This window comes from Ictalurus furcatus, chromosome 5 (assembly GCF_023375685.1).
Source record: "Ictalurus furcatus strain D&B chromosome 5, Billie_1.0, whole genome shotgun sequence".
Classification (NCBI taxonomy): Eukaryota; Metazoa; Chordata; class Actinopteri; order Siluriformes; family Ictaluridae; genus Ictalurus; species Ictalurus furcatus.
The window spans coordinates 14,037,054-14,181,232 of record NC_071259.1 but is presented as its reverse complement, the minus strand read 5'-3'; the positions used below and the strand labels follow the sequence as shown (position 1 = coordinate 14,181,232).

General features: G+C 39.8%; 1 protein-coding gene and 1 long non-coding RNA gene across 6 annotated transcripts; both read right to left on the bottom strand.

Moving 5' to 3' along the window:
* Positions 1–34,798: 34,798 nt before the first annotated feature.
* On the bottom strand, positions 34,799–140,720 carry ikbkb (inhibitor of nuclear factor kappa B kinase subunit beta). Of its 5 annotated transcripts, none has more exons than XM_053624818.1 (24): positions 131,672–131,690; positions 108,995–109,048; positions 108,826–108,879; positions 108,560–108,742; positions 86,108–86,202; positions 81,880–81,997; positions 81,729–81,798; positions 74,747–74,835; positions 74,478–74,567; positions 73,653–73,777; positions 71,443–71,550; positions 69,369–69,579; positions 69,063–69,257; positions 68,834–68,948; positions 68,582–68,705; positions 57,691–57,842; positions 56,919–56,980; positions 56,720–56,823; positions 51,191–51,240; positions 50,095–50,194; positions 49,832–49,979; positions 46,419–46,540; positions 35,474–35,573; positions 34,799–35,387 (listed from the first exon to the last, which is right to left on the bottom strand). In XM_053624818.1, the coding sequence occupies exons 4-24, from the start codon at positions 108,578–108,580 to the stop codon at positions 35,340–35,342; spliced, it is 2,247 nt and encodes a 748-aa protein (XP_053480793.1). In that variant the 5' UTR covers positions 108,581–108,742; positions 108,826–108,879; positions 108,995–109,048; positions 131,672–131,690; the 3' UTR covers positions 34,799–35,339. The 5 variants fall into 5 exon arrangements, with proteins under 5 accessions (XP_053480793.1, XP_053480792.1, XP_053480790.1 ...); XM_053624817.1 differs by lacking the exon at positions 131,672–131,690 and adding an exon at positions 109,162–116,485; XM_053624815.1 differs by lacking the exons at positions 108,560–108,742; positions 108,826–108,879; positions 108,995–109,048 and adding an exon at positions 140,555–140,720 and having other exon boundaries at positions 131,672–131,788.
* Positions 118,960–128,545, bottom strand: LOC128607712 (uncharacterized). The gene is made up of 2 exons (XR_008385954.1): positions 123,860–128,545; positions 118,960–121,283 (listed from the first exon to the last, which is right to left on the bottom strand). It is a non-coding gene; the product is annotated as an uncharacterized LOC128607712 (long non-coding RNA).
* Positions 140,721–144,179: the final 3,459 nt, after the last annotated feature.

Genomic DNA, 144,179 nt, shown 5'->3' with positions numbered 1-144,179 from the left:
ATAGTGAAAGAGCTGATAAAATTCTGTTCTACTTTTGGGTTGCCAAGAATTATTCGAACGGATCAAGGTTCCAATTTCACATCCAGACAGTTCTTGCAAGTTCTGCGTGAGTTAGCAATTAAGCACCAATTACCAAGCGCTTATCATCCTGAGTCACAAGGTGTGCTAGAATGTTTCCACCAAACACTCAAATCTATGCTACGTGTATTCTCTGTGGAAACGGTCAAAGACTGGTTTGCCGATGTTAATGTTTGCTGCTCACGAGACTCACTGGGGAATCACTGGGATTTAGTCTGGCTGAATTCGTTTTTGGTCACACAGTACGGGGACCCTTAAGACTGTTACGGGAACAATTATTGAATGAAACCTCTGCACCGGTGTCAGTGCTTGAATATGTGAGTAGAATACATGAACACTTGCATAAAGTGTGTGTAATGGCAAAAACAAATTTGACAAGAAAACAAAAGCGAATGAAGCAACGATTTGACAGACGAAGTGTTACTCGGAATTTCCAAGTAGGAGACTCAGTTTTGGTGCTGCTTCCCATTCCTGGTTCAACATTGCAGGCAAGGTTTTCTGGACCCTACAAGATATAACAGAAGTTGAGTAGTACAGACTATGTTCTTGGTACCTGTTGTGGATAAAAATGACATGAAATAAACATGAGGGAGACCTAGTATGAGTGATATGTAATTTTATTGATAATTCACAGGACTGGTGGGTGCGTAATCTTGAGGAGAGCGGTAGGGGGAAGAAAATGGGGTGCGTCCTGGGGACATGGGATAGTCAGCACAGGTGAAGTGAGAAGACCACTGAGAGTGGGGCGGACTGACAGGTGAGAAGAGGGAAGAATGGTCAGAGCCCAGATCAGAGAAGGTGACATCTTCCTCAGACTGAAAGCTGGAGGGGGATTCTGGCTATGTAGAGGCGTCAATACACACATTCACGGGGTAGATTCTGTATCGGGGGGGAACCCCGCATTTCCATTTCCAGAGGGGGTGCTGCGAAGAAAGTTAAGTAGCACCATGATATCAGCAGTGAGATGTGCAAGCTGATAGTGAGTGTCCAGATCCAGATCCAGTAAAGGGGAGAAGAAGAAATGACGACGGGCACCTAGACACACAGAAGCGGTATTAGGCGGATATTGACGAATTGGATTCACACTTTAAAGATCTTTTAAGAGTAATACACTATGGTTTATTAGTCAAAAAGTCAAAAAGAAGTATAAGAGCTGAGGAATGCTAACACACACACACACACACTCGTACAGTCAAGGGCGGGCATGTAGACATAACACACACACACCCTCTCTCTGTCTCTCTCTCTCACACACACACATAATATTATAACTTTATAAGAATAATAGAAAGGGGTATTAAGATATTATAAGGGTAATATCTTATAATAATAAAATATATACTCTTTATAAAAATAAAGAGTAGTAGGATATGTAGGATAGTAGAAGGGTAATATAATGATATTATGAAGTAGGAAGTACAGTAAACCATTTTGCAAGCAGTATAACTATATATAAAATAGAGATATAGAGCAAATATGAAAATAAATTATAAACTAGAAATACAGAAAAATGTAACTTACTCATAATTCAGACGGTGAAGATTCTTGTCTCGCAAGGAAGGCCTTAATTTTAAGAGAAAACCATGAGGAGCCATTTATAAGGGTAGCTGAGTCAAGCTGCCCCCCCGCGAGATAATAGTGAGACCAAGGTCTCTCTAAATTGTTTTGTCTCTCCACTTTTGAACCTAATGGTAACTTGGAAAGTCCTTTTTCAAAACATAATGGTAATGTAGATGAGCTCTTTTTTTAACCCTATTGGTATTGATATCATAGTCTTTCTGAAATATATTGGTTATCTACTGTGTAAATACAGTATAAATACTGGAGCTTGAGCTCCGAGTGTCAGATCACTTCTGAGAATTCTCATCGGTGTGGATCTCGTGTGGTGGAACGGAACCAATAAATCTGGACCCTTGCTTCTTCTCACTCACGGCTGGTGTCTTTTTTTCCTATCTCCAACTGGGTTCGGAGATGTGAGTATTTGCTTCTATGTTGAATTTTAAGTGTTTTTGGGTAATAGGCTAAATTTGAGCCAGCATACCCCAGACCGTCGAAAGAAAACCCGTGTGTGTCACATCAATATGCTTAAGAAGTATGTGAAGAGAGTGGATAGTGCCAAAGCAGAGTCTCTGCCCGTTGCCATTGTAGCGCAACAGCCTGCTGCTGTGGACAGTGAGGATAACGAGTGGGTTGGGAGTCATAGTGAGACTGGACTACCCAATCTCTCTAACTCAGAAATAAATAAATAAAATTGATAAAACCATTTCCATTCTCTCTTCTCAGATAATCCCACTCGGACTAATGTTCTGTTTCATGAGGTTTTGGACTCACCCCCCATCAAACAGCATCCATATCGGGTTAACCCTGCTAAGAGGTAGGAAATGAGCATAGAGGTAAATTACCTATTGAAAAATGGTCTTGCCGTGCCCAGCTCAAGTCCGTGGAGCTCGCCTTGTATTCTTGTGCCAAAGTCAGATGGTTCCCTCAGATTTTGTACAGACTACAGGAAGTAAACCCGATTCTTTCCCCTTACCTATGATGTAGGATTGTATAGACAGAGTAGGCACTTCATCTTATGTGACAAAATTAGACTAGACAAATTTTATGTGACAAAATTAGACTAGTTATGTATTAGGTTATTGGCAGGTGCCTTTAACCGTTCGTGCCTCAGATGCTTCTGCTTTTGTTATGCCGGATAATTTCCTTCAGTATATGGTTATGGCTTTCGGGATGCGAAATGCCCCAGCTACTTTCCAGTGGCTAATGCAGAGGGTTTTGTCTGGGGTAGTGAATTGTGAGGTATACTTGGATGATGTAGTGATTTATTCCAATTCATGGCGTAATACCCTGTGTGACGTGTTTCTCCTGTTAGCAAGAGCCAATTTAACTGTGAATTTAGCCAAGTGTGAATTTGGGAAGGCAGTAGTCACATACCTTGGTAAACAAGTGGGTCAAGGCCAGGTGAGCCCTGTTAGTGCCAAAGTGGAAGCAATTGTGAACTTTCCTGCTCCCAAAACCAAAAGGCAATTATACCAATTCTTGGGGATGGTGGGATACTATAGAGCCTTTTGCAAGAATTTTTCTTCAGTGGTGTGTCCTCTGACTGACTTGTTAAGTGCATCTAGAATTGACTTGGAGTCCTGAGTGTGATCTAGCTTTCAAGTCAGCTAAAGATTTCCTTTGTAGTGTGCCTTTGGTCTCTGCACTTGATTTTACCCGCCCATTCAAACTCGAGGTGGATGCCAATGCAATAGGGGCCGGTGCAGTATTGCTGCAAGAAAAGGAGCCTGGGATCGACCACCCAGTATGTTACTTTTCTAAAAACTTCATAAAAGCTCATAAAAATTACAGCACTATGGAAACGGAAGCTTTAGCGCTACTTCTTGCTTTACAGCAGTTCGAGGTGTATGTACAATGCATCCCGAAAGTATTCACAGCGCTTCACTTTTTCCACATTTTGTTATGTTACAGCCTTATTCCAAAATGGATTCAATTCATTATTTTCCTCAAAATTATACAAACAATACCCCATAATGGCAACATGAAAGAAGTTTGTTTGAAATCTTTGCAAATTTATTAAAAATAAAAAACAAAAAAAGGACATGTACACAAGTATTCACAGCCTTTGCTCAATACTTTGTTGAATCATCTTTGGCACCAATTACAGCCTCAAATCTTTTTGAGTATGATGCTACAAGCTTGGCACACCTATTTTTGGGCAGTTTCTCCCATTCTTCTTTGCAGGACTTCTCAAGCTCCATCAGGTTCGATGGGGAGCGTCAGTGCACAGCCATTTTCAGATCTCTCCAGAGATGTTCAATTGGGTTCAAGTCTGGGCTCTGGCTGGGCCATTCAAGGACATTCACAGAGTTGTCCTGTAGCCACTCTTTTGTTATCTTGGCTGTGTGCTTAGGGTCGTTGTCCTGTTGGTAGATGAACATTCGCCCCAGTCTGAGGTCCAGAGCACTCTGGAGCAGGTTTTCATCAAGGATGTCTCTGTACATTGCTGCATTCAGCTTTCCCTCGATCCTGATTAGTCTCCCAGTTCCTGCCACTGAAAAACATCCCCACAGCATGATGCTTCCACCCCCATGCTTCACTGTAGGGATGGCATTGGCCAGGTGATGAGTGGTGCCTGGTTTCCTCCAGACATGACGCTTGCCATTCAGGCCAAAGAGTTCAATCTTTGTTTCATCATGGTCTGAGAGTCTTTCAGGTGCCTTTTGGTAAACTCCAGGTGAGTAGTCATGTGCCTTTTACTGAAGATTGGCTTCCGTCTGGCCACTCTACCATACAGGCCTGATTGGTGGAGTGCTGCAGAGATGGTTGTTCTTCTGGAAGGTTCTGGAAGGTCCTCTCTCCACAGAGACACGCTGGAGCTCTGTAAGAGTTTCCATCGGGTTTTTGGTCACCTCCCTGACTAAGGCCCTTCTACCCCGATCGCTCAGTTTGCCCGGGCGGCCAGCTCTAGGAAGAGTCCTGCTGGTTCCAAACTTCTTCCATTTACGGATGATAGAGGCCACTCTTCTCATTGGGACATTCAATGCTGCAGAAATGTTTCTGTACCCTTCCCCAGATCTGTGCCTCAATACAGTCCTGTCTCTGAGGTCTACAGACAATTCCTTGGACTTCATGGCTTGGTTTGTGCTCTGACATGCATTGTTAACTGTGGGACCTTAAATAGACAGGTGTGTGCCTTTCCAAATAATGTCCAATCAACTGAATTTACCACAGGTGGACTCCAATCAAGTTGTAGAAACATCTCCAGGATGATCAGTGGAAACAGGATGCACCTGAGCTCAATTTTGAGTGTCATGGCAAAGGCTGTGAATACTTATGTACATGTGCTTTTTTTGTTTTTTATTTTTAATAAATTTGCAAAGATTTCAAACAGACTTCTTTCACGTTGTCATTAGGGGGTATTGTTTGCAGAATTTTGAGGAAAATAATTAAATTAATCCATTTTGGAATAAGGCTGTAACATAACAAAATGTGGAAAAAGTGAAGCGCTGTGAATATTTTCCAGATGCATTGTAAGTAGTAGTACCTTACCTATAATAGTATATACTGACCATAACCTTGTCATAAGACTGTCTTCCTTATGCGTATGTCAAATTCTAATCAAAGGTTGATGCGATGCTCTCTGGTGGTCCAAGGATTCAACTTAGACATACGCCACAAAAAGGGTACAGAAAACATCTTAGCAGATGCCCTCTCACGAGCTTATGCTAAGTAGATGGTTAAAGTAGTCAAAATGAATTTGACTTTTATGGGTGGGGGTGTTAGGTCAGGAGACGTATTGTGTGGGTGTGTGTTCTCTCTCTCTCTCCCTCCCCTGTTTCACTCTCACAGGTCGCTCCGCCCTAATTGGACGTACTGCACGGGGATTGGAGAGGAGAAGATTGTGCGTCTTTTAAAAAGGAGGAAGACCGTTGTGTCGGCAGGAATGCGGACGTGTGGTGTGTCTGTTATTGCGTGCGTACGATTGAGTAGTGAATGTTTTTCCTGGTGTTTGGGTGAAATCGCTTGGTTGTTGTATTGTGTACGAGTGAAAGAAGTGAGTGGTAGGATATTGTGTTGTCCAATTCCCCTGTTTTGTCTTATGTTGTGGCTGAGTGTACGCCTGAATTGTATATATATATATATCTTTCATTGTAAATATTTCTTTTCTTACTGTCACGAAAGCTGTAGGGGTTGGGTGAAGTTTATTTTGGGGGGCCTACCTTTTGTTCACTGTTTTTGCCTCAATTAGAGAGTAAGGTTAGACTCTGTATTTTCTTTTGACATACCTTTTTTTTGTTAGGTTAGTTAAACTGATACAGAGCAAGATAGTGACTGTTTTGTTTATTATTTTGGCCTTGCCTAGCCCTGAAGAGTTGTGCTTTCGGGGTGATTCTGTTTGTTTTGGATTATTTTTCTGGCAATCATTAAATTTGTAAGATATTGCGAACTTGAAAGACGTGTGTTAACCTCATTATTTATGATTCTGATTTTCTTTTTGTTTATACTTTTTATATTACACCTAGACTGGGGTCATAACAGAAATAAATTTTATTAAATTATCTGAAATTATGCATTTATGACTATATACAAATAACAGTACAAGTAATTAACACCATTATTATTATTCATTGAGTGAACAATAAGGTTCATACACCAGCAGCTCCAGAAAGAAATATGGAAACAGTGACGGGATCATTGAATCAGTGAGTTGAAATTGAGAATCAAATCGGGTCTATTCCTGAATTAATCATTCAGATTGGTTTTATCAACGAGATTCTCCAATTCACTGAAATGAACCGACTCAAACAAACGATTCACTCACGAATCATTACAGCACTTTTCTCATAAACTCACTCAGGACAATAAAAGCAGATTTATATGATTACATTACATTTCGATTGATTCCTAGCAAAAGCTGTTGCAAGGCTTCGGAAGGCTTGAATGTGTACAACACTGGACTAGTTTTATTGTCGCTTGGTGCTTTTCCGTCCTTTTTGAAGCTCAATGCTCCATTACAATTGTTTGATTCTATGGAAAAACATACACTCTTGGAAATATTGTGGTCCAACTTCCACGGATAAACATTGGGGTGAGTAACTGATAGAATTTCTATTTTATGTTAATTATAACAGCCTCATATGGGTTAGCTTCAGAATCATAGCACAAAACAGGGAACATAAATCACCTTATTTTAAAAAAAGAAAAGAAAAAGAAAACAAACCTGGGTGACTAGCTGTCTTCCCTGTCTTGCTCTCCTCTTTTTCATGTTTTTCTTTCCTCTTTTGGTATCCCAATTTTGTCTGCGCCATCTCTTGCCATTTACCTGATGCATGTAACAACTCACAAATGTGAAGTGCCACATTTCGGAATAATCGGCGAATGAGTTAAAGGGACACACACATGCACTTGGCACAGGCTAAGGGCATTCATTACAATGTGCTTCTTAATAGATTATTGTGCAAATAGGCTATTTAAAAACCAAAATCATACAGCAAAGTATGGGGTTCTGCTGGGCACCCTTAGAATCATCCTAACCCCCCCTCCCACACACACACACACACACACACACACACAATTGTTTTGAGACAATTGTATGGTAGCCCCTTTCATTATTAATTTTTCTATGTTCTTATGATTGTTTTCAATAAAGAAATGAAGTCTTCGAAACACGTGCCTACTGCAATTTCTCCACAGTAGTAAAGGGTCACAACAATATCTCTGGGTAACATGAAGACATAACAACAAATCTATCGTCGGGCAAAATTATATGTTCCAATAGGACAATGAGCCAAAACACAAGGAAAAAACTACAAAGGAATAGATTGGAAAAAAAAGAAGGTTTGTGTTTTGGAATGGCCAAGTAAAAGCACAGAGTTAAATCAATTTAAAAATCTGTGGCCTGAGCTGAAAATCACTGTTGACCAACATTCTCCATCACATTTGGCAGTGAAACCGTCAAATCCTCAAAAGAGACAGAGAACCCATTTATACAAATGAGACAGGTAGTACGAAAATCTTTGCTTTTGGTATGTTGTGTGACCCCTTGTGCAGCAATAACTGCAACTAAACATTTCCGGTAAATGTTGATCAGTCCTGCACATCGGCTTGGAGGAATTTTAGCTCATTCCTCAGTACAGAACAGCTTCAACTCTGGGATATTGGTGGGTTTCATCACAAGAACTGCTTGCTGCTGATCCTTCCACAACATTTCTATTGGATTAATGTCAGGACATTGACTTGGCCATTCCAAAACATTAACTTTATTCTTCTTTAACCATTCTTTGGTAGAATGACTTGTGTGCTTATGGTCAGTGTCTTGATGCATGCTCCATTTTCTCTTGAGATTCGTTTCATGAACAGCTGTCCTGACATTTTCCTTTCAAATTCACTGGTATACGTCAGAATTCATTGTTCCATCAATGATGGCAAGCCCTCCCAGCCAAGATGCAGGAGAACAGGCCCAAACCATAATACCACCATGTTTCACACATGCTGGAATGCAGTGTTTTCCTTTTTTCCAAACATAACACTTCTCAAAAAAGTTCTATTTTGGTCTTATCCATCCTCAAAACATTTTTCCAATAGCTTTCTGGCTTGTCCACGTGATCGTTAGCAAGCTGCATGGGGACAGAAATTTTCTTTTTAGAGAGAAGTGGCTTTCTCCCTGCAACCCTGCCATGCACACCATTGTGGAAATTGTTCTCCTGATGGTGGACTCATGAACATTAACATTAGCCGATGTGAGAGAGGCCTTTAATTGCTTAGAAGTTACCCTGGGTCCCTTTGTCAACTATTACACGTCTAGCTTTTGGCATGCTCTTTGTTGATCAACCACTCCTGAGGAGGTTAACAATGGTCTTGAATTTTCCAGCCTGAAACTCAACAACACTTTTTCTGAGGTCCTCAAAAATCTCATTTGTTCATGCCATGATACACTTCCACAAACAAGACCAGACTTCTATCCCTATCCTTTAAAATAAATCATGGTGCTCATTCACACCTGATTGTCATCTCATTAATTGAGAACACCTGATATTAATTTCACCTTCAAATTAACTGCTAATCCTCGAGGTTCACTTACTTTTGCCACTCACATATATGAAATATTGAAACATATTCCTCAATAAAGAAAAATTAGCAAGTATAATATTTTGTCTCATTTGTTTAATAGGGGTCTCTTTGTCTACTTATAGGACTTGTGTGATGATGTTTTAGGTCATATTTATGCAGATATATAGAAAATTCTAAAGGGATCACAATATTTCATGCAACACTGTATCCATTAAACAGTTTTTACATTTTTTTTATTTTCAAATAATTCTGAGAACATATACAATCATGACATTTCTGTGTCTTTGTGTATTTTCTTTTTAAATAACTTTTAAAAATTCATTTTTTCAAGTGACATTTATCACTTTATTCTATAAAATCTATTTAGTTTGAATACATTTTCAGTACATTTAAATAATATATATTTTATGTTTTGGTATCTCAAACCCCCAAATTGTCAGGTGGCGCAACCTCTGCACAAATGAACAGACTAAGTAAACTATTAAAAATTGTGTTTTAATATATATTCAAAATTAAATACTGTGGCATGATTTTATGTTTTAAACCTTAAAATAATAGTTTAATGCTGTTGAGATAATTGAAAAACTTTTGTCTAGCAATTTGTAGGTTCTCAAATGTCAGGGTGGCACAACCGCACCCATGGGACTTTTATTATGAAGTGAAGTGGTAATGACAGTAAGCATGATATTGCATCATACAGAGGACCCCAAGTGATCTTTATGGCTGAGTGACAAGGTTTGTAGCTCTCACTGAAATACTGATAAAAATAGCTACTTTCAGCTCATAGTTAGGGTGGTGGTATGACTGGTGGCACAACCAATGTAAAGATAAGAAAAGGCTATTTTATCATAAAACACTTTATTACATTTTAAAATTATATGTATGTACTATCTAGCAAAGGCAAAAGCTAATACAGACGTCCAAGTAGAAGCCTGTTTAATTTAAAATTAGTTGCAAAAGTCAGGTGGCACTACCAGTAGGTCAGGAGGTGCAATTGCAATGAATGTCACTAGATGAAAAAAATATTACATTATTTAAAGCTCTAAAATTGTCTATTATTGTTCTAAAACAATAATGTGTGGCTTATACAACAACCGGCTCACAGTCCTATGCCACAATCTCTGCATCCCTTTGGCCTGATGAGAGAGCTAAGCGGGCACACTTGGAGCCACATGTGATTTAGAACTGCAGAATAAAAAGTTGTCTCTCACAACTTTACATGTGATAAGTGATGGTCCAGTCACTCAGTGCCATAATGAAAAGAATTTCTATTTGTTCAGCACCATCCCCTTCCTCTCAGGCTTCCAGCAGGTCACCTGATGATGTTGGTGGTGCAGTCAAGTGCATTGCTGACTGTGCTGTCCAAAGGGGTACAGATATCCGGACCCCAGAATACTTTTACAGCTTTTTACAGAAAATCTGACATCACATTATTTTGGGTGAGTGAGGAGGATATCAAAACATTTTATGAAGCGGCCCCTGAGGTTGTGCCCCTTGTAAAGGGAACTTTGCAAATGCACCAGGTCATCTCCATTTAACCAGGGGAAATTATGCAAAGATCTCTTGCTTCTGCAAGACCACATACCAGTCAATGCCACAATCCAACAATGGTCAGCTTGCAAACAGCCAGTACCCAGGCCAGTGTCAAAGATGACAATGATCTGAATGGGAAGTTCATCTTAGTGAAATATGAAGGTAATTGGTGATGAGACTGAGGTGAAGTTGGGAAGAAAAAATGTGCTCACTTGGCCTCATCCTGCTGGCATAATTTTTTACTTCACAACTGATGTGCTCAAAGTGATCTCAGAGCCAGAGCCTTTTAATTCTCGGCACACATAGCTAACTCATGCAGACTGGAACTGCTTTAGTGTGCATGCCTGAAGTGTGCACAATCCATTTTTGTTTAGTATGTAATTATATATTGTTGCATTCCAGTTGCTATGCATTTAATATTTCAAAATCTTGGAATAATTTTGATAAATGCATTTGGATATTTGAAATTAAAATGGACTTAAGCTGATGTTTCTTTTTAAGTGTATAAATACAGTGGGGGAAATAAGTATTGGACACGTCAAAAAATATTTCAGTAAATATATTTCCAATGAGGCTATTCACATGAAATTTTCACCACACTATAGTATTAGCTAAAGAAATCTGTAAATATAAAGAATTCACAACATTAAAGTCCATAAATAAAGTTATGTGTAATAAAGTGGAATGACACAGGAAAAAAGTATTGAACATGCTAACTGAAATTTATTTAATACTTAGTGGAGAAGCCTTTGTTTGTAACAACAGTTTCAAGACGCTTCCTGTATGAAGAAATTAATCGACAGCAGTATTCAGATGTGATTTTGGCCCATTCTCCTAAACATATTGTCTTTAAATCTTGTTCAATTGGATTCAAGTCAGGTGATGGAGCGGGCCATTCTAACGCCTTGATTTTTTTTCTCTGAAACCAATTGAGAGTTTCCTTTGCTGTATGCTTTGGATTGTTGTCCTGCTAGAAGGTCCACCCACCTCTCATCTTCATCATCCTGGTGGATAGCAGCTGATTCTTCTCAACAATCTACCAGTAAAGGGCTACATTCATCGATTCTTCAATTATATGAAGTCTACCAGTACCATGTGATGAAAAATAGCCCCACACCATGATGCTACCACCTCTAAACTTCACTGTCGGTATAGTGTTTTTAGGGTGATTTGCAATGCCATTTCTTCTCCAAACATGGTGTGTAGTATGACAGCCAAAAAGTTCAATTAAAAAAGACTACACTCTCCCAGTATTTAATAGGCTTGTCCAAATGAGTTTTAGCAAACTTTAAACAAGCTTCGACATGCCTTTTCTTTAGTAATGGAGTCTTGAGGGGTGAGCGTGAGCAGTGGAGTGGAGTCTATTGTTTTCTCTGTGGCAATGGCACCTGCTGCATCCAAGTGTTTCTGGAGCTCTTTCTTAGTAGTCCTTGGCTCTTGGGCTACTCTTCGGAGTATTCTTCTGACTCCCTGGTCAGAAATCTTGTGAGGAGTGATGTTGCTTCCACTTTCGGATTTTTCAATTCAATTTTATTTGTATAGCACTTTAACAATGGACATTGTCTCAAAGCAGCTTTACAGAAACATATAAACACAGAATACAGATTTTACGTGTGTGAGTTTATCTCTATTGTGCAAGCCGGTGGCGACGGTTTCAAGGAAAAACTCCCTAAGCTGAAATGACGAAGAAACCTTGAGAGAAACCAGACTCAGAAGGGAACCCATCCTCATCTGGGTAACAACGGATAGTGTGAAAGTAAAAGAAAGTTCATTATGGTTTTAACATGAAGTCTGTTTGTTGAACTAGTCCACTGTTCACCAGAGGAGACCTGAGTGCAAAATTGCACGTGGTAATTGCAGTCCCAAGGCCATAGTAGCAACCGTAGTCTCAGCAACCACAGCGAGAATGTCCATTTGGAATTGAGGTCCAAAACCGTTTCCATGGTATTTCAAGCGGTACCATCCTAAGCAATCTCCAGGCTGTAGTCTCCAGTTGATGAGAGCTCCATCCAGAGGTAGGGCATCAGGATGGATCAGGCACGTCTGGAGAGCAGAAAGGGTCAGGATCACTGGCATCTCCATAAAATCGTGTGGCTTGACAGAAGGAGAGAGGGTTCGGGAGGTAAAGAGGGTGAGAGATTATTAGGTATGCTTACTATCCCTTGATGAATAAGACTGTGTACTTTGTGTGAAGGAAAGTCTATTCATGGTAAGCTTGAGTAAACAAATATGTTTTCAGCCTAAACTTAAACAGGTCTTTACCTCCCTGTCCTGTGGGGCTCTCTTTGGGGCTTTGTAAGAAAAAGATCTTCCCCCTGTTGTAGCCTTCCCTGTTTGAGGTACCAACAAATAGCCCACACCTTTTGATCTAAGTAGGTGTGGTGGATCATAGAAGACCAAAAGTTCGCTTAGGTACTGTGGCGTGAGACCGTTTAGTGCTTTATAGGTCAGTAGTAGTATTTTATAATCAATGCGAAAATTTACTGGGAGCCAATGCAGTGTGGATAAGATTGGGGTGATGTGGTCATACTTTCTGGTTCTAGTAAGGACTCTTGCAGCTGCATTCTGGACTAACTGGAGTTTGTTTATGCACCTACTGGAACTTCCAGCCAGTAAGGCATTACAATAATCTAGCCTAGAGGTGATGAAAGCATGAACTAATATTTCTGCATCAGGTAGGTACATATTTCTTATCTTAGCAATATTTCTGAGATGGAAGAAGGCTATCCTTGTAATATTATCTACATGAGCATCAAATGATAGACTGGAGTCAATAATCACACCAAGGTCTTTTACTGCTGTACATGATGAAGCAGAAAGGCCATCCAGAGTTACTGTTTAATCAGAAAGCTTACTTCTAGCTACACGTGATCCTAGTAGAAGTACTTCTGCCTTGTCAGAATTAAGTAAAAGGAAGTTAATAAGCATCCAATATCTAATGTCCTTTACACATTCCTCAACTTTATGCAGCTGCTGTCTGTCATCTGGCTTTGCTGAAACATACAACTGTGTATCATCAGCATAACAGTGGAAGCTAATTCTATGCTTACGAATAATTTGACACAGAGGTAGCATATATAAATTAAAAGGCAGTGGAGTAAAACAGAACCTTGTGGAACATCAAATTTAACCTCAGTATGCTGATAACGTGCAACTGATAGCGATCGGTCAAATAAGATCTGAGCGAGGAGAGGGCTGTTCCTTTAATGCCAACAACATTTTCTAGTATATCAAAGAGAATAGTATGATCTATAGTATCAAAAGCTGCACTAAGGTCAAGTAACACAAGAAAGGAGACACAACCCTGATCAGAGGCCAGTAGTAGGTCGTTTACTACTTTAACCAGTGCTGTCTCTGTACTATGATGAGGCCTAAATCCTGACTGATACATTTCATGAATGTTATTCCTAGGTAGGTATGAGCATAGCTGCTGTGCTACAACCTTTTCTAAGATTTGGAGATAAAGGGGAGATTTGATATTGGCCTATAGCTGGACAGTTGACAGGGGTCGAGGTCAGGTTTTTTAATCAGGGGTTTGAAAACTGCTAGTTTAAATGATTTAGGTACATAGCCAGTGCTAAGGGAAGAACTGATTATTTTTAGGAGGGGTTCAGTTACTCCTGGAGAAATCTGTTTAAAGAAACATGTAGGTGAGGGATCTAGTATACAAATTGATGATTTTGCTGAAGAGATTAATGAAGCTAGTTCGGTCTCTCTAAGGGGAGTAAAACATTCTAATTGTTGATCTGATATTGCTATATTATTATCTACAGGGTTAGTTATAAAACTGTCAGGTTTTAAATTGATAGTCTGAATTTCATATCTAATATTTTCAACTTTACCAATGAAAAAATTCACGAAATCTTCGCTGCTATATAATAATTGTGATTGTGTGCCTGTTTCTGTGGTGGTTTTATTCCTCGTTAATTTTGCTACCGTGTTGAATAGAAATCTAGAATTGTTTTTGTTTTCTTCTATTAAGCTCGAGAGAGAGACTTTTCTAGCATCACTAAGAGATTTTCTATAGTTAATACTAACAATTATTTTGATGCCATTTACGTTCTAATTGATGAGTGGTCTGTTTTAAGGTACATGTTTGATCATTATACCAGGGTGCTAACTTTTTCTCTCTAATTAGTTTTCTTTTGAGTGGAGCTACCTTATCTAGTGTGTAGCAGAGCGTTGACAGAGCGTTGACGCAAGCATTCAGTCGCCTGATCAAGTTTTATGGGATGGGATCAGACAGTGATCCAAATATAATTGATGTCTCTGGGTGGTTGTTGATGAAACTCGTTGCAGTAGTTGATGTGAATGTACGTTTTACGTGGTAGCATGGCCAGGTGCAAATATTATTATCAATATGCAATTTAAACGAGATGAGATTATCCATCCATCCATCCATCTTCTATACCGCTTATCCTTCCTTCAGGGTCATGGGGAAACCTGGAGCCTATCCCAGGGAAGATTGGGCACAAGGCGGGGTACACCCTGGACAGAGTGCCAATGGGATGAGATAATGGTCTGAGACAACTTCAGACTGCGGAAGTATTACTATATTTTCTATATTTAATCCATATGTTAGTATCAAGTCAAGAGTGTGTCAGGTCAACACTATGAATGGGTCCTATTATGTTCTGATTGACCCCTAATGAATCTAAAATGGTGTCACGTAATGTAGGCACAGAACAGAAGCAAGTGCAGGTATGGCAGTTTAATCAAGCAAAGTCCAAAGGATCAGGCAGAAATCAAAGTACAAGGCAGGCTAGGGTCAAACTATCAGGCAAACAGGCAAAACTAGGCAGAGCAGAGAATCAAGGTCAACAGGGTAAACAAAGTCTATAACTAGAAAAGCAAACCCGAGATAAGGCTTGGAAATACGACAGAGACTAGGCAACTGAGTATAATACTTCGCAAAGTCATGGTGTTCAAAAGGACTCTTATATAGCATGGTTGTGAGTGCTGTGAATAGGATGCAGGTGTGCGTGATTAGAGTGAATGTGAGTGTTCTGGCAATTGCAGTCCATGGCGGCCATGTTTGTAGGCTGCCGTGCAGGATGGGAAATGTAGTAACTGGTTTGCTGTGATATGACAAATTGACACAACCGCTGCACTCAGAGGGTCTTTAGAGTTATCAAAATGAATATAAAATCACCAACGATTAATAGTTTATCTAGAGAAACAACCAGATTTTAGATAAAATCTGCAAATTCACTAAGGCTACATATGTTATACTGGTATAAAGAACTTCAAAAGAGTTAAATTTATGAGTAGGTTTTTGTGTGACGCCTAGATTATGACTATAGATAAGTGCAACACCTCCTCTTCTGCCAGTTAGACGGCAGTGCTATGTACTCATTAGGTTTAATCCAAGTTTCTGTTAAACACATTATATTAAATTCCTGATCAGTAATGATTTTGTTAACAATAAGTACCTTAGACATAAGAGATCTAATGTTTAATAGTCCTAAATTCAGATCGAAGGTGGTGGCAGTGCACACAGTATGATCTAATTTTATGTTAGTTAGGTTACTAAAACAAACTTTCTGATATTTTATATGTATTTGTTTAGCTCGGAGAACAGACACAGTCTCTATAGAATGTACTACAAGTGCTGAATTATTACTTGAACATTGATTATGATAAATGTTGTTGACCTGTCATTGTCATATCACAGCCAAACCGTGACTCAGTTCCCAGGAGGCACTGCAAACTACAAACACGGCTGCTGAGGACTACACTTCCCACACATGCATGCGCTCGTCTTCCCTGGAGTTCTAACTTCACACACCTGCACCTAATCACACACACTACTCACAGCATAAAAGGAACTTTGGGAACATTCAGACGGCACAAAGTAAACGTTTAGTAGACTTGTTCTCTGACCTTCTCAAAGCCTTTTCATAGTGTTTTTGACAAGTGAGTTTGACCATTGTTTCTGCTCTCGACCCCAGTTTCTGCCTTGCCTTGTTTTGTTTGTTTGCCTGATCGCCTGACCCCTGCCTGTTTTACGACCATGAACTTTGCCTTTCCCCTTTGGATTATATTGCTTTGATCTGCATACCTGCAACTGCTTCCGTCTCCGCCTACGAAGCGTGATAGTCATTACTAAATGTTAGGTGGCACAACTGATAATCATCAGGTGGTGCAATCATGTAAAATATTGATTTAATGATATAATGAAATATGATTTATATGATATAATATGATTAAATATGATTTAATGAAATATTGATGCAATTATATAAATCAGGGGTGTCCAAACTTTTTTCACTGAGGGCCACAAAAATATACAAAGGGCTGGGCCACTCACTAGAGGTGAAGTATTTCGCCTCACCTCTAGTGTATTAAAGTTAGCGATATCAATCAAATGTAGGTAAATTATGCTTGCTCATTGAATATGCTTAAAGAAAAGAAAAAACAGCCTACATCACAACTTTCCATTAATGGGTTTTCATATTTTTGTTACAAAAAGGGTTGGCAGTTCATTCTCAAAACAGCAACCTCAGATTGTTTCTTAGTCAGGATGGTGATCCTCCTAAAAGTGGGAAAAAATAAGGGGAAAGGGGATGGCTATTTTTAAGCTTATCATACAAATAATTTCTTGGGCTTGTTAACATCAACGTTTGTTAGAAAATGATTATGTTAGTAAACTTTAATTGACTGAATTTATTATATCATTAAGCTTATTAATGCATGAACACTGTAATATTTTTTTTTATTTCCCTATAGTGGGAACAGTGTTGCTGCAACAATGATCCCACTATAGGTGAGTTAAAATATATATATATATGTAGGTCCCTATATTCAGCATCAACATCAGATAGAAAAGCTTGAAATTCTCTGTGGTACAGCTTTCGTGCTCGAATTACGTTGACAGTTTTCACAACAGTGTTCAACATAATATCCTCAAGCTGGACTGTCTTGGCACAGAGGGCTTCTTAAATATAAGGGCATTAACAGCTAAATGCTAAAGGGCATTTTAACAGCCTCACCTCCACTTTCTTTCACCTTGGCACACACCAGAGAGGCCATTCCTTTGCGCTCGCCTGTCATAGCTGGAGACCCATCCGTTGTAACTCCACACAGCTTGTCCCATTTTAAGTTCCATCTTGTCAATTGCATTTGACACAGCTTCAAAAATGTCCTTACCTGTTGTTGTTACCCTTTAGACTCCTAAGATCAAGCAGCTCCCCCGTAATGCAAAAGTTATCATCAACTCCCCGCAAAAAAATTAACAGCTGTGCTATGTCTGTGGCATCTGTGTTCTCATCACATGCAATCGAGTAAAAATCAAAAGCACAAGCTTTATCTGACACTTGATGTTTTAAGTTAGCTGGCAAGTCTTTTCGATTCTCTGCACAAATGTGTTTCTGGATATGCTCACGTTGTTGAATTCCTGCATCTTTTCCGGGCACATTATTCCTGTGACTTTAATAATTTTATGAAGTCCCCAACTGAGAAACGTTTCCCATGTCCAGGCAATGAGTTGAGCTACCTCGTAGCTGGCTATTGTGGCATTTTCTTGCATTTTGTTAGCACGGGAAAAATCAAACAGACACACTTCCCCTTGACTTATGTGAAGAAATATTAATTTTTCCATCGTGTCTGGAATTTTCTGCACTCACTTGCAATCTTGCATTTCTTTGGTTCTGCCATTTTTGGTCGATCCTGGCAAAATTTTCTTTGATTATCCTTGTTTTGTGGATAAGCTACCTTGTTCAAGACAGTCGACCTGACGACCAATATGCTCTCAGCCCAACCCCTGAGCTGCATAACAAAGGCTTAATTTGCAGGTGGAGTTCAATTTGTTAGACAGGTGAGGTGGAGAGGCTTTTGTTACATACACGTGACAATTAATATGAATATGGGGATAAGGTCAGTCGGTTGTTGGCTCACCAACTGCGTAGCCGGGCGGCTTCGCGCTCTATTACTCAAATTATGCAATCCAGTGGTGCATTAACCTTGGATCCTGTAGAAATTAATTCAACTTTTAAAGTTTTTACTCGTCTTTATACACAGCTGGAGCTCCTGACAATTCAGGTAACATGAACCATTTTCTTAGAAATATTGATTTTCCCAGAGTTGACCCTCTATTGGCATCTGAACTTGACAGCCCCATCACCTTACATGAGATCATTAACTCAATCAATTCATTACAATCTAAGAAATCACCTGGCCCGGACAGGTTTCATTCCGAATTTTATAAGAAATTTCATGTTACATTGGCCCCATTACTTCTGGCTGTATTTGAGGAATCCTTAGAACTAGGTATGCTGCCAGAAACATTGAGACAAGCATCTATAACCCTATTGCTTAAAGATGGGAAAGACCCAACATTATGTAATTCGTACTGATCTATTAGCTTCCTCAATGTTGATGTCAAGATTTTAGCCAAACTTTTGGCCTCTCGTTTAGAGGGGATTCTCCCTAGCATTATTTCAGAGGAGCAAACCGGATTTATAAAAGGACGGCATTCCTTTTCTAATATTCATACTCTTCTTAGTATTTTATATTCAAAACAAAACAGCAACTCCTCTGAAGTGGTCATTTCTTTGGACGCCGAAAAGGCTTTTGATAGGATAGAATGGGAATATCTTTTTATGGTACTAAAGAGGTTCGGCTTTGGGGATGGACTCATATCATGGATCCGTCTATTATATGTGGAACCACAAGCTTCCATATATACCAACTATGCTAAATCTGACTATTTTACTTTGTCACGGGGTACGCACCAGGGATGTCCTCTGTCTCCCTTACTTTTTCCCATAGCAATTGAGCCTCTCTCGATGACTCTTAGAACTCTTCCTGTATTTCAGGGTATAATCTGCAAGGGAATTGAACATAAACTAGCCCTATATGCTGACGACTTACTACTTTATGTTACAGATCCAATTGCATCTATTCCAGAGATAATACGCGTATTAAATGACTTTGGAAAATTTTCCGGGTATAAACTGAACCTACAAAAGAGTGAATGCTTACCCATAAACCAATCTGGTCAAAAAATAAAACCAACTGAAATACCTTTTCATTTGGAGGATTCAAAATTCAAATATCTCGGAGTTAATGTCACCCGTTCCTATTCTGCATTAATGGCGGCGAATTAATAATGTGTTTGCAAACTTTTCTGAATTAGCCTCGTCATTCAGCCTGCCTCCGTCTCACCTATTCCGTTTCTTGGGAAGCCTGCATGGGAAGAGGTGTTCAAGCTGAATCCTCATAAGGGTGGCATTATTTCACGGATATATACAACGATCTGGTCACAGGACAATTCTTACAATATCAAAACCATTAGTGCTTGGGAAGAGGAATTGGGCCTGGAGCTTGAGGATGATTACTGGGGCAGAGTGTTAGATAATATACGTACCACTACGTCTCGTGCTAGACTTAGTTTCATCCAATTAAAGTGGTCCATAGAGCTCACCTCTCTAGGAGTAAACTATCTAAAATATATCCCAATGTTTCTGACGTGTGAAAAATGCAAACTTTCGCCCTGTAACCTCAGTCATATGTATGCACTCTGTCCCAAACTACAGAACTTTTGGAACTCTTTCTTCAAAACTATGTCCGACATTCTTAAAATCAAATTGGATGTCTGCCCTTTAATTGCCATCTTTGGTGTTCCATCACAGCATCAGCCTCTGAACCATAAACAAGCTAGTGTTGTGGCTTTTGCATTGTTACTTGCTCAGCGCAGAATATCACTGTCTTGGACCTCTCCACAACCCCCCTCTATATCAGTCTGGCTTACAGATTTAATGTTCTTTTTAAAACTTGAAAAAATCAAGTATAACATCAGAGGCAGGGGTGAATAATTTTTGGGAAAATGACAACAATTTATTACCTACTTCAATGATGTACGCACCCTTGAGGTGGATTGAGGGAAGGTAGACGGTAAATACTAATCGTCTTACCTTTTTTTATTTATTTATTTGTTTGTTGTTTGTTTGTTTCCCCCTTTCTTTTGGTTTTGGCTGTGATTATTTTGTTGGGGCTGGGTATGGTGGGGTTGTTGGTTGGAGTGTTATAATATGTAAAATGTGATTTTCCAATAAAAATTCTATGATAAAAAAAAGAATTAATACATATATATATACACACACAGACAAAAAATGTCAGGTGGTGCAACCAAATATTTGTATGTATATGTATTTTTTTAAATAAATATTTGGTTGTACCACCTGACATTTATTAAATGTCAGGTGGTACAAATAAATAAATAAATTAAAAGGTGTCAAAAATGATTTTAAACACTTTGAAATGTTATTTAACAAATGAGACTTGTTTAAACACAGTGTTCCAGACTCAAAAATATGCATTACAGGCATTTTGAAAAGATTTTTAAAAAAATACCTTTTTAAAGGCTTTATTTCTCACTGACCCTTCCCTAGAGAGTCACTTTAAAGGAGCAGAAAAACTCTCATTTTGATACGCTTAAATTTGATGTTGCAATGCAGCACAAAAGGTAAATAATCATTGCGGTGAATACTTTCTGGAGTCAATGTACATCTAATGCATTAGTACTTCCTGTTAATCATAGCATAGACTTGGGAAATACTTCCTGTGTACAGAGAAGACAGTTAAGCACAGAGACAGATGAGCACAGAACACACTATAAAAATGCATCATCTATAGAAGTAGTTAACATATTTTGAAATATGGAATACAGACTGATACTGTGTATTCAGCCACATGGGTTTTATTTGGTGTGTATAACAAATTATGTTACTTTTTACCCTTTTTACTATCAGAGATGATAGAGATGAGGACCATAGTGATGAGGGTAGAGGACAAACATAGAAAGAAGACAAAGAAAGAAGGGAGTATGATCACATTTCAGGGAAGATTATAGGGAGAGGGAGAGAATGAAGAACCCTGCAATGGATTGGCACCCCATCCAGGGTTTCCTCCACCTTGTGCCCCATGCCCCCAGGGATAGGCTCCAGGTTCCCTGTGACCCAGTAAGGATAAGTAGTACAGAAAATGGATGGATGGGAGAGAGTGAAGTGATTACACATTTCAATATACTGTCACTTTTATTTGTTTGATCTGTGTTATTTAAAAATATGGCTAAAGTAGTTGGACTGTAGGTGCGTGTGAGTGTATCTGCTTTTCTGCTGATACTGAATGGCATAGACCATTCAGCAGTATAGTGAAAATGTGGCCTAAAGGAATGCTCATTATTAAGTTGAGGAACATTAGTTGAATTATATAACTAAATGAATTAAATTGCAGAATTAAATATAGAACAGTGATTCACATTGTCACAGTTTCAATTGAAAGTTATACTTTGCTGCACAAAGGTATAGGATCTTAATTTGTTTAGTCTCAAATTGCCTGAAAATTGTGTGTTAAGCTGATGTAAATAAATAATTAATGGAACGGGAGAAAAAAAATCTCATCTACCCCCGCCCCCCCCCCTCCCCACCCTACAGAAGAGGTCTGGGCTAAGCCCCCAGTGTATTTAGACCAATGCTTAGCACCATTTAGCCATTCACAGGATGCCAAACCATAAGGATCTTCTAGAATAATACCATTTGGAAGTGTTGCTTTACCTGAATAGCACTGTCTCTCTTTCAGTGTTAGTCAAATTGTTTTTGTTTTCATACACAAAAGTGGGTCTGCTAAAAAGACTAGGTTTTCTGAAAATGACAATTCTGTCTGTATTCAATGCAAAACGGAGAGCAGAGAAGCTCCATGCCAGGAACAAAAGGAGCCAAATTGAGGTAGGAGAACTAGTTAATGTCTGCTAACAAATGCTTGTCTTCACCTGTGTACTAGCAAGATGGCTAGTAAGGCCACTAACAGAAAGGTAACGATCAAACGCGAACCTTAAAACAGACAACTCGACAATTAGAACGTAAATGGCATCAAACCAAACTGGTGGTATTTCAAACAGCATGGAAGGAGAGCCTACTGAAATATAGGAAATCTCTTGGCGATGCTAGAAAAATCTATTTCTCCGCCTTAATAGGAGACAACAAGAACAATTCTAGATTCCTTTTCAACACAGTAGCAAAATTAACTAGGAATAAAACCACTACAGAGAGAAACACTCAATCATTACATAGCAGTGAAGATTTCATGAAATTTTTCATCGATAAGGTTGAAAATATTAGACGTGAAATACAGGCCATTAAATTAAAACCGGACAGTACTGTAACAAACCCATTACATGACAATGTAGCAATATCAGATCAATGTTTAGAGTATTTTGCTTCACTTAGAGAGACCGAACTAGCTACATTAATCTCTTCAGCCAATTCATCAACTTGCATACTAGATCCCGTACCTACATGTTTGTTTAAACAGATTTGTCCAGGAGTAATTGAACCACTTCTAAATATAATCAATTCTTCCCTAAGCACTGGCTATGTACCTAAATCACTTAAATTAGCAGTTATTAAACCCTTGATTAAAAAACCTGATCTTGACCCTTCTCAATTGTCCAGCTATAGACCAATATCAAATCTCCCCTTCATCTCTAAGATTTTAGAAAAGGTTGTAGCAAAGCAGTTATGCTCGTACTTAGATAGGAATAACATTCATGAAATGTATCAGTCAGGGTTTAGACCTCATCATAGCACAGAGACAGCATTAGTTAAAGTAGTAAATGACCTTCTACTGACCTACGATCAGGGTTGTGTCTCTCTGCTTGTGTTACTCGACCTTAGTGCAGCTTTTGATACTATAGATCACACTATTCTCCTTGATAGATTAGAAAATGTTGTTGGTATTAAGGGAACAGTCCTCTCCTGGCTCAGGTCTTATCTGACCGATCGTTATCAGTTCGTAGATGTAAATGGTGAATTCTCCATGCGTACTGAGGTTACTTTTGGAGTTCCACAGGGTTCTGTTTTAGGCCCACTGCTCTTTACTTTATACATGCTACCCCTAGGTCAAATTATTCGTAAACATGGAATTAGCTTCCACTGTTATGCTGATGATACACAGTTGTATGTTTCAGCGAAGCCAGAGGACAGACAGAAGCTTAGTAAAGCTGAGGATTGTGTAAAGGACATTAGACATTGGATGTTAACTAACTTCCTTCTACTTAATTCTGATAAAACAGAAATACTTTTATTAGGCCCACGTGTAGCTAGAAGTAATCTTTCTGATCACATGGTTACTCTGGATGGTCTTTCTGTTTCATCATGTGCAGCAGTTAAAGACCTTGGAGTGATTATTGACTCCAGCCTATCATTTGATGCTCATGTAGATAATATTACTAGGATAGCCTTCTTTCATCTCAGAAATATTTCTAAAATAAGAAACATATTGTCACTACATGATGCGGAAATACTAGTTCATGCATTCGTCACCTCTAGATTAGATTACTGTAATGCCTTACTGTCTGGATGTTCCAGTAGGAATATAAATAAGCTCCAGTTAGTCCAGAATGCAGCTGCTAGAGTCCTAACTAGAACTAGAAGGTACGACCATATCACACCGATATTATCAATACTGCATTGGCTCCCAGTAAAATCTCGCATTAACTATAAAATACTTTTATTAACCTATAAAGCACTAAATGGTCTCGCGCCACAATATCTAAGCGACCTTTTGGTTTTATATAATCCGCCACGCCTACTTAGATCAAAAGATGCAGGCTATTTGACGGTACCTCGAATAGTGAAGGCTACAGCAGGGGGAAGAGCTTTCTCTTATAGAGCCCCACAGTTATGGAACAGTCTTCCTATTAGTGTTCGGGACTCAGACACAGTCTCAGTGTTTAAGTCTAGGCTTAAAACGTATTTGTTTACTCAAGCCTACCCTGACTAGATTCTGTTCTACTACTTCGCAGTCATAATAATCTTTTTTCTCCCTCTCTCCTTTCGCCGAGCCCCACATGAATTTATGGAGATACTAGAGATCCAGATCCTTTCTGCCTCTGGATGGAGCTGAAATCTTCTCTAATTCCAGACTGCTGGGACTACGGCTGCTCCTAAGGCCATACAGACTTCATATAAATCCATAATGAACTTTTTCACACTATCTGTTGTTACCCAGATGAGGATGGGTTCCCTTCTGAGTCGGGTTCCTCTCAAGGTTTCTTCCTCTTAAAACATCTTAGGGAGTTTTTCCTTGCCACCGTCGCCACTCAGTGGCTTGCTCAGTTGGGATAAATTTGCACCTTTAATATCTGTATACCATGTTGATATTTCTGTAAAGCTGCTTTGAGACAATGTCTATTGTAAAAAGCGCTATACAAATAAAATAAATAAATAATAAAATAAAAAAGGTAAGTAATCATGTAACATTGCTAGCTAACCATTTTTGTTGTTGCTAATCAGTTATTTGGCTCAGTGTAATTTTGAAAGACCTCCATTTGCTCTCTGCCTGCCTCTTGTTGCTCTTCTCACTGGCACAGTTCCTCTTCTGTATATTCTGGCTCAAACGTATATGGATGGATGTCACTGTGCTACAGTAACAAAAAAAGACAAAAATTCATCCATTGAGTGATTTCTGCTGCCTGAGTGATCCATTCGCCAATCCTTAATTTATTTACAAAGCAGTCATCGTTTATTAGCAGTAGCCAGCTGGCTATCTCACAGCCCTGAATATAGCATTCTCTAGTGAGCACTGTCCCCCATTTCCCCATTCTGCCCCATTCCCCTCCCACCCAAATAAGCAAGCTTGAGCTAGCATCAAATTAAATTAAAAAATCCTGCTCAACTTGCACAACTTTGGTGTTCCTGAACACAGAATCAAGTCTCAAATAGATGCCCTTTCTGTGTAAATAAGCACAAAAAGGGAATAATGTGTTTCCTTTTTCTATCTGCATTTTTTGATTAAGATGCATTATCTGTTCAGTCTGAATAACAATCATATTCAGCTTACATCTCTAGTTCCTGTATTTTTTATACAAATGTTATCACTTATTCATTCACCTATAGGAGTACTCAACTGGTGGATCCAGCAACACAGATACAGGAAAAAGTTCTGGTAATCTGGAGACTAACTACAAAGTGAAGGAGCCAGGCCTAACCTTCAACCAGAAATGGAACACTGACAACACACTGACGACTGAGGTCACCTTGGAGAATCAGGTGAATACATCATACATACAGATCATTACAGCCCACACATAGCACTTAGGTAAATGTTTATTATATTTGTTAAAGATTTTCTGTTGTCTTTGTAAAGCTGGCTAAGGGACTAAAGTTGGCTTTGGACACCTCCTTTCTGCCCAGCACTGGGTGAGCTGGCATGTCATTTAAACAATTTAGGCTATTTAATACTGAATTAATTAATATGTCTAAATTTTGTATTTTGCAGTGAACCTCCTCACCAAAGCACACTATTCTACTTTCATATAGGAAAAAGAGTGCTAAACTGAAGACAGGATATAATCATGACTATGTAAATGTGACCTGTAATATTGATTGCTGGGCCCACAATTCATGCTGAAGCAGTGGTTGGCTATGAGGGCTGCCTATCACATGGCTTTCGACCTTGCCAAGTCCAAACTGGCTCAGAAAGTTTGCTCTGGGATACAAAGCTGGTGACTTTCAGCTGCACACCAATGTGTGAGGAAACTGAAACATATTAATTCTAATACCCCAATTAAAAACATATAGTAGACATCTACTAGAACATATTTGTACTTAATAAAAAACTGAAATTGCATACACGTACATATAGTAAAAAATATATAAACTAACTATATTGCAGTAATGACTATACTGAGTTTGGTGGCTCCATCTATCAGAAAGTGAATGACCAATTGGCGATGGTGGTAAGTCTGGCCTGGACAGCAGGCGGCAACAACACACACTTTGGCACTGCTTCTAAATATCAGCTGGAGGATGTGTTTATCTTTGTAAGACCTAAAAAGCATCTGTTCCATAAATACAACAATAATTCTTACTAAATACAGAAGTACAGACCGTTTAGCTCCCAACCCAAAGACCATAAATTTTATGATCTTTTATCCCCCACCCCAAAGACCATAAACTTTTATATGCTTGTTGAAAAAGTGCCTGTTTGCTGTAGATGTTAACTTGATTTAAATGGTCCTCTGTAGGTGAAAGTAAATATAATGCCACTCTAGTTGGAGTTGGATAAACACAGACTCGGTGACATCTTTTCATCATGTGTTCACTAAGTTCACTCAGTTCAGTTCATTCTTTCAATCCCTGTTTTATCACTCTCCGTCTAAGGTGTGAAGCTGACTCTCAACCGTGATTGATGCAAAGAACTTAAATGCCGGTGGACACAAGGTGGGCATGGGCTTTGAGCTGCAGGTATAAAGAGAGACGAAAAAGCAGACAAGAGGCATAAATTGAAATTAACAGCTATTAAATTAACATGACTGCCAGTGCCACAGGTGCACAAAAAAACAACAACAACAAAAAAAACTTCACCTCACTCCTCACTGGTTCTGTGCAAATTTGGTTAGTGCAAATTTAAGGTTTGATTCTTTGCAAGTACTCATCCTTTAATAAACAGGATTAGCACTCATGTGACCATTGCTGGTCCTGTGTTTTGAATCTTCACAACACATGTTTGTGGAAGTGACTAGTCTTTCCGGTTGATTGGGCACGCTGGCGTGTTTTGGCTGCCACTCTCCGCACCATCTGTTTGTTTGTTTGTTTTTATGTTAACGTGGGTTCTGTAATCCTGCCGTTTTCATTTTTAGTCATACTCTACACTTGTAATGTGGAGGGACTATTACACACACCTTGGATTCTTGCTTTTATCTGTTTATGTTATCTGGAGGACTCTGGAGCTTAATCGAGTTTACTCTATGACGTTGCCGAGAACATACGCTGCCTTGGGACTGCTGCAGTCCTGGGCTCACGGGAATATGGCTTTCAGGTACATCACACACCAGCTGTTGAACTTAAAATAGAACCATCATTTGCAAAATGACACATGAACACTGTTGAAGTGCTGGCCTGTTGAGACGAAGGCGGTATATACATTGGAGTCTTGGACGCAGTTACCGCCTTTCTTCTTCTTCTAACATCAGTGTTTTTATGAGTCGGCGATAGACTAAAAGAGTGTCTTAAACTGGTGCCGTCCTCATTAATTTATCTTCGCTTGTCCAATTGGGGTTGCCTTCTGTGGTGTCCCAGAGCCCAGTAATTGCTGCGTTATTGCTCTCTGCCTCCAAAGCAACTGCCATCACTACCGTCTGTCAACCATCAAAGCCAAATTAAGCTTTTTTTTGTCTGAGTTTGTTGACTTGTTGTCAATGTTGTGTTTTAAATTGAAGAGAATCCTTATTTTGGGGGATTTTAATATACACATTGACCAAAATGACTGTGTGATGACAAAGGACTTTTTATTTTTACTGGATTGTTTTAATTTTACACAGTTTATTAGTGGCCCAACACACAGCAAAGGTCATACTCTAGACCTTGTCATTGCAAATGATTCATTTGTGTCTCAGCTGTCTTTTGTTGATATAGGTCTTTCAGACAATTTGGCAATGTTTTTTAATCTGGAACCTCTTCTTTGTACATCATCTGTGGAAATTAATTAATGGAATTAATTAATCCAACAGATTTTGCAGACTCTGTTGTTTCCTCTCTTCATGGATTCTCATCAGCTCCTCTTGAAGATGAGATTTTACAGTTATGTTCTCGCCTCTAATCTGGACTCCTTTGCTCCCTTGAAGTCATGCAATGTGACTGTTGCTTGATCTGCTCCTTGGTATAATGACAACCTGCACTCTATGAAGGTAGCTTGTCATAAAATGGAGCACAAGTGGCATGACTTTGTCTTAAATTTATTTTTTCAAGCTTGGAAAGACAGCTTGGGGGAATATAGAGCTGCAATTGAGTCTACAAGATTTGCCTATTTTTCTCAGATTATCGAGAATAATCAAAGCAATCCCAGGCATCTATTCCATACTATAAAAAACTCCTCAGAGTTGATGTTGGCAACTCTTTACCTGTTTCAGATCAGTTATTTAATAAGTTTCAGCTGTAAAATTGACGATGTTTATAACCTAATTCATGCAACACCTGTTCCCTTTCAAAGGGAACTCCATAACACTATGGCGGAGCACCTTAGCACGACCGGCATCTGAAGCTTGTGTAAAATCATGCCTATTTATAGGCCTGCCATGATCAGGTGACTTGGCAATTAAGCGCATCGTGTGATATATATATGGCACCTGTGAACCGCACTGTCAGCCTTATTATCTTCAGCGAGACTGCATGTCAGTTGTTTGTGTAAAGAAACAAAAATATGCTTCATTTCCTCTCTATCTTTTCTCAAAATCTCTGACTTTTCTATCCCTTGAAAAAGAGAAGGAAAAAAGGAATGAGTGAGAGAGAAAAATATGACTGAGAGAATTCAGGAAGTGTGTTACACCTTTCTCCTGTGTCATCACGGGGAGTTGTGCACACTTTCTGTGTGAAGTGTCTATGGATGGAGCATGTGATGGCAGCCCTTAAGAGGTGTCTGACTGTGCACTGTAACGCCTACATTAGGCAGCTCCGCTCACGCCTCGCTCTCTTCTCGGAAGCCAAAGTGAGTTGGCTTTCAGAGCCTCGCAGATCTGGGCCGGCCGCTGCCAAGGCAGCTAGTCGTCTCAGGTCCGGGGAACTCTTATGGATCCGGAAGAGGAGCCGGAAATGAGCGCTGCTCTATCTCTAGCTCTGTCTTCCGGGTCCGGCTCTCTGCTGGATTTTGGAGCTCATGTCGTGACTCCTCCTTCCGCTATGGAAAGCCAAAAAAAACCCACACACACAATAATAATAGTAATAATTCCTCTCTGACTCCGAGGAGCCAGAAGGGTGTACTAAAAGCTGAGAGCAGCATATAAAGAGCTGCTTGAAGTGATTACTAAGGCTGGATGAGCTTTTTTTTTCTCCCCAGTGAAAGTAAATCCCTCACACTGCAGAAAACTCCCCTTTCTTCCAGAAGTGCATGACAAAATATCAGGCTTCTGGGAGAAAACCATGCAGAAGCCGTATTTATAACCCCACAATGTTGGCTTATTCGGCCATTGTGGGGAATGAACGGCATGGCTATTTAGCTATGCTGAAGGTGGAGGAGGCGTTTGCGAGCTTCCTCTCTCCATTGACGGCAGGTAATTTAGTTAGGACGGCTTTGCCATCCAAGCCACCGTGTAAGGCCACCGTGGCATTGGTGGGCAAGGCCTATGCAGTAGTAGTCTTGCTTGTGGATCACTGCAATTACCATGTTGCAGGCCTACCAAGCAGACCTGCTGAGTGAGCTCGACATATGGCGGCATTCAGCCAGTTCCTTCCCTGTTGTGTCGAGTTCACCCGAGCATCCACGAGTAGAGCCCAGGCCAGCGCTAGTGTGAGGGAGACACAGAAGGCGAGTATGGCAGCCCACCAACCCCCGCAGACAGCCAGGGGAACTGGGTGGCCACAGTTGCGGCCTGCTACTAGGCCTGATCTGAGAATGGTCATAAAGGCCAAGCAGGCAAAGAAGAGCGGTCCTGAGGGGTTGTGGAGGGACATATCAGAGGACATGAGGTTGTTAGGGCAGTTAGCCCACAGTGCTACTGTAGGGCCACCCCTAGCCAAGGCTGTCCCAAGTTTTCAGTGTTCTCTGGTCAGCGAGCTGTCACAGGTCAACAAAAATCTGATGCTTTCCCTAGTCAACGTCAATAGTCAACGTCACTAAGAGACCGTCAGGCAGTGTGGAAACTACTGCCAAATGTGTCTCCATGGGTTCTGTCTACCGTAGAAAAGGGGTACCAGGTCCAGTTTAGAGCTCGACCCCCCCGGTTCAGAGGTGCCCTCACCACAGTAGTCAGCACAGAATAGAGCCCGACGTTAGCGCAGGAAGTAAGATCCCTCTTGGACAAAGGGCCCATAGAACATGTACCCCTTCCCTGAGGGAGGGAGGTTTTTACAGCCGTTATTTCCTGGTCCGCAAAAAATAGAGGAGTATGCGGCCAATTTTAGATCTGCGTCATCTGAACTGTACTCTTTTGATGTACAGGTTCAAGATGCTGACGCCCAAACTTATCGTTCCACAGATTCAGTCTGACGACTGGTTTGTGACAATAGATCTAAAAGGTGCATATTTCCACATAGCCAAGATCAGGTTCTTCCTTTCAGGCTAGCTTTATCCCCTCGCACCTTCACAAAGTGCATGGATGTCATTCTGGCTCCATTGTGACTCCAGGGCATCCATGTACTAAACTACCTTGGAGGCAGTGGTGGCATGGCAGTTAAGGCTTTAGGTTACTGATCGGAAGGTCGGGTGTTCAAGCCCCAACACTGCCAGGCTCTGGGTTACTGATAAGAAGGTCAGGGGTTCAAGCCCTAGCACTGCCAAGTTGCCGCTGCTGGGCCCTTGAGCAAGGCCCTTAATCCTCTCTGCTCCAGGGGTGCCATGTATCATGGCTGACCCTGTGCTCTGACATGCTGGGGTATGCAAAGAAAAGAATTTCACTGTGCATATGTATATGTGATCAATAAAAGCTCATTATCATTACCTGGACGACTGGTTAATTCTAGCACGATCCAGGAAACTGGCGGTTCAACATCGAGATGTTGTTCTCGCCCCACTGAGCTTTGGGCTCAGGTTGAACCTCAGAAAAGTATGCTTTCTCCAGTGCAGTGGACAACTTTTCTACGATGAGGGCATTTCTATCCCCAACATGCGTAGGGTCAATCCTACCAACATTGAGCAAGATAAAGCTGGATCTTGGCATCCCCTCCAGTCTCTATGGGAGACTATTGGAGCTTATGGCAGCAGCAGCCAACGTCAATTGAAAGGTCACCATGTGTTTACAGACAACACAGCGGTGGTCTCATATACTGACCACCAGGGAGGATTATGTCCGCACCCCCTGTTCAGGCAGGTGCAACTAATTCTTCTCTGGGCAGAGGGAAAGTTTTGGCAATGTACATTCTGGGCAACTAGAATGTGGGGGCAGACATCGTGTTGAGGCAGGGGCTGAGGCCCAGGGATTGGTGGCTCCATCCACAAGTGGTGGAGTCCATATGGCAGAGGTTTGGCCAAGCAGGACTGCATGTGTTTGCCTCCGAGGAGACAACACACTGCCCACTGTGGTTCGCTCTCACTCCTCCTGCACAATTAGGGCTGGACGCCATGGTGCACATGTGGCCATGGTCACATCTGTACGCTTTTCCCCAATTGCTCTGCTCCCACAAGTTCTAGCGAAAGTTCACCAAGACAGTCTACATCTGCTGCTAGTAGCACCTTATTGGCCAGCTCGAAAACTGTTCTCAGAGATAATATCCCTGCTAGATAGCACTCCTTGGGAGATTCCCATCTGCAGGGATCTACTGTCTCAAGCCGGAGGGCTGATTTATCACCCTTGGCCAGAACTATGGAAACTGTGGGTCTGGCCCCTGAGGGGCACCAAATCATAGATTCTGGTCTCACAACTGAGGTAGTAGAGACCATGTTAAACCCTACAGCACCATCCATGAGGAAATTGTATGCGCTCAATTGGCGGCTTTTTGTCTTGTTGTGTGAGGAACGGCAGATATACCCAGTGAACTGCGCAATAGCTACAGTCCTGGAGTTCTTACAAGGACGTTTCTCAGCGGGGTTGGCTCCTTTTATAATCAGGGTTTACGTGGCCGCCATTTCGGCCAGCCATACCCCTGTTGATAGAGCCTCTGTGGGGCAACATCTTCTAACTTTGAGGTTTATGCGTGGTGTCAGGCAGCTGAGGCCCATCTGCAGGCCGTGCATTCCTTCCTGGGACCTTTCTGTGGTCCTGGAAGGTCTGTCAGGTGCCCCATTTGAGCCCTTAGGGTCAGCCTCTCAGAAGCTTCTGACTCTAAAGGTAGCTCTTCTGTTTGCCCTGACGTCTCTGAAGCGAGTAAGAGATCTACAATCTCCCTGTTGCCCCTTCCTGCCTTGACTTTACCTCTGGATCAACCAAGGCCTTACTGTATCCTAGACCGGATTATATTCCTAAAGTGCCTACATCTGCTGCCCAGCCTGTGGTGTTGCAGGCTTTCTGCCCTCCTCTGTTTCTCACACCGGAACAAGAGAGAATGCACCTGCTGTGTCCAGTAAAGGCTCTCGTCCACCGCTCCGGCCAGTGGTGTAAGTCGGAGCAGCTGCTGGTCTGCTTTGGCGGCGACAGTAGAGGTGATGCTGTGTCAAAGCAGCACATCTCTAATTGGATAGTGGAAGTAATCTCTATCGCTTATGAGGCACGCGGTCTCGCTACGCCTCTGGGCATAAGGGCTCATTCCACTAGGGCGGTCACCTCCTCAAAGGCTTTGTCCAAAGGGGTATCCTTACAGGATGTGTGTGCTGCTGCAGGGTGGTCTACGCCACACACATTCATTCGATATTACAGCCTGGATATTCATTCCACCCCGGGCTCGAGTGTCTTGCAGTGACCCTTGGGCTTGGGTCTTTTGGAACAGGTCATAGCCTCAGTATGACGGAGTGGGTACTCTCGTTCCCATAATGTTATGCTAAATGCAACGTGGAGTTCCCTTTGATAGGGAACCTCTGGGTTACACATGTAACCCTGTTCCCTGAGAAGGGAACGAGACATTGTGTAACTTTGTTATACCGGGGTAGGCCTGTGAATTGCATGTTCGCTTCAGATAATAGAGGCTGACGGCACGGTTCTCAGGTGCAATATATATATCACGCGACGCGCTTAATTGCCACGTCACCTGATCACAGCAGGCCTATAAATAGGCATGAATTTACAAAAGCTTCAGATGCCGGTCACACGCAAGGGCGCTCCCCCATAGTGTTATGCTAAACCCAATGTCTCGTTCCCTTCTAAGGGAACAGGGTTACATGTGTAACCCAGACGTTTCCTCTTCAATACTCTGCTTGCCTAATTTCTCTGGCGCAAATCTTTCACAAATTTTTCTCAAATTGACTCAGAGTTGCTTACTAGGGAGGTATCACGTATGAAAGCCACCACTTGCACGCTTGAGCCCCTCCCTACAAGCTTATTTAAATTTTGTTTTAACTCTTTGTGCTGTTCTCAGCATTATTAACGACTCTGTGTACACTGGTGTTGTACCAGCAGCATTGAAAACTGCTGCTGTAACCCCAGATCCAAAATAGCATAATGTTGATTTGGAGAATTTAAATAATTATTGTCCTATATCAATTCTTCCCTTTTTAGCAAAGATTTTAGAACCTGTTGTGGCTTTGCAACTTCACAATCACCTTTCTGTTAATAATCTTTTCGAGCCCCTTCAGTCTGGTTTTCGTAAACTTCACAGTACAGAGACAGCTTTGGTCAAGGTCACGAATGATCTGTTAATAGCCTCAGATTCTGGTGCTCTTTCCATCCTTATCCTTCTTGATCTTTGCGCTGCTTTTGACACTGTCAATCACGACCTCTTACTCAACCGACTTGAAAATGTCTTTGATCGCTGCCAGTTTGTTTTTATGAGTGGTTTCAGGTCTGAGATTGGCTCTGTTCCTACTGGTGTCCCTCAGGGATCAATTTTAGGCCCCTTACTTTTTAGTGTTTATATATTTCCTCTTGGATTGCTCTTAAGATCACTCAGGCTTAATTATCACTTCTATGCAGACAATACTCAGATTTATAATTCACTCTAAGTCTGGTCAAAATGTGTATGTTTCTTTTCATTGTATTTCTGAGAGAAAAACATGGATGACCCAAAACTTTTTGTGTCTTTATAGTGATAAGACTAAGGCTTTGCTTATTGGATCTTCTCATCTGCTTCGTAAAGCTGTTTCACTAATGTTGAAGGTAGACGGCTCTGCTTTGGAGTTCCAGATTAAATAAAAAAAATCTAGGAGTCATATTTGATTCAAGCTTGTCTTTTGACCCACACGTGCAATGTTCAGTCAAGAATTCCTTTTTTCCTCCAATACTGAAGTCCTTGCATTGGCTCCTGGTCAGGCTTCGCATTGATTTTAAAATCCTTATGCTCACATATAAGGCACTGCATGGTCTGGCCCCTCAGTATCTTTCTGCGCTTTTAACTTTATATACTCCCAAGTGTCATTTGTGCTCCTCTCAAGTTGGTTTACTGGCTGTCACACAGACATGGTTACGATCTGTAGGGGACAGGGCTTTCTCATCCTATGCTCCTAGAATCTGGAATGCACTCCCTGCTCATATTATAAAGATGCACAGAATTTGAAAAACTCATTTAAAAACTAATTTTTTTAGGTTAGTTTTTCTTAATGGCTTTAACCATTTTGTATTCAAGTCTGTTTTTGTTTTTGTGTGTTTTTATCTGTTTTTTTTTCTTGATATTTTCTTATTGTGTAAAGTGCCTTGAGAAGCTGCTTTAAAGGCGCTATATAAAAATAAAGTTTATTATATTATTATTATTATTATTATTATTATTATTATCGTCCATCTTCCCATCTCTTCTGTAAACAGGTATCACTCAGCGCACAAACATTGTTTTTAATTTCTTTTCAGAGTAATGGTCCTAGGAGCTAATTTAAAACTGCATTTTTCACTGTACTGGGCTGTACTCCTTTAGTTTCCCTTTTAATATAATTTCAATGTTCTGCAATTCAAACTGTGATTAGCATTCCAAATTTTACTGAATCAGTCTCAAAATGGGATTTACTGGTAAAAACCCTTACTGGCTGCTGGAAAAGGGATCTCCTCAATGTGTTGTGCTGAAAGTTAACTTATTGAGATAACAACAGAAGAAACTGTTAATTCCTTTTTCACTCACATTTATATAAATGACTTAGATTTTTTCACATTTTAACTGCCATACAATCAGATAGATAGTTAAAAGAAGTAAATAAAGTTATTTATTTTAATACAGAAGTAATACCTGTATTTTTTGTAGGCACTTCAGACAAAGGATTAATTTGCTGTCTTTAACTTTTCTTACACCTGTTTTACTCTGACTGTGCTGTGGTGAATGACTAGACAAAGAAATAAAATTCCATTAAATTCCATTTAAAAAGGTGTGTTGATTCAAATCTCTGGTCTTGTCGCCATCATGGAAAATGATGACCATATATATAACCATGGCCACAATCTTGAATTTGACAGTTTAAAATATTAAGTATTTTTTTTTAAATTATGGGCAGATAAAATTATGATTCCCATAACTGATGTTTATGCACCTTCATTATTTTGTGCTTTTTACATAATAATCATGTGTAATATAAAGTGTAGTCCCAAAATCTTCTGTTCCCTGCATTGAGTAAAATTTTATACTTCTCACTGGGACTAAAGTTAATGAAAAATATCAAAAGAGATCCTGGCTTCTGTTCAACCATGTCCATTCCTGCAGCACCTGGAAGGACAAATGAGATCATAAAAATTCATGGGCAATCAGCATTCACTATAGATTACGTACACAAACATGAATTGTGAGTTTACCTGCATGTTGATTTCTGTCTCCTTAATTGTCTCCTGCACCAAACTATGCAATCTACTCTCAAATGTCTTGCTTTCTTCAATGACCATCATGGATTCTTCCCTATGCATGCACAAAAAAAAAAAAACCACAAGTCTGAGACTAGTGAAAATGCTTCTGTTTTGCATTCTTTTCTAATTTAATACAGCCATTTTAATTACAGATTAGATAGGTAGATTCATCACAACAAACTTTGATGTTGGCTTGACAAAGCCAGTCTAGAGTTGAAAGACAGAAACTAATTGGACTTGCATCCAATCAAAACAGACAGACAGTTAGTGGTAGAAAGACGGATGACAAATGGAGTGATACAAGTAGAAATTCAGATGGAGTGAGAGAGTGAGACAAGTAGTTAGATGGAGAGGGAGTGTTATTAGTAGAAAGACAGAAGGGGTGAGAGAGTGATATGTACATTGATAGAGAGATGGCTGAACAGAGTGTGTGGCATTGATAGAGAGATAAATGAAATGAGAGTCTCTGTTACAGGTACATTGACCGAGTGAGAGGAACAGAAAAGGAGCTTCAGGAGCGCACACACTGCAAAAAATGCCTTTTTTGAAACAAGCAAGACAACACTTAAAATCTAATTTAATCTAAATTAAAGTGTACTAAAATCAAGAAAAAAAATATCTGACAATGAGGTAAGGAAAACTGACTTGGTAAGAATTCTTGAAAATAGCATAAATATCTAATCACTAAAAATGCTATTGGATCTTAAAACTAGACAAAACGCCAAAATTTAAGCAAGTTGTGCTTATTGCAAGCAAGAAAAACTCAGTTATTCAAGATACACTTACTTAAAATGAGTATTTTGGTCTCTTGATTGAGCTGACTTTAAGAATTTATCCCTTAATCTAAGATTAATAATTACCTTACATAATAAAAAGCTTACAATAAGACATAATTTCTTCAAACAGCATAATAAAAATGTGTCTTTGTCTTAAACTAAGGCACCAGAAGCATTGTTAGCACTGTATTTAGCATTTTTATAGATTTTTTTTGTAGTACAGGTGCGTGTGAGTTTTTTGCTTGCCCATGCAAAATTTGATTGCACACACATTCACACACTATGGACAATTTGGAAATGCCAATCAGCCTACAACACATGTGTTTGGATTGGGTGAGGAAACTGGAGTACCCAGAGGAAACCCCAGCAGCACAGGGAGAACACGCAAGCTCTGCGTACACAGGGTGGAGGCAGAATTCAACCCCCTACCCCCAGACAATCATGCTACCCACTAAGCCACCGTGCCCCACTTACAGATGTATCCTTTAAGAATGCATGTTTTTCATGCAGTTTCATGCGATTCATCACGTGTGATCACCCAGCACCCTGCAGGCACGCTTCTTAGAATTTAAATTCCTTTGTTGTGCTTCACACAATAGCCATCAGGTGGTGCATGAAACAACATACATTAGCTGAACACATTGTACACTAAAAAAAAGGAATGTGTGGTCACTTAGATTTAAGAAAAAAATATTACGTATGGTTTACATAAAAATATTATGTTTCTCCTCAAAACCTATGCTAAACCTAATTTAAACAAGTTTCTAATTACAAGATTCAATTATACAGAGTAAGAGTGATCGACTCACATAATACAGGTACCTACAGTTTTTTACATTAACGTGGCTACAGCGTGTGTGCTAGAATAGTGTGCTAGAATAGTGTAGCAGTAATGTCCTTGGTGTAATATGCCAGCAGCCGGGGTTTGATCCTCAGCTCAATTGAGCGTTTTGATTTAATACACGTTTGTGTGTGTGTGTGTGTGTGTGTGTGTGTGTGTGTATGTGTAAATATGAATGTCCTTCCTAAAAGAAGCATTGAATGAATTCCATGTTCTCCTTTCTTGCCAATGGAAACTCTTGTTATTTTCTTAGATTTAAAGTTTCACTATTGAAAAAAAAAACTGGTTTAAAGTGAAAATAGAAGTCGACACACTGGAAAAAATCTCACTGAATTTACTTAATTCAAATGCGTACATTGGTTCCATGTGGTTGAATTGAGCTACATTAACATATTTTTTTTGTACATGAAACATGGTTTGATCATATATTTTCAATGGCCTGAATAAAAGTAAACTCCACCTGAGCTGAGGATTGAACCCTGGTTGGTGGCCACATTACCACTGCCTTATTCTACCACACACGTTACCCATGTTAATTTAAATACTATAGTTATAGTACCTGTACTGTGTGAATTGATCAAAATTAAACCAAATATTCAAACATTTTATGTATTAATTTAAACATGTGGATACTCAGAGGTGGGTAGTAACACACTGAATTTACTTTGTTACCTTTACTTGAGTAACTTTTTTGGGGAAAAAAGTACTTTTAAGAGTAGGTTTAAATGGCCATAATTATACTCTTACTGTTACACCATGGCCAGCAGGTGGCGCTGCTTACTAGAGACTGAACTGGATGAAGTGGACACGTGATGTTTGTTTTGGTTTGTTCGCTCCATGTTTGAGTTTGTCGTTAATTTGCCCCAGGTGTCCATGCTTTAGTCTGATTATGTTGACTATTTAAACCCCTCGGTGACTGCGCACTTCGCGCAGTATTATTTGGTTTACATTTGTCATGTCGAGGAAGTATGACAGTATGTACTAACGTGTAGCATGCTAGTGGTCGTAGCTAGATGTCCAGAGTTTAAGTATAGTCGGTAGAGACCGCGCTCCCTGTGTTTTGTTTGTCTGCTAATTAATAAAGACTTTGACCTGCACCTGCATCCGCCTCCAGTCCTGTTTCGTAACAGAATACTGCGCCCATAATGCGGAAGCAGCAGGTCATCATGAGTGCCGCCGAAGCAGCCGAGTTTGAGGCATGGCGTCGTTCGTTCTGGGAACAGAGCAAACAGCTCACCGAGGAACTTGCTCGGCTCGATTGCCTTATAACGCAACGAGAGCTGCTGCAGAAAGCTGGCTCATGTGCCACGTCGCCACCCACGCAAGTTCCCACGCCCCCGTTGCCAGAGAGCTATGCCACGCTACGCAGCCAGCAAAGCTACTCGAACTCCTGGAGCTTCCCACTGCAGGAGAATTATACAATGCCATGCAGCCAGCAAAGCTACCCGAACTCCTGGAGCTTCTCACTGCAGGGGAATTATACAACGTCATGCAGCCAGCAAAGCTACCCGAAGTCCTGGAGCTTCCCACTGCAGGGGAATTGCACCACGCTGCCCAGTCCGGAACTGAAGGCTATCCCAGAACTTTTTTTAGGGGGGGCAATGGGGACAGCGGAGCTCCAGCCTGAGGCCTACGGCCAGGTCTCGGCTGTGGAGCTCCCCCCGGAGGGCAACCCAGCAACCTCAGAGCTCCAGCCAGAGGCCTACGGCGAGGTCTCGGCTGTGGAGCTCCCCCCGGAGGTCAACATGGCGACCTCAGCTTGCTATACCTCTGCCTACGGGGAGGTCTCCTACGGGGAGGAGCTGTGGAGCTCCTGCATGCCGAAGAAGCCGTCCCGCTGCCCTGCATAACTGAGGAGGCTGTCCTGCTGTCCAGCCCAGCTGAGAAGGCTGTCCCACTGCCCTGCACAGCCGAGGAAGCTGTCCCGCTGTCCAGCCCAGTTGAGGAGGCCGGCCTGCTGCCCTGCACGGTCGAGGAGGCCGTCCCGCTGCCATGTCCGGCCGAGGAGGCTGTCCTGAGCTCCAGTCCTGTTCCAGTACCTTCAAGTTCCAGTCCAGTTCCAGTACCTTCAAGTTCCAGTCCAGTTCCAGTCCCTCCAAGTTCCAGCCCCGCTGGGGACTCCGCCCAGCCTTCCAGCCTTGCTGAAGACTTCGCCCAGCATTCCAGTGCCGTCGGGGGCGGCGCCCAGCGTTCTCGTGCCGCGTGGGGGTGGTGCTCCGCCAGTCTGCTGCCCGGCGGAGGCCGCCTCGTTTTCTGTGTCAGCAAGAGACAGATTTCCCAGGGGCCCAGGAACCCCGTTGGAGGGGGGTTGTTGGCGCTCTGGGAGCAGCGCCTTTGGAGGGGGGTTATGTTACGCCATGGCTAGCAGATGGCACTGTGGTGCTGCTTACTAGAGACTGAACTGGATACGTGACGTTTGTTTTGGTTTGTTCGCTTCATGTTTGAGTTTGTCGTTAATTTGCCCCAGGTGTCCATGCTTTAGTTTGATTATGTTGACTATTTAAACCCCTCGGTGACTGCGCACTTCGCGCAGTATTATTTGGTTTACATTTGTCATGTCGAGGAAGTATGACGGTATGCGCTAACGTGTAGCATGCTAGCGTTCGTAGCTAGATGTCCAGAGTTTAAGTATAGTCAGTAGAGACCACGCTCCCTGTGTTTTGTTTGTCTGCTAATTAATAAAGACTTTGACCTGCACCTGCATCCGCCTCCAGTCCCGTTTCATAACACTTACTCAAGTTAATTTTTAATCACATAAATGTACTTTTACTTCATTACATTCGGTGGCATTCCCTCATTACTATTAAATGTTAATGAATATACGTAGTTTTAATTAGTTTAAATCACGTATAATGCACATGTATTGCCTAACCCTAACCCTCCTGAGTCCACCCCCTCACAATCCTTGTGGAGACAGGCTGACTTTGAACTGCAGGAAGGAGGTGTTAACAAGACAAGGTTATGTTCTGAACAACCAAGTGGGGGGTAGGGTAGTAACTCAGTACTACAGTAATGAGTGTATCTATAGTTATTCACACCGACTATATAGGGAATAGTAAATTGAGTGATTTCGGACATAGCTGAGTGGCTTGCTCAGTTGGGATAAATTCGCACCTTTAATATCTGTATACCGTGTTGATATTTCTGTAAAGCTGCTTTGAGACAATGTCTATTGTAAAAAGCGCTATACAAGTAAAAAAAAATTTATTGAATTGAATATATATAAAATATGAATGTGTATTGTGTATATATGTGAATACGGCATGTATATCTGTATATGTGTATGGCTGTATATGTATATATAAACATACATACATACATACATACATAGATAGATAGATGGATATATATATATATATATATATATATATATATATATATATATATATATATATATATAGCACACTGTTATATAAATGTGCAGGGCCTGGAGAATTTTTCTGAAGAACAGTGGGCAGTTTAACTGTTCAGGACAAACAAGGGACTCATAACAAATAGAAAAAAAAAACAGTTATGGATCAACCAGGTAACGATACACAGTATTAAGAATCAAGGGTATGTAAACTTTTGAATGGGGTAATTTTTAAAATTTCAGCTATTATCCTCTATTGTCGACCATATGTAAACATCTGCTATGTGAAATAGTTTATTCAGGACAGTACTAAATAAAAAAAACAACATGGGATTTTTATGATCCTTCTTATTTTCTCAACAGTATTAAGATTTAGATTAAGATGTATGTGTGTGTGTGTATATATATATATATATATATATATATATATATATATATATATATATATATATATATATATATATATATATACACACATATATACATACATACATACATACATACATACAGTATCTCACAAAAGTGAGTACACCCCTCACATTTTTGTAAATATTTGATTATATCTTTTCATGTGACAACACTGAAGAAATGACACTTTGCTACAATGTAAAGTAGTGAGTGTACAGCTTATGTAACAGTGAAAATTTGATGTCCCCTCAAAATAACTCAACACACAGCCATTAATGTCTAAACCGTTGGCAACAAAAGTGAGTACACCCCTAAGTGAAAATGTCCAAATTGGGCCCAAAGTGTCAATATTTTGTGTGGCCACCATTATTTTCCAGCACTGCCTTAACCCTCTTGGGCATGGAGTTCACCAGAGTGTCACAGGTTGCCACTGGAGTCCTCTTCCACTCCTCCATGATGACATCATGGAGCTGGTGGACGTTAGAGACCTTGTGCTCCTCCACCTTCCATTTGAGGATGCCCCACAGATTCTCAATAGTTTTTAGGCCTGGAGACATGCTTGGCTAGTCCATCACCTTCACCCTCAGCTTCTTTAGTGTGTTTGGGGTCGATATCATGCTGGAATACTGCCCTGCAGCCCAGTCTTCAAAGGGAGGGGGTCATGCGCTGCTTCAGTATGTCACAGTACATGTTGGCATTCATGGTTCCCTCAATGAACTGTAGCTCCCCAGTGCCGGCAGCACTCATGCAGCCCCAGACCATGACACTCCCACCACCATGCTTGACTGTAGGCAAGACACACTTGTCTTTGTACTCCTCACCTGGTTGCCGCCACACATGCTTGACACCATCTGAACCAAATAAGTCTATCTTGGTCTCATCAGACCACAGGATATGGCTCCAGTAATCCATGTCCTTAGTTTGCATGTCTTCAGCAAACTGTTTGCGGGCTTTCTTGTGCATCATCTTGAGAAGAGGCTTCCTTCTGGGACGACAGCCATGCAGACCAATTTGATGCAGTGTGCGGCGTATGGTCTGAGCACTGACAGGCTGACCCCCCACCCCTTCAACCTCTGCAGCAATGCTGGCAGCACTCATACGTCTATTTCCCAAAGACAACCTCTGGATATGACGCTGAGTACATGCACTAAACTTCTTTGGTCGATCATGGCGAGGCCTGTTCTGAGTGGAACCTGTCCTGTTAAACCGCTGTATGGTCTTGGCCACCGTGCTGCAGCTCAGTGTCAGGTTCTTGGCAATCTTCTTATAGCCTAGGCCATTTTTATGTAGAGCAACAATTATTTTTTTCAGATCCTCAGAGAGTTCTTTGCCATGAGGTGCCATGTTGAATTTCCAGTGACCAGTTTGAGGGACTGTGAGAGCGATGACACCAAATTTAACACACCTGCTCTCCATTCACACCTGAGACCTTGTAACACTAATAAGTCACATGACACCGGAGAGGGAAAATGGCTAATTGGGCCCAATTTGGACATTTTCAATTAGGGGTGTACTCACTTTTGTTGCCAGCAGTTTAGACATTAATGGCTGTGTGTTGAGTTATTTTGAGGGGACAGCAAATTTACACTGTTACACAAGCTGTACACTCACTACTTTACATTGAAGCAAAGTGTCATTTCTTCAGTGTTGTCACATGAAAAGATCAAATGTGAGGGGTGTACTCACTTTTGTGAGATACTGTATATAAACATAGCCATGTGGAAAAAATAAGTACACCCCATAGAAATTGTTGCCTTTTTTTTCTTGGCAAACATTTCATCCTCTTTGAAACAGTGCCAATTAATAATGTTGATACAATCAAAATTTTGCAGTATTTTTCACAATTTAAATTAACAAAAAACAGAATCAGTCACGTGGAAAATGTAAGTACACCCCTATTTATCACACCTGAAAATCCATAAAATTATAATCAGGTGTTAAAGACTGGGTGCCAGTGATTTGAACCTGCTTAGGGAGTGCAGGTGGAACCTGTCTTATTTAGACCCCTTGTCATGTAATGGGATAGGAGACAGATGCAATTGCAGTTAAAGCTTTTATTAAGAGAGAGGGAGGCAGACAAATCCAAAATGTAAGGCACAAACGTGGTGAAAAAACAAGCGAGGGGTAAGGCGATTGGCACCAACATAAACTAGACTAAGACAACAATCGAGAAAAGCAAGGTTATAAACAGGATCAAAACCATGAAACAAAAAATGAGGATCAAAAGGCTTTGTATGGTTCTGGCAGCTAAACTCGGACACACAATACTTTGCGTCAAACAAATCTACACGATGGGTATAAATACTAAACGAAATCAAAGTGGAAACAAGAGCAGCTGAGACATTTAAGAAATAACCAATAACACAACAGGGTTGGAGACAGGACAGAAACCAAAACAAAACTCAAAAGTAAACAAACTCGATGTCATTGAAAACCCGGAAGCACGTGCTGTTGTGCTTCAGGCAGTTCATGTGCACTGAATGCTTCAGCGCTCAGCGCAAGGGGAAATCTGTGACACCCCTCTCATATTTAGTGTCTGGTATTCCCTTTGCTATTGAGGTGTGTGGTGTCATCATGCCAAAATCTAAATAGTTCTGTAAGGCCTTCCAAAAAAAGGTTGTGGATGCCTATGAGTCTGGCAAGGGATTTAAAAAGATCTCCAAATTATTTGAAATACATCATTCCACTGTAGGTAAATAATCTACAAATGGCACAGATTTCAAATGACTGCCAATTTGTCCAGGACTGGCTGTCCCAGCAAATTCAGCCCAAGAGTCTGATGCCTCCAAAATTCCCAAAATTTCATGACAGGATCTTACAGCTGTTGGTGTCAAAGTGTATGTGTCTACAATCAGAAAGAGACTGCACAAATTTGACCTGTATGTGAGGTGCGCCAGGAAAAAGCCTTTGCAAGACTACAGTTTGCCATTGAGCATATAGGCAAAGACCAGGCCTTTTGGAATAACATGCTCTGGACAGACGAATCAAAGATAGAGTTGTTTGGCCACAGTAACAGCAGACATGTTTGGCGCAGACCAAAGACATCTTTTCAGGAGAAGCACCTCATACCAACAGTGAAGCATGGTGGTGGAAATTTTTTGGTTTGGGGTTGCTTCACTGCCTCAGGAACTGGAAAGCTTGCATTCATTGATTCAACTATGAATTCTGCATCATATCAAAGAGTGCTTGAAGATAATGTGCGGCTATCTGTCTATAAGTTTAAACTGAACTGAAAGTGGACCTTGAAACAGTATAATGATCCTAAGCACACTAGCACATCCACCAAGGAATTGAAAAAAGAAGAAATGGAGGGTTATGGAATGGCTTAGTAAAAGCCCAGATTTGAATCCCACTGAAATGTTGTGGGGGATTTGAAATGGGCAGTACATGCAAGAAAACCCTCTAACATCTTGCAACTAAAAGGAACTAACTCGCATGGAAGAGTAGTCAAAAAGCAGCCGATGTCAGAGACCGGTGGACAATTATGCAAAACGCCTACAAGAAGTTATTTCTGCTAAAGGGGCAATACTAGCTTCTGAGGCCAAGGGTGTACTTACTTTTTCCACAGAAGTATATCACTATTTCTGTTGAAAAAATGATTGAAAAAGCTAATTTTCCTTGTGATTTTGTTCAAGTATCCATCCATCTCTCCATCCATCCATTTTCTGTACCGCTTAACCTTACTGGGTCATGGGGAACCTGGAGCCTATCCCAGGGGGCATGGGGAACAGGGCCAGAGACACCCTCGATGGGGTGCCAATCCATCGCAGGACACAATCACACACACACACATTCACACACCCATTCATAAACTACGGCCACTTTTGAACATGCCAATCAGCCTACAGTGCAAGTCTTTGGACTAGGGGAGGAAAGCAGAGTACCCGGAGGAAACCCCAGAAGCACGGGGAGAACATGCAAACTCCGCACACAAATGGCCACGACAGGAATCGAACCCTCAACCCTGGAGGTGTGAGGCAAACATGCCAACCACTAAGCCACTGTGCCCCTTTGTTCAAGTATATTAACTTTATTAATGGGCACTGTTAATAAGATGATCAAATGGTTGTCCAAATATGTCAAAAAAGCCAACAATTTCCATGGAGTGTATTTTTACATGACTGTACAACCCATAGGTATACCTCAAACTATCAGATTCATCAAGTACAATGCATGTTTAAAAAAAAAAAAAAAAAAAATTCCGCAAGTAACTTGCAATTTTATGTTTCAAACAGAGATAATGATAGAGAGGCAAAAGTTAATTACCGCAGCTTTAAACATATCAGCATCAATCAGAATCACAAGTGCTCTGAGCTTTAGTATTGGTCAGAAGCCTAATACATAACAGTTTACCACAACTAGTCTTGTTATTTTGTCTTTGAACAGTACTTGGCAAATATTGTAAATAAATTCTAAGTATAAAGTTATGTGTGTTTTGCGTTTGTTTCTAAATTTTTTTGTTTATTTATAGGCCTAGCTAGCTATCTCTCACTATCTTCTTCAGTGAAATTTAACTAGCTAGTTAGCTACTACTTAGCTGCTTTTTAGAAGTCTCGCCCAAATAATGGATACTGTAGATTTAAAGTGAAAAACTCTGCTGCAACTGAAAAAAAGACTCTGATGATCATAATGAACATCCTTTCAACACACTCAGTACTGTTTGACTGTATAGCATACAGCTGCAGAAGAGTAATGATTTATACTCCCACTATAGATGTCCCACTATAGAGTCAGAATGGCTTCCTTTTTTTTTTTGAGTCTGGTTCCAGTCTACTTTTTTGCATTTCTTTGTGCTTTCAGTGATGGCTATATCCAGTGAGAGAGAGTGAGTGGGTGATCAAATTGACAGAGCATGCAACACACACATGCGGAGCAGCATGAATGTGAATTTGAAAGGAGCAAAAGCCACGAGTTTGTGACAGACAGTTTCAGTTGTTATTTTTTATTTTTTATTGAATTTTTGAAAGTGCACTGGCAAGCGCAGTGTGAACAAACGTGAGCCCAGAGGTCTGTTAGAATTTTGCCTGCCTCCCGAGTCTTCTTATGCACCCTAAACACAGTTTCAAAGTTTGCCTGCTCTTTACACACTTGATCCAACTAAAAGCATTTAGAGAAATGCTAGACTTAAGGGAACCAGTTCGAGTGCACTACATACAGTACACAAAACTACTAAAGCCACATACACCACAGCATGTGATTTTAAAAAATATACTTATGTACCAGTATAAACTAAATATTAAGGGGAAAAAGTTTATAACAGGACATAAATCTCATCACATCTGAAAATATTTAAAATTTTGTTGCAGTTTAAGGACAGCCATATTGGCTTAAAACATCCTTGTAGAAACTTATGTTCACAGGTCGTGCATTTACAGTCATGCGAATGGATATCTTGTATATCCAGTGTGAATAAGAAGTGACCTTATTCACACTATTCATCATTAAACCTTTGTAAAACTAAAAATTTTAATATGCATTATTAAGTACTATTTTACTTATGAAAATGCACTCCATACTCACGGTTGGTGGAGAATAAGAAGGCTGTCAGGATGAGGAGGTCTGTGCTGTAGCAATGGAGGACCAGAGTTAGGTGGGGTTCGCCCTCCATCAGGACTCCCACTTACAGGACTCCGAACCTTGCTCTGGAAATCCCATAGATAATTTAGTGGATCATAGAAATGTAGATAGTAGCGTTGCTTAATGATATGTGGTTAAATGTGGTAGTGCTTGTAGTTTAGGGCTGGTCATTGAATGATTTGTTGAATTAAGTTCAAATGCCATGAGTACAGAGACCCACTACTGTGTGACTGAGCAAGAACCTTATACAGTCAGGTCCATAAGTATTTAGACAATGACATAGTAATTTTGCCTCTGTACCCTACCATAATGGATCTGAAATGAAGCAATCTATTTAACAAAAATATTGCATTAACCATTTAGGAATTACAGCCATTTTTTAGAGTCCCTCCATTTTCACAGGCTCAAAAGTAATTGGACAGTTGACTGATAAGCAGTTTTATGGCTAGGTGTGGCCTGTTTCCTCATTAAATTGATGATAGTGTCACGAAATGGAGGATGAGATGGAAGCAAGTGCAGGTTTGGCAGTTTAATCAAACAAAGTCCAAGGATAAGGCAGAAATCAATAGTCAAAAGACAGGCAGAGGTCAGGCGATCAGGCAAACAGGCAAAACAGGCAGGGCAGAGAATCGAGGTCAATAGAGTAAACAAAGGTCAAATATCAGATAGGCAAACACAATATAATGCTTGGACAACGACAGAGACTAGGCAGCTGAATGTGTACTTTGCAAAGTCTAAATGTTCACAAAGTCTCTTTTATGCTGTGTTTGTGAGTGTGTGTGAGATTGGGTGCAGGTGTGTGTATTTAGAACTCTGGAGAAGGCGATCGTGTGCGGGAAATGTAGTCCTCTTCGGCCATGTTTGTAGTTTGTGGTGCTTCCTGGGAAATGGAGTTGCTGGTTTGCTGTGATATGACAGATAAATTGATAAATTATGGAGATAAGGGTAGTTGTTCATGGGCACTCTTAATATGCGGTCCAAAGAGGTGTCTATGTGAAGAAGGCCATCATTAGGCTGAAAACAACAAAATAGACCTATCAGAGAGATAGCAAAAACTTCTTAAAAAGAAGGAATGCACTGGCAAGCTCAGCAACGCCGAAAGGCCTGGAAGATCCTGAAAATCAACTAAAATGGATGATCCCATTCTCAACATTAAAATAAAAAAAACAAACAAAAAAAAACTGCCCACTTCTGATGCAAGATTAACTTGTACCAAAATGATGGGAAGAGAAGAGTATGGCGAAGATAAGGAAGGACTCATGATCCAAAGCATACCACATCATCTGTCAAACATGTGGAGGGAGTATTATAGCATGGGCATGTATGGCTGCCAATAGAACTGGATCACTGATGTTTATTGATTATGTGACTGCTAATAGAGCTATACTTTCTGCTCTGATTCAGATTCAGTCAAATGCTGCAAAACTGATAGGATGGCATTTCACAGTACAGATGGATAATGACCCAAAACATACCATGAAGGCAGCCCAAAAGCTTCATAAGGCAAAGAAATAAAATTTTCTTAAATGTCTGATAATTTCAAGCCAATTGAGCATGCTTTTCACTTACTGAAGACAAAACTGAAGGCAGAAAGTCCCACAAACAAGCAGCAACTGAAAGCGGCTACAGTAAAGGTGTGGCAAAGCATCTTAACGGAGGAAACTCAGCCTTTGATTATGTGCATGGGTTCCAGACTTCAGGCAGTCATTGACTTCAAAGGATTTGCGTCCAAGTAATAAAAATAATCCTAATATTTATAATTATGTTAGTTTGTTCAATTACCTTTAAGCCCCTAAAAATGGAGGGACTCTGTAAAAAAAATGGCTGTAATTCTTAAACAGTTAATGCAATATTTTTTGTTAAACACCTTGAATTAAAGCTAAAAGTCTACACTTCAATCAGATCTTGATTGCTTCATTTCAAATCCATTGTGCTGGTGTACAGAGGCAAAATTACAAAAAATGTGTCACTGTCCAAATACTTATGGATCTGAGTGTATGTCAACTTTTTAGCTGTAAGTTTTGACTGTATACTGTTAGGATATACAGTGGTTCTTGAAAGTTTGTGCTTTAAAGAATTTTATACATTTCTGCATAAATATGACCTAAAACAACATCATATTTTCCTAAAAGTAGATAAAGGTAACCCAATAAAAAATGAGACAAAAATATTACACTTGGGCATTTATTTATTGAGGAAAATTGTCCAATAGTACATAGCTTTGAGCGGCAAAAGTATGTGAACCTTTGCTTTCAGTATCTGGTGTGACCCCCTTGTGCAGCAATAACTACAACTAAATGTTTCCAGTAACTGTTGATCAGTCCTGCACATCGGCTTGGAAGAATTTTAGCCCATTCTTCAGTAAAGAACAGCTTCAATTCTGGGATGTTGGTTGGTTTCCTCACATGAACTGCTTGCTTCAGGTACTTCCACAACATTTCATTTGGATTAAGGTCAGGACTTTGACTTGGCTATTCCAAAACATTAACTAGTCTTCTTTAACCTTTCTTTGGTAGAACGACTTATGTGCTTAGGACTGCTGACTTGCTGCATGACCCACTTTCTATTGAGATTCAGTTTGTGGACATATGCCCTGACATTTTCCTTGAAGATTATTACACATCTTGCTCTTGGAGTGATCTCTGTTGGTGGACCACTCCAGGGGAGGGTAACAATGGTCTTGAATTTCCTCCATTGATACCCGCATCTGCCTGACTGTGGATTGCTGTTGTGCAAAAGCTTTAGGATGGTTTTGTAACCTTTTCCAGCTTGATGAGCATCAACAACATTTTCTGAAATCCTCAGACATCTCCTTTGTTCGCGCCATGATACACTTCCACAAACATGTGTTGTGACGATCAGACTATGAATGATCCCTGTTCTTTAAATAAAACAGGGTACTCACTCACACCTGGTTGTCATGCCAATGATCGAAAACTCTAATTTCACCTTCAATTTAACTGATAATCTTAGAGGTTCATATACTTTTGCCACTCACTGATATGTAATATTGGATCATTTTCCTCAATAAATAAATGACCAAGTATAATATTTTTGTCTTATATGTTCAATTGGGTTCTTGTTGTCTACTTTTAGGACTTGTTTTAGGACTGATGGTGTTTTAGGTCATATTTCTGCAGAAATAGAGAAGATTGTAAAGGGTTCGCAAATTTTCAAGCACCACTGTAAACGTCTGCCAAATTAATTAATATATGTACATGCATATGCAGGAGCTCCAAACTGCTCACAAACTATTTAAATGTTAAAACCCCAAAAACTTCACTTGTGGGGTCTTTTTCATAGTTTGAATTTGACTTATATTAATACACTATTGTGTATAAGTGTGTGTAACTCACACAGGCCACTTTAAGCAGGTTCCACAACTCCTTCTGTCTTTTTTCTTGCATTCGACGCAATTCCTGCTCACACTGAGCCATGCTGCTCACCATGCCCTCCACCCGAGGCAGCAACTCCATCACCCTCTGTCGGCACACCACTGTCTTGCTGCAAATAATCAAGGGAAATAAAGCATGGAATCAAAATTGAAACCATGGAAACAAAATTTCTAAAGCTAAAAATGCACACTATCACATACACAAACACAGAAACACAAACAGACCTGAGGTGTGAGTAAAACTCTCTAAGTTTTTTCTCATAGAACTGAATTGCCTGGACCACCAGCTTCACCACTTCCTGACAATCACCTATACCCCTCTGATCTGAAGGCAGATACAAAATAATTGAGGCAACAGTAATGTTATATTTTTCATATAAACTATATGGCTAAATGTATGTGTACACCTGACCATCACACCCATATGTGGGCCTTCTCCAAACCATTGGAAGCAGATAATTGTCTAGAATGGCTTTGTATGCTGTAGCATAAAGATTTCCTCTTCACTGGAATTAAGGGGCCTAGCCCAAACCTGTTCCAATTTGACAATGCCCAGTGCACAATACAAGGCCCATAAAGGCATGGTTTGCCAAGACTGGTGTATAAGAACTTGAGTGGCCTGCACAGAGCCCTGACCTCAACCCAACTGAACACTTTTGGGATGAACTGCAATGCAAATACATGCCAGGCCTCCTCACCCAATATCAGTGGCCAACCTCATTAATGTGCTTGAATGGGCAAATCCCTACAGCCACACTCCAAAATCTAGTGGAAAACCTTCCCTGAAGAGTGGAGGTTATTGTAACAGCAAACTTGGATTAAAATGGAATGGGATGTTCAATAAGCACAATGATTGTTCAATGATTGGTCAGGTGTCCACATACTTTTAGCCATATAGTATACACAGCAGATTTCTGAATGATATGTAATAATCCTTATAAAATACATCTTCCTTGGTCTGTTTTTCTTAAGATGAGACAAGTACACAAATAGGCAGGCAAGTACACAAGTTCTATATGACAAATCTTGTGGATTTGGTCCATCTAGAAATAAACTGTCCAATAACTATCTTCCAACCAAAACACTTACAACTACGGTAATACAAGCAGCAGGTTGTGTTGCAAGACTATCATAATATGGTTGAATCTAATATGCTTCAGTGTGTTATATTATATTCAGTTGTGTATAGACTGTAACTTGCAATTACTAAAAAATGCATTTTACACAGCTTTCTTTAAGAGCATCAGATGCTCTTTCTTTAAGAGCATCAGAAGACACCTGCCATTGTAAGTATGCCATTTATGCCAGTATGCTGTCTCACCCCTGGGTTTCTCTCTGAGCTTGCGGAATAAGTCCATTGCCTTCCCCTCACTGAAAAAACAAAACAAACATGTAAGAGTAGTAATGACTAATGTGTGTCAATGTACACTCACCGTCCACTTTAATAGGAACACCGGTACACCTGTTCATTTATGCAGACATCCAATCAACCAATCAAGCGGCAGCAACAAAATGCCTAAAATCATGCAGATACAGGTCAAGAGTTTCAGTTAATGTTCACAACAAACATCAGAATGGGGAACAAGTGTGATCTCTGTGACGTTAACCTTTGACAGCATGGTTAATGGTGTCAGATAGGCTGGTTTGAGTATTTCAGAAACTGCTCTCCTAGGATTTTCACACACAACAGTCTCTAGAGTTTATACAAAATGATGCAAAAAGCAAAAAACATTGAAAGAGCGATAGTTGTGTGGGTGGAAAAGCCTTGTTGATAAGAGAAGTCAGAGGGAAATGGCCAGATTGGTTCGAGCTGTCAGAAAGGATATAGTAACTCATAAAATCACTCTTTACAACTGTAGTGAGCAGAAAAGCATCTCGGGATTGTGGCTGCAGCAAACGATTATTTTCAAAAATTCGATTAGTTGCCCAATTTTTTATTTATTTATTTCTTTTTCTCTCGATTTTCCGATTAATCGGATTGGGGGCCGCGCTTTCAGTACGATTTATTCATTTATTTAAAATAAAATCCACAAACTGAGTCTTACAAATATAAATTTAACACTAAAACTTTATACAACTGTTTGTCCAATTATATAAGACTGAAAAGAACCCAATACACACAGACACACACCAGAATATATATATTATTCATTTAGGACTTTAGTTTAATTCAGTGCTTTTTGTGCATCCATAAAAATAATGCATAATTATTAGTTATATACCCTAATATATGTGTGTGTATATATGTATATATATCTTTTCATGTAACAACACTGAAGAAATGACACTTTGCTACAATGTAAAGTAGTGAGTGTACAGCTTGTGTAACAGTGTAAATTTGCTGTCCCCTCAAAATAACTCAACACACAGCCATTAATGTCTAAACCGCTGGCAACAAAAGTGAGTACACCCCTAAGTGAAAATGTCCAAATTGGGCCCAAAGTGTCAATAATTTGTGTGGCCACCATTATTTTCCAGCACTGCCTTAACCCTCTTGGGCATGGAGTTCACCAGAGCTTCACAGGTTGCCACTGGAGTCCTCTTCCACTCCTCCATGAGGACATCATGGAGCTGGTGGATGTTAGAGACCTTGTGCTCCTCCACCTTCCGTTTGAGGATGCCCCACAGATGCTCAATAGGGTTTAGCTCTGGAGACATGCTTAGCCAGTCCATCACCTTCACCCTCAGCTTCTTTAGCAAGGCAGTGGTCGTCTTGGAGGTGTGTTTGGGGTCGTTATCATGTTGGAATACTGCATACTGATCATGCTCTGCTTCAGTATGTCACAGTACATGTTGGCATTCATGGTTCCCTCAATGAACTGTAGCTCCCCAGTGCCGGCAGCGCTCATGCAGCCCCAGACCATGACACTCCCACCACCATGCTTGACTGTAGGCAAGACACACTTGTCTTTGTACTCCTCACCTGGTTGCCCCACACATGCTTGACACCATCTGAACCAAATAAGTTTATCTTGGTCTCATCAGACCACAGGACATGGTTCCAGTAATCCATGTCCTTAGTCTGCTTGTCTTCAGGAAAACTGTTTGCGGGCTTTCTTGTGCATCATCTTTAGAAGAGGCTTCCTTCTGGGACGACAGCCATGCAGACCAATTTGATGCAGTGTGCGGTGTATGGTCTGAGCACTACAGGCTGACCCCCCACCCCTTGAACCTCTGCAGAAATGCTGGTAGCACTCATACGTCTATTTCCCAAAGACAACCTCTGGATATGACGCTGAGCACGTGCACTCAACTTCTTTGGTCGACCATGGCAAGGCCTGTTCTGAGTGGAACCTGTCCTGTTAAACCGCTGTATGGTCTTGGCCACCGTGCTGCAGCTCAGTGTCAGGGTGTTGGCAATCTTCTTATAGCCTAGGCCATCTTTATGTAGAGCAACAATTATTTTTTTCAGATCCTCAGAGAGTTCTTTGCCATGAGGTGCCATGTTGAACTTCCAGTGACCAGTATGAGGGAGTGTGAGAGCGATGACACCAAATTTAACACACCTGCTCCCCATTCACACCTGACACCTTGTAACACTAACAAGTCACATGATACTGGGGAGGGAAAATGGCTAATTGGGCCCAATTTGGACATTTTCACTTAGGGGTGTACTCACTTTTGTTGCCAGCGGTTTAGACATTAATGGCTGTGTGTTGAGTTATTTTGAGGGGACAGCAAATTTACACTGTTACACAAGCTGTACACTCACTACTTTACATTGTAGCAAAGTGTCATTTCTTCAGTGTTGTCACATGAAAAGATATAATCAAATATTTACAAAAATGTGAGGGGTGTACTCACTTTTGTGAGGTACTGTATATATATATATATATATATATATATATATATATATATATATATATTATGCATTATTTTTTATGGATGCACACAAAGCACTGAATTAATCTACAGTCCTAAATTAATAATAAAAACTCCCTTTTACTGCACCTTATGGTTTATATTACTCACTGATTTTAGGCATATTGTTTTACTTTTGATCATAGTGTTTTGATTAGACATTACAGATCTTACTTGCACTCTCACCGCGAGTGAGGAGCAACGCGGCCTCATTACTAACAGATCACTTCCGTTATAATAAATGACAGAAGTTACACTGCAAGCGTGCAAATACACCATATAATAAAAATAAACTTAAATTAAACTAAACCTTTTAAGCAACTTGCACCAGTTTCCCCAACCCCTTGAACACAGTGGAGCATTTTGGATACAAACATAAGTTTGTGCTTGTGCATCACTATCGTGCTTCAGTGCTACACAAACTCCGCTTTATAAAGTTTGATCTTCTTCAGGGTGTTTAATATAAAATACGCCCCTGCCATATAGGACTTGGGTGGCACACTTTCTTCCTCAGTCACTTGACGATTACGCCTCCGTCTGATGGTGACTGAGGTCATGTTGGGAATAAATGGTAATGTTGACAAACAGTAAACTGAAGAAAGTCATTGTCAGTGACTCTGGGTGTCTGCTAAATTTAGCGGTATCACATTACGTGCGTATGATGTCATGTGCCACTGAATAGGAAGCGGCTTATACTTCCAGTTAGTAAAAAAAGTAATGTGCTCCATTTGAAACGATACTACCTTTCTAAAATTCATACACTAGACCAGTGGTTCTCAACCTTTTGTCAACCCTGGAAATTTTTCGAACAATCCACAAGGACCCCTAGCATATTTCGAACAATCCACAAGGACCCCCTCACTCCACAACAATTATAGGATATATATTAAACAGTCATTTCTATATATGTTACTTTATTTTATTAATATTTAACATTGATAATATTAACATTGGACATTTAAAATTGAATCCAAACATTTCAAGATTTTATTTTTTTACATTTTATTGTTGGTGTGGCATTTAATTTGTCTCTCTGAATTATCTTTTGTTTATTTTATCCATCAATGCGACACTTGAACTTGTCTACCACTCATAGATTCTTGCAAATTATCATTTCATTTGTAAATAAATTTTAACTAAATGAATCAATGAATGATCATCAGCTCAGCTAATGTGATATATGTGAATGCACGCGAATAACCAAATTGATTAATTTTAAAACATCTCATTTGAATATGTTTTAAAAATGTTTAAATTATATATATATATATATATATATATATATATATATATATATATGTGTATATATATATATATATATATATATATATATATATATATATATACACACATTATTTAAACATTTTTAAAACTTTCCTACGGACCCCCTGCAATTACACCACTGACCACTAGGTTGAGAAACACTGCAGTAGGCTGTAGAGTACATAGTGCGTAGTGTAAGTGTATAGTACGTCATTTGGGACACAACTTTAGTATTTACATTTGCATTTTACATTTATTCATTTAGCAGACGCTTTTATCCAAAGTGACTTACAAATGAGAAAATACAAGCAAAGCGATATATCAAGCAGAGAACAATACAAGTAGTGCTACCATACAAGATCCATTAATTGAGTTCCAGAAGAAGCAAAGTGCACAGAGTAGAGGTGTAAGTGCCAGAGTAAGGTTTTTTTTGTTTTGTTTTTTTAGGGGTTGGTTAGGTGTTCATGGAAGAGGTGGGTCTTTAGTTGTTTCTTGAAAATGGTGACAGATTCTGCGGTCTGGACTGAGGTTGGAAGTTCATTCCACCACTGAGGAACAATTAATTTGAAGGTTCTTGAAAGGGACCTTGAGCCACGCTGAGTAGGTACTACTAAGCGTCGGTCGTTGATTGGTCGCAGATTGCGTGAGGGAACGTAAGCCTTCAGGAGAGCGTTGAGGTAGGAGGTTGCTGTTCCAGACAAGGTCTTGTAGGTGAGCATCAAGGTCTTGAATTTGATGTGGGCTGCTACAGGAAGCCAGTGGAGGGAGATGAAGAGGGGTGTGACATGGGTTCTCTTGGGCTGGTTGAAGACGAGGTGTGCTGCCGCATTCTGAATCATCTGAAGGGGTTTGATGGAGCTGGCTGGGAGGCCCGAGAGTAGTGTGTTGCAGTAGTCCAGTTTTGATATGACAAGAGCCTGGACTAGTAGTTGTGTAGCCTGTTCGGTGAGGTAGGCTCTGATTTTCTTGATGTTGTACAGGATGAGCCTACAGGACCGTGCAGTTGTTCAGATGTGGTCTGTAAATGTCAAGCTGTCATCAAGAATCACCCCAAGGCTCCTGTTCGTCCTGGTTGGCTTGAGTGTGGTTGAGCCGAGCTGTACAGTGAGGTTGTGGTTGATTAAGGGACAAGCTGGGATGACGAGAAGCTCAGATTTTGCCAGGTTGAGCTTAAGCTGGTGTTTCCTCATCCAGACTGAGATGTCCGACAGTCAAGCAGAGATTCGTGCAAAATTCGATCTGCTACAAATCAGATCAGAATCTGATCAGATCAGATCACAATTCGTGCAGAATCGATAAGTATTTAGTCTAAGAAGCGTGTTTTCAGAACAGAAGTAATGTAGTGAGTAAATGTACTGTGCACAGACCAACTAATCGATAATGAGATTCATTAACAATGATTTTCATAATCGATGATTATCGATTTTATCGATTAGTTGTTGCAGCTCTACTCGGCATGCACAAAACATCGGACCTTGAGGTGAATGGGCTACAACAGCAGAAGACCACATTGGGTTCCACTCCTGTCAGCCAAGAACAGGAATCTGAGGCTATCATGGGCATGGGCTCATTAACTGAAGCTCTTGACCTGTATCTGCATGATTTTATGCATTGTGCTGCAGCCACATGATGATGGCTGATTGGATAACTGCATGAACATGCAGATGTACAGGTGTTCCTATTAAAGTGGATGGTGAGTGTGTATTGTCTGTGTGTTTGAACTCACAGAGACTCCAGGGCTTCTCCACTCCTCCAAGGATGTCTCTGGAGGTCTACTATATCAGTCTGTAATTTCATCATCTCTTCCTCCAACATAGTTACATCATCTGTCTGATACACAGAAAAATGCATACACACAGTAAGCAAATATCTAGCACAGTAATATCTGCTCCTGTGTAATACTGCAGAATGATAGAAACACTCACCTGACCATGGCTGAGTGCAGTTTGCTCCATCTCTCTCCAGACACTTAGTAACTTCTCTGAAGCTGTAACAACATGATTGTTTCTGAAGAACCACCAGTGACCGCTATTAAGATTGAGCCTTATAGCATGGTATCTACTTGTAGACATAGGCATAAAACTATAATGCACACACACAGCTGTGTGTATACAACACTTACAATCATTAAAAGCCAGATAGGCAGCACCAGTTGTGTTTTCTAATTTTTTTAAGTCAAGTTTTCTTTTCACCATGCTATGTCTCTTCGGAATAGCAAGTCTGGTAAACAGAAAAACTAGGCTTGTCATTAGCCAGCTCTTTAGTTCAAACCAAGGTACACAAAACGTATGCTTCTGTCATTTGTCCCTTTGTGTAATTTGTACTTTCGTTAGACCATGCACACTTTTAATATAGTCTCCTAATTTCTTCTCCAATGTCATCTTGAAAGTACTCCACCTTGGTCATGTGTATTACACCCACTTGTCATCTTAATTACAATTGAGGCGTTTTTGGAGATGTGAGTGAACCAGTCTTAAATAAATTTGCTTTGACTATGTGTAATTGCTTGTCATGACTGTCAATGAGACATTATGTGATCAGCATCAGTCTCCACTTTATATGCGTCTTCTGTGTATTTGTAACCTTTGACCCCTGGTCCTGCTATTGTTTTTGGTAGTAACTTTGACTGAAAAGTTGAGCCTTACTTTTACCAGAACACCACAAGCGTGTATGTGTCTACATATGTGTGTGTTTTACCAATGCCAGTGGCCCTCTGCTCCTGGTATTTGTCCATGTCGATGTGCAGACTGGTAGTGAAGAATTCAAGCGTAGCTTTGAGTCTCTGGTGCACAGAGACCATCTCATTCTTCTGCTTGGACAACAAGCCATTATGCCTCAGCAGGCTCATACTGAGACAGTCAGATGCATATGAAAGAGAGATTCCAGTAGAAAATGTACTTGTACCAATACCAGTATTTTACGCATACAAAAGTTTAAGATAAAACAAAACAAAACAATACAAAAAAACAGCACAATATACACATACATATAATTATACATTGGGCAAAAGAAACGATGGCAATTATATCAGTATACTGTAGACTAGTACTTAGACTTTGTACATTCATTTTCCACTTTAATAGCACAATAGTCCTCCTTAATTAGTTTATGCAGTTATCTAATAAGCCAATCATGTGGCAGCAGCACAATGCATAAAATCATTTAGATACAGTTCAAGAGCTTTGGGTATTGTTCACATCAAACATTAGAATGGTGATCTCTGTTACTTTAACTAAGGCATGGTTTTTGGTGTTAGATAGGCTGGTATGACTATTTCAGAAACTGCTGATCTCCTGGGATTTTCACACACAATAATCTCTAGCATTTACATTAAATTGTGTGAGAACATTTGGGTTAGGCATTTAAATGTGTGAAATCATGCCTATTTATAGGCCTACCATGGTCAGATGACATGGCAATTATGAGCATCGCGTGACAATGAAAACTGTGAACCACGTCCTTGGCCTCTATTTGCTGAAGCGAAGACACAATTCACAGGTATGCCCCAGTATGACAAAGCTACACAATCTCTTGTTCCCTTCTCAGAGAACAGGGATACATGTGTAACTCAGACGTTCCCTTTCAAAGGGAACTCAATGTTGCGTGAGCTTCACGCTGTGGGAACGAGAATATGCACTCCATCATACTGAACATCAACTCGCTGTTCTAAAAGATCCAAGCCTGAGGGTCACTGCAAGACACTCACGCCTGGGGTAGAATGTATGTCTAGACTGTAATATCGAATGAATGTGTGCGGCATAGACCACCCCGCCACAGCACACACATCCTGTAAAGGTACCCTTTTAGATAAAACCTTTGAGGATACGACCCCCCTAGTGGAATGAGCCCTTATGCCCAGACATGTAGCAAGACTGCGTGCCTCATAAGCGATAGAGGTTGCTTCCACTATCCAATTAGAGATGCGCTGCTTTGACACAGCATCACCTCTACTGACGCCACCAAAGCAGACCGGGAACTGCTCCGACCTACGCCACTGGGCAGAGCGATGGACGCAATTACAGAGCCCTTACTGAACACCGTAGGTGCAATTTCTCTTGTTCTGGTGTAAGGAACGGAGGAGGGCAGAAAGCCTGCAACACTACCGGCTGGGCAGCAGAATATAATCCGGTCTAGGATACAGGAAGTCCTTGGCTAATCCAGGGGCAAAGTCAAGGCAGGAAGGGGCAACAGAGAGAGCTTGTAGATCTCCTACTCGCTTGAGAGATGTCAAGGCCAGCAGAAGAGCTACCTTTAGAGTCAGAAGCTCAAATGGGGCACCTGACAGTCCTTCCAGGACCACAGACAGGTCCCAGGAAGGTATGCGTGGTCTGCAGATGGGCCTCAGCCACCTGACACCACACATAAACCTCTGTGTAAGAGGATGTTGCCCCACAGAGGCTCCATCAATAGGGGCATGGTTGGCCGAAATGGCAGCCACACAGACCCAGATTGTAGAAGGAGCCAACCCTGTTAAGAAACATCCCTGTAAGAAGTCCATGACTGTAGCTATTTCACAGTTTACTGGGTCTAACTGACGTTCCTCACACCACAAGACAAAAAGTCGCCACTTGAGAGCATATAATTTTCTCATGGATGGTGTTCTAGCATTCAACATGGTCTCTACAACCTCAGTTGAGAGACCAGAATCTATGAGCTGGTGCTCCTCAGGGGCCAGACCCACAGTTTCCATAGTTCGGGTTGGACAAGGGTGATAAATTAATCTTCTGGCTTGAAATAGTAGATCCATGTTAACGGGAATCTCCCAGGGAGTGCCGTCTATCAGGGATATTCTCTCTGAGAACCGTATTCGAGTTGGCCAATATGGTGCTACTAGCAGCAGATGTAGATGGTCTTGGTGAACTCTCGCTAGAACTTGTGGGAGCAGAGTGTTCAGGGGAAATGTGTACAGACATGACCTCGGGCACATGTGCACCATGGCGTCCAGCCCCAGTGGTGCAGGAGGAGTGAGGGTGAACCACAGTGGGCAGTTTCCTCATGTTTCCTCTTAGCTGAACCTTTGCCATATGGACTACACCACTTGTGGATGGAGCCTCCAATCCCCTGTCCTTAGCCCATGCCTCAACAGAATGTCTGCCCCCACATTCCGGTTGCCCAGAATGTACATTGCACTCACTGATAAAAACTGCCCAGAGAAGAATTAGTTGTGCCTGCCTGAACAGGGGGCGCAAACATAACCCTCCCTAGTGCTGATATATGAGACCATCGCTGTGTTGTCTGGCACAACTAACACATGGTGACCTCTCAATTGAGGAAGAAAGAATTTCCGTGTAAGAAATACAGGCTGCATTTCTAGGCATTTTATATGCCACTCCAGATGAGAGCTGCTCCAGAGACCATGAGCTGGACAGCCGTCATCTCAATGTTGAATCACCAGTTCCCTGGATCGCGCTAGAATTAACTAGTCATTAAAGTAGTTTAGTACATGGATGCCCTGGACTCACAAGGGAGCCTGAGTGGCATCCATGCACTTTGTGAAGGTGCGAGGAGATAAAGCTAGACCGAAGGAAAGAACCCGATATTGGTATGCGTTGCCTCCAAACGCGAACCTCAGGAACTTGCTGTGACTGAGCCATATTTCTATGTGTAAATATGCATCTTTCAGATCTATCTTCATAAACCAGTCCTTAAACTGAATCTGTGGAACGATAAGTTTGAGTGTCAGCATCCTGAACCTGTATATCCGACAGTATGATTCAGATTGCGCAGATCTAAAATTGGCCGCAGACTCCCATCTTTTTTGCGGAGCAGGAAATAACTGCTGTAAAAACCTCCATCCCTCAGGGAACGGGGTACATGTTCCATGGCCCCTTTGTCCAAGAGGGATCTTACTTCCTGCACTAACATCAGGCTGTGCAGGTGGTGAGAACGCGTCTGAACCGGGGGGGGTCGAGCTCTGAACTGGACCCGGTAACCCTTTTCTACGGGGGACAGAACCCATGGAGACAAATTTGGCGGTAGTTTCTACTCTGCCAAATGGCCTTTTAGTGACGTTAACTCTTCCACATTCTGTTAGAGGGAAAGCATCAGATTTTCATTGCCCTGTGACAGCTCGCTGACCAGAGAAGACTGGAAACTTGGGACGACATTGTCTAGAGGAGGCCCTACACTAATACTGGGGGCTAAATGTCCCAACAACCTCACGTCCCCTGATACTTCCCTCTGTGGCCCATCAAGACCACTCCTTTGTCTGCTTGGCCTTTACAATCATTGTCAAATCAGTCCTACTAGCAGGCCGCGACTGTGGCCGCCTGGTCCCCCTGGCTCTCCGCGGGGGGAGGCAGGCCGCCACACTCCCCTTCTGTGCCTCCCTCACAATAGTGCTGGCCTGGGCTCCACTTGTGGATACCCAGGCGAAATTCGACACAACTAGGAAGGAACTGGCTGAAACCCATTGGCGATGGAGTTAACCACACCGCTGAACAGGCCGGAAGGTTATATAATATATATATAATAAAAGACCTTATCTTTATCCCCCATCCCTGAGAGGTTGAGCCATAGGTGCCTCTCCACCGAAACAAAGCTATCCATTGGTCGCCCGGAGAGACACATCCATTGCGCAGTGAAGCTCCACCACTGCCTCGGGCCCAATTCCCTCCCCACTGTTGAGCTCACTCAGCAGGTCTGCTTGGTAGGCCCGCAACACTGCCATTGTATGCAGTGGCCCACAAGCGAGACCCGTTGCCGCATAGGCTTTGCCAACCAACACCGAGGTGGCCTTACATGGCTTGGATGGCAAAGCTGGCCCCCCTAAATTTCCTGGCATCAATGAAGAGCAGTAGTTTGCAAGCACCTCCTCCACCTTTGACATAGCTAAATACCTGTGCTGTTCATTCCCCATGATGGCCGAATAATTTGACATTGTGGGGTTATAAACATGGCTAGTGTATGGTTTTCCCCAGAAGCGCAATATTTCATCAAAAAGGGGCAGACGTTTCATTAAACATAACACTATGGGAGCACTCCTCGTGTGCAACCGGCATCTGAAGCTTGTGTAAAATCATGCCTATTTATAGACCTGCCATGATCAGGTGACGTGGCAATTAAGCGCGTCGTGTGATATGGCACCTGTGAAGTGCGTCAGCCTTATTATTTTCAGCGAGACTGCATGTCAGTTGTTTGTGTAAAGAAACAAAAAGACGCTTCATTTCCTCTCTATCTTTTCTCAAAATCTCTGGACTTTTCTATCCCTTTAAAAAAAGGAGAAAAAAGAAGGAATGAGCGAGAGAGAAAAATATAAGTGAGAGAATTCAGGAAGTGTGTACGGCTTGCTCCCGTTTCATTATGGGGAATAGTTCACACTTTCTGTATGAAGTGTCTAGGGGAGAGCATACGATGGCAGCTTCGAGAGGCTTCGCATGGTAATGCCTACGTTAGGCAGCTCCGCTCGTGACTCGTGCTCTTCTCAGAAGCCGAAGTGAGTTGGGTTTCAGAGCCTCGTGGATCTGGGCCAGCCGCTGCTGAGGCAGCTAGCCATCTCAGGCCCGAGGGAGCTCCTATGGATCCAGAAGAGGAGCCGGAGACTAGCTCTGCTCTGTCTCTTGCTCTGTCTTCCGGGTCCGGCTCTCTGCTGGATTTAGGAGCTCGGGTTTTGACTCCCTGTTCCACTATGGAAAGCCAAAAGGGGAAAAAAGCAGAAACACACACACACACACACACACACACACACAGAAACACACAAATAATAGTTATAATTCCTCTCTGACTCCGAGGAGCCAGAAGGATGTGCTAAAAACTGAGAGCAGCATATAAAGAGCTGCTTGAAGTGATTACTAAGGCTGGATGAGCCTTTTTCTCCCCAGTGAAAGTAAATCCCTCACACTGCAGAAAACTTCCCTTTCTTCCAGAAGTGCATGACAAAATATCAGGCTTCTGGGGGAAAACCATGCATAAGCCGTATTTATAACCCCACAATGTTGGATTATTCGGCCATTGTGGGGAATGAACGGGATGGCTATTTAGCTATGCTTAAGGTGGAGAAAGCGCTTGCGAGCTACCTCTCTCCATCGATGGCAGGTGATTTATTGGGGCCGGCGTTGCAATCCAAGCCACCGTGTAAGGACACCGTGGCATTGGTGGGCAAGGCCTATGCAGTAGTAGTCTTGCTTGTGGGTCACTGCAGACAATGACAGTGTTGCAGGCCTACCAAGCAGACCTGCTGAGTGAGCTCGACATCTGGCGGCATTCAGCCAGTTCCTTCCCTGTTGTGTTGAGTTCACCCTAGTGCCAGCACAAGTGTGAGGGAGACATAGAAGGCGAGTATGGCAGTCCGCCAACCCCCGCTGACAGCCATGGGAACTGGGTGGCCACAGTTGCGGCCTGCTACTAGGCCTGATCTGAGAATGGTCATAAAGGCCAAGCAGGCAAAGAAAAGCGGTCCTGAGGGGCCGTGGAGGGACGTATCAGGGGACATGAGGTTGTTAGGGCAGTTGGCCCCCAGTACTACTGTAGGGCCTCCCCTAGCCAAGGCTGTACCAAGTTTTCAATTTTCTCTGGTCAGCGAGCTGTCACAGGGCAATGAAAATCTGATGCTTTCCCTCCAGTAGAATGTGGAATAGTTAACGTCACTAAAAGACCGTCAGGCAGCGTGGAAACTACTGCCAAATGTGTCTCCATGGGTTCTGTCTACCGTAGAAAAGGGTTACCGGGTCCAGTTTAGCGCTCAACCCCCCTAGTTAAGAGGTGTGCTCAACACAGTAGTCAGCCAAGACCAGAGCCCGACCTTAGCACAGGAAGTAAGATCCCTCTTGGACAAAGGGGCCATAGAACATGTACCCCATTCCCTGAGGGAGGGAGGTTTTTAAAGCCATTATTTCCTGGTCCGCAAAAAATAGAGGTGTATGTGGCCAATTTTAGATCTGCGTCATCTGAACTGTACTCTTTGGACATACAGGTTCAAAAAGCTGACGCCCAAACTTATCGTTCCACAGATTCAGTTTGAGGACTGGTTTGTGACGATAGATCTAAAAGGTGCATATTTCCACATAGAAATATCGCTAGCTTTATCCCCTCGCACCTTCACAAAGTGCATGGATGTCATTCTAGCTCCATTGTGACTCCAGGGCATCCGTGTACTAAACTACCTGGATGACTGGTTAATTCTAGCACGACCCAGGGAACTGGCAATTCGCCCACATGAAGAGCTTGGGGCTCAGGTTGAACCTCAGAAAAATATGCTTTCTCCAGTGCAGTGGGGAACTTTTCTAGGGGTTATAAGGATTCTACCACAATGAGGGCGTTTCTATCCCCAATATGTGTAGGGTCAATCCTATCAACACTGAGCAAGATAAAGCTGGATCTTGGCATCCCCTCCAGTCTTTATGGGAGACTATTGGAGCTTATGGGCCTATTGCACAGGAGACCGTTCAGTGGTGGCTGAGAAGTTGGGGGTTTCGTCCAAGGACGAAACCTCTGAGAGTAATCAGTGTCATGTGGCGATGCCTACGTGCTCGGAGAATTTGATTGTCCCCGGTTTCTAGCCTTGGGTCACACTTGAGGGGTGTCTCCTTAGCACAAGACAGTAATGACAGACATCTACCTCATGGGCTGGAGCACGGTCTTAGACAGCGGTCCAGCTCATGGTCTCTGGAGCGGCCCTCATCTGGAGCAGCATATAAATTGCCTAGAAATGTGGGCCATATTTCTAGCACTGAAATTCCTTCTTCCTCAATTGAGAGGTGACCATGTGTTTACAGAGAACACAGCGGTGGTCTCATATATTGACCACCAGGGAGGATTATGTCCGTGCCCCCTGTTCAGGCAGGCACAACTAATTCTTCTCTGGGCAGAGGGAAAGTTTTGTCAGTGAGTGCAATGTGCATTCTGGGAATATGGGGGCAGACATCCTGTTGAGGCAGGGGCTGAGGCCCAGGAATTGGTGGCTCCATCCACAAGTGGTGGAGTCCACATGGCAGAGGTTGGCCACCCACGCCCCTGTTGATGGAGCCTCTGTGGGGCAACATCCTCTAACTTCGAGGTTCATGTGTGGTGTCAGGAGGCTGAGGCCCATCTGCAGGCCACACATACCTTCCTGGGACCTTTCAGTAGTCCTGGAAGGTCTGTCAGAGGCCCCATTTGAGCCCTTAGAATCAGCCTCTGAGAAGCTTCTGACTCTAAAGGTAGCTCTTCTGCTGGCCCTGACATCTCTCAAGCGAGTAGGAGATCTACAAGCTCTCTCTGTTGCCCCTTCCTGCCTTGACTTTGCCCCTGGATTAGACAAGGTCTTCCTGTATCCTAGGCCGGATTATATTCCTAAGGTGCCTACATCGGCTGCCCAGCCTGTGGTGTTGCAGGCTTTCTGCCTTCCTCTGTTCCTCACACACACAAAAAAAGAGAGAAACGAGAAGAAAAAAGAAGAAAGAGACTAATAATAAAAAAAGCAGAACAAGAGAGGATGCATCTGCGGTGTCCAGTAAGGGCTCTCGTCCACCGCTCCGGCCAGTGGCGTAAGTCGGAGCAGCTGCTGGTCTGCTTTGGCGGCGACAGTAGAGGTGATGCTGTGTCAAAGCAGCGCATCTCTAATTGGATAGTGGAAGCATCTCGCTACACCTCTGGGCATAAGGGCTCATTCCACTAGGGTGGTCGCCTCCTCGAAGGCTTTGTCCAAAGGGGTATCCTTACAGGATGTGTGTGCTGCTGCAGGGTGGTCTACGCCACACACATTCATTCATTATTACAGCCTGGATATTCATTCCACCCCGGGCTCGAGTGTCTTGCAGTGACCCTCGGGCTTGGGTCTTTTTGAACAGGCCATACCCTCGGTATGACGGAGTGGGTATTCTAATTCCCATACTGTTATGCTAAACGCAACATCGAGTTCCCTTTGAAAGGGAATGTATGGGTTAACCCTGTTCCCTTAGAAGGGAATGAGACGTTGTGTAGCTTTGTCATACCAGGGCAGGCCTGTGAATTGTGTCTTCGCTTCAGATAATAGAGGCTGATGGCGCAGTTCACAGGTGCCATATTTATATCACGCGACGCGCTTAATTGACACATCACCTGATCATGGCAGGCCTATAAATAGGCATGATTTTACACAAGCTTCAGATGCTAGTCACGTGCGAGGGGTGCTCCCATACTGTTATGCTAAACGCAATGTTTCGTTCCCTTCTCAGGGAACAGGGTTACATGCGTAAACCAGACATTTCATCTGGTGTGAGGGAGATCAATTTTCACTGAGGAGATAGTGCTCGTCCAGCCTTCTATGAGCCACTTCCTCTTCCACGGGCCAGTCAATATTAAGTTTTCTAAGTTTGTGAAGCAGCTCTTTATATGCTTGAGTGTTGCTCTCCATTTTTGGTGCAATGCTCTCCCCTCTGGCTCCTTGGAGTCAGAGAAGGTGGGTTGGCTTTCCATACCAGAAGGAGGAGTTGCGACACGAGCTCCAAAATCTGGTGGAGAGCCGGACCCGGAAGAGAGCGCAAGAGATAGAGCAGCAGTCATCTCTGGCTCCTCTTCCAGATCCATACGGGATCCCCAGGACCCAGATCCACAAGGCTCTGAAACCCAACTCCCTTCGGCCAAGAAAAGAGCGAGCCACAAGCGGAGCTGCCTGATTGTAACGCACTCAAAATGTGTGCAGTCAGCCCCCTCAATGGCCACTGTGACATGCTCCACCTACACAGACACTACACACAGAAAGTGTGTCCGTCTCCTACCATAATAAAACGAGAGCAAGATGCGACACACTTCCTGAATTCTTTCTCACTCATACTTTTCTTCTTCTTTTTTTTTTTTTTTTAAAGGGACACAAGAATAGAGAGGTTTTTTTTTTAATAGAGAGGAAATGAAGAGTCTTTTTGTGAGCGTTCACACAAACGACATGTACACTCACTGAAGATAATAAGGCTGAAGACGTGGTTCACAGGTGCCATTTTTATAATCATGCGATGCACGTAATTGACACGTCACCTGACCATAGCAGGCCTATAAATAGGCATGATTTCACACAGACTTCAGATACTGTGCCCATGATTCCTGTTCTTGGCTGACATGAGTGGAACCTGATGTGGTCTTCTGCTGTTGTAGCCCATCCACCTCAAGGTTTAATATTTTGTGCATGCTGAGATGCTTTTATGCTCACCACAGTTATAAAGAGTGATTATATGAGTTACTACAATCCCTGACAAAACTTTTGGAGTCACCACACTTATCCACACTTACTGGTATGCTTACCCAGATCTTTTAGTTCGTAGTAAATAACAGATATGACACACAAAAAAATTGTTTAATAGCTGAACATTCTGGCTTCGTGAAACATACCTCAAACAAATTAAATTAAATTGTTTTAATTAATGGCATATTTTTTCCAGATGAAGTAGAGGAAAAAATTATGGAAATCACTCAATGTTGAGGAAACGAGTATGGAATCTTCAACAAAAAAAAATCACAATTAGTACTTTGTTGCTCCTCCTCAGACTTTTATGACGGCCTGAATTCTTTGAGGCATGGACTTCACTAATGAAAAACAATATTCTCCATCAAGCTGGTTCCAACTTTCTCGAATAGCGGTTGACACATCAGCTTTGCAGGATGGAGCCTTGTCATGGACCAGTTTTTAAAATTTCTACCGTAAATTTTCAATTGGATTGAGATCCGGACTGTTTGCTTGCCATGTCATTGAGTTGATATGCCTTTCCTGAAGAAAAGCTTTAACACTCTGCTCTGTGGCAAAATGCATTATCATCCTGAAAAATTAGTTCATCACCACCAAACCTATTTTCTATCGATGGGATAAGAAACGTGTCCAAAATTTCAATGTATACCCGTGCACTGACTGTTGAGGTCTCCCCTGGTCCTTTACCTGACATGCAACCCCATATCATAAATGAGTGAGGAAATTTGATTGTTTTCTTCAGGCAGTCATCTTTATATGTTTCGTTAGAATGGCACCAGACGAAAATTACAGCATCATCTCCTTGGCCAATGCAGATTTGTGATTCATCACTGAATATAACTTTTAAACAAAAATTGTGTCATATCTGTGATTTGTTTATTTGCTACAAAGTAAAAAAGCCGGGTGAACATCCTCTAAGTGTAGTGATTCTATAATTTTTGCCAGGGGTTGTATATCCTTCCTGGCAGCTCAAACCAATCTGGCCATTTTCCTCTGCCCTTTCTTATGAACAAAGCATTTACACCCACAGAAATTTTGCTGACTTAATGTTTTTTGTTTTTCCACCATTCTGTGTAAAGTCTAGAGACTGCTGTTTGTGAAAATCCCAGGAGATCAGCAGTTTCTGAAATTCGCAGACTAACCCATCTGTCACCAATAACCATGCCACAGTTAAAGTCACAGAGAACACACTTTTTCCCCATTGTGATATTTGATGTGAACGTTAACTGAAGCTCTTGACCTGTATCGATATGATTTTATGCATTGTTCTGCTGCCACATGATTTGCTGATTGGATAACTGCATAGATGTGTAGGTTTTAGGTGTTCCTATTAAAGTGGACGGTAAGTGTATATGCTGTGAAACAGTGGTAAGAGCTAGTGAAGATGTAACATGCATATTTGATCTCGCTTCCATTTGAAGTCATTTTTATAATGCTTTGTAATGCGCATCTTACATGGCTGCCTTCTGGCCCTGCTGCAACTTCAGCCAGTCTTCCTTTAGTGCTCTTATGGTGTGCCAGGCTTGCCCATATGTGCGTCTTTGAGCGCTGTAGGGCAACATGCGCTTAGGCTCTGTCTCTATTTGACAAACATACAAATAAACCCACATCAGATTATGCATTTCATGATTTACTTAGCAATTAGAAAACAAAAACAGAAAAAAACTTTCGAAGAAGAAAGAGATGGAGTATTTCAGGCTGACTCACGAATGAATCGAATGTTATCAGGGAGGATTCGAGGGCTGAACTGAGGTTCATAGCTGCAGCATGAGCGGTTGAACAGAAAGACAAGTGGCATATCAACCCGACGACCATCAACCAACTAATAAACACACAACCAAACGCCACAACTTACATAAAATCCCAGAAACATATGGAGTAACTGCTTTCTTGATTTTTTTTTAATCAAGAAAAGTGTTCTTGGCCCCTTACTCACGGTATAATCTACAGCACACTGCATGATCTCATTATGAGGCTCCAGAGCAAGGCCGGCCTCCAACAGCAGCTCCTGACTGGCCGGAGGAATGTGTGTATCTTGTGCAATTCGTTTCTGCAGGGATGAAACAGGCTCCCCACACTGCACTGAGTATGTACAAATCTCTGCTGAGGTCATATTCAGCACATGGACTAGCTAGAGATATGTGATGAAAAACAATACAGCTTTTTACTTGTCACATTAAATGATATTAATTTGCCTACAGACTTGTTGCCTTAGTTATGAACAAGACAAGAAGGTAACAACCTTCAGGTCTAGGATTTGGTCTAATTCCTCAAAGCAGGTAGTGGATCCACTCTGCAGGTCTCTGCCGCCTTCCTCAGATTTCTTGCTCTTCTCCTCAGACTCTGTCCCATCTGGACTTTCTTTAGGGATCTGCTTAGTGTCTTTTCCTCTGGCTTGAGGAGACCACCTCAGCATTAACTGCAGCCAACGCTCCAGCCTGCCAGCTAACAAACTAAACCACACACACACACACACACACACACACACACACACACAGTAAGTATAATATTATACATAACAGCTTGTGACAGAAATGTACAGTTGTACATAAATCTGCACATCAAGCAATGTGAACAGACAGCGGTAGTTCAATATACAGTGGCAAGAAAAAGTATGGAACCTTTTGGAATTTCATGGTTTTCTGCATAAATTTGTCATAAAATGTGATCTGATCTTCATCTAAGTCAGGGTATTAACAAATATGATGTGCCTAAAATAAAAACACAAAATAAATTCTGATCCCTCATGTCTTTATTGAACACACTCATTCAACATTCAAAATGACAGTGGAAAAAGTAAGTGAACCCTTAGAATTAATAAATGGTTGACCCCCCCTTCGCAGCAGTAACCTCAACCAGGCGCTTCCTGTAGCTGTGGATCAGATCTGCACATCGTTCAGGAGGAATTTTAGCCCATTCTTCCTGGCAGAACTGCTTTAGCTCTGTCATATTCTTTGGACATCTCATGTGTATGGCTCTCTTCAAGTCATTCCATAGCATCTCTATTGGGATGAGGTCTGACTTGGCCCCTCAAAAAGGCGGATTTTGTTTTTCTGAAGCCATTCTGTTGTGGACTTGCTCCGGTGTTTTGGGTCATTGTCCTGTTGCATCACCCAACTTCTATACAGTTTCAGCTGATGTACAGACATTCTCACATTATCCTGAAGAATTGTCTGATATACTTGGGAATTCATCTTCAGCTCAATGATTGCAAGCTGGCCAGGCCCTGATGCAGCAAAGCAGGCCCAAATCATGATGTTTCCTCCACCATACTTTACGGTTGGGATGATGTTTTCATGATAATATTCCGTGCCCTTTCTATGCCAGATGTAGTGCTGTGTGCTTTTTCCAAATAGTTCAATCTTAGTTTCATCAGTCCACAAAACATTTTGCCAGTACTGCTGTAGAGTGTCAATGTGCTCTTTTGCAAACTTCAGGCATGCAGCAATGTTCTTTTTAGTAATCAGTGACTTCCTTCGTGGTGTCCTGCCATAGATACCCTGCTTGTTCAATGTTTTACGTATTTTAGACTCATGAACAGAGATGTTAGCCAGTTCCAATGATGCCTTCAAATCTTTGGCTGTCATTCGGGGTTGTTTCTTTACCTCATTGATGAGTCTTCGTTGTGCTCTTGGTGTCAGTTTGACTGGGCGCCCACTTCTTGGTAGAATAGCAACAGTCCCAAAGTGTCTCCATTTGTAAAAATGTTTGCCTAACTGTTTCTAAAGTCTTTGAAATCACTTTGTAACCCTTGCCAGCTTTATGTAAATCAACAATTCTTGATCGTAGATATTCTGAAATTGCCTTGGCGTGGCATGGCTCACATAAGCGTGTGCTTCTTGTGCAGAGCAAACTCCAAAAGTTTGAGGGGTTTTTATCAGTCAAAGTAGCTATAGTCCACACTTCCAAACTCATTTTCTTAACGAGACTCCAGGTGTGCCAAAACCTGACTCCAATTAGCTTTTTTCAGGTCATTAACTCAAGGGTTCACATACTTTTTCCACAAGCACTATGAGGTTTTTTTGGTTGTTCTCAATAAAGACATGAAAGATCTGAATTTTTTTTGTGCTATTATTTTAGACACATTATATTTGTCAATACCCTTGACTTAGATGAAGATCACATTTTATGACAAATTTATGCAGAAAACCATGAAATTCCAAAAGGTTCACATAATTTTTCTTACTCTATTATACTGAAAGATATACAGTTTGCTGATATGAATGTCAGTACTGTATACTACATTACAAAGTTAATATTAAAAGTTGGTTGAAAGTAAAATATACACTTAATTTGCGTAAGCAAATCCTACTCACTTGTTGAGGTTATGGGGCCGTGGCAGGTGTTTGGAGAAGTGCACCTCGCCTGCCAAATCCTCATAGACCACAATATCATCCTCATGCTTCTGCTTCAGCGTATTGTGCCTAGACAGCAAATGTATATTTTATTTTAACTACAGTACTTAAGATATAAACTCACTAAACTTTAATAGGATCAATTGTACACCTGATCCTTTCTGCAGTTATCAAGTAAGCCAATCATGTGGCAACAGCATAGTGCTGCTAAATCTTGCAGATACAGGTCAAGAGCTTCAGTTAATGTTCATATCAGAGATCAGAATGGGGAAAAACTGTGATCTCTGTGTCTTTAACCATGGCACAGTTGTTGGTGCCAGATGGGCTAGTTTGAGTATTTCAGAAACTGCTGATCTCCTGGGATTTTCACACACAACAGTCTCTAGAGTTTACACAGAATGGTGTGGAAAAACAAAAATACTGAGTGAGTGACAGTTCTGTGGAGAATGACTAGACTGGTCTGAGCTGACAGAAAACATATAATAACTCATATAATCACACTTCACAACCATGGTGAGCAGAAAAGCATCTCAGCATGTACAAAACATCAAACATTGAGGTGGATGGGCTACAAAGGCAAAAGACCACATCAGGTTCCACTTCTGTCAGCCAAATGGACAGATAAAGATTAGAAAACAATCACCAGCTTTCTTTCTGATTTTATGCAGTTTGCTGCTGCCACATGATTGGCTGATTAGAAAACTGCATAAATGAGCAGGTGAACAGGTGTTCCTTTTAAAGTGGATGATGAGTGTACATTCCCATGCTTATCAATATATTCCAATCATTTGGTGGAGTTATACAGTGCTGTACATATATATGCATAACCTTAAAACAAAATTAAGACAATGAAATGTAATTTATACATTTATAAACAAGACATTTAATGTGTTAGATTTCACAGATGTTTCTTCATTATCACCACTGAGAACCATAGTCAAATAGTTTGTTACAATATTAATATAAAAAATTATATCAGTTCAAAATATAGCGTGTCCTTGAAATGTTCTAATAACTTGTGTGTCCACCCTTATAACAGCCTTGAATGTCTTTCATGTCTGTTCATATACTGTTTTTTGTTTTCTTTTTCAAAACAGGGCTGGACTGATCCTGGAAGGCCCCAGATTTTGTCAGAAAACATGCCTAAATAAACAGCATACTGAAGACCAGGGAACTACTAAAACAAATAAGGGACAAAGTTCTGGGAAAGTATCAATCAGGGCTTGGTTATAAAACATATCATAAAATTAGAACATCGTGCAGAGCACTATTATTAAATCCATTATTAATAAATGGAAAAATACAACACAACCATGAGGAGGTGATCCATAAAAAGTCAGTCACAGGGAAGGAGAAAATTAGTCAAAGAAGCAACCAAGAGACCAAGAGTAACTTTGAAGGAGCTGAAGAGATCCATAGCTCAGATGGACAACCACAGCAGTAATACTCCAGAGAGCCAGGCTTTACTGAAGAGTGGCAAGAAGAAATCCAGTATTGAAAAAAAGCCATATTAACTCCCATTTGGAGTTTGCCAAAAGGCACGTTGGAGACTCAGCAAGCATGTAGAAAGGGTCTAGAAAAACCAAAAAAATTTAACTAAGTGCTACATTCGTCAAAAACCAAATGTGGGAGTTGCATCATGTTGTGGGGTTGCTTTCAATCACCAGGGACTGAGAACCTGGAAAGGGTTGAAGGTAAGGCTAAAGCCAAATCCTAGAAGGAAACTTGTTCCAGTCTGCAAGAGACTTCAGATTGGTGCTGATGAGTACCAGGCCCAGTCACAGCAATTCTTTCTGAGATTGAGTTTCTGTGGCAAGATTTCACCGATGTTCAACACTGGTCTCTGGACAAAGCAACCAACAAATCTCTGCATTTTGTTTAAATAACCTTTGTGCCACAGTAAAAAAAATACAAACTGAAATGTTAGACATATTGTGTAAATCAAATAGTAACAAGCCCAATTAAGTCCATTTCAGTTCCAAGCTGTAATACTACAAAATGCACTGTACCAAAAAATACTTCATCAATCAATCAGGATTTGCAAAGAATATTATCAAACCAAAAACCGCAAATTGTAGACAAAAAGCTTAAAAGCTTAAAGCTTGTTCTCTGAGGCAAACTGGCACAAAAAAAAAAAAAAAACTAGATAAGTATTCTGGAATAAATGGTACCAGGGTACAGGCTGCCAGGTTGGCAGAAAGGGTCTGAAACCAGTGATACACTCGAACACCAAAGTCCCAAAACTCCAGTAATCCACTGTCACTGTGTACTTCTGTTGTTCCAGCAACTCGGGTGCCTGAGGAGAGAGTGAAAGAAATGAGAGAATGTACCACCTATCAGGAGGTCACTGAGTTCCTGCTCTCATCCAGACCGCACTACAGCATGAGACCTAGGAGCTCTCTCTCTATAGGTCTGCAAGGATTCTAACGTAAACAAATTTATTTTAAGACCTTCTCAATGGCAAATAAAATCTAATTTATAACCAAAAATAAAATAACACCCATCAGTTTTACAGAATTCAGACCATTGAAGTGTACTTAAAAAACATGGAATACAGTAAACATCAGAGGCCTTGGTTGACACAGGTTTTAACCAACAAAAGCATTAGCTGTTCTCCAACCACTTTTGTTTAAACTTTCACATAACATGTAAACATATATAAAATCTAAGATCATATAAATTTTAATTTAAGAAAATATAATTAATTATGGCCTTTAATAACCATGGACTTATATTTCATAACAAGTCCTGATTTCTCATGTTTTCCAATAACTTTGTATGATAACTCCCAAATTGTCTACCTCCTTAGTAGCAGGATAGGAATTTCCATGCTTGGCTTGCTTACTGGAGGCTAAAGTACTGATGCTTGTAAAGCTGATATGATACAATCTCTATTGTCGAAAGTGCTATAACAATTGAATACTATTCAATTCTATTCTATTATTTACTCAGATCAAATCTTCAAATAAAACCGAATGAGAAGGAAAGATACCTACCAGATACTGCAGAGTCCCTACAAATGATGTGCACAGACTGCTCTGGTCTAGCTCCTTAGCATAGCCCAAGTCAATGATCTTATGAATTAACTGAGAGAAAAAAAGTTGGGGGGTAAGCTGGGAGAAACCTTTAGATGACAAAAATAAATTTAGATTGCATGTACATAGCAAAAATAAATTCATCTAAAAAAAAATAATCTTCTAATACTTACATTCTATCTCAAATACATGCACACTTATATATGTACACACAAAGACCCATAACTAACCCTTTTCTCTCCCTGTTGGAGCACAATGTTCTCTGGTTTGAGATCTCTGTGAATTATCCTCTTTGTATGAAGGTATGTGAGGGCAGAGGCTGAAAAGAAATACAAAAGAGGTCATTTAATAACCAGCCTGCACATGCACTTGCCCATAAACTGTTCCAAAACTGTACATTAAACTGGCTTGTCTTTTTTACCAGGAAAATTCCAATAAGATAGAAGTTTTAATTTTCAAGGTTGACCTTTAAATGTTAATGGTCGTCATGATTACGAAACATATGATGTCACTACTGCTGTATAGTCACATGTGTGACAAGAAGACCAAGTAAATTACTTTAAGTGGTATTAAATACCAATCCAAAACTCCGACTGACTAATGCTGCAAGTTCATCTTTTAACTTGTGTCAGGGTAGCTGCTTTTATAGCATGTTTCCCAAAGCATAACTTAAACATAATTGTAAATTTAATATATAAAATTATATTTTACTTCCCAATCCTTCTGAGAATCTGTGAAAACAGTCATGCTTCATTTCGCCTGTCCATATGTGGGGAATCACAGAGAAGGAAAAGAGTAGCACTGGGTTTGATGTGTACTCATTCTCTCAACTGTAATACAAACCCTCTTAACAAGGTCACTATTTTGTGTTCTTGGTCCAGCAACTTATGCTGTAATGCATATGTGTATGCTAGAGAGAAAAAGACAGAGCTACAGCAGTTGTGAGGTCATATACATAACTTATTTCTGTACACTATCAACCAGGAGGAAATGTTATAGGATGATGACTAATCATCCGCAACGATTGTAGTGACTGTATGGATTGTCAATGATAAATAGAAAAGTGAGAGTGAGTGTGTGTGTGTGTGTGTGTGTGTGTGTGTGTGTGTGTTGTGGTGTGGGGCAGAGGTGGGTAGTAACATGCTACATTTACTTTTTTACATTTAGTTGAGTAACTTTTTGAAAAATATTTACTTTTAAGTGTAGGTTTAACTGGCCATACTTATACTCAAGTTAATTTTTAATCACAGAAATTTAATTTTACTTCGCTACATTCGGTAGTTTCCTCAGTTACTGTTAAATGTTAATGAATATATGTAGTTTTAATAATTTGTTTATATCACATATAATGAGTTCATGGGTCTCGTGATACACTGCAGTGGTCTGAATGCGGATAGAACAACCACTCACAAAATCGCAGCAATTTTCACTTAATCATGCTGCACACATCAGAAGATTTTTATGGAGAGAGCTGACATTGAGGGATGAATTTGCAGCTTTACTCACCGACTATAATTCTTGTTTATCAATAAGGTAAGAACCAGACCCATTATAAACCCACATATTCTGTTAAATGAAACAGTCACATCATCAATGTCATGTTTCGAGTTCCATGCTTGGCTATAGTTAGCAATCACACAAGATGGACACTAGAGTCCAACTGAACTGTGCCTGAGCCCAGCTCTTCAAGCAGGCCTGGGCATGGTATGGATCACACTAGTCAAACAAACTCGGCACAGTACAGATCGCCTTGGGCATGGTACAGATCGCCTAGTGTGAATACACCCTAAGATAGGAAGACAATGAAGTCTAATAGACAATGAACTAACATAGTTATTACCAGAGACTGCTGGTCATGATACTGAATGGGAGGGATAACAAAAAACTATGCAACCAGTCAGTAACTTGCTGCTACTATTACTATTAGGGTTGAGCCTTATATATCACCATCTCACTGTAGACACTGGCATAAAAGTTTTCTACAGAAACAGATTAAGAGCAGCATTTGTGCTTCCTAACTTGACAAAACTCAAGTTTTGCATTATGACATGTCTCTTCCAAATTAGCCCCCACATGCATTTATTCCAAGGCACACAAAATGTACAGTCCCCTCTAAAGGTACTGGAATGGCAAGAGCAATTTTATTGTTTTTGCTATACACATAAGACATTTGGGTTTGAGAGCAAAAGGTGAATATCAGACAATAGATCTGAATTTCAGGTTGCATTTCCTGCTATTTACAACTAGATGTGTTAAACAATTTAGAACATGGCAACTTTTGTTTGAACCCACCCATTTTTCAAGTGATCAAAAATTTTGGAACATGTGACTGACAGATATTTCTTGTTGCCCAGGTGTGCCGTGTTAGAGTGATTGTTTAAACAATTAATAGCTATGAATGTCTAGTCTTGGTTTGAGCCCTGGGTTTCATCTGTGAAGACTGCATTTGCTGTTAAAAAGGATAAACCAACATGAAGACCTGAGAGAGCTGTCTATGGGAGGAAAGCAAGCCATTTTGAAGCTGAGAAAATATTGCACAAGCATTGCACACAGCCAAAACAACTATTTGGAATGTCCTGAAAAAGAAAGAAACCACTGGTGTACTAACAACCAGACATTGAACAAGTCAGCCATGCAAAACAACAGCAGTTGATGATAGAAACATTGTGGGTGATGTGAAGAAAAACACATCAAAACAGACAGTGACATCAACAACAACCTCCACATGGCAGGGCTGAAGGTATCACAAGCCACCACTCAAAGAAGACTTCAAGAGAAGACAAAACAACCAGGAACAAGCCAATTTCAGTAACAAAAACATACAATGGAGGCAGCGGTTAGTCCCTGCCACTGATTTTGGGAACAAATTGGCCAGCTTTTCAGACATTGTTGAGGGGAATATATGTGGATGGGTCCTGCAGCAGTATAGCACAGTATGGGAGAGGCACCGCGTTGGATGGGGAGACGTTGCCTGGGCCATCACCATCAGCTCCATGTCAGGAAGACACGGAGGGTAGGAAGGGCCTTGCTCCCCTGCTCCTCTGGAAAATTCCCTTCTGGTATTACCCGCTGGAGCAGTGATGAAACAAAATTCTCAGGCACACCTTCAACCAAGTGAAAGTAATTGATAATCATTGGGCCCAGCCCAAAGTTGTGCTCCCCTACCCCGATTTTGCAGTTATTAAAGATGAGTTATACTGAGTGATGCAGGACCCTCAAACCAAGGAGGAAACAACCCAACTGTTGATCCTGAAGAGCTGTCGGGAACTATTATTCCTTTGTGTTAGTTTTAGTGGACTACTCAAAAAGAGTGCTGAGTCGGGATGCTGAAAGAGATCCTGACTGACCAGGGCACATCCTTTATATCACACACGCTTTGTGAACTGTACAAATTTTGGGAGCTTAAACCGATTTGCATAAGCATTACCAGAAGGATGGGCAGGTCAAGCAGTTTAATTGAAAGCCTAAGAATATGATTCGTAAGATCGTTCATGATGATGAATTGGCATAAGTGGCTTGAGCCCCTGTTATTTGCAGTTCTATAGGTTTCACAAGCCTCCAAGGGGTTTTCCCCATTTGAATTATCATATGGGTGCATTCCTTGCGGCATCAAAGACGTCATTAGGGAAAACTGAGAAGAAGGACCTTTTAACAACAATATGTTCTGGACCTGAAGGCAAAACTCCATAACTTGAGTCACCTAACACAAGAGAATTTGTGTCAGGCCCAAGAATGACAGTCCCAACTGTATGACAGGAGTACTTAGTTACAAAAATTCATACAGGGAGTGCTCATATTATTACCCAGATCAAGCTCCAAATTGCTCGCCAAGTGACAAGGGCCCTTTCAGGTCACCAGACAAGTTGGGGACATCGACTATAATGTAAGCCGAATGGATCTGGCAGATTTACACAAACAACAGGTTTTTCAAGAAGAGCTCATGGCCATGCTCAATGTGGGCTTAATCAAGGAGTCCCACAGTGACTGGTCCAGTCCAGTAGTCTTGGTTTCCAAGACAGACTATTCGGTTCAGTTCTGTGTGGTCTTTAGAAAAGTCAACGAGGTGTCTAAATTTGACACATACCCAATGCCCTGCATTGCCGAACTGCTTGATCAGTTAGGTGCGGCTCACTCTTATTCAGCACTGGATTTGACAAAGGGATATTTGCAGATCCCCTTGACTCCAATATCTCATGAGAAAACTGCCTTTTCCACTCTGTTTGGGTTACACTAATTCATGACCCGTCCTTCTGAGTTGTTCAGAGCCCTGGCTCCAGGAACTCATGAACAGAATCCTCCATCCACATGCTGCTTATGCCACTGCCTATTTAGATGACATCATTATTTACAGCAATGATTGGCAGCAGCACATGCAGCATTTGACGGCTGTCCTGAGATTGCTGAGATGGGCGGTACTCACAGCAAATCCAAAGGAGTGTGCGATTGGACAGGTAGAAGTATACAGTTACAATCAAAATTATTTAACCCCTATTGCAAATCAGGTTTATTGTCAAAAATACAGACTTTCAGCTGTTTGCAATGAACAAATCAAACAAAAGCAACTGAAATAGTTCAACATAATGAATGCTTCAAGTGGTTTCCCCAAATTCAACTGAAAATGCAACTTTTAATGATTATCCAGTTTCAAAATTATTCAACCACATGAATAGAATCCCTCACAACAGCATAAATATGCAAAACAGGTGTTGTCTCAAGCACACCTGATGCAACTAATCAAGGGCTTGATTAGTTGCACCAGGTGTGCTTGAGCTGGAACACATGAAATACCTGAACAAGACCAAAAAGGAAATGAGACAGTTTCTGGGGCTGGCTGATTATTATCATAGGTTTGTGTCTAATTATTCGGATGTCACCAGCCTGTTTATGGATGGGAGTGCCAGATCTGGCCCAGTGGACAAAGCCATGCAGGTTTTTATTCAGGTTAAAGCCTGAATCAACCTAGTGCTGAGGAAGGACTAGACTATAGCTCTAGAGTGCCCACCTGGCCTGCCAGAGATTAAGGAGCTTGGCCTGCTGAATGTGATGATCTTGTGGAAGACCAGGAATTGGTGTTTTTCTCCCTCCAGCCAGTGCCGCCATTCTCCATGGCCAGTTTAATATATAAAAGTTCCCAGGTGAGGGAGCCCTGACAGGTTGGGGCCTCCAGACAGGTACCCTGATACTGGGATCCCCAGAATGCCACTGCTGCCACTGCTGCTGTTGTCCCCAAGAAATGGAGACATTGAGGAACACCCCAGAAGCTTTGGAGGGTGAGTAAGGGTCCATCATGGGCCGGGAGCCAGTGACTTTTCCCGAAAGCTCAGGACAGTTTGGGCACAAATGTCCTGAATGTCCACAGTACAAACATCTCATGCAGGCCTCCTACTCCCAGTGAGACAGGCAGGTGTGCCCCAATTGCATGTGCTGGACACCTGTGTCTAGAGGAAATAGGTGGGATAGAGAGGTATCAGGGATGGAGAAAGGCTCAAGGCCATTGAGGGTGCTCAACCTTCCGGCTACTGTGTGGCCCCCATAGCCAGTGATCCAATTTGAGTGACACATTGGTTAGGTCCTCAAGGGAAAAATGGGGTCACAAGGAGTCAACTCATCTTTAAGTTCCTCACTTACGCCCTGGAGGAAGGCTACCATTAATGTGGCTGAGTGCCAGTCACTCACAGGAGCCAGAGTGTGGAACTCAATGGCATAGTCAGCTACTGGTCTTTTCCCCTGCCATATGTGAAGTAGGCAGGGACCAATTTCCCCTGTGCAGACAGGGTAATGAAAGGATACAACACATGGCTGCCATGAACTGGACTGCGGAGGCACATACATCAGGATGACTCTCCCAGGCTGAAGTGGCCCAAGCGAGGGCATGTCCTGAGAGTAGGGAAATAAAATAAGTGGGGTTCAGCTCATGGGGTTTGCTTAGTAACCACAGAGGGGGCTAAGTCAGAGGCCAACTGTGCCTTGGAAAGAGCAGCCTGAAGAGCTGCAGTAATTCCTTGCAGTTAAGACACTGCTTTAAGGTTTGCTTATGTCTTCCAATGGCAGGACCTGGCTAGCTAGAGCAAATGTTACTTGTTGGCAATAGAGCCACTAACCAGTACCTAATAGATAGGGCCCAGGTGGGGAGAACAAACAGAAGAACATTCAAAACTTCAAAACTTTTGATCTCCAGGAGTCAGAATCAAACTTGGGATCAATTTAGTACAGAACAAACAGGGAGACCAAACAGAAGAAAAATAACAAATTAAAGATCACCAGAGTTGGACTCACAATCTCTATGTTGCAAAGAAAGCATGTTACCATTATACAGGCATGCTCCACTTAAGTAGCCAGTAGCTCATTGCTCCTGATTACTTTGGAGTGGTCCTGTGCCAGAATTCCTGCACCAGAATTCCCTCTGGTGGCCAAAGACACAACACCAGGCTGGGCTGTTATATACACATAATGAATTCAATTTAATCCTACTTTGTCTTCCAAAGGCATAAAATTAATTATGGGGAAAGTAATACATCTTGTTTGTGTTCATTACACCCACTATTTCACATGTGCTTTTAAATTACTACCAATTATATGTTATGGATGTGTCACTAAAGCAGGCTTAAATAAATTAGCTTGAATGGACACTAAATCTAGGGGGCATTTGACCATATGTAATCACTTGACACGAGTGTTACTGATAGGCTATGTGAATCTATAGACTGGGCTTGAAAGACACCAGCCTCTATTTTATACTTGTAATTTTTTTTTATGTCTGCTGTTGGTGCTATTGTTTTTGGTTCCACAAAACTAAGCAATTTGTTAACAACAAATAATAACGTGGACTGCAAAGGTGGACCTGTCACTGATTGAGCAGCGGATGCAATAGCAGGTACAAGATGCAGTTTATTAGAAAAACCAAGCAGACAATCCAAAAGGTAATGCAGAATTGAATATCAAAAATGGGCAAAGATCAGGTGATGAACAAACAGAAACAAACTGAACTGGGCAAGGCAAAAACTCACAAAAATAATGGACAGAAAAAGGGTCAAAACCAGTAGAATCAAACACAATATATAAGCCTTATATACTGTCAGAACATTTTTTTTTTTTCAAAGAGAGGGAGGGATAAGCCCTACTAGCTCATTTATACTAGCCAGCTCCGGTTATTACAATGTCACTGAACAGCAGTTTCATTAGGTGTATTTGTTTTTCTGCTTGTATACCCACATATATCTCGCAGCAGGATCATAACGGAGCCTTCTCTCATCCCACAGCAGTTCTCCAGTAGGTTGAGATACTATACATACATAAAAAAGAGGTTACACTGGCAGAGTCTTAAAGGCATACATATTGCATCACACACTTCACATTAATGCACCTTGCGAAGGTCTCCTCCTTGGCAGTACTCCATGGCCAGCAGAGGCAGGTCATTAGTGGCTAATTTCTGCAACTCCTCAGGCACCTCTCTTGCTGCGACCACATTTACATGATTCAACCTGAGAAAGGAGTCAATTAATTGGTAATAGGTAATTCAACCATAACTAATAATATGGTCATGGTAACCTTAGTGGTTAAGATCATCAGTTGCACAACCATGTATTAATAAACTTAATATACCCAATGTTGGCTAGCCCTGACCTAGATTAATATCAAAACCAAAAATGGGACAAATGAGATACACTTGAAAATATTCAGCAAAAAGAAACCCCATATCAGAGTGATTCAACAGATATACTAAGAGTATCATGTGTGTCTCTGTGTTTTTGTCATGATTTCCCCTCGAGCTAGCACTGTAGAATGCAACATGCATGGAAACCCGAAGTGCGAGCCCGAAGCGCGAGCCCAATGCGCAAGCTCGATGTGCGAGGCATGCTTTTGGGTTTGAGTGACACTGATCTTGTCTACTGTCTACACATGCATTTGGTATGGTTTATGTCCTGTCTCCATCCCTGTATTTTCATTGGTTGTTTCCCGTATGTGTGACTTCATTGTTCTCAGCTGTCTTGTGTTTCACCCGTGAATACATTTGTTACTTAAACCCCTCGTGTATCTTGTATGTGGCGAAGTATTGAGTGTTATCACCGTACGAAGCGTTTGTATACTGTTCCTCGTTTTGTTTTGTTCTTTGATCTTGTTTCTTGTTTCTCGTTCTTGATTCTTGCCTCGCCTAGTTTATGCCTGTTTGCCAATCACCTGACCCATTGCCTGTTTTTGACCAGGCTATTGTCTCATGATTTGGATTTGTCTGCCTGCCTCTCTTTATTAAAAGCTCTTATCTGCATTTGCATCCGTCCTCACCTCCATTACGTGAATTACATGACAGAATACTTCGCCTCACCATGGATGCAGCAGGAAGATGGAGGAAACATCATGCCAGGGAAGCCAAGGAAACTGTGCCAGCCTTGGATTCGATCCAGTTTCCTCAATGGACTGCCATGGAGCTCCCAGATCCTTATGATGGATTTTTTGGCTATCCTGAATATTTTCTTGTGGACTGCCAGTTTTATTTTGCGAGCCTAGCAGACCCCAAGCCAAGGAGAAGCAATGGCTCAAGTTCATGTGGTCCCAGTTCTTTGGACCAACCTGTCAGTGGGTGCAGCTCCTAGTGGCCAAGAGAGCCAGGGAAATTCAGAGTGTAACCCAGTTTGTGGGAAGATTTATGATGGCGTTCAGGAGTCCAGAATCTAAGGCCAACCTGAAACATCTTTTTGCGGGGGGTGGAGATAAACCTGGTAGATAAACCTGCCCTGCCATTCACCACCTATTATGTGCAGACAAAGAGGGTGGCCCCCACACGAGAGTTCCAACCTGAGACCCACGAGGTGGTCTCACCTGCCAAGCTCCAGCCAGAAGTTAACGTGGTGACCTCATCTCCAGAGCTCCAACCTGAAACCCACGAGGTGGTTTCACCTGCCGAGCTCCAGCCAGAAGTTAACGTGGCGACCTCATCTCCAGAGCTCCAACCTAAGACCAACGAGGTGGTCTCACCTGCCCAGCTCCAGCCGGAGGTCAACATGGTGACCTCCTCCTCAGAGCTCCAGCTTGAGACCCACAAGGTGGTCTCACCTGCCAAGCTCCAGCTAGAGGTCAAACTGGCGACCTCAGCTCCAGAGCACCAGTTGGAGGTCAACAAGGTGACCTCCTCCTCAGAGCTCCAGCACGAGACCCATGAGGTGGTCTCATCTCCAGAGATCAAGCATAAAGCCAAGTTCCTGTCCGAGGTCGAAGAGATGGCCTCCCAAGCCATGTTCCTGTCCGAGGTTGAAGAGACGACCTCTCAAGCCATGTTCCTGTCTGAGGTTGAAGAGACAACCTCTCAAGCCAAGTTCCTGTCTGAGGTCGACAACACAGGCAACCAAGTTCTGCTAATGCCTGAGTCTGCAGACACAGACAACCAAGTTCTGCTCATGCCCGAGTCTGCTGACACAGACAACCAAGTTCTGCTTATGCACGAGTTTGCTGACACGGCCAACCAAGTTATGCTTATGCTTGAGACTGATGACACCGCCAACCAAGCTCTGTGTACACCTGAGTCTGGTGACACAGCCAACCGAGTTGAGCCTGGTTCTGTCATGATTCTGTCATGATTTCCCCTCGAGCTAGCACTGAAGCATGCAGCGTGCTCGGAAATCCAAAGCACGAGCCCAATGTGCGAGCTCTAAGCGAGCACATGCTTTTGGGTTTTCAGTGACACTGACCTTGTCTACTGTCTACACATGCATTTGTTATGGTTTATATCCTGTCTCCACCCCTGTATTTTCATTGGATGTTTCCCGTATGTGTGCCATTATTGTTCTCAGCTGTCTTGTGTTTCACCCGTGAATACATTTGTTATTTAAACCCCTCATGTATCTTGTACGTGGAGAAGTATTGAGTGTTATCACCATACCAAATGTTTGTACCGTGTTCCTCGTGTTGTTTCATGTTCTTTGATCTTGTTTCTTGTTTCTTGTTCTCGATTCTTGCCTTGCCTAGTTTATGCCTGATGCATTGCCTGTTTTTGACCATGCTATATCATGATTTGGATTTGTCTGCCTGCCTCCCTTTATTAAAAGCTCTTATCTGCATTTGCATCCGTCCTCACCTCTATAAAGTGGATTATGTGATAGTTTTGGGATGAATGACAACTTTTGTTGGCTTTGTAACAATATGCACCACAGTTATCATCTGTCAAAATTTTCTCTATACACCACTGAAATTATTCTTATTATACTTATGTTATTACTGTTTTCATAACACCCTGCTGTACATGTAAGGCCTAAGTGAATCATAGCCACAGGTAAAGCGCCACAAACTCCCTTTCACAATGTCACTGGCAGTTTCAACTATTATGTTTAACTGTTTAGCCTTCATGAAGTTTTCAATGTTCTTCCCTCATAGAGGGTGTTTAATGGGAAAATATATTTTAGGTTTAAAAAATAAATAAATAAACAAGTATTTTATTAGTTAAAAATATTATTGAAAATAATGCTGATATTTAGATAAACTGAGTTCATGGAGAGCCTTTATATTTTAATAAACCCTGGAATGTAAACAACATCAACATTTATTTTTCAACCTATTTTTGCTTAGGCAACTTGCAATTTTTCTATTTGTGTTTTTGCTGAGAACAGAAAGGTGGAAAAAGTAAGTGTGTGTGTGTGTGTGTGTGTGTGTGTGTGTGTGAGAGAGAGAGAGAGAGAGAGAGAGAGAGAGAGAGAGAGAAATAAGTGGCCACTTTGGGTGTGGAAAAATGTTTGGACCTAAAGTGTGGATTTATGTGCTGGGTGTAACTTTGAATCTGTGGTTTTAGACCAATTCTATGGGCAAACAGCTATAAATTATGACTGGGAACAAACTTACATAAAATATTACAATAACAAACTTACATGAAAATGTTACAATAGGAAGGTATTATCTATAGCTAATTATTGCAACTACATAAGTGTGATGAAAACCTCAGTAGGATCTGGTTTTTAAAAATATATATAAAATTTCAGATTTTGCATAACTATAAAATTAAGAAACAAAAATCAAAACATAACATAAAAATGAACCATATGACACAGGTGATGAATCAAATATATAGCTTAAATCCATTCAACTTGCTCCATGCTGTTCCATTCAACATTTTCTTCCACAAATAGACAGAAAACAAAATAATGAGCCTTATAAAATACTGAATATGGTGGCTTCCAACATTTACAACCAACAGTGGTGGGGCCTGTAAATGTGATAATCTTAATTTTTTTTTAAATGTCCCTCTGCTTCTAAATCACATATATAACTGAAAATCAACTGAAGTTTTACATGGATTCACAAATATAGAATTCATTTAAGTTATATTTATATGTTTGATGTAAATATAGAAACACTTGTATATACAATAGCAAAACAGCCACTGGGAAATCTGTCCACAAAATTGACATCTCAAAGCCAGATTTACTTTGCAGGACTACAGGACTTAATAAAATAATCAGAAAGTTATAATCTAAAGAAAATGTCACTGTTGTAGATTATTGATGAATGTATTTAAAAGGCATTTTCTTGTGTCAGGTAAAAACATTATTGTCTTAATTGAGAGCATATTCATGCACACACATACATGAAGACACAAATATTCTCACCTCTTCATAATTTGGATCTCCAAACACCATCTTTCCTTATTCTTAGCACTCAGTTCTTGACGACACTGCTTTATAGCAATCTGATCACATGTGTCCTGTTCAAGCATTCATAAAAAAACACACACACAGAGAAGCACAGAGAAACAAAGACAAAAACAAAAGTAAATTGTTACAAAATATATACCAACCATATAATAGATTTATATGTTATGAAACTGTCTAGGGAGAGTAATATACAGAGTATAATAATTTTTAATTCGTATCACTGTTGTAACTGCTTCTGACAACAGCAACATAATGTTGCGTGGACATATATGAATTAATTGCTCGATATACTGTATCTGTCAGTGTTCAATAAATATCAATTTATTCCAGAATGAGTTTCTCTAAATAATTCTATTAGTAATGTACTGGAATGAAAATTCAAGACCCAAAATCAAAATTCAAAACACTATCCACCACAACTAAAAGAAATGTAGCAGATTTTTTTTCCTTTAAATTTTTCTCCCTAATTTATTCATCTACCAATTTCCACCCACCAGCTAGCTAGTCATATGATAGCTATCAACTGTGCTTCTCCCGAGACACATGAAGCCAGCCAACCAGCATCTTTTGGAACTGTAGTTCATGCTGTTTCACAGGGTAGGAATATGTTAACTGCCCTCTTGTACATAAACAATGTCTCATTGCATTGCTTTATTAAATATAACATGCACATATGTTAAATATAAATTTTTATTTTTATCGATTTTATATGATCATATGAAGGTTGTTAAGCCAACAAAATTTGAGCTCCTACACTCTGTGCCAGTTGTTATATACTTTATTAGTCTGAAAATATTTAAAACTAGATTTATCTAGTTTTAAATATTTTCAGACTAATAAAGTATATAACAACTGGCACACTGCCAGCTGCTCAAGACTATGCTGGGGAAAAGCTTTTTAAAATTTTCTTCTGCTTTAATGGACTGTTTATACTTTAATATTGCATTCTATGAAGTGGATGGGTGTGTGCAAGACTTTTTTTTATCCCACATCTGTCCTTTCCCAAAGGAAAATGTCCAACAGTATTTTTGTTGTCCTTTTAAGCTAAATCAAATAAAATAATAAAATACTTGCACTGTGGCAGAGTGAATTTGGTTGTGACCACAATGTAAACCCAAACAAGTCTGTAGAACTCAAAAAAAGTTTATACAGTGGTGCTTGAAAGTTAATTTTTTCCATATATTTCTGCATAAAAATGACCTAAAACATCATCAGATTTTCACACAAGTCTTCAAAGTAGATAAAGAGACCTCAATTAAACAAATGAGACAAAAATATTATACTTATTATTAACCTGTAATAATTGTGGGAGGGAGAAATACACTACAGCACTGATATCACTGTGAGGATGTGAGCAGTCAGTGTCAATGCATTGGGGAAAATAGCGAGCATAAATCTAAAATAACATAATAATAATAAGGTGTTTGTCAGATTTTCCTAACAAGCAACCATATTTTTCAAAACAAGACCGAAAAAATGCAACCTGTGACCTGTGATTTCAGAAAAAAAGAAGCCCAAAGTCAAGGTCTATAAGTGGACTTGGCAACTCTGATAAGTATAACTCAAAACATCAGATTCATCTGTGTAGAGGAACTGTGCCGAAGTACAACCCACGTTGGAAAAAAAAGAAAACAAAACCCAACAACTCTGCAAGGGGGCATGGTGGCTTAGTGGGTAGCGTGTTTGCCTCACACCTCCAGGGTTGAGGGTTCAATTCCCGCCGCAGCCCTTTTTGTGTGGAGTTTGCATGTTCTCCCCGTACTTTGGGGGTTTCCTCCGGTTACTCCGGTTTCCTTCCCCAGTCCAAAGACATGCCCTGTAGGCTGACTGGCGTGTCCATAGTGTGTGAATGTGAGTGTGATCGTGCCATGTAATGGATTGACACCCTGTCCAGGGTGTTCCCTGCCTTGTGCCTCATGCCCCCCTGAGATAGGCTCGAGGTTCCCAGCAACCCAGTAGGGATAAGCGGTACAGAAAATGGATGGATGGAAAAACTCTGCAAGTAACTTGCAATATTATATTTCAAACAGAGATGGCGATAGAGAGGCAAAAGTTCAGTGCTGCATCTTTAAAGGGCAGGCAGACAAATCTAAATCATGAATCAAAATCAGCAAACCGAATACAGGCACAGGTCAGGTAATCAGAACACAGCAGAGATAATCAAAATACACAAATGAGAAACCAGAACTAGGTCAATAACTTGGAGAATAACAACATGAAACAAAAGGTGCAAATAGGCTCAACGTTACTCCACCCAGAACAAAGATACACGGGGTTTGGAAGCACAAACTAATCAAAGAGCAAACAGAGACAGGTGCAAGCAATAAGGATATATGATGAAGACAACCAATGACAAAACATGGGTCGAGGCAGGACATAAACCAAAACAAAACATATGTGGCGAGGTGTAGTAGATTTATAAATTGTGGCAATAATTTGACTATTTATTATATTATAATGACTAAAGTTAAAATGATCAGGAATGTGTTTCAGAGATACGATGTGAACTAAACCTGATCCTCTAATCTGTGTTAATTTAATCCATATTTCATAGTGAACAATGTGGTGACATCATAAATATTGTATAGGTTTAGGAAAAGAAGTGACTAGAACTCTCCAACAGCATGTCCCTCATCCTTCCTAGGTTTCGGCACCAGTGTAACAAACTTGTAAAGTCAGGCAAGGAGGAGGAACATCAACATAAACTTTAATAATAAACACTGTAAACCACAACAGAAACACAAAGTGCATGTGCATCTCTCTCTCTTCCACCGGCACTTCCCGCCGCTCCTTTATCACTCTCTCACACTGATTAGCTAAATCTGGCTCCTCCCTCCTCCTCACCACAATCACCCCGTGTCAAGGTAAACAGAATGTGTTGGAGGTAATTGATAAGTTTTCACATTTTGTTGAAGCATATCCCACCAAAACAGGGACAGTCGTGCACACAGCAAAATCACTGGACAAAGATTTCTTCCCTCACTGGGGAAATGCTGAATGCATTCATTCAGACCATGGAACTCATTTCTCTGCCAAAGTCCTGCAGGACGTCATGAGAATGCTAAATGTTTAATGGAAGCTTCACTGTCCATACAGGCCTCAATCTGGACAGGTTGAATGTCAAAACCAGACTTTGAAAAATCAATTGTCCAAGTTAGGGGGGGACACACTATTGTGCCAGGACAGTGGGTAATGGTTAAAAGCCACACCGCTTTTCTGTTAGAGGCAAAATGGAAAGGTCCTTTCCAAGTCCTCTTAGTGACTGATTGGGCAGTGTTGTGTCAGGGATGTAAGATGTTGATACATGTCTCACACTGTAAAGTGGTATTAACGCCTAAATAGGGACAGTTTGGGTGGCTCTGAAAGGAGAGCTTTGAGAGGATCTGATGGTGTTTAGGCCACAGGGGTCAAACTTGAAGTGAAGATTCCCTTTCCCCAATATGTGATTAGCGCTTCATCCTCCTCTCAGTGGACAGGATCCACGTTAGGCAGGGAGAGACAGTAACCCAGTACAGTGGTAATAAAACAAAAAAAACATCTAGTATAAGTCAATGTTAAGTCCTGGAGAGAGAGAGGGAGTGAAAAAAAGAGTTGTTTTCAGAGTCTGTTACAAGATACTGTCATCTTTGTGTGTGTGTGTTTTGCAGGAAAAAACAAGTGAGGCATATCTGAAGTTGGTACAGGTGCTACGAGAGAACCAAGAGACTACTACTGGATACATCGGGTTCCCTCCCAGTTGGTCCCAATCTGCGCCTCAATGTTGTTCGTTATCTGTGCATGCCATGCTGAAGCAAGACCCATCCGTCCTCGCCATCATCACAACACAAGAGTCTAACTTTGATTCTATACTTCAAACAGACAATATCACTGATTACAAATTAGTCACAATAACTGGTTTCACATTGTACAATAATACATATGTGGCCACTGGGCCTCGAGGTTGTTTGGTCAGATATTTCAAGAAAGTTTTCAGCAGTTTCAATGGCAGATGCGAGTTTTGGTAGTGGAATGACATCTAGAGATTTGGAGAATCTGTCTATGGGGATGATTATGGTGTTGTTACTTTGCAAGGGGGTAAGATTGATCACTTGCTAAATGGGACCATGGTTGCTGAGGAATGGGCAGAGGCATTAATTTTCCAGCAGGGAGTGCTCTGTGTACCTTGACTTGAGCACACTGTGAGCATGAAGTTACGAACCTGTTGATATCAGTCAACATATTAGGCCACCAGTATTTGCTGGTGAGGAGCTGCTAGGACTGTGGACACCTTGGTGAGCACTAATTGAGCACTAATCCAGCAGGGAAAATAACAAACACCTGGGTATCATTGGACACAAAATGGAGGGCGACAACAGAAGAAGTTGTTCTGCGGTGACAGTCAGGGTGCCCTCTAGTGGCCAAAGTCCAGACTTTTGTACTTTTCTTAGATTTAATGTTTCGCTATTTAAAAAAAATATTCACACACTGAAATAAGCTCAATTTACTTAATTGGATTTACTTAATTCAAAAGCATGCATCAGTTCCACGTGATTGAATTGAGTTACATTAACATAATTTGTTTTTGTACTTAAGATATGATTTAATCATATATTTTCAATGCCCTGAATAAAATTCAACTCCTCCTGAGCTGAGGCTCAAACCCTGGTTGTTGGCATACTACACCAAGGATACTACCACTGCACTATTCTTGGTCACTCGAACTTGGCAAAGCTTAGTCTTGAATCGATCTTTAAATATACCTAGGCTTACAGTGGGGCAACATTTTTTGCAGTAAATATATTTCCAATGATGTTATTCACATGAAATTTTCACATCAGTATTAACTCAAGAAATCCGGAAATATAAAGAATTCACAACATTAAAGTCCATAAATAAAGTTATGTGTAATAAAGTGGAACGACAGGATAAAAGTATTGAACATGCTAAGAAAAAGCAGTTCTCCAAGGCAAGGTAAGGCAAGGAACCAGCTGAAATCCATAAGTAATTATACCTCCCATCTATTCAAATTAATATCAGCTGGGTTAGTAAATTGATGGTCTATAAAAAGGCTTTTCGTTACCAAGGTGTCAAGGGATCAAAGCAAAGAGCTCTCCCAAGACCTTCGCAACCTTATAGATGCAAAGCATATTGATGTAATCGGATACAAACGTATTTCAAAACTTCTGAATTTTCCAGTAAGCACCATTTGGGCCATTATCCGCAAGTGGATCACTCTGTCATCAACCGGCCATGCACAGAAAATCCTCGCAAGATTTCTAACCAGGGAATTGGAAGAATAGCCCAAGAGCCAAGGACCACTCGGAAAGAGCTCCAGAAACAGTTGGAGGCAGCAGGTGCCATCATCACAGAGAAAACAATATGCAATGCACTCCACTGCTCACGCTCACCCCGCAAGACTCCATTAATTCAATTCAATTTTAATTGTATGGCGCTTCTTACACTGGACATTGTCTCAAAGTAGCTTTACAGAAATATATAAACACAGGATTCAGATTTTAAGTATGTGGATTAACCACAATTGAGCAAGCCAGTGACGATGGTGGCAAGGAAAAACTCCCTAAGGTGATATGAGGAAGAAACCTTGAGAGGAACCAGACTCAGGATGGAACCCATCCTCATCTGGGTAACAACGGATAGTCGGAAAGTGAAAGAAAGTGCCTTATGGTTTGTACATGAAGTCTTTGTTGAACTAGTCCACTGTTCAAAGGAGACCTGAGTGCAAAACTGCATGTGGTAATTGCAGTCCCAAGGACATAGCAGCAACCGTAACCATAACCATAGTAGCAACCACAGTGAGAATGTCCATGTGGAATGGGAGTTAAAGTAGTTAAAGTAGCTTTACAGAAATATATAAACACAGGATTCAGATTTTAAGTATGTGGATTAACCACAATTGAGCAAGCCAGTGACGATGGTGGCAAGGAAAAACTCCCTAAGATGTTATGAGGAAGAAACCTTGAGAGGAACCAGACTCAGGATGGAACCCATCCTCATCTGGGTAACAACGGATAGTCGGAAAGTGAAAGAAAGTGCCTTATGGTTTGTACATGAAGTCTTTGTTGAACTAGTCCACTGTTCAAAGGAGACCTGAGTGCAAAACTGCATGTGGTAATTGCAGTCCCAAGGACATAGCAGCAACCGTAACCATAACCATAGTAGCAACCACAGTGAGAATGTCCATGTGGAATGGGAGTTACTAAACTTTACTAAAGAAAAGGCCGAAGCTCGTTTAAAGTTTGCTACAACTCATTTGGACAAGCCTATGAAATATTGGGAAAGTGTAGTCTGGTCAGATGAGAACTTTTTGGCTGTCATACTACACACCATGTTTGGAGAACAAATGGCACTGCACATCATCCTAAAAACACTATACCAACAGTGAAGAGGTGGAAGAATCATGGTGTGGGGCTGTTTTTCATCATATGGAACTGGCAGACTTCATATAATTGAAGGAACAATAAATGGAGCCCTTTACCAGGAGATTCTTGAGAAGAATCTGCTGTCATCCACCAGGCTGATGAAGATGAGACGTGGGTGGACCTTCCAGCAGGACAACAATCCAAAGTATACATCAAAGGAAACCCTCAATTGGTTTCAGAGAAAAAAAATCAAGGCATTAGAATGGGCCAGTCAATCACCTGACTTGAATCCAATTGAACAAGATTTAAAGATAATATGTTTAGAAGAATGGGTCAGAATCACACCTGAATCTTGCAGCCGATAAATTTCTTCATACAGGAAGCATCATGAAGCTGTCATTACAGACAAAGGCTTCTCCACTAAGTATTAAATAAATTTCAATTAGTGTGTTTTTATACTTTTTCCCCTGTTTCATTCCACTTTATTACACATAACTTCATTTATGGACTTTAATGTTTGGATTTCTTTATATGTGTGGATTTCTTGAGTTAATACCAAAGTCTGGTAAAAATTTCATGTGGAAATATATTTACTAAAAAAAATGTTGACACGTTCAATACTTATTTCCCCCACTATATAAATTATTACATTATGTATTTAACATGGAATTAACATCATTCTCTGATAGTGTCTGATAATTTGTTAACTTCACATTTAATATCATCATTTCTAGAAAACATTAAATATCCACAATAAAATATTAATTAAAAATAGCCTAATAATGGGCACAAATATTTTAGTAATACGGACATTGGAAAATCCAATAACACGTGACTGCATGAGTGTAATGCAGCGGATCATTTATGTTTTGTAAACGCACACTTCATAGCGTGCTCTATAGCTATTCATGACATAATGTGTACGTAAATATTACTGATAGATCGATTAAAGTCAGAGTAAAGTTTTATTAAAATTTTTTCAGTTACACGTCTTATTTTAAGAGGTTTCAAATATTATTTTCAGTGCCACATGTAAATAAAATATTAATGTTGTCTCAACATGCCAAACATAGTCATTGAGTAAACAGAGACTCAAAAATATGCTTTATGAAGTTTCTTTTTTTGAGTTAGGGACAGCATTTTTACAGTTTAAAAATTACCTAAAATATCTTTTGTTCCTCACAAAAATTTACCCAATTTGCTCCTGCTATAGGCCTGCCTAGGGTATCTACATCACATTCTCGCTTATTGTCCATTTCGCCCAATGACACCTTGATAGCTGTATGGATAAATGTTTCAAAGCAGTCCTGCAAGGCTACACTGGCCTACTGAGTCCACCTCCTCACAATCCTTGTGGAGACAGGCTGCAGGAACATACTGAGATATTAACAAGACTAGGTTATGGTCTGATCTACCATGTGGGGGTAGGGTAGTATCTCTGCATGCGTCTTTAACATTTGTATACAAAAGGTCCAGTGTTCTGTTTTTCCGTGTAGTGCAGTCAACAAACTGGTGGAAAGTTGGGAGAGTGGAATTCAGATTTACATGGAGAAAATTTCCAGTAATTACCACAAAAGCGTCAGGGTGTTTAGACTGTAACTTAGCAACAATAGCGTATAGAATGTCACATTCCACTTCCTTGTCAGCTGACAGTGGTTACACAACCTTTCATTCACAAAAACTGAAATCCCTCCACCTTTCTTCTTACCACTCAGCGTAATGTCCCTGTCCACCCTAATAATCCTGAAGCCGGGTATGCAGGCACTGTGGTACGGGAAGTATGTCATGTGAAGCACAAAATACTTCTCTCCCAGTACACCCTCTGGGTCCTAATCAGTGCACACAACTCGTCCATCTTATTTCCCAAAGACCTAATTTCAGAGAACCACACTTTGCAATTTATGCTGATAATGCTGTTTTCTCATCTTTTCCTCGGCAGTGCTGTCTAGTCATCTGAGTGATTTGACATATTTTTTTTAAAAAATAGGCTTGGGTTAGAAATATCTTAACATAAAAATTGGGTTTTTCTCCTTGGTGGATTGCAGTGTCATTGTTTGGTGGTAAATTCTGCTTAAGACAAGGAACGTGTGATAAAATTTGTTTCACCTTCCTGGTCATTGTCTTTAGTACATTATGCCACATTAAACCTTTAGATTGACCTGCTGTGTTAATCTTGTCGAAACGAAATTTCTGACGAAAATGTTCATTAACAAAGGTTTTTTTTTCTAAACGATAACGAAAACCAGACAAAAGTGTGCATCATGACTATAATTATTCGTTTTTAATTTAAACATACTGTTGATGAATATATGAACAAAGAAAATAAAAAACAAAGATTAACAATTAACAACACACTATGTTTCATGAAGAATAATCTAGAAAGAATTGTTTCAAATAATGCACTCAGTCAATAATTTTTGGGATTAACCTTTAATTCTATAAGATATTAATCAGATTCATCCCAGATAGCAACAGAGTCTGGGCCAAATCTGTCTTAAATTTGGCACTTCTGGCTTGACTCTGGCATTGGTTTTTTCAGTCTTGTGTCAAACAGCATTAGGGTGAGCTCTGACGTGAGTCTTGCCAATCAAAAGAAACAAAAAGCCAAATGCATTTGTTTGGCTGAGTCCTGACTGAGTTTGGTCAGCCAGAAAAATAAAATAGTTGGCTGAGATCTGGGTTGGTTTTGTTTAGCCAAAGAGTTTTTTTTAAAAAAAAAACCAACAACAACAAAAAAATATCTCTGGCATGAATGTGGTTAACAGTAAACCAGCCTTGTCTGAGATGTGTGTCTAGAGGTGTTAAGTGGTTCATTTTTAGTTTATGCATCATTCTAAAGTTTATTTTGTCAAAAGAAAAAAAATATATATATATATGTATATTTTATATATATTATATATTTTATGCATATATATATATGTATATATATATATATATATATATATATATATATATATATATATATATATGCATATACTGTGACGGCAGGCCGGCGGCCGGCACACAAAAGAGGAAAAACGCTCCTCCAGCTCTGCTTCAGTACCACTAATGTTTTGGACAGCCTGAGCGTGCGTGGCTGCAAGGCGGGGCCACAGAATCACATGGCTGGCGGCTAATGATCGACTGAATGGTATTGATTTGAGGATTAAAATGGTCTGCAGTAAAGATGAATTTTGCTTGAAGTAGCAAGGAAATACAAATTTCATTCTGAAAATACTCATGCTTTACGATGCAGATTTTATTTCACTCTACGTAGATGTACTCAATATCCTGCAAAACCGTTTTAGCCTGTTTTTCAGTCCGGCAATGTGGTCCAAGAATTCTATTCTTTAATTTTAGCATTGGGAAAGCAGCTAAAAGATCAGGCTTTGGCAATAAACAGAGAAGAGCACCTTTATTTGTATACATTACCATTACTAAAATATACTTTATTTGCATTCAACCTGAATCCTGATGATGATTGTGGGCAACATTTGTCATTAATAAGGTTGGGAAATATGCGTTTGGAACTCAGGTTTCGATAACCTCTTCTGAGAACAGTCAATTTAATTGTGTATGCCAGTTTCAACAATCGAAGAAACAAGCTCATCGATTACCAATAACACATGGATACCAGAGAACTAACGGAGGTTATGAGACGTTGTCCTGAAATAGATAATTTCACAGTGTGATGGCCTGTGACGAGCTACCTATGACTACACTGAGAAATTTTCCTGCTTTGTTCATTGTAAATACACATCCAAGATGCATGCCAGGTGAGCAGTGGCTAGCTTTATGCCTTAATGACGAAACCACTGAAGAGTTTTTTGACTTGTACGGAAACCTGCCTGACTACAAACTCTTTCCTCGCTCGATTAATTATTTTTTGACAAAGAACTGTTTCAAAATAAAATATAATCCTGTACAAGTTCAAAACTTGTAAAAAAGTTCAAAAGTTCAAAACTTAAAAACTAAAGTTTATAGCAAAGATATAAATAGAAATGATAATGCTGTTGTCTCTTTTGTTAAAAAATTTACCCTAGAGTAAATAAAAAGCATTAATTTACTTGTGTACAATATGTTAACTCTACATATTTTTCATTTGCATGTGTAGTGGAATATTTATTTACAATGCTTTGCAAGAAAAACTGTTGCAAAGTTATTTTATTGAAATATAGGGTAACAAAATACAACATTCGTTGTCCCTCATTGTGGAGGTGGAGGCGTGGACAAGCGCCAATTTGCGAATGGAGAGCGGAAGGTTGCAGGGACCCTGGGCATTTCCAGGACCTGTGCCCCATCATGGAGGTGGGGGCCACGGACCAGCTCCCCGACGCGCCACAGGCTGCCCCCGGGATGTACCGCATACCAGTGAGTGTACATTCCAGGCGCTGGTGGATTCAGGCTGTAAACTTCGATCCACCAACGCTTGGTTCAAGGGGAGGCAATAGGGAATGCACGTTTGGTGAAGGTGAGGTGTATTCATGGGGATGTTCACGAATACCCAATGGTACCCATCGTCATTTAATTTTGAGGTCAAGACCATAGAGTAGAGGCAGCAGTTAGCCCAAGCCGTGCTCAATGTAATTAGAGAAAATTGGGAGGAGGGACCCTCAAAGAGTAAGAATGAAATTCAGTATGTTCTTGACCTGAGAGCAAAACTCCACACCCTCAGCCAAATGACCTAGGAGAATTTGCTACAGGCACAATAATTCCAATTCTGGATGTATAACAGGGGTATTCGGCAACGGGAATTCACACCAGGAGATAACGTGCTCGTTTTACTACCGACGTTGAGCTCTAAATTACTCACCAAATGGCAAGGGCCTTTGGGGGGTCACACGGCAAGTCAGGGATGTTTAAAACGTATTTGTTTACTCAAGCCTACCATGACTAGACTTTCTGTTACGCTAAGCACAGTCCTTTCTTCTCTCCCTCTCTCCTTCTGCCGAGCCACACACGATTTTATGGAGATACTAGAGATCCTGATCCTTTCTGTTCCAATTCCAGATTGCTGGGACTGTGGCTGCTTCTAAGGCCAAACAGACTTCATATAAAACCATAATATAACCATAATAACTTTTTTACACTATCTGTTGTTACCCAGATGAGGATGGGTTCCCTTCTGAGTCTGGTTCCTTTCAAGGTTTCTTCCTCTTAACATCTTATGGAGTTTTTCCTTGCCACCGTCACCACCGGCTTGCTCAATTGGGATAAATTCGCACATTTAAAATCTGTATACCGTGTTTATATGTTTCTGTAAAGCTGCTTTGAGACAATGTCTATTGTAAAAAGCGCTATACAAATAAAATTGGATTGAATTGGATGTCGACTATGAGGTAAAGCGAACAGGATAGAGGTGGAGCTCACCACATTTACCACCTTAACCTCCTCAAACCATAGAGGGAGGTGGTGCCCATAGCTTTGGCAACCGTAGTGCCTGAGAGAGAGGAGTTGGGCCCAGAGGTAAACCTAAAAGCGGCCCCTCATTGCACCCTGGTCCCATGTGGAGACCACCTCTCTCCGTCCCGAAACACGGATGTGTCTAAATTACAGCCAGAATTTTCCAATGTGTTCTCGCCTCTCCCTGGTAGCACGATCCTTATAGAACACCATGTTGAGAATACCCCACGGGTAGTGGTACGCAGCCGCCCATATCGGCTACCCGAACACAAAAAAAACGTAGTACAGGACGAACTCAAGGCTGTGCTTGACATGGAGGTAATCGAAGAATCCCACAGTGACTGGAGCAGCCTGGTGGTTTTGGTCCCAAGGCCGACAGGATGGTCCGATTCTGTGTGGATTTTAGAAAAGTCAACGCAATGTCTAAATTCGACGCATACCCAATTGCATTGACGAACCGCTCGATCGGTTAGGCGCGGCTCACTTTTACTCGACACTGGATTTAACAAAAGGATATTGGCAGATCCCCTTAACTCCTATGTCCTGTGAAAAAATGGCTTGGATTACACCAATTCGTGACCCTTCTTTTCGGGTTGTTTGGGGTGCCCGTGACATTCCAGTAATGATTTGCCGCGACACATGGGGGTGCCTGCAACGTTCCAGTAATGTTTGGCCGCGAAACATGCAACACTTAAGAACGGTCCTGAGGTTTAAGTTCGAGGTGGTCCACAGGCCGGGGGCGCAGATTGCTGTCACAGATTTCCTTCTCGGCAGGGTGGGGAGGGAGTCGGCAGCAAGCCGGATGGCTCCCCGGCCTGAGTCAGGCGCTGGGGGTATGTGGATGTGGAGGCGTGGATGAGCGCCGATTTGTGAATGGAGGGTGGAGCCAGAGAAGGCAAGTGGTAAGGAGGGCACACCTGTGGGGAATTTTTGTTAATGAATATTCTCTGTTTCAGTGAGACAAGGCGAGGATAAAAGAGGGAGAGACGCGCCTTGAGAGAGAGAGAGAGAACACGACAGAAAGTGCGAGCTGAGCGTGTGTGTGTGTGTGTGAAAATGAAAGAAACTCCAGAACAAAAGAAAAAAGTAATAAAGTTAAGCCTGCCTCTCTCATCCTTCTCCTTGCCTGACTTTAAAATTTGTCTCACTCGTCATTTCAAAAATCAAACCAGGCAGAACAGTTAAGAGTAAGAGATTTAAAAACTGGCTCAGGGGTAAAAGAATCATAGTCTTTGTTTTTAGGGGGAATCAAATTGAGAGTGATCTTTAGATCTTTTTATGTCAGATATTTTGCGTCAAACACCCCCATTAGGTATTGCTGAAAAGGGTATATTTAGGTTGGCTACTGTCTATAAGAATGCTTTCCTCCCTAAATTCCTCCGATCATCGGATACTTTATGAAGGGCCATGAGATTCTTAAGCAAATCCACCATGTGAGATCCTTTGATAGTGTTTCCTTTAAAAATAACTTCACTGCTATCATTCAACGAAGCATCTTCACCGGATTTTAAAAGTTTTTGTCCAAAGCATTTCTTTTGTTCCTCACAGAAAGGTTAGCAAGCATCTGTTGTACAATTTCGTCTTTGGTAGGTTCGGCCACTGTTGTTTCTGCTTTGCTTTTCAGTATTTTAGGTAGGGACAGGGTCAGTTGAGCGGTTTCCTGCTCTCCTAGTTTAACCAAGCATGTAAAATTTTGCAGGGCCGATTTGTGGACGTTCTCCTTCTCATAATCCTTCAGATCAATCTTTGACAAAATCCCTGATATTGCCTTGTGTAAGTTGTTTTCAACAGTCTTTCTTAAGCTTTCCTTCTCTGTGGTGATGTTTCTAAGTTTATCGAGCTGATGTCGAGGGACTGAAACTAAATACATTTTCTCAGCGGTCTCCATGTTAATTGTTGCAGGATGCAATTAAGCTGCTTATAAAATGAATGGCTACACTGAGCAAAGGCAGAAGAAATCCTGCAGTTTGATTAATAGCTTTCCTTATTGTTTCCACAGGTGCTCTTTTATCCGCAAATAGTTTGATCCATTTTTTTGTGTTTTTTTAAACCTGTTTTGTAGTCAGTAGTATGTTCCATATGAGCACATTTAAAGCTAATTCACATATGCTCAGAATGAGATCTGTAGGCACATCACATAATATATCATTTCTCCTTCAGAATGGAGACCAGTATAAAGAATTCAGCAACGGGAATTTTTTTTTCAATTGAATGGACATTGTTTATCAATACTTTAACCTCTTTTACCGGTAGCCAAAAAATGGCATTTTTGTCTCTTTTGGGGGTACCTGTGTTCAGCATTGATTTGTTTTGTGATCTCACACACCACAGTGGTGGTTAATGGCTCATATGAAAGTAGACACTTAAGACATTAAGAATTAGCAGTTATTTCAAGTACTTCTTCTTTAACCTAGCCTACCTGGGGCAATATATTCAGAATTAAAAAATAAATAAATAAATACTTTTAACACAAATGTTATATCTTCATAGAAAATGTTGATATCAACCCCATTCCTGGTCTCAAAGATGCCCCAAGTACTTGTCCATGAACACCCAAAATATGAGGAAGTTATCTCTAACCATTAAAGTTGTGTGTAAGGTTATCCAAACACAGGTAAAAATATCTCCAAAATGGCACAAAACCTATCCAAATGGCACCAAAAGTCTCTAAATGACATAAAACCTCCCTAAATGGCACAAAGCTTATGAAAATGGCACAAAGCCTTTAAATATTGCAGACTTCAAGAAATAGCAAACATTTTTTTAAAGGCACAAAATAACCTCTCCAAATGGCAGAAAATGAAAACAAATGGCAGTAGCATGAACTGTGTTACACAATGTGCAATTTCACACACACAAAAAAAGTCTGAAACATACTTATAAAATATAATGTTTATTAAAAATAGTGCCAGAGCCCCAGGTGAATGAGCACTTGCTCTCCGAATGGCTCAAATGATAGACACACGAGTGACCCCTCTCTGACTTCTTTGGGGGGTAGATAGGGCCCCTCAACTCAATCCACATAGTCTTCCTCAATAAAAAAAAACAAAAAAAAAAAACAAGAGCCACTCAGAAATAACTGCTCCAGAAGCTGTGACGCATTCAGGCTTTTTCGGGAGCATGCTGCCGCTATAAGACACCGATAAATCGCACGCTGAGCGAAAACCAGGAGACAACTAGCGATCAGAAAAAAATTCTGCAAAACATGCAAAAACCTGCTGCATAAAGTTTTGCAGGAAGAAAGCTAGAGCGGAGCTGCCATTTCCTGATAGTTTCTCTGCACGGCCCTGTAGCACTGTGCTGATTGGTCTGTACCCGCTGACACACAACTCAAGACGCACGCGTAAAAGGTTTAGTTGTGCTAATTACGCGTTTGAATTTCTCAGCCTCTGAGTGGTCAATCCTGTCAAATTCGGACTTGTTTGAAAGCTAGAAGTATCTATAATTGGTCCGAGTGTGTGTCAATCAAGTTAGACTGCCCGATTATAATTTAGGAGGCGGGTTGTTCAGCATAGCCAAAGCAGATTAGTTTTTTTTTTTTTTTTTTTTTTTTTAAGATGGTGTCTCATGTCAGTTTATGGCTAATTACTAATTTCCAGAGGGGTGGGATACCAAAACACTTAATGCATTTTGAAGAGTATATTTGTGACTAAATATCGAACTTTGCATTTGTTTTCTTCAATAAAGCTGATGGACTTTATACCGATGGAAATGTGCATGATTTACAAAACCGCAAGCGAACTGGATTTTTTGTCTATGTAGGTAATGTAAGGTAGTAAACGTTTATACAAGTCCGATCTTTGGTTTAAATGTTATAATTTTATTGTGGCAGTTGTATACGGTGTTTTACTATCAAAAAAGCTTTAGTCCTGCTCTCCGATTTATCTCTGTCTCAATGTTTTCGTGGAGAGGTGTGAATTGTTTGCCCAGCAGGGAGCTCAAACACCGCCCTTTTCCCATCCCCCTGCTCACCAGCAGTTAAGCACACAGACATAAAACTGTACACCCAGAAAGCCACAAGTGTCCTGACTAATCTTGTACCAGAACTGCGGCGATAAAATAATTCATTTGTTTATACTAATTGAAAATGTCCGATAAGTCGTTTTCCATTCCGCCGGCGGAATGAACGCTAGTGTCGGGGCGAAAGGGGTTAAAGTTTTTTTTTCTTCTTTGGAACATACACAACCGGATTCTCTCCTGAAAACAACCCTGACCAGAGACAAAGTTCTTCTGGTGTTTGTGCTTTCAGGTCAACAAATAAATATCTGTCTAGCTGTGGCGTCTTTTAGAAAACATTCTAAAAAGTACTTGCTGTTACCTGGATACATTTGATAGGCCAGTATGCTGATCTGTAATTAGTCTCCAGGGTTTTTAAAAAGAATCATGTATTTGGTGTACAGGTTGATTGTTCTGCTAGTCTTGCCTTGAAAAAAAAAAAACAAGTTCTGAACGAGATAGATGACACTCAGATTTCTGTGGTGGGTGTATTTTGTAAAAGCCTTTTCTATTTCATCATTTTTACTGGCAGATTCCATCAAGTCATCGATTACCAACAAGTTTCGCTGGGAGGAAATAGTTCATCATCACACAATGAATCAGGGATTCCTTGAAGTAAATTTATATTTATTCTGGTCATCAATTCATTGTACAGAGGTTGCCAACACATGTAACACCAGACAATGTTTTCAGGAACTACTGACATTGCCTCTTTACAGTTTTCCAACAACATTTTGATAAAGTACGATTTTCCGCTATTATTTGGTTCAGATACGATACATGAAAATTGCAGTTGCATCCTATCATCAACAGCAGGCACGTTCATATTTTCCATTACAAAACATATCAACAGAAACAAAATAAATTATATACATACATACATTTATACATGAATAGTCTTAATATCTGTAAGGGAGAGTTGTGAAATCAGGTAATAAAACACGCTTATCGTACACAACCCTGAACCTTTTAACTGTGATTTGTTTTTCAAATGAAATCCCTTTTTATCTCTCATGATTTGGTTATGCAAGGTCATGAGTTGACTGGTTTGATCTGGATTTTTAACTAACTCGTCCACCAGGTCTGTCAGTGATTTCAAATTGACAACTTCAGAATTGATACAATTAAAAGTAATGACTTTAGCTTTCATAGTTGTTTTTCCTTTTACAGTTTAGTAACCATAGGTTTTGGACCCTGCACTTATGAATTCTATGATTTGATCACCATCACCTAGTTTGCTGGTAAGACCACCCAAGTAATCCCTTAAGGGTGACATCCAGTCACCTTCTTACTTTTAAAAATGATGCTGTCGGTGTACAAACAATGCTGATTCAATCGATCTATCAAATTGTACAGTTCAAGTCTAGCATATACTGTTTTGCTTGTATTTTCACATTTGTAAGTTGCTTTGGATAAAAGTGTCTGCTAAATGAATAAATGTAAATGTAAATGTAGTGAAAATGCAAATGAATACATTAGCATTCACCGGTTTAATCAGTCTCTCGTCTGCATACTGCCACTGCACCATTGCCACCTTATCATTCAAAAAAGAGAACTGGCTCACATTATAAATATCAGAGAACACGAACTATAAAAACTCAGAAGGATCACGGATTAAGGTCGTGTTTGATCCCTCTGGTCTTTGACACATCTTACCCAGCAACAAATTTACCTCAAGTTTAGCCTTTTGGCAGGACTAACGGCAACTTTTGGCAGGATTAACGGCAATACAGTTTGGATCCAATTTGATCCCTTCATTCTGTAAACGTGAATCCTCACGTTTAGAGGATTCATCAACGACCCAGGATGGATATCCTGAACTTTCCTGTTTGGTCTTGAGGAACATTTTAATATATTTAGTAAAAATCTTATCAGACATTTTAGAAAAGTGCCACACTTCAAACACTTTTAGAATTTTGTAACCTTGTTCGACATCTTTCTCATTTTTGACAGAAGCCCATGTTCTGGTAAGAGCTCTCTCCTGATCTGTATGGTCACATTGTTTTTGTTGTTGCTCAGCACACATTCTAAATAGAGGAAAGAGGAGTTTACTTTTCCACAAAATGGAAGAACAGGTGCCCACAGACCCCTAGGTGGTAATACTGTTACTCTGACGATACCAAAGTAATTTTTCGGTGGTTTAAAGTCACAATAAATTATGATAGGATGATCGAGCAGGTATGTCTTTGTCTTATTTACAAATGGGTAAAGAGAGGTAAAATTTAAATAATCTCTAAATAAATTTAAATTTAAATAATTTAAATAATTCTCTCACCAGGCTGAGCTACATAATGCAAATGTAATGCATTTGTTCGACCGCGGTAAAGAGCATTTTGCAGGTTTAAACTCAGGAAAGTCTTACCATGTGGTCATTCCATTCATGTTCCCACATAAGTGTGACTTGCAAATTGTGAGTATCTTGCAAATTCTTAATTTTCTCCATTGATTTTTGATGGACATCTCTGAAAATTGCTTTGGATGAGTTAAGAGGATGTGGGGTCATTGAGGGAAAACACTTTTCACAGCCGTGATAAAAACAACCAAGAAACTCAAAAGCCTTACATATTTGTCCATCTTCACAGTAAACATCTACAAAATAGTTACCAAACCTGGCTTCACCTTCATTCAACGCATGTCGAATGGGTAGGCTTTGTGTGGTAGAAACATATTCGAGCAATTGTATGTAAGGTGATGAGAAAGATTTCTGTCTGCTGATGTAATCATCAAGCGGTGGAATAGCTAAAGTGCTTTTAGGATGAAACTTGGTTCTAAAGATTTTCATGCACACAGATGTGACTGTTATACATTTAAAAGGATCGACCTTTGTACTTTTCAGAATTTCATCTCTGAAAGCTAAACAGCCCTTTCTCAAAATGTCTACTTCGTTCACACAGTATTCAGCCATCTCTTTCTTGAAATCAAGAAACCATTCTCTTTCCTTAGGCATCACGCTATCTACACCATAAAATGTAGGCTCAGGATACGGTCCTACGTAATCCTGATGTTCTGCGGTGTTCCCGAAATGGGGAAAATAGCCATTCTTGCTTTCCCAAAATCCCATGTGTAACTCATAGGTAAAACTTAGATATAAATAGATTATATAAATAAATAAGTCCCAAGTGACTATTAGTATCATCCAATACGAGGTCAGGGTGCTGTTAGGACATCAGCCTGTAGGAGTGAGAGTTGCTACATTCCAGCCAATGGGATGGCTGAGCCCGCCTCTCAGCTAGCGAGGGAGATAGGAAGAGATGTCAGTAGTAACTCAGGCATCGTAGCAGTATGTTGATGCTGCTGTTACGGGTGTAAATTACCAACAGTGTAGAGTGCCACGATAGAGTCTAAGTTGGAAGGCATGCTAGAGTAATGTGCCATTCTCTTGCACTGGTGAGTTTATATCCGCCATTTTAGATTATTGACCTCTGTATAAAGCGCTTCGTGTATACGCCTCGTGTTGCTGTATGCTAGCTGTGAGCTGTAAGCTAATGGCTAAGGTGCCTTTGTTAATAAGTTGCGTATATATTAACTGATAAAAACAGGATATTTCATGGTATTCTGTATTTAGGACTACTACCACTGGTAAGTGGAGTAGCTCCGTTGAGATGTGTTTTAATTATATTTTATGTCGAATGATAAATTGAGTGTACTAACTGATACGCCTTGAGGCCTAGTAACTGTTGAAACACTGATGTTAGTGAATATTAGCAGATAGCTAGTTTTCATGCCCTACATTCATGTAGTTAAATTAAGTATTATGAATGTGGTTACTGATATTAACTCCAGTTGTGCTGACCATGTTAATAGTAAGCTGTTAAGTGATTTTATGTGACCTATCTCATGTAGGTCAGGTTTTAATGTTGACTTGTTGATTGATCGCGGATACGGTGGAGTCCTACCCGTCGGCGAAGATTCTGGATAACCTCGGAGAAACTGTTCCAGTAATGGATGGCGAGCCAACTCCACTTGACCTAGAACCTGATCGCAGCTAGGAGGTTGCAATTTCAGCACACTGCGTCCAAGAGCTTTGATTTGTTTTTCCCTTGGCCCAAGGGATCAGGTAGAACTGTGTGCACATTGACACTTGTTTCCTTTGGAGGAGGACACTCAGACTGCACTGACTGTACTGGGTAAACCGAGGGACTGTGAACTGTCTCACCAAGACTCGAGTTTAGTTTAGTTAAGTTAGTAGCTCAATGTGATCTGATTTGAGTACCACTTTGTTTGAAGGATGTTGTGTTAACTTAATAATTGTGTAGTGTACATATACTGTGTTCTTCTGATAATTGTTTAGTGTTTGGGATTCTAATTTTTTATTTTTCATTTATTTTATTTCCTTACTGTTATATTTGTTCCTGTTGGTTATTTTCTACAATATACGAAGTTAACTTAATTTGTGTGTCTGGCGTATTATTTCACTGTCATCATCCAACTCGTGGCTCCAGCGAGTGAATCTACAGTCTTTTGATCTGGCCCGATTCCGTCCATCTAGGTATCTCGACTACTCATTACGGTCATCACACGCTGTAATACCCCAATAAGTGACCTGCCCTCAATGAGGGGGTTACACATGGCACATTTCGGGATGCTGTTCAATTTCATGGGTAAGAATTATATCCTATAAATATAGGACTGGCGAAATGCGGAATCGATGAAACATAAAATTTTACCACCTTGCGCTATGATTTCAGGTGTGATTCCTTCTTTCACGAAATGATTTAACAAAAGGTACCCACTCATCAGCCACCCACTCACCCCTTCAGCCACCCACTCATCTCCCTCAAAATCAATACAGCATAAGAAATTAGCTATATGAATTCCTGTTTCCTGTCTAGTCTTGAAATCATAAAACACATAATTCTGATTTTCGCGTTCTTTCCTAGCCGGCTGTATAAAAACATATATGCTCAATATCCACATCGACCTTTTCACCACAGAGTTTGCACTTGGAAACGGAGCACACCGGTTTTTTACATCTAAAAGATTTCTCAGGCATCACACAATTAAATTTAACACAGTAGAAACACATAGAATATCTGCCTTCACTCAACCGAAGGTTTGCTTTATGCCTGTCAAAACAGTATTGTGATCTACATAATCTCTGACATTCTTGACATCTAGTTACATTCTTAGGGTGTTTGTGACATTTGAATTTATGGCCTATGTTCCTTCTAAGTGCACTACCCCGAGGTGGTCGATGTTACGACGCGGCGAACTCGCGGCTGCAGTTCTCAGAATGCAGTGCCTCCTACAAACATGGCGGACGAGAACTACACTTCCCAGCCATGCCCGTGCTCGAGTTCGCCGGAGTACTGAATGCAAACACCTGTGCTTCACCATAAGTTATAAAGGGCCTCGTTAACTTCAGCGTCTCGCGAAGTAAATGCTCAGTTGTCGTGACACTGTCGTTTGACCAAGCCGTTGTCTACATTCTGGATTATCCTGGTTATCGGATATACTGTGTGTTTCTGTGCGTTCTCATTTACGATTCCCTGCCCTGCCTTGTTTGGATTGCTCGCCTGATCACTTGACCTTCGTCTGTTTTCTGTGTTTCCTCTTCCATCATTTCTACGCATGCTAAACCTGCCCGTCCGTGTTTGTCTCCAAAAGGTATCGTAACAGTCGAACAATTTGGATGACTATTTCAAGGGTATTATCCGTAAAAAGCTCGCATTTACTCTTAATTGCATTTTCAAGCATGGTCTGAAAATCTATTGTAAATCGATGAAACCACTGACTAATTGAACATGTGATGAAACATTGAGTGCATCTCCTCTGATTTCAACGATGACGACATTCTCAGCAGAAATGAGATTATTAGAGATTTCAATCACACTGTTTAAAATCTCTAAAACATAATTACAAAATTCTGCAAAGCTGTCGACATTAGCGATCGAAGAAACAGTCACTCTTCTAATCTCAGTGTTGTTCAATCCGTCATGACTAATTATCCTAATATTAGGATCTAACCCATTACCATCTTGCTTATCTTGGATATTAGTCGATGGCATGGTTTCCATTGGAGGGTCTTACTCATTTCAGATTTTTGTGGAATATTGGTTGGGGGTTCAATTAAGTTAACCGGACTGTCATTTAACTTATATTAAGTTCGTAAAACATATCATGAGAAGAAAACAGTCTACAGAAGAAAACAGTGCTCCTGAGCGATTTCTGGAATAGAGACGATATTGTGATCGGGAGATAATGCCATATTTTCATTCAGTTGATTCACTGCATCTATTAAACAATGATTTATCTGTATAGATTGTCTTTGTTCATTTAGGTTATTTTGTAACTGTAACAGACAATGATTTAATTAGAAAAATATGTCATATGGTGTCAGCGGTGTGTTTGATACATTGTAATTGGGAAAATAGCAACCCTAACACGGAATTAAAGCCGGTTGATCGCATCAGTTAAATATGGGTTCAGAGTTGTGCATGGAACATGATGTAACAAACCATTTGAAGGACTGATTTCCATCATAACAGAAATCATGGGGTGATGGAGTATTTTTGGTTCTAATTTTTTTAGCCTCTGTATCTGAATTGTATTTCATTGTTTCTGTGCCATATCTAATATACAATTTTCTTATCAATTTTATGTTCACTGTGACACATCGATCGATTCAAGGATTCAAGTGTGTTGTACAGTAAAGGGACAAATTCCCTACCTGGACCATATTCAATTGCATTATCAAGATGTCCAACGCTTTCCAATAAAGCAGTCTTTACTTGGAAGAATTCTTTCAACGTTTTGGTGATCTCTTCTAATTCGTGATCAAGTTGAATGCCGGCTTCCGAGTTGAATTCCGCTTGTTCTTCTGTATTACCACCATTTTCGAAATCACTCGTATCTATAAGTCACAGAAAATGTGAGAGAGTTTTTGCACTGAATGGATGGGGGAAAACAGAAGGCAAAACATACATCATATCTCACCTGATGCGCTTGAATCATCATCACCACCACTGGTAGTCATGGTGTCCTCAATGTCTGAAGATGAAACAAACAAAATATAAATTCATATGAAAAATTAAAGACTTACAGTACGAAACATTTATACTTTTATGTTATGACTTGCGTGTAGTTGATCTCAGATTCAAATGACCTTGTGTGGATGTCTCAGGAAACTTGTCGTCAGAAATAATCACAATGCTGTTGTCTAAAAACAGTAAAACAAATAAAATACACTTTTAGGAAATATACCTTTTAGCTCACTAGACAGATCTAAGAGACAATGTGAAATTACCTAGTAGGGTTGCATTTGTTTGTTACCTTATCCTAGACACTAGAATCAGATGAACTTAGTTCGGACTTGATCTGTAATATAATTGTATTGAAGATTAAACTTTAGGTATAGTCCCATACCAGATGACATAAATGATCGGATAAGTAGAAGGATCATCTCTGTTGTAATCAGAAATGTTCTGAATATTTCATACGCTAATTATTGTATAGGCTAATATCAAATTGGAAAATTACTTAAGCATTCTATTTCAATTTATAATTAATGATTTAAATTTAAAATACATCTTCTTACCTACTGAAAAGTCCAAGTCTCTGAAAGGAAAGACTGGAAGTTCTTTCAATCCTTTGCTGTATTTCCAAAGATGTGATAACTCTCAGGAGTGTTAGCCTTTTATAGACAGGGCATATGCATGTATGCAATTATAGAAATGCACCTGAATGTATTGATCTATGTGAAGGACTACCGATAATCATTAGCTTATGACCTAATTATTTATCACCGTTATGTCTACACACCAGATTCAGTTTTAAAGTATACGTGTACTATAAACAATAATCATTTAGCTATGAACTTATTATTTAAACAGAATTATGCGCAGTCACCAGTGACTATTGTGAGGGAAATTACTCATTTTTATTTTGTAATAAGTTTGTTCTTGTTCTGTTTCATTCTCATGTGAGGATAACGCCTAAGAAGGCCATGTCATGTCACTGAGATCAGTACAGAATGTTTATCTGCTTACAGGAACACAAACATGTTCTTCTGTTCAAGGTTCGTCTAAACATCTTTCAAGATCCTAAAACAAAGCCTGTTTGAACTGCCTCAAACTGCTTCTTATCGGTACACAGAATTATGTCATGCTCTGCGTTTCATATATATAGTAGTGGTTAGTACAAGGGCTTCAGAGCGCTCTCATTATTCTATCCTGCTTTATTCTATCCTGTATTAACCATCTTTCTGTAATAAACCTTTTTACCATCAGAGGACGAGTCTGTGAGTGTTGTCTAATTTCCACGACACTATCAACATTAATCATTATTCTACATATAATATTCTCGGTGACTTTATTTCATCAGATTTATGCATAGTCACTGGTTATAACAGCGAAACAGTGCAGTGAAACGTGATTCTTGGAGAAACTTGTTGCTCTCTGATGTAATATTTGCATTGCGGAGACGTACTACGCCATTTACGCCTGTATGGCTCTGGTGAAAAGAAATCCATTCTACCAGTGTAGTCAAAATCCTTACACCATTTTCTGAACTTTTTTCAGTCACACACATCAAAAGTTACCTGGTACCGAGAACTTGAAAAGCACAATGTCTTCTTTTTCTGCATCGAAAAAAAAAAATCCGGCTGTACAACCGTTTGACATTACCCAATATTGAATCTCTAAAAATTTTTCTAATCTTCCCAAAGTAGACTGAACCTTTAGGTGTATTAGGACAAACAGCAATAGTTGAATGCTCATACACGTTATTACACATACAGAGTATTTAAAATGAAGAGGGTGGATGTGGTCGTCTTCTTCTAAAAACTTATGGTGTACATACTACTGGGGTGGAGCACTTTAGATTTCTTTATTCTGATTGTTCAGGGAGTATCTTCTGAGTGTGTGTGTGTCAAATTTTTGAGTGGAAAAATTGTATGGAAAATCATTATTAATTGACATTAATTATTTACCTATGACATTATTTAATCAGTGGGAACACAACAGATTACAACTAACCTAACATTAATAATCATTAACCTACACCTGTCAAGATAAGGATGATTGGTGATGACCTTTGACCTAGACCTGACAAGGTAAAGATTACTGGTGGTGACCTTTGACCTAGGCTTGTCAAGATAAGGTTTGATGAAACATACAAACCATCTCTCTCTGTCAACTGTCCCAGCTTTTTTGGAGTGTGTTGGAGTCATCAGATTTGAAATAAGTGCATATTTCCAAAAATAAATTAAATTCACAAAGTACAACATCAAAGAATGTGTTAATAACTTGTTTTCAAATGACTCTTTTTGGGTTTTTTTACATTTTCCATACTGTCTCAACTTTTTCGGAATTGGGGTTGTATGAATAAATTGCCTGTAGAATTTTGCAAAGCTGACGAATAGTTGATGTTTCTTAAAAGTTATGGGTGTGGGCCATTCTCAGACAGCATTTACCCAGACCTCCATGAGACCCCCTTGATGGTAAAGAAAGGTGAACCCCACATTTTTTCCCCTTAACACACAACTGGTTTTGTAGCAGCCTTCTCAGTGCCTGCTTGATGTGGTTCATGTGAGTTTCTAGTGATTGCGAATAGATCAAGATATCATCTATATATGTGATTGAAATCTTTTCCAGTATGTCATAGGGAACATTGTTAATCAGATATTAGAACACTGCAGGCGCGCAGGAGAGACCATATGGTATTATGCAATATTCACAGTGGACAGAGATAGTGCTGCTAAATGCTGTCTTTCATTTGTCACCTTCTCTGATGTGAATCAGGTTGTATCCACTTCACAGGTCCAGTTTGTAAATATATGGGCATCTCCAAGTTGTTTTAAGGCAGATGGAACAAGCAGCAGGGGGTAATAATATATTATTTTGATCTGGTTCAGTCCCCTGTAGTCAATGCATGGCTTGAGTCCTCCCCCTTCTTCCCCACAAAGAATAATCCGTGTGGGGGCTGGTTGTTTTGGAGGCATGAAGTGTGACACTGAGGAGACCAGTGGATAATTTATTTTTCAGCCCAGGAGCTATGTGGATTATAAGAGTGCATCCATGTAAATCCTAGAATGATGGGGAATTTTTGTCACAGTGACGAAGAGAAAGATCTTGGTCTAGGGCTCTTAACTAGTGCATTATGGTGAGTGATGGAGCCTCCTCTAATAGGTGCTCTATTGAGGGCTTGAATTTGGAGAGGGGACTGAAGAGGTTGAGTGTACAGATGGAATCTCTCCACCAGGGCTTGGTCAATGACTTTGCCCTTGACTCTGGAGTCAATTAACATTCTAATCCTGACTAATCTGAACTTGCATGGAGAAAACTGAGTATGAAATTAATTATACTGGACATTACTTTACTTACCATAGCTGAGCAAAAGGTAGAAGCTGGCTTGCTTGCTCACACCATGTGTTGATGTGGTTTGTGGATGAGGGCATTCGGACGATGCAATGTTTGGAGCTGCCACAGTAAAAGCACAGTACTTCACATTGTCGTCTTTGGTGTTCCATAGCGCTGAACTTTTTTTGTCCAATCTACATGGGTGCCATCACACTTGGTTGAGAAGGGTTTAATCCTCTGTGATTGCTTTGTCTCACTGTTTCAAAAGCTGACCCATTTGGATAGACAGTTAAATGTCTATTTAACTGTCTAAGGTGGCTTTATCATTATGACAGGCAAGCTCAGTTAAGATATCCTGTTACAAATCTTGGCCATAAGCTGCCTTTGTTGCTGGCTCATTCCAGTCACTGCTACTGCCAGCCACCAATGTCTGGAACTCTACAGTGTATTCAGTGGTGCTCCGGTTACCCTGTTCAATGGGGAAAAGTTGCTCTCCCATATCCTTTCCCTCAGGGTAATGGCCAACACTCTCTGGAAACGTTCAATAGAAATGGTCATAGGATGAGATGGGTTCACTGCCTTTAGAGAAGAAGGTGGTAGTTGAGGTGAGTGCTTTATCCATAAGGATACTGATAAATTGAGCAATTTAAAGTCAGTTAGAATATTATGAGTGGGCACCCACCATTCATATATAGACTTTTAAGTCTGACATTGATACTGACTTACAGTGCATCCGGAAAGTATTCACAGCGCTTCCCTTTTTCCACATTTTGTTATGTTACAGCCTTATTCCAAAATGGATTAAACTCATTACGGGGTCACCGTAAAGCTAACACTAAGCCCATGAAAATGTTAAATCTCAATGTGCAGAACTTCCTCAAAACCTCTGATGGATAATGTACAACACACTATCAGGAAATTCCAGAAAGGGAGCCCCATCTTGCTTGCATGTTGGACTTATTTTGAATTGTCACCCTCTTCAAAATGAAGAGAACTTACCTTACCTGAGGAACAGAGGAAGCAGAGTTGTGGTAAGTAGTAGAGATAACCTAATAACAAGATAATTAAGGATGACAACAATAAGCTAAGTTATAAATTAATGTAACGCTAGCTCAACATCCGTTTGGCAATCTAGCAGCTAGGTAAGAGTTGTTGCTTGGTTTGGAGCATGTAATGTTATTTAGCTAGCTTTCTTGGTAGAATTTGAAATTCTGCCCCAATTGTCTTCATAGCTTGATCTTTTAAAGTATATACACATCCTCCAGAAAGTACCCCCCCATGATTGCTTCCCTTTTTGGTGTATTGCAACATCAAATTTAAGCATATCAGTATGAGATTCTTTCAGCTCCTTATAAAATGACTCTCTACACAAACAAAATTAAATAAATTCCAAAGAATTATTTGAATGTACAATATCTAAAATCTGATTAATTGAAAGTATTCACCCCTCAGTTTGAATTGTCCTTTTGTAGCAATTATAGATTTGACTGGAACAGGTTCTTCTCAGCTTGCTTAAATTTGGCTCCATTCATGTTGCTTGTGATAGCCACAAGCTTTCCAGTTTCTCCTGCTGAAAAGCAACACTAAAGCATGATGCCACCTCCAACATGCTTGATCATGGGAATGGTGTTACTTTAGTGTTGGGCTGTAACATTGTGCTTTGGCTTTAGACCAAATGGCATTTTCTAACATTTCTCAGAAGCTGCTTCCTTGTGGCCACTCTTCCATTGAGGCTGGCTCTGTGAAGAGGCTCTGAACATGTTCTCCTATGAGCTCTGCCCCCCATTCAGTCCATTTGCCATGATATTGGTCTGGGATGTACCATATTTTTTTCCTTTGTTATAATGGATTTCACAGTTCTCCTAAGAAAATTCAAAGTTTTGCCGATGTTTTAATAACCTTCTCCATTTTTTTCATCTTAACAACTTCATTTTGAAACTTCATGGGCAGTTCTCCATGGCAACAGGACCAAGAGTGGTAAATCTGCTGGCATACGGTGCCCAATTAGAAATAGATATTCCAACCCTACTCTACCCAGCATTCTACTAACCAATATCCAGTGACTGGATAACAAACTATTTGTACAGGAGAATTAAATTTCACTGTGACATCATTGAATGTAATGTACGGTCTTTCACTGAGACATGGCTCAACACAATAGTTCCTGACTGAACATCAGATTCAGGGAAAAACGGGGAAAACTAGAGGTGCAGTAATATGTTTCTTGGTCAACATTCATTTGGGCACTGACACTTTGTTTAAGCAAACTACTGCTGTCCAAACCTGAAACTTTTGACCATCAAAGTTCGCCCCTTCTACCTCTCCAGGGAATTCAACTTGGTCATTCTAGCCTGTGTTTACATCCCACCTCAAGAAGACAAAGCACATGCACTAGACTGTCTCTGCACAATAAACAAACTTGAGAATTCATATCCCGAGGCTGCATTTATTGCCATTGGGGATTTCAACAGGGCGAACATGAAAAAAGTTCTCCCTAAATTTTATCAACACATTGATTTTCCCACATGTGGTGAGTTGACCATTGCTACTCAGCATAAAAGGACTGTTACAAGCTGTCCCCGTCCATCTTTTGGTAAAGATCACAACAGAATTCTTCTGGCCTGCATGCCATGACAGCATACAAAGGGAGCAATAATAGTCACTGTATAGTACTACCTCTGGTGGTTCGTGCATACGAAGAGGTAGAACACATAATGAAGATTAAATTGAAATGCGCACAGCAAATTTGACAGTATTTTGTACCTCAATATTCAAGACACTAATATCCTGTCTCGTGCCTAATTCAGATACATCTTCTGTTTGGAATTTTCACATGTGTGCCTCACTCACTGCTGCAGTGTGGATGGATTCACTTGGATAAATATGGTTCTAAACACAGATTTTTTATAAAGCTGCCTTGTGGCAATATATGTTGTTAAAAGCACTATACAAATAAAATAGAATTAAACTGAATTGAACACTGTTGTAGCTGATAATGCAACCATCAGGGAGACTTTGATTTAGCATCAAAGCATTTATTATTTGTCACGAATCTGTCCCTGGCAGCATGTACCCAGCACTTCACCTCTTCTGAGTACTGACACCTGCTGCTGGGCTCATTACCAGAGTGTATACTATATAAGCCACATCTTCTCAGCTTTTCCTTGTGAAGCTTTGCACCTCCCCATGTGCTTGTTGCCTTGCTAAGTCTTTGACTCATCTGTTATGTGTTCCATTATTGCTGTATGATTAGCATTTGCATTTAGCCCAGCTATTCACAGCACTTAAAATATTTTGGTTTTCTCCATGTTTAGTTTTGTTGTATCCACTGGTGCCTATTCCTCAACTGTCTATTCCTAGCTTAGTATTGCCATTCCCTCTTGCTTTGTTTATTGTCTTCTTTTTCTGATGTTTGCCTGTTCTTTTATTAAAATACTCTGTGCTAGTGTCCATAACTGCCTCTGCCTGGGTCAATACATTATTTACTTTCACTGGTGTTATTTACAGTACTCTCACAGCAAAAACCCCAGATTATGGTCGTCCTACACCCTAAATTGATATAATATATTTTTGCCTATCATTGTGCTATACAAATGAATTACAAGTTGAAGGGGAAGTGTGACACTGGGTGTGTGTTTCTTAGGATATCCTGTGCCATCTATTTTAGGCTCACACTTTGCTGTATGAATTGTATAAATTGTGTGTGTTACTGGCAATATGGCCACCAAATTACACAAGTGGAAGTGCCACTTGAAAGCAGTGGTCAGGACTCAGAAGTATGCTTTGGCATTGAGTGTCTAGTAGTATCCAGTAGGGCCATTTAAGTTCTTTCTCAAAGTGGAACACTTTTTTGCCAATTTGATTTTAGGTCCCTATTGTAACATTCATCCACTGTTATGCCTATTTTGTACAAAATGCCTGAAAAGCTCCATTCATTATGAGTGATGATCATTGAACATTAGACAGAAAATTAAGAATATTAATTTAAAGTTGCAATGCAATTTGATACAGAGACCAATATGACCAAATCATTAGTGTGACATTAGAGATTCCTTTACCCCAATCAAAGAGACCAAATTAATTTCACTGATCTCTTTCTCAAAATCAAGTTGTGTACTATATCTGATATCTGCACATTTTCCTATAGTGGAAAAAAAAAACTTGTAGCATACATTTTATTAAAGTAACAACTTGCACTAGAGCTGCAACTAATGATTATTTTCATAATCGATTAGTTGGCCAATTATTTTTTAGATTAATCGGATAGGGGTGCAAACTTTCAGTACCATTTTACAAATAAAAAATAAAATGAGTGTTACAAATATAAACTTCAGACAAACTATATATATATATACACTATATACTATATATATATATATATACATATAATATATATGCATTACTTTTTATGCATGCACAGAAAGCACTGAATTAAACTACAGTCCTAAATTAATAATAAAATCTTACTTTCACTGCACCTTGTGGTTTCTGTTGCTCACTGCCTTTAGACATATTATTTTACTTCTGTTTACTTTTGAACATAGTGTTTTAATTAGACATTACAGATCTTAATTGCGCTCCCACTGTGTATCACCGTGTCTACACCGCGTGTGAGGAGCAATGTGGACTCGTTAGTAATAGATCACTTCCGTTAAAATAAACAACAGAATTTACACTGATACAGCATATTATGACAATAAACTTAAATTAACATAAACCTTTAAGCAACCCGCGACAACATTATTGTCATGCTTCCGTGCTACACAACCTCCGCTTTATAAAGTTTGATCTTCTCTGCAGTGTTTAATATAAAATGCTCCACTGCCTTAGAGGACTTGAAGGTCGCACACTTTCTTCCTCAGTCACGTGACGATTTCGCCGCCGTCTGATGGAGACTGAGGTCATATAAGGAATAAAAGGTAACAATGACATAAACAGGAAACTGAAGAAAGTCACTGTCGGTGACTTTGGTAATTCTGGCTAGCGGCGTCGAATTACGTGCGTACGACGTCATGCTCCACTGACTAGGAAGCGACTTATACTTCCGGTTAGTTAAAAAAAAAAAAAAAAGGTCGTGTTCCATTTGAGATGATATTACTGTTCTAAAATTCATACACTAGATGGTAGAGTACATAATACATAGGGTAAGTGTATAGTACGTCATTTGGGACACAATTTTAGTATTTACTCTCCAAAGTGTGTTTTCGGAACAGACGTAACGTAATTACAGCCCGTGCCACGCGCAGACCAACTAATTGATAATGACATTTGTTGACAACAATTTTCATAATTGATTATTTTCCATTAGTTGTTGCAGCTCTAATTTGCACAAGTATTTTTAAAGTACATTTTACTGCTGTTATATCAAGTACAACTCACTTGCACTAGGGATGTCACGATACCAAAAATCTAGTAGTTGGTACTGATATCACCAAAAGTACAAGATACTTGATACCAAAGTCAATACCACGGTGTGGTATAAAAATAAAATGAAAAAATTTTTATTAAAAACTCTCCTGGAGGTCATCCTCCTCTGGCTGATACTTTAGTGATATATTTAGTGATATTTGATATTTTAGTTATCAAACACTGTCTGACAATGATTAATAAAACAGTGGAGGCTACAAGTGCTAAGGTGCACTCCTAAACGCATGCACGCGTACACACACACACACACACACACACCCCTTATACTCTGCATGTAACCATTAGTTTAAATTCACTGATATGATGGCAGGCCAAAAAGGTTTATTAAAACCATTAACATTTCAATCATTATTAGTGACATTAGGCTACATTTTGCTGACAGGACACAGGCTGAATGGCGATGCATGGTGGCCCATTAGGAGGTAGTTTATAACATTGCAATACATTAGCGTCGTTAACAAATACCTGGCTATCGCAAACATTACATGGAGCATAACGTTAGCTGGTTTCACATCCACAATGCCAGCTGCCTCAAACAAACATAATATAATATCTTTCAGGTGCTTCACCAAATTCGAGGTGTTTCCTCGCTTTGTTTGAAATGAATGATAGCATCGGTTGCACACCGGCCTCAGAGCATCAATTATATGTTCATTGTCATCCGCCTCGAATGCGAAGTATTTCCATATTTGACTCCTACCACCTTTCCTCTCAATGAGTCGGGGCGGAGCTAAACTTGTCGCCTAAACTATCTTCTGTAGTTTTTCCTAAACTATCGAGCTAAACTATCTTCTGATAGCTAAACTATCTTCTGTAGTTTTTCCCTTTTGCTTGTAGGCGTTTTTCTTCTTCTTTACCACTTGTAGACCGACTAAACACTTAGGCGTATTTACTGTCCCCATCAGTTCCGGAAAAATTGCAACCTTGGTACCTTCATTACCAATGGTACCTATGCTACTGCAGAAAAACAAGTACCATCACGGTTTAAGAATGTTGGTACCGACTTGGTACCGAAGTATCGGTTCTCGTGACATCTGTACTTGCAACCCACTAAACTTAACATTTATGAAGATATTAAGTAAATGTTACTTAATTAAATATAAACCATAAGTTATATTTATTTAAAGTAATTAAATAAAGTCAATAAAAAATGTTCACAGACAGGAACATTGCTGTCATCAAAATATAAAGTAAATTTTACTATTACGTATTAACTATTAAGTTAAATTACTCACTATAATTATGTAAAATGTTGCTAATTTTCTTTTGATAAATGTTACCAAATAAATGTAATCATTTTCTCTATGCATGTAAAATACTTTTCTAACAAATCGCACAACTAAAATACAATACAATTAAATAGTTTATTTTGTCAACATTAAACAACAATAAAATAGTCATGTTCACATGACCTTGTAAAGTCCTGAAACAAGTTTTTAAAGGCGCATTCAGTAAAAATGTCCTCGGATGTTACACCGTGGTGAACTCGTGGCCGCAATATTCAGATGGCGGCGCCGTTTACAAACATGGCGGACAGGGACTACACTTCCCAGCCATGCCCGCGCTCAAGTTCACCTGAGTATTGATCACCAACACCTGTGCGGCTGATAAGTTATAAAAGGCCTTATTAACCTTTGCGCCCTCGCGAAGTAAACGCTCAGTTCTCGTGACTTAGTGATATTACCAAGCCTTAGCTTTAATCTAGATTTCCCTGGTACTTGGACTTTCCTGCCTGTTATTCACGTTTACGATTCCTTGCCTTATCCCAGTTGGACTGTTCACCTGCATTAGTCTGTTTTCTGCTATTCCTCTTACATCGCGTCTGCACACGCCACCCTGCCCGTCCGCACTTGTCTCTAGCAGGTATCGTTACACCGGGGACTGGAGCCCTTATTTTAAACAAGTAAAATCATAAATGTAACAGTGGCATGACTTGCAACAACAAAACATGCATATCCCCATTGATATACAGTCATATTCATTTGTATTTGTGTAGACTGAAGACATTTGGGTTTGAGATCATGAGATTAATATGGGAAGAGTGTTTAGAATTTCAGCTTTTATTTTTTAATGGTATAAATATATATATATATATATATAGATGTGTTACATAGCACATTTTGTATCAGACTCTCCAATTTGTAGTCGAGCAAAAATATTGGGGCATGTGAATGACCTGTGTTTCTTGTTACCCAGGTGTATCCTTTTAGATTGTTTGTTTAAACAAGAAGTAGCTCTGAACATCTACTCTTGGTTTTAGCCTTCAGTTTCACTTGTGAAGACTGCATTTGTTGTTAAAAAAGATAAGCTAATATCAGAGAGCTGTCAGAGAGCTGTCTATGGGAGAAAAGCAAACCATTTTGAAGTTGAGAAAAGAGTCATTGCACAAATGTTGGGCATAGTCAATACAACAATACAAACAATACACATGTAATGTCCTGTAAAAGGAAGAAGCCAGAAGTCTCAGGAAGAAGAGTGACAGACATTGAATGGGTTGGCAAAGGAAAACAACAACAGCTGATGACAGAAACATTGTGAGAGCTGTGAAGAAAAACCCAAAAACAACAGTCAGTGACATCACCAACAACCTCCACAAGTCATGGGTGAAGGTATCACAATCCACCGTTCGAAGAAGACTTCAAGAGTAGAAATATTGAGGCCATACCACAAGATGCAAGACACTCATGAGCAGTAAGAAACAGAAAGCCAGATTGTAATTTGCAAGGAAATACAAAGATGAGCCACCAAATTTCTCGAACCAAGATTAACCTCTAACAAAGTGATGGAAAGGTCAAAGTGTGGAGAATTAAAGGATCTGCTCATGATCCCAAACATACAAGCTCATCTGTGAAACATGATTGAGATAGTGTCATAGCTTGGGCTTGCACGGCTGCTTCTGGAACAGGGTCACTAATCTTTATTGATGATGTATCTCATGATGGTAGCAGCAGAATGAATTCAGAAGTTTACAGGAACATTCTGTCTGCCAATTTACAGAGAAATACATCGCAATTAATCAAGAGGAACTTTATCATGTAACAAGGCAATGCTCTAAAACATACTGCCAAGTCAACAAGGACTTTATTTATGTTTTATGTTGTATCCATCTATATCCATCTTCTGATCTCAAACCCAAATGTCTATGGTGTATAGCACAAACAAATGAATTGGCCAATAGTTTCAGAGGGGACTGTAGAATGGTCATTTGTTGTTCTATTGAACAATTAAAGAGCTTTAATAGCTTTTGATGTCCTGAAGTAGCACGGCCATCTCATAACATAGGAGGCCTACTGTTTCTCCTTGATGATACCAGTGTTAAAACACGCCAATCTGTCCCCCTAGCTCCCTAGACCTCAACTGTCCACTGTATTGGCTCGTCTTAAGAGTAAGGTCACCCTGTAAATGAACAGACACAATTTGTGATATTAAAACAATGATCTAAAACATTTCACCACAATTTTATATTACATTATGCAGTGAGGAATAAGGAAAAATAACAACAGCAATATTATATCGTGTAATTCTATGCATAGATTTCTACTTGCCTGAATGAGAGCATTAGACCAACCACACTACATAGCCCTCAATTTACACTCCACAGGCTCATCATGCTGAGCATCCTGGGCCTGAAATGTGATAGCAAAACTCACTGCTGTACTGTCTTGCGTCCTGTTGATAGAAACATATGTTTATAAGACTTTGGTTTTTTAACTAACAAATTACAAATGAACTTAAATTTGTTTGAGTAATAATATTGACAACTGGCAAGGCTCGCATGAGAGGCTTTTCACTTTGTTAAAATGTTCAATTAAGTTAAATATAATGATAAAAAGCAGCAAAAATTATATTTTATATATATATATATATATATATATATATATATATATATATATATATATATATATATACACACACACACACACACATATACAGTATCTCACAAAAGTGAGTACACCCCTCACATTTTTGTACACTATGAACAAAAGTAAAACAATATGCCTAAAATCAGTGAGTAATATAAACCATAAGGTGCAGTGAAAGGGAGTTTTTATTATTAATTTAGGACTGTAGTTTAATTCAGTGCTTTGTGTGCATCCATAAAAAATAGTATATATGTATATATATATATATATATATATATATATATATATATATATATATATATATATATATATAGATAGATAGATAGATAGATAGATAGTATCTCACAAAAGTGAGTACACCCCTCACATTTTTGTAAATATTTGATTATACCTTTTCATGTGACAACACTGAAGAAATGACACTTTGCTACAATGTAAAGTAGTGAGTGTACAGCTTGTGTAACAGTGTAAATTTGCTGTCCCCTCAAAATAACTCAACACACAGCCATTAATATCTAAATTGCTGGCAACAAAAGTCAGTACACTTCTAAGTGAAAATGTCCAAATTGGGCCCAAATAGCCATTTTCCCCAGTGCCATGTGACTTGTTAGTGTTGCAAGGTCTCAGGTGTGAATGGGGAGCAGGTGTGTTAAATTTGGTGTCATCGCTCTCACACTCCCTCATACTGGTCACTGGAAGTTCAACATGGCACCTCATGGCAAAGAACTCTCTGAGGTTCTGAAAAAAAGAATTGTTGCTCTACATAAAGATGGCCTAGGCTATAAGAAGATTGCCAAGACCCTGACACTGAGCTGCAGCACGGTGGCCAAGACCATACAGCGGTTTAACAGGACAGGTACCACTCAGAACAGGCCTCGCTATGGCCAAAGAAATAAGTTGAGTGGACGTGCTCAGCGTCATATCCAGAGGTTGTCTTTGGGAAATAGACGTACGAGTGCTGCCAGCATTGCTGCAGAGGTTGAAGGAGAGGGGGGTCAGCCTGTCAGTGCTCAGACCATACGCCGCACACTGCATCAAATTGGTCTGCATGGCTGTCGTCCCAGAAGGAAGTCTCTTCTAAAGATGATGCACAAGAAAGCCCGCAAACAGTTTGCTGAAGACATGCAGACTAAGGACATGGATTACTGGAACCATGTCTGATGAGACCAAGATAAACTTATTTGGTTCAGATGGTGTCAAGCGTGTGTGGCAGCAACCAGGTGAGGAGTACAAAGACAAGTTTGTCTTGCCTACAGTCAAGCATGGTGGTGGGAGTGTCATGGTCTGGGGCTGCATGAGTGCTGCCGGCACTAGGGAGCTACAGTTCACTGAGGGAACCATGAATGCCAACATGTACTGTGACATACTGAAGCAGAGCATGATCCCCTCCCTTCGGAGACTGGGCCGCAGGGCAGTATTCCAGCATGATGACGACCACTGCCTTGCTAAAGAAGCTGAGGGTGAAGGTGATGGTCTGGCCAAGCATGTCTCCAGACCTAAACCCTATTGAGCATCTGTGGGGCATCCTCAAACGGAAGGTGGAGGAGCACAAGGCCTCTAACATCCACCAGCTCCATGATGTCATCATGGAGGAGTGGAAGAGGACTCCAGTGGCAACCTGTGAATCTCTGGTGAACTCCATGCACAAGAGGGTTAAGGCAGTGCTGGGAAATAATGGTGGCCACACAAAATATTGACACTTTGGGCCCAATTTGGACATTTTCACTTAGGGGTGTACTCACTTTTGTTGCCAGCAGTTTAGATATTAATGGCTGTGTGTTGAGTTATTTTGAGAGGACAGCAAATTTACACTGTTATACAAGCTGTACACTCACTACTTTACATTGTAGCAAAGTGTCATTTCTTCAGTGTTGTCACATAAAAAGATATAATCAAATATTCACAAAAATGTGAGGGGTGTACTCACTTTTGTGAGATACTGTATATATATATATATAGACTAGAAAACTTTATACAGCAGGCCAGCCAGCATGTTTTAGCAGGAACATGGCTAACCTTAACTATATTTCCTCTCCTCCACTGTTGATTAAGCTCCCTGTCTTTGGCAACTTTTATGCCTTTAGTTTTATGGAAGTGAAATAAATAGTGGTGCTTTCCCCGCATAGTTACATGTGGATGCAATTGTTTTTTACTAATCTGGTAACATTACCTAGCTAAGAATCATAAACTTAATGTTACGTTATAGAGAAATCACCCCAATTTAACATTACTTAGGTCATGTGATTATGTGAACATTATGTGAACATTAAGGTAATTATGAACAGTAACATATATTGCATCAAGCAAACAAGAATCAAACTGTCAAAATGCAAACGTACCCATGTATTATTACAAATCTAAACAAGAAAGGCAATAACTTACCTTACACACAAGATAATTCAGCCATGCAGCAGATCCGTGACAGCCCCAACCGTCTCTGATTCAAAGTTAAGCAGGAAGCTTGTCTTGTCCAAAGGCACATGATTCAAACACACTATACTTTTCGATTAGAGTTTACTTAGTATTTATAGGTTTATGTGCAATGACTATAAAACATTTAAATAGTATGAGTAAATATATAATAAAAGTTACTCTTCCCACGCAGTTCATTTATTACATTAATAAAATATGTATATATTTAAATTTTTACTTAAGAAATTCTAGTTTTCAATGAATCTTAATATTACAATGTAGAAATTATGACAGTTAATTTAATACATTTTACTCTACCACAAAGTTAATTTTTTTTAGTGTACCAGAAGCAATTGAGCCATTGTTAGAAATAAGAAACTCAACTCTTTGCATTGGTTATGTACCTAAATCTTTGAAATCTAGCAGTTATAAAAATAAATAAATTAATATATATAAAAAAAAAACCTGATCCAGATCAACTGTCAAATTATAGCCCAATATCAAAACCTCCTCTTTATGTCCAAGCTCCTGGAAAAGGTTCTAGCTTAATAGCTAAGCTCATACCGTTGCAATCAAAACTGTTCAATACCCATTGCAAATCAGGTTTACTGACAAAATTTACAGAATTTCAGCTATTTGCAATGAACATATCAAACAAAAACAACTGAACAATTGTGCAGTGTCCTCTACATGCCCAATACACCACAAATGCCACCGCACACAGTGAGTCCCAAAGTCTGTTGTTTTTCTTCAGTATTCACTTTACATGTTATTATACAGCACTTAGGAGAGCCTTTTGTGTTCACAGCACTGATTGATTCTGGTGCCGTGGTTAATTTTATCAATGAGGACGTCATTAAGCGCCTCAACCTACTGACAGCCCACAGTCACCACCCTCAAAGATCCAAGCCATCGACAAAAAACCCATAGGACAGGGCACCATAACCCAGCGCACACAATCCCAAGTTGGAACTATGAAACATGAGCACATTCAACTGCTGGTCACTACATTACCCACGCATCCCATCATCTTGGGTATAGCATGGTTGGAGCTGCATAATCCACAGTTGTCGTGGCAGGATAAACAACTCACCTGCTGGTCCCCTAACTGTTTCTCTCACTGTCTGCAAAAACCCAAGGTCATCATTGGTTTTACTTCCTTTGAAGGCCAAGACAACCATGGGGTGTTCACAGTTCCACAGCAATATCAGGATTTAAAGGACGTATTTAGCAAGATCAAAGCCAGTGCATTATGTCCACATCATACCTATGGCTGTGCCATACAGTTATTACCGGGCACTATGCCACCACATAGCTGGACCTACCCTCTTTCCATGGCAGAAAACAAGCTATGGATGAGTATATTCAGGGGCGCTGCAACAGGGCTACATTAGACCCTCCACATCTCCTGCATCAGCCAAAGGGATGAAACGGTTACCGCTTTCACACTAAACCACGATAAAATTCCTCAATGGTTAGTATTACTTTGTCATATTTAATTATCATTAAAACTGTGCTCGATTATCGTGATTTACAAAACTTGCGGTAAATGCTGTCCACACACACCCAGCATGAGTCTGATTCAAATCTGAAGTGTGGTCATATTTTGGATTTTATACAAATGTTAATGGAAACTTAATAGAAGATGGTAACCCTGTCTGCAGAGCTTGACAGAAGAAAGTTGCTGCGAAAGGGGGCTTTGGTGCTTCGTTGTTGCTTTTTCCTCCACCCCCCCCCCCCTCGCTTTTAAATCGCTTATGAATACCCGTGCAGCCGTGCACATTTCACTTTCGCTTTTGAATTAGTGCCAGCTCGGGGCAAATTGCTTAAATGGTGGGTTCATTAAAGGGACGTGCCGAAGGGGGGGCTCTGGGGGCTCAAGCTCCTGCCTTTTTCTAAATTATTTAAAAGTGCCCCTCGGAACATTAATTAAAAAATTATATTATGTAAAAAGCATTTGAATTCAAATTAACATGAGATTGTGCACAAAACAGTAACAAATTAATCACAAGAAAGTCTGAGAATTTTCCTATTTATTTGTCCGACTCGAGTCTTGTCATGACTCAATCGCGATGCGTCTTGCTTCAACAGGCAGACAGGTATGCTGAAACCTGTCACATCACAGCAAACCAATGACTACATTTCCCACCCTGAACTGGGGCCTACAATCATGGCCGCCATGGACCGCAATTCCCAGAACACTCACCTTCATTATAATCACACACACCTGCATCCAGTCTCACACACAATCACACCACAAATAAAAGAGACTGTTCGAACACAAAGTCTTTGTGAAGTATATGCTCAATTGCCTTCTGTCTCTGTCGTTACCAAGCCTTGATACCGTGTTTGTTTATTCTGGTTTTGACCTTGTTCTCGTTTACGACCTTGTCTCTTTGCCATGCCTAGTTTGGACTGTTTGCCTGATCGATTGACCCTTGCCCGTTTCCGTTTATTGTTTTCTGCCTGTTCCTTCGGATTGTTGTATTGGATTAAACTAATTAACCTGCACTTGCTTCTGTCTCAGCCTCCATTACGTGACAACCACTAGCTCTTCTGCTAACCTTTTCATATTAGCAGCATTTTATATGCTTATCACCAGTAGTTTTCAAACTGATTGAGATGAAATGTGGTGGTAAGTACTAGCTACTCAAGTTCTTTAAATTTCCAGACATGCAGGTAACCTTGTTATGTTATATAGTCAGTAAAGGCACAGAGATGATAAACAGACAGAGATGGCTGAAAATTAAAGAAAAACTGACACTGTGGGTGTGTCACTACATTTGTGGATGGTAATACATTTCAGAATGTTTAAATTTTCTTTTACTGATTCTTTGTATTCATCTCTCCACTAAAAATTGCAGTTTTGTTGTAATTATTTCTATAAATGTAAAAACAAAATATCATTAGTTTATATTAGTAGTGTCATTCTCATATTCATTATTGTGACCACACACAGTCTCTTTACAATGTCAACCAGGGTGATAACAATATGTAGTTAAATTAAAGTTAGTAAAGTAGTAACATAGTTAAAAGTAGTAAAATGAGCTCTTTGGTGATATAGCCCCTATTTTTTTTCTTTTTACATTTGAGCCCTGCCCCAGAGGAACTCTCTACATGTCCCTTGTTCATTATTATTCTTAATGAAAAACATTAAGAAACAACAACAAAACAGTACAATGACAAACTCGCTTATATTAAACCAAATCTTATGTCATTGTCCTGTCAGTCAACTCGCCTCACTCCTCCTGTCAGTCAACTCATCTCACTCTTCCTGTCAGTCAGCTCACCTCACTCTTCTCGCATGTTAAATGAAATCCGACTCCTTCTGATCTGTGCTGCAACTCTGACTCATTCGGCTCATGCTGAATTGAGCAGCCATGTTCAGTTTTTAATTGTAGTGACTGTTCTCTAATTGAACTAAATTATTTTTATTGCTATAAATAAGCCAAATGACAGTGGGGTTTCAGTGCTGTAGTGGGCAAAATGTAATTGTTGTGTGGCCGAACACCATACACCGACTATCACGTCAAGCTTAGTGACAACCATCCATCACTTTATAGTCAAATATAAAACCTGTTTAAATGATTTCAGTGTGTGTATCAGTACTTTTTAGAAATGCACCGATACTAAATTTCTCAGCCAATACCGATAACCAATTATTCAGAGTGATATCGGCCAATACCGATTGTTCTGCCTTTTATGCCTTCTTATAAATTAATAATTCATTTAAAATAATTATGAAAGAAATACAAATAAAAACTTTATTCTCTCCATTTCAACAAGCTGTTTCACAGTAACTGGTCTCATAAACAGAAAACACATTACTCAAGTTAACATTAACACATTTAACTAGTTTCTGAAGATTAAAGTAAGATTTCTTAACTTATTGAATCTTATTCATTCATATTAACATTGACTGAATTCTCTTAAAAAAAACCTTCTATATGGCGCACATTCACTCACCACAAACAAAAGCATTTCTACTTCATCATTGAACATCAAACTGGTAATATATAATATCAACTTTTTTTTTTTAAAACTTCTGCTTAACTGCTGCTCACTTCTGGTGTAAAATTTTGGCAGTGCAGAGCTTATAAACTGTGGTTTTGTCATCCTTCCACACAAGAGACATCATCTTTACACAGAGCATGAAATCAATGTGTTTTCCCGCCCTCTTTTGATTGGCAGGTTATAATCGGCCCTGATTATTGGATGTTTTTAGACTATCGGCCGACAGACGATAGCGGGAAAAATAGCCTTTATCGGCCGATACATCTTTGCATCTTTAGTACTTTTTGTACATTTTCAGCACATTTTAACAATACAGTGTTAATACTGATAACCATGATAGTTTGGTTACGATAATTGTGATATGAAATTTTCATACTGTTACATCTCTAGTCAGCCGGCTTCTTTTTTTGTGGCAAAAAAGTGGATGGTCTTCAGCAATGTATTGACCATAGAGGGATGAACCAGTGCACTGTCAAATATAGGTACCCTCTACCATTAGTGCCCGCCACTCTCAAGCAACTCATATCAACCCGATTCTTCACCAGACTCGATATCTGAAGCGCCTACAATTTGGTATGTATATGCAAAGGGGACGAGTGGAAGATGGTTTCAGCACCGGGCTCTCTAGCGCCCCTTCAGTTTTTCAATGCCTGGTGAATGATGTTCTGTGAGACATGCTGGGAAAATTTGTGATTGCATACATTGATGATATCTTGATCTACTCCCCTTCCTATGAAACACACACATCCATCATGTCTGCAAGGTTCTACAGAAGCTCCTACAATAACAACTTTATGTTAAAGGGGAGAAATGCAAATTTCACAAGACCACAGTCTCATTTCTTGACTACATAATCAATGCAGAGGGGGTTTCCCTGGACCAGGCAAAACTCACTGTGGTGCTTGAATGGACCACACCATGTACTGTAAAGGATTTACAGAGATTTCAAGGCTTTGCGAACTTTTATAGACATTTTATCAGGGGGTTTAGATTCATTGCCCAACCCCTGACCCAAGAATCCAGCTGCTAAACAAGCCATGGTCAAATTAAAAACTGCCTTCACCACTGCTCCCATTCTTAAACATCCTGACCCATCCAAGCCCTTCACTGTGGAGTTGGATGCCTCCGAGAAAGGAGTGGGAGCTATCCTCTTCGTAGAGAAGCCTAAACTCCACCCCATCGCCTTCTTTTCAAAGGAACACTCTTTGGATGAGAGAAACTAGGATGTGGGGAACAGAGAATTGCTGGCAGTTAAATTAGCAGGAGGAATGGGAGTAGCACACCAATTTGTGATCTACACCAATCACAAAAATATCTTTGAACAGCTAAACACCTAAACCCACGACAAGCCCGTTGGTCCCTCTTCTTTGCCCAATTTCACTTTACTCTTTCACTATTGCCCAGGTTCAAAGAATACCAAAACAGATGCATTGACACACCTCCACACCCTTGAAAACAGTGATGAGGTATTCTAGGTAGACCTAGAAAAGTTAAGGCTCCCAGAGTGAGCCTTTCGAAGGGGGGCTCTGTCATATCACAGCCTGTCACAGACTCAACTTCCCAGCAAGCACAGTGGCCTAAAAATATGGCCGCCACAGACTCCAATACCCAGAACATACACAGCTTCCTCACTTGCAATCACCTAGCTTCTAACACAGCACACCTGGGTTCAATCAGGCTCAAACTCACACACACCTTATAAAACAGATTTGAGTCAGTATACTCTTTACAAAGTATATGCTCACATACCTTGTGTTCTGTTGTTACCAAGCCTTATAGATCGTGATTGATTCTACTGTTTTTGACACTTTTTCTGTCCAGTGTTTTTGTGAGTTTTTGCCTTGCCCAGTTCAGTTTGTTTGTTCATTGCCTGACCCTTTGCCTGGTTTTTGATATACGATTCTGCATTACCCTTTGGATTGTCTGCTTGTTTTTTTCTAATAAACTGCATCTTTTAGCTGCGATTGCACCAGCTTCTACTCAATTTGTGACAGTTGGTAAATTGTAGTGATGGAAAGTTCGGATCATTTTACTGACACGTGTCTTTGAATCTTGTTCAGAAACATGAACAAATCTTTTTTCAAGTCATTTCGTTCATTTCAGCAGAATACAATCTCTCTCTCTCTGTCTGTCTGTGTGTGTACAGAAACAAATCACTCTCTGAGACAACATGTTGTTCCAGAGTAAAGATTTGTTCAAAATGAATGAATCATTCATGAACGCCACATCACTAGTAAATTGTTGCCATATGACAGCAGTGTGCAATGGTGTAAAGTATCATATAGTAAAAAATAACAATTCAAATTATTGTATTTTCCAGACTATATGTTGCAAAGGAATTTTTTTTGGTCACCTAGTAAGCATGTATAAGTAGAAGGAATTACAGTTATAAAAGGTATGTGGATGTACAGTACTATGCAAAAGTTTTAGGTGCCCTTTTTTTTTTTTTTTTTTTAAGTACAAACTTTGTTATAGATTATTATATGACTTCTACATTATCAAATCGGTACAAAAAACATTTTAGATTCCCAAACATTAGTTTTCTAGCACAAAATTAAATGTTACAGAAAATGATTGAATGTCATTAAAGACAGCAGCATATTACGTAAGAGACCACTTTTCAGACAAAAACACACAATGAAGGTTGGGTTTTGCTGCAAAAATAAGAAGCAAGTGTGACAGTCAAAGTCTCCAGAAGAACTGTGGCTGGTTCTGCAAGATGCTCAGTAAAACTTATCAGCTCATTTCCTTGTAAAACTGCACAAATTGTACTGGAGACTACTATTATTATTTTTATTTTTTTTGTCACACAAAATATTGACCTTGTTTCATTTACTACTGTTTACTGCTTTTTATGTTTATTTGTTTTTTAAATGTAGAAACATTTAATTTCATTATTTTGAAGGTATCTTTGCTCTACAGCATTTCTTTGCATGTGTCTATTTTTTTTGCACAGCAGTGTATTTACTCACTCAAAAATACATATAAAATTAAATCCAAGCATATTTTGGATAAAGTATCTTTTTAATTCTTTCTCCTGAATTCTTAATTCTTCCTCTTGAATCATAAAATTTAGATAAGATATATACATAAATAATATAAAATACAATGTCTGAAATTACAACAGCTTTTCTTATTTTGAATGTGAAAAAATGTAAATATACTATTAGAAAAACCTAGTGTCTTTTTTGCTTCATACATGACTGCACATACCACAGTTCATTACTGCATGTTTTTGCCACATGGCAACAATTACATTTTACCATTTAAGAGAATACTCACAATATATAAACTTGTTTAAATGACAAAAATAATGCTAATTTATCTCAGATAGTGTATCACTTTTTTCCTTTAAGTAGTTTTGCCTAAATATTGAAAAATTAATAAAATTTTGAGATCCCTCCAATGATCACCTTCACCATGATATGTGATTGCAGAAAAGGTTATCTGATATGGCATTTTTGTTATGTCAAAGTTAAAACCCCTTTTTTCCAGTTACATAGGAAAATAGTATTTTTGTATTATTGCCTATCAAAAATTCTTTTAGATAAACTAATTGTTGCCATATGGCAAGACCATGCAGTTAAGGGTTATACAACATCTGGCTACTCTCTTTAAGGGTGAATAATTCTGGTATGCATGTAGTCCTGGAGGTGTATGTAGCATTTAGTGTGTTTTTGTGTAAAATGATTTCAGCCAAATTGGGCCTTGAAACTGGGCCCTGTTACAAAATATAGCTCGAAGGAAGAGAAACAAAGTGCGCTATACCTTGTTCTGCCAGCGGGTAACATTGCCAAAGCCACCAGTCCCAAGACTCTCCTTAAGTTCCCAGGGGCCACAGTTCTGGGGCTGCATAGGGGGGGCACGGCTCATTGTGACTGCGAACTATCAACCATGCAGAGAAGTGTGCAAAAATACAACTTCATTTAAATGCAACAATGCAATAAAAACATTATGGTCAGTTATTCAGTTGTTAAAGTACTTATGCTGTACCATTTACCACTTCATAAACATTGAAAACACTGAAATTTAAATCACAAATTAGATATAATAAAGTTTACATTTACATGTTTTATAATGACAGATGCTATACTTATTAAATTGTTGTTGTTTTTTCAAAGAATGGGAAGTTAAGATACATTTCAAATAAAGTTGAGTGAAGTACATGGATGCAGAGTTTTTGGGCCCAGATATTCACGAAGGGGACTCATGAAAATGACACCAATCAGTAGGACCTCAAACGAGTGTTTACATAACAAAAGAAATAATAACAGAAATGAGAAAATGGCTTTTTTCGTTTATTTTCAAGATGAGAGAAACAAATACTAAACCCAAATTCCTGTTATTTTTTTCTTGGTTACAAAAAAATCATAGAGATTGATTATTTCTTTGGTACCACTGGGTGGCCTTAAATGCTAATGGAATCTCTGTGCTTATTTTATATGACCACTTGTTTTTTCCCAAACTGCATCCACTTTCTTGCATTCGTGGGCTGCTATGGGTATTTCTTTTGAAATAAAGTTAGCTTTGCTTGGCAACATCAGAGGATTGACAATAAATAATAAACCGTGTTCATTTGCTTATACATAGATATAAAAAGCAAGAGAATTGTGTGGAAATTGTGTGGTTTCGTTACATAATACATTGTACCATTCATATTTATTTAAAGATTTTCACTAGGCTACTTTTAATACGTAGCATTAGCACCTGGACCTCATTTATAACGCTGCATAAAAAATGGTTCTCAGTTGTTTCTTATGCATAAAATTAAGAATTGTCTTTCACACAGTAAAGTTGGGATTGTGCATAGTCAGGTCACACAAGTGTAAGTAATAAATTAATGCCAATTGTTCATAGCCACCATGCATGTTTGTCACTGATTATTTGAATATGAACATGCCTAACGTTTTAACCAAATATTTAAATTATGTGAATACACTGCATGATATTTGTAGTATTTCTAGCTAGAATACAAACTTGTGCCATAATCATGGAAAAAGCTTTGTGTGCGTGTTAAGTGTGTCTTGTATCTAATGTAAAGGCCACCATGTAAATTAACACTGGACCATTTAGGACAGCATGCCACTGTAGTGCTCGCTAGTGCTGTGTGATACTTTTTTCAGATTTGATTGAACAGGGCTGGCAGTAATCAGGCCTGGTTGCATCTAATCCAGCTGTACCCCATTATGAACGCAGTTTCATAGATTTGGGGAATTAGTAACTACAGAGGCAAATACATTTTCACATAGGCCAAGTTGAAATTGGATAACTTTTTTGCTTCATTAAATAACATTATCATTTAAAAACTGTATTTTGTGTTTACTCAGGTTGCCTTTGTTTTATCTTAGATTTTGTTTTAATTTGAAAAACAACTGAGTATGAGATATACACAAAAACAGAAGAAATCAGAATGGGCAAATACTTATCACAGGAAATTGTTGCCTTTTTTGACATATTGGGACATGCATATGGAGGACCAAACCTGCAAAAATTTAAAATAAATAGATTGATAGATAAATAAATAAATGTAATAGCAGGAAAATAAACAAAGGAATAAATGACTTAATAAAATAAATATAACTCAACTCATTTTAAATTAAATTTAATCCTAAATTTATTTTTGTATTATTTTTTTCCTTCATTTATTATTTTCTGTATTCATTTTTTAATTTCTTTTTATTCTTTTTAATTTTTATTTATTCTTTTATTTATTCTTTCCATTTATTTTTATATTTATTTATTCATTCATTTATTTTTATACACTAGGGAAATAAGTATTGAACACGTCAACATTTTTTTCAGCAAATATATTTCCAATGAGACTATTCACATGAAATTTTTACCAGACATCAGTACTTATTTATTTATTATAATATTTATTTATTTTTAATTTCTGCAGGTTTGGTCCCCAGTACAAACAAACATTTGATCCTCTTTGAAGGTGATACACTATAAAATGAGATTAAATTGACATTTTTCACAATTTAAATGAACTAAAAACAGATCAGTCGCATGTAAAAAGTAAGTTCACCCCTACATTTATCACATCATCAAATCCATAAAATTAGAATCAGGTGTTCAAGATTGGCTGCCAGTGATTAGAACCTGCTTAGGGAGCACAGGTGGAACTTATTTAAACCTCTCACATAGTGTCTGGTGTTCCCTTTGCTATTGAGCTGTGTGGTGTCATCATGCCAAGATCTAAAGAGTTCCATAAGGCCTTAAGAAAAACAGTTGTAGATGCCTATGAGTCTGACAAGGGATTTAAAAAGATCTCCAAATTATTTAAAATACATAATTGCACTGTAAGGTGTTTTTTTTTTTTTGGTAGTGTATATACTGTGTGTGTGTGTGTGTGTATGTGTATATATAAATATCTATTCCAAAGGATGGGAGGAACATGCAAACTCCGTGCACACAGGACGGAGGCAGGAATCAAACCCCCAAACCTGGAGGTATGAGGCAAATGTGCCAACCACTAAGCCACCATATAGTCAGGTCCATAAGTATTTGGACTGTGACAATTTTTGTAACCACCACAATGGATGTGAAATGAAGCAGTTAAGATGTTATTGAAGTATAGACTTTCAGCTTTAATTCAAGGGGTTTCACAAAAATATTGCATTAACCATTTAGGAATTACAGGAATACGTTTTTTACAGACCCCTTTCATTTTCACAGGCCCAAAAGTAATTGGACAGATGACAGTTAAGCAGTTTCATGGCCAGGTTTGGCCCGTTTCCTTGTTAAATTTATGATAAATCGATAAAGTAGAGAGATAAAAGGTCTGGAGTTGATTCCAAGTCTTGAATTCGCATTTTTGGTAGTTGTTCATGGGAACTCTCAATATGCGGTCCAAATAGGTGTCTATGCAAGTAAACGAGGCCATCATTAGGCTGAAAAAACAAAACAGACCTACCAGAGAGACAACAGAAACTTTAGAAGTGGCCAAATCAACAATAAGATATATTCTTAAAAAGAGAGAATGCACTACACCAAAAGGCCTGGAAGGTCACGTAAGACAACTAAAGTGGACGAATGCAGAATTCTTTCCCAGTTGAAGAAAAACTGCTTCACAATATCTAGTCAAGAACACTCTGGAGTAGGTATGCAAATCTTTTGATGTCTATCAACTATATATTTATATACATAGTGGAGGAAATAAGTATTGAACACATCAACATGTTTTGCAGTAAATATATTTCCAATGATGTTATTCACATGAAATTTTTGTCAGACTTTGGTAATAACTCAAGAAATCCACACATATAAAGAAATCCAAACATCAAAGTCCATAAATAAAGTTATGTGTATTAAAGTGGAATGACACAGGACAAAAAGTATTGAACACACTAGGAAAAAGCAGTTCTCCAAGGCAAGGTAAGGCAAAGAACCAACTGAAATCCATAAGTAATTATACCTCCTATCTGTGCTAATTAATATCAGCTGGGTTGGTAAATTGATGGTCTATAAAAAGACTTTTCGTTACCAAGGTGTCACACAAGAAACATCTCATGAGGGGTCAAAGCAAAGAGCTCTCCCAAGACCTTCACAACCTTACTGTTGCAAAACATATTGATGGAATCAGATACAGACATATTTCAAAACTTCTGAATCTTCCAGTAAGCACCATTGGGGTCATTATCCTCAAGTGGAAGCAGCATCACTCCATCATCAACCGGCCACGCACAGGAGCTCCTCGCAAGATTTCTGACAGAACAGTCAGAAGAGTAGCCCAAAAGCCAAGGACCACTCGGAAAAAGCTCCAGAACCACTTGGAGGCAGCAGGTGCCATAGTCACAGAGAGAACAATAGGGAATGCACTCCACTGCTCATGCTCACCCCGGAAGACTCCATTACTAAAGAAGGCATGTCGAAGCTCAACTCATTTGGACAAGCCTATGAAATACCGGGAGAGTGTAGTCTGGTCAGACGAGAGCAAAATTTAACTTTTGGGCTGTCATACTGCACACCATGTTTGGAGAAGAAATGGCACTGCACATCACCCTTAAAACATTATACCAACAGTGAAGTTTGGAGGTGGCAGCATCATGGTGTGGGGCTGTTTTTCATTGCATGATACTGGCAGACTTCATATAATTGAAGGAATGATGAATGGAGCCCTTTACTGGAAGATTCTTTCGAAGAATATGCTGACATCCACCAGGATGATGAAGATGAGACACGGGTGGACCAGCAGGACAACGATCCAAAGTGTACAGCAAAGGAAACTTCAGTTGGTTTCACAGAAAAAAATCAAGGCGTTAGAATGGCCCAGTCAGTCACATGACATGAATCCAATTGAACAAGATTTAAAGACAATATGTTTAGAAGAATGGGCCAAAATCACACCTGAATACTGCGGCCGATTAATTTCTTCATACAGGAAGCATTTGGAGCTGTCATTACAAACAAAGGCTTCTCCACCAAGTATTAAATAAGTTTCAGTTAGCATGTTCAATACATTTTTCCTGTGTCATTCCTGTTTATTACACATAACTTCATTTATGGACTTTGATGTTTGGATTTCTTTATATGTGTGGATTTCTTGAGTTAATACCAAAGTCTGGTGAAAATTTAATGTGAATCTCCTCATTGGAAATATATTTACTGAAAAAAATGTTGACGCGTTCAATACTTATTTCCCCCACTGTATGTTTAGGCCATCTAAATTGCAATTAATTTGAGAAAATAACAACAACAACAACAACAATAATAATAATAATAATAATAATAATAATAATAAAGGAGCCGATCCAATAGGGCCTTGCACCAGCAGTGCTTGGGCCCTAATAATTTAAGCTGCAACCTGCGTTGAATGGGCCCTCGGACCCAGGTGCACGTTAGGGCTGCTCTGCCAGGGGAATGCCATTTCATTAAAAAAAAAAAACACTTTTTAGCACTTGTATGAGTTTACGAGTGTATCACGATGTAAAACATGTAATTTCCTGTTGGCAGCAGGTGGCGCTATGACTATAACTGAATATTGGCATGTAGATGTACTCAGGCCAGGATTCGTATCAAATTTGTGAAGTTTGGTACAGATTGAACACGTTGACTTTAAACTGAAATCACAGTACCGCAAGTGGTTATGGATTATTTAAACCTGAGTTCACAGAGTCTCTGATGTTAAGGTGTAACCAGCATGATGTTGTTCAAGACTCAGATTAGAGTAGGGATGTTACGATACCAAAAATCTAGAAGTCTGTACCAATACCACCAAAAGTACACGATACTCGATGCCAAAATCGATACCACAGTGTGGTATAAAATTTTTAAAAATTAATTTTAAACTCTCCTGGAGGACATCCTCCTCTGGCTGATACTGGCAAAAAGAGATAGAGCAAGAGGGGGATATTTTAGTTATCAAACACTGTCTGAAAATGACTAATAAAACAGTGGAGGCTACAAGTGCTAAGGTGCACTCCTAAACACGCGCACACACACACACACACACACACACACACACACCTTAAACTCTGAATGCAAGCATTAGTTTAAATTCACTGATATGGTGGCAGGCCAAAAAGGTTTATTAAAGCCATTAACATTTCAATAATTATTTGTGACATTTCCCACTTCCTCTTTTGAACAGTTTACGGGACTATTCCGGCGTGTCTTCAATCACACTCCCAATGACAAGGAAACAGGTGAGGAGCTCCTGACTATTTCTCATGGCTCACGATTGGAGGCGGATGCAAGTGCAGATAATAAGTTTTAATAAAGACCAAAACAAAACACAAAAACACACTATGACCTTGTGGCAAAACATTAAGGCAAAGAATACACATAAACCAAAGACCTAAACACAGCAACAAAGACAAAGTCACTCAAACCAATGTTAAAAAGTCACTCAAACCAATGTTAAAAATTTGAACAATGATGACATTCATGCTCATGCCAAATTTCATGACTATCAAACCAACTGTCGCCTTACCATTAAAACCTTTGAATCTGATTTAGTGTTGTGTGTCAAGCAAATCTATTGCCCACCATTGTAACCTCGTTTAAGATATCCACTATTCCTTCGCAATTTATAATCACATATGTCTGGAGTTTATAATAATTACAGTTCAAGTGAATCTGATTATCTTTGGAGAAGGAGTAAGAAAGAAACACAAAACTTTCAAAATGGCCAACTTCCTGTTGGGCGGCACTAATACAAGCCAATGGGAAATATGTCCAAAATGATGTGGACAATGGCTCCAACAAAATTTTTTATATCAGATGAACTTCGTGGCAACCACAACAATAAACTCATTCAGAAATGTTAGGGGGTGCTATGGAGTCAACTGGCCAATACCTAAAAGAAATGACCAAAGAATTAAAAAATTTGGGCAAAGTGTGATGAGTATGCCAAATTTCCCTGACTTTTCGTGCACTACAAGGGTGACAAATTTGCGTTCAAAAATTAGGTCACCTAGCTATGGAGCTCAGGAGGCACACCGATGCTAAACTGTAATGTCAAGTGAAAAGTTGTCCTAACAGAAATAGAAATGCAAAGTTTCATTCATTTTCAGCTATTGTAAAAACCTCTCAAAACACAGTGGGAATGTTTGAAAACCCCACATTCCAGCCAGCATGGCCGACTTCCTATTGGGCAGAGGTAGATACAACCAAGTGAAGCTTGTCGCACTTATAAGTGCAACGGTCATACCAAATCTTGTGCTCCTCCGAGAAAATTCATCAAATTCCATTCCACTGTTTGGGGGCGTTCTGGAGCTGCTAAACCACAGCCATGCCTATTTACTACATTGTGTTTTAATTTTCGCCAGGTACGGTGCGTATGCTGAATTTCATTCATTTTGAAGCATCACAAATGGCGTCACAAATAAAATTGCTAAATAAAATAATAATAATAATAATAATAATAATAATAATAATAATAAACACCAAAAACAATAGGGCTTTGCACCTCCGGTGCTCAGGCCCTAATAATAATCCTTAGGAAAACAATAGGGCCCAAGCACTGAAAGCCCTAATAAACGGAGCAGATCCAATAGGGCCTCACATCATCAGTGCTCAGGCCCTAACAATAATCTAGATATTTAAGGTTCGTCATGACAAACTTTGATGTTGGCTTGGTAAAGCCGGTCTGAAACTTTATAATAGTTAACAGTTTGAAATCTGAAGCTAATGTGCAGCCAATACATCTAAAGTTGGATAGATACCTAGGGTTCCAATGCTTTTAGAGCTGCACAGATAGAATGCCAATACTTTTAAAGTTGGACCGATGGGGTGACAATACTTTTAAAGTTGGACCGATGGGGTGACAATACTTTTAGAGCTGAATTGCTAGATAAGGTGTCAATACTTGTAGCAAGAGAGAGAGAGAGAGAGGGAGAGGGATGAACTGAGAGTCTGTATTAGGTACATTGACAGAGTGAGAGGGAGAGAGGAGGGGCTTCAGACTGTGTGCACACAGGTGTGTGTGAGTTTTGACAGTTGGAGCCAGTCTCTGAACATTCCGTCAATGTAAGTGAATGGGAGTTTGGGGGATTTTTCCATCATCCGCTATGGGAATACCGGGAGTCTGATTGGTTTATTAAAATAGAGCATGACCAGTTTGATCAGCCTGAAAGACTGTCCTGAGTTTGGTGGAAGTAGCTTTAAAGCTCATGGACGTAACCTGGGAGGAGTAGCAATTGAAAATTTTGGATCTCAAAAGAATAATAATAAGCTCATAAAGCAAAACAGTATGTTGGTTTTCTCAAGCCAACATAATAATAATAATAATAATAATAATAATAATAATAATAATATGCTTATAAGGCTAAACAGTATTTTGACTTTGTTAAGTCAAAATAATAATAATAATAATAATAATAATAATAATAATAATAATAATAATAATAAGCTTATAAGGCAAAACCGTATTTTGGCTTTGTCAAGCCAACATTATAATAATAATAATAATAATAATAATAATAATAATAATAATAACGTAATTATTTTTATATGGCTTGTTCCAAACACATTACATGTTAGGTTTTATATTGTATACATGTTTTACGCTATACTAGCTTCACTGTAATACACATATTCTGTCCGCGGAAGAAATATCCTTAGCAGATCAACAAAATGGCGAACTCAGGGGGACTCTTATTTTAAGGGGTTTGTTGAAAGATATGCGGGTCGGAAAAGATGACCACTATGATATCAGCATTTTAAACTCACCCAGCAGTGCCAGAGAAATAGTCAACTTTTATGCTGGTTTTGTAACCAGAACAAAAAAAAAAAGAGAATTGGCGCTGAATATTTTTTTCATGTCTCATATAATAACAACAACAACAACAACAACAATAATAATAATGAACAAAAAAACCGTTTTCTGATATGTTATTTCCGACTTAATCAAAGAAACAAACTATTAAAATGTTATCTGATGTTCTTATGTTAAAAGAAATCCTGTCATCACTTTCGTCCTTTGCTACATATGGCTAGATTCACTATCGGTACATTTTCTTCTGAACAGATCAAAAGTAAGCTATAACTACTGAATAAGCAAGATAACTACTGAATACGTCACTCAATTTCCAGTTTGTAAGAAATTTATTTTCGGTGAGACAGCATATGTAACCGACAAAATCTCGCCAGCATATTTAAGATACTTATTTAACTAACGACCAAGCAAACAAAGTGGATATTTACCTTCACAACTGAATCGCTTCCCTTCACAAGGATTTGTACACGAGTACCAGTGAACGAACCTGTATTTAACACGTTACTCTTTGCGATTTTCTTTTTCTTTTTTATTTGTAAGCGTTATACTATACATCGTGTTTCGCTCCACTTCCTGAAACTGAGAAAACTGAAAAGTCACTTCCCGTAAGTGAAGAACGCCTTCTGTAGTTTACCAGGGAGAAAGATCAATCGCCGAGGCTGTTTTAGTGAATATACAATATTTAAACTTATTTTTTTTTATACATAAATAAATAAATAACTAAATAAATAAAGTTTATAAAATAAAACACATTTCTCAACGCAAATGCAACAACTAGTGTGAATACATAAACGTATAGTTTTTATTTCACTATTTGATACATAATTTTATATATTTTAATCTTCTTATTCAAATATTGTGACTAAGACCAAATATGTAAAGGTATTTGATTTGGCAGAGTCAAATAGCCTACAGTGTTAACAAGTATGACAATGGCATACAGCTGTATATTTTCATTGTAAACTGTTTTTACACTATAGAACATTGAGGCTTTCCCCAAACCTAGTGTTTTTCAGATGTTAATATGTAATTTATTCATCTTCAGTAATTTACTGCTTTACCCTGCTAAGGGAACACAGGGGGTAGGGCAGGAATTTATCCTGGAGCGGATGCCAGTTCACACATTCACACACTCACCATAGTGGCAAATTAGCAAAGCCAGTCCACCTATAGAACATGCTTTTTGGAGGTGGGAAGAACCCAGAGGAAAGCCATGTGGACATGGGGAGAACATATGAAACTCCACACAGACAGTAAAGCAAGCTACATGCTGTGCCACCCTACCGTGCCCGCCCAGTATTTATGTGCAAATGTAAAATAGGCATGAGAGCTTTAAAGTGTGAATTCCTCCTACATACTGAATACTCAAAGCAATTTTAACATTCCCCTCTCTGCCTTCTCTTCCATACATGCCCATGTGTTCATTTCCTGTGTAGTGGTGAGTGTTTCCTGGTGTTACACCCTAGGCACTGACCGATATACACACAGCTAGCATGCATGTCTCTGCTTCAGTATATTATCTATGCAATGTTGCTCACTAAAAAGAAATTTCCACAGTATTGTTATAGAACTCCAGGGGTCCATAACTTGCTCAACATTCCGATGAAAATGTCTTGAACTCTGGTTTCAGGTCGATTGTAACAGCTTCCATCCTTAGACTTGTGTAAGCTGAGCCTTGCTGTTCATAGCTTAAGAACAATTTCTTTTGAAATTTACAGTTTCTAAGTATAGAAAACCTTCATAATAGTATGAATCTTCTGTAATCACATTCATTTATGCAACATGAACCATTTTTTATTTTCCACTTTAGTAAATTATTTGGTCACTTAAGTGTGACATATTTGTAATGAATTTGAAAAACAGCCAGTGATAATGTTCATCAGTTTAGTCATAGCTTGATGACACATCAAGTAGTGTTTCATTTAAATGTCCTCAGCTGCCTCTGCCTTGTTTATAAAAGAGTTTCCTGCTAGCATGTATCCTGCAGTGTGCAATATAGTATAAAATGTAAACATGTCTGAGTCACATAACACAGAATAGATATTTTGAAAGTGGTCCCTCATTCACAGTCAAAATAATCTAATCAAGCACAGTATGTAGACTTTCCTCAGCAAACTTGAAAGGTCTAAATATGCTTCATATGCAATGCATTGTAAATGTTTAGAAGTGAGGAAACTGAAATGGGGTAAACTATATTCTTACTCTAAAATCAATTACATTACCTTATGTTCTAACCAGGGCTGTAGACTAGGACCACACCTCTCAGAGGGGCCACTGCATAACAAACCATGATAGTAGTGTCATTAAAATAATATGGAATTCTAAATGAAATTAAATTAAAGGAAAAATGAATTGACAAAACACAATAAAACATTTAATTCATAAATGTTGTCTTAAACACGCACTATGGGTAACCAGTACTGACTACAGATATTGTTGTAAAGAAATTGAGCTTTCTAATAGTAACCACACCAACACTACACAGACTAAATTTTTTTAATAATGAAAACATGACAGTGGGGCACCAAACACCTTTTCTCTTACTATCCCTGCTTGCCATTACTGTTAAAACTCCTTGCTATGCACAATCATGACCTCATTGCAGATTACAGTTCACCGTGTATAGAAAGTGGAAGTGTGGAATATTAATGCATCTCAGTGGTGTTTACAATTGCAAGTGACGTGCGTCAGAAATGTGTTCTCTGTGAATCAAGTTTAAGCAGAATTTTTCCCCCTAGGTTGTGCCCTACCTGAGTAACTTTACTGACAAGTTTACCACCACGTTGTCACCTTCACATAATGCCCGGGTGTTCGGGGTAGGCTTGTGACAATAACTACTTTTGTTGGTAGGTATATTGTCCCAGAAATAATTGCGATAAATATTGTCATTTTATGACTATTTTATGTCACTGATATAATGCTGATATAATACCATAATAATGAAAGTACACCTTTTCAAAGAGCAATGAACTTTTAATTCTTATTAGTCAATATTTCATATTTATTTATTTTAGCCAATTTCACGCTGACTTAAATGGCATTGAATATTAGTCAACAGCATTTTAGTTGATGAGAAAATGCAAAAATTAAATCAAATATAATAACATAATGAGTACACTATTGTAATACAATATTATGTATTCTTTATGCTTTTGTTATTGATTCTGTGTTTTTTGTGTTCTTCTTTGTTCTTTGATTCTGTGTTCTTTTTGTGTGTTGTTACAGAAAGACTGTATTCACAACATGACACCATTCTACCTAGCGCATTACTTAAGTTCAAGTTCACTTGTGCATTCACATCATTTTGTGAAGAAGCAAGTTTTAATATTACGTTTATGTTGTGTATATGTCTGATTAATCTCATATGTGTATAGGATGCGTTTGGGTGAGTTAATTAACCCGTTAGTAAAGCACGTTGGTTTACTGGTGTTCATTCACTGTTCAGCTTAAGTGCCACGCCAGTGCCATAACTCCCTGCAGTTCTTGCCTGGTGTCCCACTGAAGCTAAACAGGGTTGAGCCTAGCCAGTACCTGGATGGGAGACCTCCTGGGAAAAACTAAGGTTACTGCTGGAAGTGGTATTATCAGCAGGAGGTGCTTACCTTGTGGTCTGTGTGGGTCCTAATGCCCCAGTACAGTGACGGGGACACTACCCCACTTCTCAATCATGGCCCCCTTATAATCCCCATCTCTGAATTGGCTACATCTCCTCTCCCCTCACTAATAGCTGGTATGTGGTGGGTGTTCTAGCGCACTGTGGCTGCCGTCACATCATCCAGGTGGATGCAACACACTGGTGGTGGTTGAGTAGATTTCCCCCCCATACTATGTAAAGTGCTTTGAGTGTCTAGAAAAGCGCCACATAAAATGTAAGGAATTATTAAGTGGGTCAATCCCTAATATTATTGACTAAAAAGTTGGTGACATTTATTCTTATGTAAACAAACATGCGTGTAAACACAATGGGTAATATAGAGGTCAACAAAAATGTTCGAGGTCATGTCCATATATCGTATGATAATCATCATCCCTATGTCATACATTAGCTTAATG

Bases quoted from the DNA above. Each gene is read 5' to 3' on its own strand.
- ikbkb (XM_053624815.1), bottom strand. From the start codon at position 131,776: ATGAGCCGTGCCCCCCCTATGCAGCCCCAGAACTGTGGCCCCTGGGAA. The intron at 71,551-73,652 runs GTACCATTTATT...TTTGCTGTCTAG, and splicing joins ACCTGGCAGCCTGTACCCTG to GCACAATACGCTGAAGCAGA. The intron at 69,580-71,442 runs GTGAGTAGGATT...TGTGTGGTTTAG, and splicing joins CGGCCCCATAACCTCAACAA to TTTGTTAGCTGGCAGGCTGG.